At 41.4% G+C, this 111,903-nt stretch overlaps 6 protein-coding genes and 2 long non-coding RNA genes across 10 annotated transcripts; 7 read left to right on the top strand and 1 right to left on the bottom strand.

Annotated features, from left to right (window-relative positions):
• The first annotated feature begins 1,581 nt into the window (after positions 1-1,581).
• rab3b (RAB3B, member RAS oncogene family) lies at positions 1,582-18,451 on the top strand. The gene is made up of 5 exons (XM_085449458.1): positions 1,582-1,813; positions 4,131-4,355; positions 10,637-10,755; positions 10,834-10,958; positions 14,109-18,451. Exons 2-5 carry the CDS (start codon positions 4,131-4,133, stop codon positions 14,291-14,293), a joined length of 654 nt encoding a protein of 217 aa, XP_085305584.1. The 5' UTR covers positions 1,582-1,813; the 3' UTR covers positions 14,294-18,451.
• An 889-nt stretch (positions 18,452-19,340) lies between these two features.
• Positions 19,341-42,546, top strand: LOC146680351 (nardilysin-like). 2 transcript variants are annotated; one of them, XM_085449449.1, is made up of 31 exons: positions 19,341-19,574; positions 20,380-20,583; positions 21,019-21,277; positions 21,404-21,485; positions 22,537-22,690; positions 23,860-23,933; positions 24,055-24,150; positions 24,479-24,601; positions 24,861-24,918; positions 25,221-25,294; positions 25,782-25,851; positions 26,371-26,448; positions 26,565-26,685; positions 27,975-28,033; positions 29,663-29,717; positions 29,948-30,052; positions 30,149-30,272; positions 31,144-31,230; positions 31,567-31,686; positions 32,555-32,606; positions 32,980-33,130; positions 33,804-33,931; positions 36,302-36,464; positions 37,860-37,891; positions 38,020-38,158; positions 39,524-39,571; positions 40,062-40,114; positions 40,957-41,040; positions 41,116-41,323; positions 41,740-41,829; positions 41,952-42,546. In XM_085449449.1, the coding sequence occupies exons 2-31, from the start codon at positions 20,393-20,395 to the stop codon at positions 42,156-42,158; spliced, it is 3,285 nt and encodes a 1,094-aa protein (XP_085305575.1). In that variant the 5' UTR covers positions 19,341-19,574; positions 20,380-20,392; the 3' UTR covers positions 42,159-42,546. The 2 variants fall into 2 exon arrangements, with proteins under 2 accessions (XP_085305575.1, XP_085305574.1); XM_085449448.1 differs by having other exon boundaries at positions 29,663-29,723.
• Positions 42,547-47,071: 4,525 nt separating this feature from the next.
• On the top strand, positions 47,072-68,107 carry LOC146680349 (sterile alpha motif domain-containing protein 9). 2 transcript variants are annotated; one of them, XM_085449446.1, is made up of 4 exons: positions 47,072-47,191; positions 51,839-52,565; positions 52,704-52,986; positions 63,127-68,107. In XM_085449446.1, exons 2-4 carry the CDS (start codon positions 51,849-51,851, stop codon positions 66,744-66,746), a joined length of 4,620 nt encoding a protein of 1,539 aa, XP_085305572.1. In that variant the 5' UTR covers positions 47,072-47,191; positions 51,839-51,848; the 3' UTR covers positions 66,747-68,107. The 2 variants fall into 2 exon arrangements, with proteins under 2 accessions (XP_085305572.1, XP_085305571.1); XM_085449445.1 differs by having other exon boundaries at positions 52,701-52,986.
• LOC146680350 (uncharacterized) lies at positions 59,209-62,611 on the top strand. Its single transcript, XM_085449450.1, has 2 exons — positions 59,209-60,533; positions 60,600-62,611. Exons 1-2 carry the CDS (start codon positions 59,301-59,303, stop codon positions 60,711-60,713), a joined length of 1,347 nt encoding a protein of 448 aa, XP_085305576.1. The 5' UTR covers positions 59,209-59,300; the 3' UTR covers positions 60,714-62,611.
• Positions 68,108-70,051: 1,944 nt separating the features above from the next.
• Positions 70,052-70,545, bottom strand: LOC146680348 (uncharacterized). Its single transcript, XR_014918220.1, has 2 exons — positions 70,353-70,545; positions 70,052-70,271 (listed from the first exon to the last, which is right to left on the bottom strand). It is a non-coding gene; the product is annotated as an uncharacterized LOC146680348 (long non-coding RNA).
• A 17,119-nt stretch (positions 70,546-87,664) lies between these two features.
• Positions 87,665-89,070, top strand: LOC146680347 (granzyme G-like). Its single transcript, XM_085448566.1, has 5 exons — positions 87,665-87,795; positions 87,868-88,021; positions 88,193-88,325; positions 88,475-88,702; positions 88,798-89,070. The coding sequence occupies exons 1-5, from the start codon at positions 87,738-87,740 to the stop codon at positions 88,957-88,959; spliced, it is 735 nt and encodes a 244-aa protein (XP_085304692.1). The 5' UTR covers positions 87,665-87,737; the 3' UTR covers positions 88,960-89,070.
• A 3,558-nt stretch (positions 89,071-92,628) lies between these two features.
• LOC146680346 (granzyme G-like) lies at positions 92,629-94,601 on the top strand. The gene is made up of 5 exons (XM_085448228.1): positions 92,629-92,732; positions 92,805-92,958; positions 93,130-93,262; positions 93,411-93,638; positions 93,734-94,601. Exons 1-5 carry the CDS (start codon positions 92,675-92,677, stop codon positions 93,893-93,895), a joined length of 735 nt encoding a protein of 244 aa, XP_085304354.1. The 5' UTR covers positions 92,629-92,674; the 3' UTR covers positions 93,896-94,601.
• A 4,147-nt stretch (positions 94,602-98,748) lies between these two features.
• LOC146680345 (uncharacterized) lies at positions 98,749-99,520 on the top strand. The gene is made up of 3 exons (XR_014918275.1): positions 98,749-98,883; positions 98,956-99,109; positions 99,356-99,520. It is a non-coding gene; the product is annotated as an uncharacterized LOC146680345 (long non-coding RNA).
• The last annotated feature ends 12,383 nt before the right edge of the window (positions 99,521-111,903 follow it).

Raw genomic sequence — 111,903 nt, 5'->3', positions numbered from 1 at the left:
GCAGTGACAGGTGGAGTGCAGTGATTGGCCTCTGCCAGGCTCCTGTGTCTGGATTGGATCATTAGTTTGAGTCCTGGCTTCAGAGTTTTGGTGAGTTCTTGACAGTGACTCATACACACTTGTCACGCACTGAAAAACTGAGAAGCAGTTTCTAGGTTAGGAGCTATATATATATATATATATATATTATAACAGCAGTTCACTTGCATGGTCTTAAAACCTGATTTGGCCACTTCAAATATCTTTATCAAACAGCAATGTTATGTTTGTTGCGATTTCTGCTGCCCTGTTGGCTACATCCTTTATATGAAAAGACATAAAAACAAAAATTTAATTCAAAGGGTAAAAGTCACTTTTGCCAAAAACTGACAGGACAGGAATGTCCTTTCTGCCTCAAAGTGACTTTATATCCTTCATCACTCATATGTTTGGCAAAGCTTTGGCAGATTATATGCCAAAAAGTCATTTACAACACTTTTTGTCACAACACCAGCTCCCAGACACTGAGTGAATAAATTGAGTCACAGCGCCATCTACTGGATATACACTCTAAGCAAGGCTGAAATCACGGGGAAAGCTTTTGAATGAAATAAAGTTTCCATCAGGTACACTGTCAGGTTCTACAGTGGTTTCTCTGCAGGCATCAGGCAGGTGAGCATTTTCACCTGTTCTGTTTCAAATGTTGGATCATTGCAGATCCTTATAGTTTGTGTCATAATGTAAATGTTTAAAGAGCGCACAGATTCATATAAAGACCGAGGCAATGATGTGTAGAAGGAAACAAATGTGCTGAAAAATATAGTTTCTGCGAGGTGTGTGAGGTCAGTTTTGTGGGGCTCTGTGCAGATGCCTGCATGGTTGTAGGTCTGTTGTAACTGCGTGGTCTCGACTGCAGAGGCTGCGCTACAAGGCAGATGCCCTGCAGACGGGCTGCAACAGCTCTGCTCTGTGAGTGTTGGGGCAGCACATATCTTTCTACTTGTTTATTCAGTGAGCTAGTTTCAGTCATTGTGTAAATTGTGTCTCTTTTTAAAATGCCAGCCCCGCCCCCTGCTGCTCCACCTGTTCTTACAGCACTGCACCATCTGCATGTGTCTCCTGCACATGCATGAACCGATCAGATCCCTCAGCTGAAGTTTCTCACAGTGTGAATCTGCAAGTGTGTCTGCCTGCTGCTGCTGAGGATGATGATGCTGAAGATGATGATGGGATGAAGATGATGAAAATACTGATGATGAAAATAATGGTGATAAAGATGATGATGATGATGTGATGATGAGGAAGATGATAATATGATCATGTGATGAAGATTATGAAAATAATGATGATGACGAAGATCATGAAAATCATGTGATGATGATGAGATGATGATGTGATGAAGATGATGAGAATGAAGACAATGGTGATGAAGAGGATGAAGATGATGATGGTGCAGTAGTTCCAACAGGCTGCTGTCCTCGCGCTCCTTCAGCCTCCTCCGTTGTTATGAGTCATCGCGCGCAGCGTCTGCGGAGCGGCGCGCTGTGATTGGTTGAAGAGGAGCCGCCTGCGCGCGCACGGAGCCGCTCGTTGACCGTGGAAGAGCCGCTGCTGGCGCGTGAGGAGCAGCAGGAGTTGTGTGCAGCATGTCATCCTGCCGCCGTGCGTGAAACAGCTGCGCGCGGACAGATTCAGACTCTTCAGATCGTTTCACAGCAAACATCCGGTCTGCACGCGCCTCCTCCTCTCCCCAGCACAGGAGCCACTGCTGAGAAGACACGGATTTTATCTGCACACCGAGACACCGAGAGAGCGTCCGATCCGCCCAGCAGAGGTGACACACACGGACACACACACACACACATACGAACACACACACACTGATCCAGAAACGTCGGTCACACCTGCACCGGTGCGACACCGGGGCTCGTGCATCTCTGCGATTTTCCTCCAGCCTCATCATCATCATCTTCACATCATCGTCGGTGATCGATGGCTTCGATCCTTCTCTAATCGATGGTTTGTATTTTTCGACGCTGAAGCTTGATGACGTCCATGTGGGATGATGGTGATGATGGTGATGATGAAGTCAGAGGTGCAGCTGGTCTGCGGGGATTCAGGCTGCTCCGTGGCTTCTCCTCCCTGCGGAGGCCCTATTGGAGGGATGGCTGCTCATTCTGATTATCAAACAGCACCTTCATCAACTTCACCTTTCATTTAGCGATAATAAGCGTGCTGATGTTAACCTGGTGATGATCAGATAATCCTCTCTGGTATGATGCTTCTGATCAGGAGAGCAGCACGTGAGCTCAGACCTGCTGGGTGTGATTCTGTGGTCCCTGATTGGTCCCGTGCCTTCACACACGTTTTACATGATACTTCATGAAGTTTAAACCTCTTTTGTTCGTTATACTTTTCAATCATTTTTATCCAAAGAAGCGAAAACGCGACTATTTCCATTGGCCTCTGCAGCATCTGTGTTAGTCATTGTACCCCATACAACGAGGTGACTGTTGTTGTGATTTGGTGCTATAGAAATAAAATAAAATTGATTAATTTTCTTATCCAGCTGACGAGTCTGTCCCAGCTGTCATAGGGTGACAGGCGGGCACGCCTGCACAGGTATCACAAGGTTAACAGAGAGAGAGAGAGACAACCATTCACACCTACAGCCAGTATAAAATCACTATGGTGATTATTGATTCATTAAACCACCAATTGTTGCTTCTTTAATGTGTTTATGACTTTAATGTTGCACCTTTAATGTGTTAATTAATTTATATTTTAAATCTACAGAAGAAGAAGAAACAAAGTACAACATCCAAAATAATTAAAGTGGCTGAGATCAGAAATACTTCAAGGATAAGTACATTAAGTACATTAAGACTGTATTTAAGTAAAGTACTTGAGTAAATGTACTCAGTTACATTATCTACAGTATGCTCTCCACTAGTGGTTGTTTTGGGGGTAACAATCATATTGCATTATGACATGCGCTAATGGAAGCGGCACGGGATGGCTCGGGTTCAGCTTCACCTGATGGATATTACCAGCTCGGGCTGAACCCTCTGCACCTGCAGTTCTTCTCTTCACGCTACACACAGTGCTTCCTCATGTTGTGATGTAACTTCCAGACCTTTGACCTCTGAATGGACCAAGCTGTGATGTGTCCTCTCCTGATGGATCTGCTTGATGTTTGCACCCAGAACGTCCTTTTTTATTCAGCTCCTTCAACCACACCTACAAATCAAACACCTGGAATCATCTGCACAGCTTTGACGATTTATTTACGATTTACATTGCACCGCGTCATTCTGTGGAGGAGCAGGCAGATACTGGATGCCGTGCAGAAAACACCCACAGGCCGTAGAAAAGACTAACGCACCTTCAGGTGTGAAAAATGAAGCCGGTGTGGAAAATGCCTTAAAGCTGCCTTCTTTTTAATGGCCACCAGGGGGCGAGAGCTGTGGCTGCAAACAGACTTCGGTCCTGTAGAAGTCTATGAGATCTCTGACCTCTGTGTGTTTTATCTGCTCAGCCACTTGTTTTAGGTTGTACTGAATAAAACATGAAGTCAGTGTTGGTTATTCTACGTTTCCTTTGTCTGCACGTTATGGACTCACCAGTGAGGCAGTCGCTTGATGTTGTTGGTGGTGAAGTTGACTGGTTACACTAGGTTAAAACGACGCTCATGCCACCATGAAATCTGCTCCTGTAGTCCACGCGTGCACAACACTCTGCATCCCACCTCAGAAACACCACTGAAACCAGCAGTGCATCAGACCTGTACGAGGTTCAGGCACCATGAGAGTGAGTTTTAGGCGACCACAGACGTCTGCTGTTCAGGTGTTCTCTTCACTAAATGTTTAATCACCTTCAAAGGATTTTCTTTACCCTTTTTCTATACATTCATGGGTCTAAATAATCAAGAGAGTTTGGAATACTGAGTGACAACACTGTAAGCAGACAGATTCTTCCCATCCCAACTGATCCCATCAAAGTAAAAGAGCTTTTATACCACTGACATGCTCAGACTGTTACACAAGCAAATGTAAACTCTGCAATCTCAGGTGAGACTTAAAAGAAGCTCTCAGTCTGGATGAATATTCATGTTGCTGATTCTTGTGTTTTTGTCCTTTTCAAATCTTCAGATGGCAAAGGCAGACCAGCGTTTCGGCCAGCGGGATGGCTCTGACCAGAACTTCGACTACATGTTCAAGCTGCTGATCATCGGCAACAGCAGCGTGGGGAAGACGTCCTTCCTGTTCCGCTACGCCGACGACTCCTTCAGCAACTCCTTCGTCAGCACCGTGGGCATTGACTTCAAAGTGAAAACGGTGTATCGCAACGACAAGAGGATCAAGCTGCAGATCTGGGTGAGGACGGTTTGCTTGTCTGAGATGCCGGAGACGAACTGGCTTGTGGAAACAGATGCTGATGTCACAAATTATGCACATGGTGTCTTGTTGCATTGATGTCTTCAGTCTCTGCCTCTGTGATATTCTTTTTTTTTTTTTAGCTATAAAGTAAAAAATAATAGAAAGAAGTTGTAAGGCTGGTGGTTAGATGTTAAACCTGGTTCGCTTTGACGTCAGAGGACACCTGCATTGGTGTCAGGCCTCAGAACCAGCCCCTCTGTTAGGAAGAAGTGGTTTTGCAACCACAAAATGTTTTAGTCATAAAATTAATTATTGATCATCAGATTATCAGTTTAAACTCTGTGTTTGTGTGTCTGTTTTTTTGTGTGGCTCTTTTGTTAGTCAGGGAATGCGATGGTAGCGTCAATTAGCAGTGAGGAGTCAGCAGGAACTTCTCTTTGTTTATATTTTGTCTCATTTGCATCATCCTTACCTGGGCAGGTGGTAGGGTCCATGCAGGTAAGGCTGAGACGGTGAAAGGTGATGCAACATTACCTGGATTCTGTAACAGCCCTTTAAAAAGTTGGTACCAAACAATAACCTCTTTCCCTCATACAGACTCAGGGCTCAACACTGATGGTCATTCAGGGACGTAACACACAGCTGCTTCAGTATCTCAGGATGTTGTTTAAAAGGGATGATAAAAGCATGAGATGCACCAATGTGTCAGTCGGACCTCGGACTTAATGCAAGCTTCTTATCGGTGTGTCGTGGTGACGATGAATGCTGAAGCGGAGCTGGTTTACAGAAAAGTTTAAAGGGGGAATAATGATTTGATCCCAGTTGAAATGAAGAGTCTCTGTTTTTTATGGTGGTTTCATTTTAATGATGAGAGATGAATATCAACCAAAAAAAACCAAAACAAACACATTACATAAATATTATAAACTGACTTGCATGTCTTGTTGCCTTGTTGGCGATCAGAGCAGTAAGATGTTTCTTGTTGTTGGTCATTAGGTTTGCTCACTTCTCAAGTTGCCAACTCAAAGCCTTAGTAGCTTCACAGGACTTGCTTCTTTTTTAGCCACTCCTTTGTTGCCTTGGCGATATGTTTTGAGTCATTCTCATGCTGGAAGTCCCATCCTTGACCCATCTTCAGTGATCAGGCTGAGGGAAGGAGGTTCTGGTTCTAGTTTGGCGTCATACATCGGCCCCCTCATCATGTACCCTCAGCAGAAAAACAGCCCAAAGCATAATGTTTCCACCTCTGTGCCTGACTGTGGGGATGCTATTCTTTGAGTCGTACTCAGCATTTCTCTTCGTCTAACCTCAGCAGGAGACCGATTTTGGTTTCATCTGACCACAGGTCTTTCTCCCAAGCCTTCTCTCACTGATTTAAGTGTTCACTGGTAAACTTAAGATGGGCCTGAACATGAGCCTCCTTGAAGATTCCAATCCATTACAGTGTAACACGATAACATTATGAAGCTCATCCCATGGAGTTCTGGGCTGATCCACTACTTTTCCTATGATTATCCTCATCGCATGAGGCAAGATCTCGCATGAAGCTCCAGACTTAGACTGATTGATGGTCACTGAGTTTTTGATTGATTGATTGATTGTAATCTGTTCGCCACATGGCAAACAGCCAGTCTGTAGGAGGTTCTGGCTGGTTCGCAGAGCATCAAATACTTGTTTCCCTCAATGAACATACAGATGTATTTATAACGTTTATGTAATGTCAGTTTCTGGATTTTCAAATAATATTCTGTCTCTGTCCATTAAAATGAAACTATCATAAAAAATAGAGACAGTTCATTTATTTGTAAGTGAGCAAACTTACACACTCCTACCCCACATATGACCAAGAGCTGTGGGCAGTGATGGCAGACTGAGTATACAGGCAGCAGAAATGAGCTTCCTCTGAAGGTTGTCTGAGCTCACCAAATACAAAGTTAACCTCAGGTTACCCGCTCAGATACAGTCGCTGGAAGAGTGACACATTTTCTCCAAGGTCTCTCCTTTTTTTAGATACATCTCTGTGCAAAAGTGAAGATGAACCATAGAGAAAGTCACAGTTTGTGAGCCAATCAGCCCCTCTTACAATGCTGAGCATCTCAGCTGACACAGCACCAAGTGAGCTGTTAACAAGGATGAAAGGTTTTCTAAGAGAGATCTTTCAGCTGAAAATGTTGTTGGGGAAATGGATGTCTGCTCACCTGCAGCCATTGGGGAAGTCTGGAGGTCGGGCCAGCTCCATGGACGCACCATGTTCCTCATCCTGTTCCTGGTGAGGTTTTGTGGTATGGCAGAACACGCTGTCCTGATGGGTCAGGAGGATGCTGACTGAGCGGACCCATTCTAAATACTGGAAATACTCTATGTGGTTTAGATGTTGAGCTGCAGAGCCAAAGTGCTTGAAGATGCACTTTTCACCAATCAGCAGAAATTCGGAAACACCTTAAAGCACTTGCCTGATCAAATCTTATGTGATTTAACTTCCTGTTCAAAGGGAGTTCTTTCTTCCTCCTGTTGCCACGTCCTGCTCACACAGGGGATCGTCTGATTGTTGGTGTTTTCTCTTTATCTTACACTATGAAGCATCATGGGACAATTGTTGCTCTGAATTGGTGCTGTCTGAATAAAACTGAATTGAACTGGAGCAGTTATTGTGAAGAATTACTGAAATTAACTTTTTTTTTTTTTTTTTTTAAATTTTTGCTTTCATGTCCATAAATAAAAACTGCATGAATAGAATGATCTCACATTAAGTCGAGATCAGACCACATCTTTCATGCATACTACACCAAAACAATCAAAAACCTTCCACAAACTGACCACAGACATCATCTGATGTTCATTTGACAGCCCAACGCTGATCTAAGGTTTGATCGAATGTTTAGCCGCTGCAGATCGCACTGATGCTTCCTGCTCTGTTTTTTATTTGATTGGCTTGATTGATGTGGATTTAGCCTTTACTTGTTCCATTCGGGCAGTTTTTGTAAAATTGTCTGTTTATTCCTTTAAATTAAAGTTTAAAAAGCATCTTTTCCCTGCAGGTTAAACTTGTGCCTCCATCTTTGCTGATGCTGAATCTCTCAGAGGGTTCAGTGATGTGTCTCCTCGTCCTTTAATGTCTCTGCTCTCGCTGCTTTAATACACTGCGACGAAACGTTACAATTCTGTGACGTCAGCTGTAATGTTGAACGTGCTGTGACAGAGCGCACGTCTTCATAAAGCGCAGTAATGATCAGCTGCATGCGTTTAAAGTGGATCAGCAGACTGAGCTCTGCTTGCAGCAAAAACACACTCACAGCTCCTTTTATCAGTGGTGATGTTGTTGCCATGGCAGCGGCCCTTTACGCTCACACACACAGGCACACACACACACACACTCCGTTACTGTGTTGACTTTAGTGGCAATTAAAAGGAGCTCTCAGGGTGGAGAGGTTGAGACCTGGCGGGAGACAAAGGGCCCAGAAGGTGTTTGTGTGCATGCATGTGTGTGTGTGTGTGTGTGTGTGTGTGTGTGTGTGTGTGTGTATGTTGTTGACATAATTGGAGCCAATCAGAGCCAGCTGATTCAAACTGAAAGCATCGTTGTGAGTAAAAATAGACTGAACACAAACTGTTGGATGGAGAGCTATGACCAAAGCATCATGGGAGGTGTAGTTTATGGCTGTTAACTTCAACATGTTAACACAGATTTTAGATCACTGGCTCTGCTTACAGACACATGTAGTCACTACGGGCGACACCTCTGGTTGTCAAAAGTGTGATTGGATAGAAGTTTAAGAGGAGATTGATCCTCCCGCTCAGCCGAGCTCAGTGCAAACCTCTGATGAGTTTATGGCCTCAGGTCTTATGGAATAAAACGTGATATTTATTTTGGACTTTTTGGCTCTGTTAGTGTCATACAGGAGTAGGAAGTAGGAGAGTGTTTCAGCTGTCTGCATATTTTTGAGGCTGATCATCCTCCATCGTAAACACACACACACACACACACTCCACAGTCTGAATTAATTAATCGTATACGAGCTCTCGCTGTGTCTCTCCGGATAAAGGCAGAATCAGGAAGTGTTGAGTCAGAGCTAAAATTAGCAGAGTGACTCGGGGCAGCTGTAGTGATACGGAGGATGAAGTGGTGGAGGACGGTGGCGTGAAAGTCACACTGTGGCCCGGCTGCTTGTTGCAGAGATCAATGGCCTGAGACTAGCTGAAAGAGTCTCTGGTGCTTTCTTAGATCATTTTTATTGATCGTCTTCAGTTTCCACAGTAATGATGTGTATTCAATCTGTCATATCACAAGTCAGAGTTATTAAAGCAGCACTGACACATATACATTAGCACAGGGAGGGATGCTGATGCCGTTAGCTGAATGACTGTTTTGCTTAAATATTAAAAACGAACTTTTTATTCATCACCCTTTACTCTTCAGAAGTTGTTCTTTCAAGCCTTTGAGCTTCTGCAGAAACCCAGCAGGTGTCTAAAGAAACACTTAAGCTGAATCAACACACTCATATTTTAGGTTCCAAACAAATTATCTATAATGAACCTGCTGTGTAGTTTATGTATTTGTGAGGATGTTTGTTTCAGGAGTTTTTCCCCGCTGTGTCTCAATCCAGCGTCTTCCTCTCTTTTTCTTCTCCTGCAGATTTACAGACATTTTTACAGCTTTATTTCTGGAGCTTCAGCACTGATGGCTTCATCATGGTAGATTCATAGAGTGGACCTTAAATATGGATGCAGCCACGAAGTCTGGAAGTTTTGGAGTTTACTTTCGGCCTTCACCGTGCTGGTTTTTTTTTTTTTTTTGATTGTTTCCAGATCATATTCAGACGAGAGGCTGGAATGCTAAGTTATCAGCTAACGCTCTTGTTATCAGTATGCATCTACAGACTGTATGGGTACATCACACAGACACAGATACCTAGAATTTCACTTCCTAGATGGTCTGTTAGTACAGTAACCTCACAGCAGCCATATTATTGGTCACATAATGTCATTAAAAAGGCTCTAACAGCACAAACAGGGTCCAGAGGTATTGACTGGTAGCAGCTACAGCCACTTGTGTCACCATTTACCTGTCAGTCAAAGAGGCCACGCCTCTAATAATGCAAACTTTCCAGGCGAGTGCTAAAACCACTCCCCCCATACTGTTGTTATAAAGGGGGAAATTATCGATAGAGACCAGACAAGCTTGTGTATCGAGCTGTAAATATGTTTATTTTTGCTGTAAACCTTTAACATCGGAGTCTGAAGGGGCTGACTCACTGCTGGAGCCTCTGCTGGACGTTGGAAGAACTGCAGCTTTTAGTACTTGGAGGCTGCTGATTAGTTAAAGTCTGTTTGCAGCTGGCACAGTCATGTGCAGTGTTGGTCAAGTTACTTGAAAAAAGTAATCAGTAACTAATTACTGATTACTTCCCCAAAAAGTAATCCCGTTACTTTACTGATTACTTATTTTCAAAAGTAATTAATTACTTAGTTACTTAGTTACTTTTTAAAAACATGATTTACAACCTGAATAGGTGATGAAGCGATAGATATTTCAGCCCAATTCTACTCTTTCTACATAATCCATCACACAAAATGTAATCAAATGGAAAAGTATCTTTTTAAAACTTGTTTTATTAGTTTTAATCTTTTAACTTTATGCATCAAGCAAAAATGTAATTATATGCAACATTCTCTGACTGGAAGAAATTTGTTTAATATTTAAACCTATTTTCTGCACATTCCAGCACATAAAATAAAATATTTTTTTGTGTTTACACTCACTCTTTCAAATAGATGCAAGTAAAACACAGGAGAAAATAAATAAAGTCAAAGACTCAGCGGTCCTGTTGCTCTATTTTCACCTGTAAAGCAGGAGTGGGGTAGGCGGAGGTTTACCCTGGTGTAGGTGTGCCGCAGCGGTCAGTGGAAGAATCCGCGAGTTTCTCTGTGAATTTCCCATTACGTCGTAGCGCACTCGGTGCTTGCTTGGAAGTTTAGGGGTTTTTTTGCTAATAAGGGGAAGTTTTCTTCCCACGCACAACGGACACTAATGTTTTTGTCACTTTTTACGAAATCAAACTCAAAGTAAGGTCAGTACCTCCACGCTTTAAACGCTGCACGCTCATACTCTCTCCCGCACTCCATATATGATCCCTTGTTGATCTGCACACAGCTGTTGTCACGAACGTCGCACTCGCTTACGTCACTGTCATGAGACATTCTCGCAAAAAAAAAGTAATCAGATTACACTAACGCGTGCCCATCTCTGGTCATGTGACTAGCTGTGTGTTTGTTTTCAGGACACGGCCGGTCAGGAGCGTTATCGCACCATCACCACAGCCTACTACCGCGGTGCCATGGGCTTCATTCTCATGTATGACATCACCAACGAGGAATCCTTCAACGCCGTCCAGGACTGGTAGGTGATTGGCTGGAAGCCTGTGATTCAGCTCAGAAAGTGAAACTCAGCTCAGGTCATGTTGCTGTGTGTTTGCAGGGCCACGCAGATTAAGACGTACTCGTGGGATAACGCCCAGGTGATCATGGTGGGCAACAAGTGCGACATGGACGAGGAGAGAGTGGTACCCCCTGAGAAGGGAAAACACCTGGCTGATCAGCTAGGTGAGACTCAGCTCTCTTTCACCTCAGGTGGTACAGACAGCAGAAGAAACGTTTCTTCTTCATTAGTTGAGATGGTTGCAGTGAGAGAAACACTGCCTCAGGGCCCCAAAAAGGAACCTAAAGAGAAAATTATATGAGCTTATTTAGTTTAACTATTCAAAGAAAAAGGGATGGCTCATCTCTTCCTTCAGCAGCTCTGTGCTGAGGCTCATGGGACATGTAGTATGTATGATGTAGTAAAAAAGTAGAAAAACCCATAGTGTGATTAAAATACATACACACAATCCCTCCCCTTCCTCATATTATCTAACATTTACCTGCAAACACCTGAGCATGAAGGCAGTGCAGGAGGAGCCTTCAGACTAACAGGGATGGTTTCTGCAAACAGGTGTGTTTTCACCAGGTGAGCCCTGTCTGCCGAAGAACTTTCTTTAAATTATACCTGTTGGAGGAAATCTGATTATAAGTTCATTTTATTTTTGCTTTTTCTTGGTCTGAACATTTAGAAAGTACTCAGTTTAGCTTTAATTTTTCTTTATGCACTAGAACACGAAGAACAAGAATATGAAAGCAGGTAAAAGCTGCGGCTCTCAGCACTGACAGGGCGAGTAGCTTTTTATTCCAGTAAAAGCAGCATTGCACTTTATTGTTGATAGATTTTATTAATGCACCACCCTACGTGAATTCATTTTCACACACCGTGTGCTGACTGCAGAACAAAGAAATGAATAACTGTGATTCAGAGCGCCAGCATTGATTTTTCCTTTGTTTGATGGTGTTTAGCCTGAAAATTATTATTAATTAAAGCACACTCATGAAAACACCTTCAAACTTTTTCGGCCTAATTTTACATATGATCAATAATGAACATGCAGAAAAATAGAAATAAACATTATCATGTCTGTACTTTACTGACATCAGACTTCACTCCCAATGTTTTTAGACGAGCTCAGGTGTTATTCAGGGCCCTCTGTTCAGGTCACGTGTATTCAAAGCTGCTCTGAGGTCAGTCCATCAGAGAGCTGTGCTGACACTGAGCCGAAAGCCTGAAACACCTTAAACACACAAATATGGGATGAGATGCTTCACTCTTCATGCTTTCTGTCCTAATGCAGATAATTGAGCTGAAACTGAGCCTTGCTGCAGCTCTATTAATTGTTTAACTCACCTTTCATGTAGCCTGAGAAAGAGAGTGAATCAGATTCTCCACATCAGCTAAACGAGCGTCTGTTCAAGTGTCTGCTTCTCACACAGTCTGATTTATTAAAAAACAAAAAACAAAAAACAAAACAGAAAATAATTTCCATGACACGGGAAAAACCTACTCGAATAGAAATGAGGAGGACCTCATGTCTGTCTGACAGCTCTTACATGAACCAATGTTCGCTCTCCAAACTTTAAGCTTTATTATATTAAGGATCTCTCTGGTATCAAATATGGAGTGTATTCCCTTTCATTTTTAAAACTAGAGCAGACATTGACACGTAGCTGAATGGCAACAGTTTTCATAAAGCAAACAGACAATATAAACAGTTAAAGTTCAATATAAACAGCATCTATCTTACTAAAGCTAGAAGTGAAAATACTCAGCTTAAAAGAAGAAAACTCTTCTGGTTCTTTTCCAGTAAGCACCGCCATCTCATTCTCAGGGTTTTTTGTCTTTCCTCTTGCATTAATATTCAAGAATGTACTTAGTAAAAACATATATCTAAATGATCTTTCATATATAGCCCTTTTCTACTCTTGCAGAGCACTCAAAGCTATGTGCTTAAATTGTCAAAATCCGGTTGTAGGAACTCAGGCGCAGAGCGTTTAGACGCCTCCAAAAGACAGTTTATTTACAGCACCAGTGCACAGTATATACAGTGAGGGGAATCCAAAACTCCAGGGAATCACAGGGTAGCACTCACACACGGCAGGGAGGTCACAGGTCCGGGGAGGAAGGTCTGAAGCAGAAGAGAAGGGAAGTCACAAACTAATCACGAATCTCAAATTACTAAGCACGAGTTCGCAGGAGCTGCAAGAAACACTAACGTCAGCAGTACAATCATCCAGCAACGAGAGGATCTGTGTTCCAGCCTCAAATAGTGCTCCCGGTGATGACAGGTGATTGTTGTCAGGTGTGTGGGCCAAGGGCGGGAACCCACAGTGAGCCCCGCCCAGGCAGAGAGGGAGAGAGAGAGAGAGAGAGAGAACCAAAACGGCAAATGTAGCCTTGTGGGGCCGGCCGGGCAGGCACGGAGACCATGACATAAATGTTTTCTATTGAACAGTCAAACTCAGGTTGATGCATCAGACAGCACGATGAGGTTAGTGTCTTGCCCAAGATGCCAACTGGAGCAGTCAGGAATCAAGCCACCAACCTTCTGATTAGTAGATGACCTGCTTTACCTCCTGAGCTACAGCCACCCCATCTGAGCAATACAATGCATTGTCATCAGCATGGAAAGGAAAGGAGATTTTATGTTTCATTCATTAAATTAAAGAAATAAACCCATGAGAAAGTTGTTTTCCTGCATAAATTGGAAGGTGGAGGTGTTGGAAAGGGTCCAAATCCAGAACACCAAGGAAGGTAGTGGAAAGAAAGCCTTTATTTGTTGGAATATCCAAAATTTTGCAATCCAAAGAAAACCCATGGAGATGCAGGGCAGCACAACACAAAGCACAGATAAAAACCTAATCTGACAAGAACACAGAGGGAGACAGGACTGTTTACACACACTAGACGAAGGGGGAAATAAGCCACAGTTAAACATATTCAAGACAATCAACAGACAGGAAGTAAAACCCAACAGAACCAGAAACACAGAAATAATGAAACACTACTGAAAGTGTGAACTGAAACTAAGTACGACCTAAAAACTAAAACAAATATCCATGAAAACACATCTGCATTACCACAAACTAACTTCAAAATGCTATAATAATAAAATCCAACAGAAAATTCAGAGAATTCAGACATGTAAAACACTAGGACAATGTCATTTCCACTGAGTTTAAAAGCACTTTGTTTATGAGCTATACAACATGGCATCATCAGCATAAAGGAGCATTTCGTTTATCACTAGTCTAATGTGATCCACTGAGTCCGACGCCTCTAAATGTTGCTGCAGTGGTTTTTAAGTAAAGCTCTTCTGCTTCCTCCTGCAGGCTTCGAGTACTACGAGGCAAGCGCCAAAGAGAACATCAATGTGCGGCAGGTGTTCGAGCGCTTGGTGGACATCATCTGTGTGAAGATGTCAGAGCGTGTGGACGTAGAGGCGCCGGCAGCTCCTGGTTCCAAGACCACCAGACTGACCGACAAACCTGCCCAGCTACCTCAGAAGTGCTGCTGATCGTCTGTCATACCCCAAGCTCTCAAAATAAGAAAAAGAAAAAAATATATATAGATTATCTATTGTAACATTCCTCTGCACACTCGCTCTGCTTCATGTTTGTGAGCGGCCATCCATTACTACGCCTTCTCCAGGCCCTGCTAACTAACATCTATATAACCACTTTTACCATCCCAAGTGTCCGTGGGAGGCCCTTTAGCTGTCAGCGTACTCCATGCTAATGCGGATTTGGCGTGCTTGAAAAGGTTATTGTGCTGCTGGTGGTGATATCACTGTGACCAGTGACTGTTTTCAAAGATTTTTCTCTTATGCAGAAACAAAAAAAAAGAACAAAGCCTTGATTATACTAGAAAGTGACACAGTTACAGACAGGCTGAAAAAGTGACATCAGGTACTTCTGGTTCGTTCTCTTAGCTGTCGCATGGATAATTAGCATCTGATGATGAGCGTGCACGGTTTATTTCATAGTTAACTGTGAAATGCTGACATTCATGTGTGTGAAGTAGAGGCCTTTTACTGTGGAGTGAGGAGTCAGAGGTCAGGACTGTGAGGAAGACTTTTGGTAAGTGGGGGGAATTTGTGAGTCAGGGGTGGAGAGTGGACTGTTTCCGCTAAGAAACAAATGCACTGAAGGAGTTTCCAACAGGATGATTAGATCTGCGCATTTTCTGTGCTGGTGTGACTTCAAGGTGGAAACAATTAATGTCTAAAAAGCTGCACAGCTGGTAACCACAGACTCAACTTCTTGCAAGCATGAAAGTCGAATCCAACAGAAGCTGATCCAGAATGCTGCACAGATGTGAAACATCCAGCAGGAAACCACTGCAGGTCAGAGTGACAATAGGATCCATCCAGTCCAGCTGCTGCAGAGACCAAACTGCAGATGATTGTTAACACTAGTAAAAGGCTTTTTTCTGCAAGCCGTTGCGTGCCACTCTGTAGTGCAGACTTCTTCACAGAGAAATAACCACTACAAAGTCGGTGGCTCTTGAGTTAAACTTTCCTTAACTTAAAGGTGAGCGGTTAAAGCAACTACCAGTGGAGTGAAGGACACCTCTGACTGACATATCAGGGGGTGGTAAATACATTAGAGGGCTACCTAAGCAACCACAGCCAGGAACAGCCATAATCCAGCTGCCATTAAAATGATGCAAGATGAGTGAATCACTTCCTGTGTGGACACCCCTTAAGAAGTGTGCTTCATTCGCATGCATCACAAAGATGCCGTCCGGCTTCTCTTTGTTACCCTGAAGATGCTCTCTTTGATTGCAGCACTGTGATGTTGACCGGGACACCGAGGGTGAATCTTCTTACTCTGCCTGAGATTAGACGCGATGATTGACACCTGCTTGCTCCGTGCTGTAATGACACGTGTAGTGAGGCAGCAGGCCTCTAACTGAGTAACACTGCGGGTCAAGTTTAGTGTCTCAAACACGCCAAATGCCCATTTAGTTGGAGTGTGATGTCAGCAGGGTCACAGGTCAGCACAGCACTGCCTTTCCTCTCAAAGTGTAGCACAACGCCACAGCTGCTCATGTGTTTACAGTCCTCCTCTGAGTCATCACTCATGCTGCTTCTCTACAGCTAGCATTAGTTCCTCTGATATAACATGCCTATAGCCCACAAACTCTTACTGGCCTTACTCAGACAGACGCTTTAAGGCTGCACCACCAACGCACAACTCTGACAGGGCTGCAGTCCAGTCGCTCGGGTCAGAGGAGCCGGGTCAGAGGTGAAGAGACAGCACCCCCTGGTGGTTGAACAGGGTCTTAAGATAACTACAGAAACTTCAATGAGAAGGAAAACACTTGAAATGGTGTTAAAACAAAGTATTACTGAGACAACACATAAGTTTACATCCAAGAAAAAACCTCCATTGGGAGTTCTGATCTGTAAAACCTCAGATTAAATCATTACTTTCAAGAGTCATATCGGATGAACAGCTGTGAGTATTGATGACACCTGTAACCAGGTGTGAAATGAAGCTGAAACTGCATTGTGATTTTATGGATGTTTGTATGATGATTTCAGTCTTGGTTTCAGTGATGCTAAATCCCAGAGGTGAAGATATTTTCTCTGCTCACTCTGTGAAAACCAAACTGAGATACACAGATGCTCTTTGAGCATGTGCAAACCATCCACTAAAAAAAAAACTCTGAACTCTGACTCAAATTGTCTGCATCGGGAAGATTATTAACAACAAACAGAACAAATATAAGTCTGATGTGAGCGTGTGCAGGAGCACAAACAATCCCTGTTTGTTATCTCTGTCCTCTCTAATCTGCAGCCTCCAACAGCTGCCCTCAGTTTGATGTTCTGCAGGACTTAACGTGATGCTGCTTGACTTTCAGCTCTCTTTGCATGTCCTTCATAGCTTATACAACCTTCCTGTTTCTGTCTGATGAAGCAGTCCTTCAGATCTTCACTGTTCCAGCCTTCAGTCAGTGTTTCTTCTCATTGACAGGAAGCCCCAAAACGTCTGCCCCTGTACCAGCTGTTTCCATTGTGTTGTGAAGGTGTGGAAGGATTTCTGAATGGACCAATGGGGTCCAAGACTTCCAAGGAATCAGAGGCCTCAGAGCCATTTTTATTTCTAAAGCCCGGTGTGGGTGTGGCTGCTGAAGCCTGAGTTCAGGTGCATTTTGCTGTAATGTAAGGCTGCGCTCAGAAGTGAGATGCAGAGTTCCTGCCTTCACAGAGCCGTGAGATTCTTTAAATACACGGCAGAGAATCAGTGATGACCCCGAATGAGATATGCTTTAAACTGAAACGCTGTCCTTCCTGTGGGACCGAAGCTCTGGATTCACCTCTCTGATCTCTGAGCTTTAATTACAGAGAAACAGAGCACGAGTTAAGAAGACTGGAGTTATTTAAAGCCACTGAGACCTGACGACACAACCCAGAGCTGCAGCAGTCAAACCTTCCAGCACCAACACACAGTTTTTCTGGTTCAGGATCAAGCCAGCGGACTCACATTAATGGAAGCTGCAAACAGCAACAGGAACTCCAAAGTAACCGACATGCAGGAGGTTTGTTTCTGAGGTTAACTGACGACTATCTGACCGTCATAGCTGAATGATCATCCACTCCCTTTGGTGGTGTGAGCGTGCTCATAAGGGCTTAGTTCACATACAAATTCTGTTCCAGACAAATGGAGACATGCTCGGAGCTCTTTTGGTGTTATTATGAAACAATCTGAGATGGAAAATGAGAGTGGAAAGAGTCGTGTTTGCATTCACACTAATCATCAACCTTCAGGTGTGAAGTGAACCTGTTTGAATTGCACTTTGCTAGAAGCTGAGTCAGAGTTCACGAGTCATAGAAGAGTAAAAAGCATCCAGGGTCTTGCCTCTGGCCAGTGCTGGAGTGCGTGCTCGCTGTAGTTTTGGTTTGACTTCCATGTCTGCTTTTTTCCAAAATCACAGAAGAACAAAGACAGGAAAGGAGATCAGGATCAGAGCCCCTGGCCCGGGCCACACTGAGCGCTGCAGCCCTGCTTCATGGTGGCAATCAGCTTTTGCACCGGCGACCGTGCCGCCAAGGCCACACGGAGACTGATTTTTAGTCACGCACACACGTGAGTGGAACTGATGAGTGAGGAGAGCACGTCTCTCGCCCCCTTTAGCAGGTGTAGTCGCACAGCCGCCGTGTTTGCAGTGTTTCCTACATGAGTGTGTGTGTGTGCGTGTGTGTTCGTGTTGAGTATCATGATATTTATCGCGTGTTCAGTTGTACGGGTTCTTGTGATATTTTGAGATCCAGTGCGTTTGTTCATGGAAGACTTGAAGAAACATTTGTTCTTAAATATTCTGATAAACTTATATCCTGCCAAACTGTTGTATAGCAACCACAGCGCACGTTGGTGTGTAACTCCCTGCCGTGTGTCTTCATATGGATAAGAACTTACAATAACATGGACATCGTCTTCATATGATTATTTTCTAAGTGACTTTGTAAATGATAGAGGTAGATCTGATCCTGGTGTTGAGTTTATTTTTCTGCAGTGTAACCATGGACTAATTCTTAGAGAGTTCCTGTAAACTTGTTGTCTTATGGTTTGCTCCTGTTCGGGGAGAAGCACAAAGTGATTGTACAAAATATTGTGAATGTTTGTATATTATAGATCAGATTTAGTATAATAAAAATCACAATCTTTAATCAGAATGCGTGTCGCTTTTCTTTGGTAGAATACATACGTACGCAGTCGTCACCAGAGAATCTTTTAAAAATTACATAAATCTGCAAACAGTTCTGAAAGTTGTGTCGAACCTCTGTGCGATTTGCTCCACAGGGGTCTGCTGTATCACTCCTGTTCACTTCATAATCCTCTCATGGGTCACAACACCTACAGAAGAACTCTGGTGGTTCTGCAGAGGTTGGATATCAGTGATGTCCAGGAGGACTGTACAGAATGTGAATAAAAGCAGAGAGATGGTGGTCAGCTTCAGAACGAAGATTGGGATGGGTGTGAGTGTGTGTTGGAGAAGTATCTGAGTGTTTACATCAACAACAGGCTGAACTGGAGGGATGACATAAGAAGGAGACAAGCAGGCTCTGTTTCCTAGGGAAGCCAAGATCCTTCACTGTGTGTAGCAAAATGATGGACATGTTCTATCAGTCAATGAGTTCTGCTGGAGAAGCAGCATATTCAAGCTGACATAGGGCGAGAGGCAGGGTATACGCTGGACAGCTCACCAGCCTGTGGCAGGTCTAACAGAGAGACAGAAAACCATTCAAGTCTAATTATTAATCATCAACTTCATACTATGGGGACAAAGCTAGAGTACCCGGACATGACATGTAACCACACAGAACAACCTCAGAAACATCATGGATTTGAACCCATGACCTTCTTGCTGTGAAGCAGCAGTAATAACCACCACACGTGGTAGTTATTATCTGCATTATTGTTTTGGCTGCTGTAACAGCTTAACTGTGGATTTTCGCAGGGTTAAAAAAAATCAAATCAAATCAAAATACAGTCAGCCCAAACGATGCAACTTTTTACTTAAGAAAACAAACGTTTCTTTATTTTAATGACAACAATAACCGAGACTGTGACAAACAGGAGGCATCTATAATTTATTAATTATTATATTACTACCGGTACCCCCTTCCCCAGCATGTTTCTCGCACAAGCTTTACAGCTCGATTAGTGGCAACCAATCAGACGGCCAGTCTTCTGTGATTAACGTGACCTCAGCCAATCAGAGGCCTTGTTTTGACCAGCTGGGTAGTACCGGGCTACTTCTCTTAAACTTCGGCGGCTTCAAAGACGAAGGTGAGTGTTTTATTCCTCCTGGCAGGTAAAAACGGCTCCTATCGTCCGTATGTTGGAGTCCAAGTGAAGCTGCTCCCAGCTGACGGACACACAGCCTCCACCTACCCAGCCCGGGCGGCTGGCTGACGCTACTTCCGAGTATCTGGAGTAGCTAGCAGTCCGCTAACCGCTAGGATTAAAGTATATTGAATTTATTAGCTGTGAAACGAGCCGGCAGAGCCTCCACCTGAAGCTCACGGAGCTCGGTGTGTTTGCGGAGACGCCGTCGGCGGTTATATGGAGTTTGCTGCCTCGGTCAACCCGTTAGTGCCTCCGCTAGTTTCATAACGGGGAAGCTAGCAGTTAAATAAACTGGATTTCACATGAGCTTCCGCTCAATTTAAATCCTTGTTAACGTTCAACGTTGTTCTCGCGAGAGACGATGCCGAGTCACCAAAATTCCCTCATAAAATCTGATATTTACCTTTTACCGAAAACCCTTACTTGCTGAAATAAAACCCGAGGTACTTTTCAAAGCAGGAGGCGTTGTTCTTCAATTCGGCATTCATTTAATCTATATATAGTATTTTATTATTGGCTACTTGATGCTGATTCTTTCTGTAAATTAGGAGTTTAGTTTTATGTATGAAGTGATTCCAATAACATCCATGCTTAAATAAAATCTGCACAGTCTGGATTCATGTTTCTCCCACGCTGTCCTAAAGAAAAGTGACCAGTTTATGCCGATTATCACAGTCAGCGCTGATACATTTATTTCCAGTGAATTAGTCATTGATAACTTGTTAATGTGTGTGTCTCACTGTAGAGGACTCTCCAAAATGCCTCAGACCAGCAAATCGAGTGGTGCTGGTGCTGCCAGTCCAGCATCTGCGCCAGACCAAGGTGAGCCTCCGCCCCCAGAGGGCGCCAGGGCTCAGGTGGCTGCTGGAGACGGGGAGGAAAGAGCCACTGTAGACGACCAGGGAGACCCAGAGATCGTCAAATCACCTAGTGACCCAAAGAGATACAGGTGAGTGACACAAGCATTTATTCAACCCATGATGAGGGTTCAAATGCAACCAGAAAACTGCTGAGTCCAACTGACAGTTTAACCCCACAGACCTCCATTTCACATTTCAGGTGTTTGCTTCACAAGTGAACTCCTACCTGTGATTGGTTGAAACAAAAGTGTTCCAGCCAGTGAACTGTTAGAAATACTTTGTTTTGCCCCCCCCCCCCCCCCCCAGGCTGTTATTTTTGTAAGGTCCTCCTGAAGGTTCATTTTATTTTTCATTTCAGAAAATTAGTGTTCGTTTCTGCATTTCTTTCAGGCTTTGCACTTTGTTTCTCTCAGTTTAGTCTGACGCCTCTCTGACAGGAACGTCAGTGTTTAAAGTTGTTACCTGAGATCCAGGTGTGACGTTACTTGAGCGTTCACTGTATAAACTCTTCTGGTCTCCTGCAGATACATCGAGCTGAGCAACGGCCTCCGAGCACTCCTCATTTCCGACTTCAGTGGGGCCGACGGGGAGGGAGGCGATGGAGAGTCGGCAGAGCAGGAGGAAGAGCAGGAAGAGGAGGAGGGCGGGGAAGAAGATGAAGGGGACTCAGGTGAGGGCTCAGAGGAGGAAGAAGGGGACAGAGCAGAGGAAGAGCAGGACAGCGACTTTGAAGAGCTGGAAGAGGAGAACCCAGTGAAGAAGAAGAAGAGCTCTGAGAAGCAGGTGGGTGTGTGGAGGATGGGTGATGAAGGCTCATCCTCTTCCTTGGAGTGTCTCTGAACAAAAACAGTTTAACTACGTCAGCTCTCTGTGACAGATCCACCGGCAGTGACCCTTATGTGTTTTCAGGCTGCAGCAGCTCTGTGCATTGGTGTGGGGAGTTTCAGTGACCCTGATGAGCTGCCCGGCCTCGCACACTTCCTGGAGCACAGTGAGTGTGAACGTCATCGCAAACATCACCTGAGCTTGTCTTACAAACGATCATCCATGGTTTTAATTAGAATAAAGCTTTATTAATGAGATGTTAAAGTCAATGAACAGTCATCATCAGGTGTCTGTTTCCAGCGTCAAACCTACCCACCCAAATCTACCCACTCTCACGGTGTGCTCACACCAAACACGAAGCAATCGTACACCTCGCCTCACTCACATGAATACAGCTGCGTTGGCCCTCACAGCCAATGAGACAAGGAGGAGTCCAGCCAACAGCTGGAATCAAATTAAACATCCATGTTTTCAGAAGGGATTGCAAAGTCCTCACTTTCCTCCACGTGCTTTCATTGTTGAATCGTGCAGCTCCAGCTATCCCTTAAACAGTGTCACTAAACCCCGCCTCACCGCCTCAGGAGAATCCTGATGATGCAGCACAAAGAGACTTTATTTCAGAAGCTAAAATGCAAATGCAAACTTGCCTCTGTTAGCAGTACCTGTTGTAAGTTATGAGTAAATAACATGAATTTACTGAAATCACTGGAGAAACTTTAATATTAAAATGCTGCCAAAATATTAGAAACATGCTTTTTTTCACTTGTATGAGTACTGCTGGAAAAAGAAGCTGTAAACGTGGTCAGTTCAGCCTGTGTGGCTTCGATCCGAGCCTCCAAAAGCTCATCAGGAAGTCCTCACTATGAGAAATGTTTAAAAAGCTAAAGACTTCCTGCTGCAAAGGGAACATCTGGGTGCACAAATCAGCACAGTCTGACTCTTACAGGTTGTTCTGACGTGTGGTGACGCGGCACTGACTTTTTAAGTGGTATTTCCCACGTAGCTGCTTTCACCAGCAGCCTGAAATAATCCAGACATCACCGTGAGGAGCCTCAAACATCTGAACGTTAACACGTTAACCTGCTGGACCTACAGACGATTACGTAGTTTAAACCCAGGATTGGGTCACAAGTTGCCAGGAGCTGCTGGCAACTTGTGATTGGCCAGCAGAGACATGCTCTGACCGCTCTGTGCTTCTTCCTCCTCCTCCCCCTCAGTGGTGTTCATGGGCAGTGAGAAATACCCGGCGGAGAACGGCTTCGACGCCTTCCTGAAGAAGCACGGCGGCAGTGACAACGCCTCCACAGACTGCGAGCGGACCATCTTTCAGTTCGATGTGCAGAGGAAGCATTTCAGAGATGCGCTCGACAGGTGAGCTCCTCGGGTTTCCTGTTACCTGCTGTTCGTGGGATCCGCTGTGAGCTTTCAGGCGTGTGAAGGCAGCGCCCTCGCTGCGAGCGGACGGAAGCTCTTTGGGCCATCTGGACCTCTGATGGGAGGTCAGCTGTTCACTGCAGACGCTGTGAGGTAACATTGTCCTGAGGCTGTTTTTAGAGCAGCGGACAGACGGACGGCTGAGGACACGAGCGATCTGGAGGATGGAGAAGCTGTTATACCCACTGTTTCCCGACATGTATTTGTGGTTCAGAAATATCAGAAACTGTTAAAAAGTTCCCACATTCTGCTTTCTCTGTGTGTACACTGCCAAAAACAGCTCTATTTGAAATAAGCCAAATACTCTTAAATCTGACAAAATTGTGTTGTTTTGAGAAGAAAAATCTGCCAGCAGCGGTTGCTCAAATCCAGGCCGGCCGCTCTCAGCTGTCAAATACAGTTCTTAAATTGAAAAGTTGTCTCGTTCTTCCAGAATAAGATTATTTTTCTTATTTAAAGAGTACGGTTAGATTAATTTGCTAATTTTAAGGAGCAACATTTGCTTTCCCCATTGGCAGATTTTTTTTTTTTGGTCAAAACAAAACAATTTTATCAGATTTAAGAATATTTGGCTTATTTCAAGCAAAGCTGTGTTTGCAGTGTACCCTGTAACTGGTAAATAAAGCTGGAAATGAGCTGAAATATCTTATTGAGAAAAAGCTAGACATTTTTTTCTAGATTGAGCTTAATGTTCTTATGCAAAACTTGCTTGTTAAGAATATGAATAGAATAGAAAAAAAGTCCATAACCAAGGTTTTTTACTTTCTTGAAAATTGTTTTTTTGCAGTGTCGTCAGCTTATTTGTTTCCCATGTCCTCTGCTTGGCAGACATTTCCTTAACATTCAGGGACAAATGTTAACATTTCAAATGAAGAGGGTCGCCATTTACAAAAAGGAGGAAAAGCAGCTTAACTGTTACACTCTTGCCGCCTGGTCGTTGTAAAAATCACACACATTAGTGTCATGAGCTTAAACTGTCCTATAACACACTGAGCTCTCCTACCAGACAAACTGTTGGACACAATATTTAAACTACACATATTGCTGCCTTTCTCAGTCTCAGCTGACACACCAGCTGTGGCTCTGACGTCCTGTCTGCGTTTCAGGTGGGCTCAGTTCTTCATCTGTCCTCTGATGATCGAGGACGCCGTCGACAGAGAGGTGGAGGCTGTCGACAGCGGTGAGTCCAAACATGTTTAAATATTAAAATCTGCCATACATTACGGCGCCCTCTCGCGGTCTTCTCCTCCCTCTCTTTACATCTCCCTCTGTGATGTCACTTCCTGTCCTCTGATACTCAGAGTTTCAGCTGGCGAGGCCGTCCGACTCCCACCGGAAGGAGATGCTGTTTGGGAGTCTGGCCAAACCGGGACACCCGATGAGCAAGTTCTGCTGGGGTGAGAACACACACACACACACACACACACACACACACACACACACACACACACACACACACACACAAGCTGACTCCACTGGCTTTGTTTGATGGTTCAGTCTGATCAGGGCTCAGTAACAGGGAACGTTTCATGAAGGTGTAGTAACACGTTTTTAACAGATGTCTAAATCAGTGGGCTTGGGCTCATAGCCTGTAATCTGCTCGGTCTTTTTTCAGTTCTTTTGCTGCACCTGCTGCATTGTGTTTCCTGCCCAGGCAGACCTGCACACACTTGTTGGTTGTGGACAGATTTTTGTGTTTAACAGGTGTCGTTTTGTTCCTGTCAGGTAACGCTCAGACATTAAAGCACGAGCCCCGAGAGAAGCAGATCAACTCCTACGAGCGGCTCAGGGACTTCTGGAGGAGATATTACTCAGCTCAGTACATGACACTCACTGTTCAGTCCAAAGGTAACAGTAGAACCGCCACCATGCCGGTCTGTCACGTGTTTTCACTCTGAGTCTGTGGGCAGGACTTGTCCTGCTGATGAGCTGAGTTCAGCCTTGCACCTGTTTATTCCTAATGTGTCACAGAAAGCAGCAAAAACACAAAGTGCCAACAGACTGGACTGAACGCTGTTTATTTATAGAGTAAAGTTCAGCTTTAAACTGAAACTGCGGATAGAAACGAGCTCTGTAACAGCTGGATCACAGTGTTTGTGTTCTTCAGAGACTCTGGACACGCTGGAGGAGTGGGTGAGGGAGATCTTCATCAGGGTGCCCAACAAGTAAGACACACACAGACACACACACACAAATATTTAGGTGATGTCACATGTCTGTATCCAATCACGTGTTGCTGTAGAAACCCTGAACTTTGTTCTGTGTAGAATTAATAAACAGTGATCATCAGAATCTTTAAATGAATAAATGATGAGTTCTTTCATCAGTTAAACCTGTTGATCAGCTTCTTACCTGATCTGTTTAAAGTGAAGAGGTTTGATATTTATTGATATTGATTACTGGACAGAGTGCTGATCAGATGGCTCAGTAATGGAAATTACGTCAACGTGCCTGTGTTTGTTTCCAGCGGTGAACCTCGACCTGACTTCTCTCACCTGCAGCAACCGTTTGACACGCCGGCCTTTAACAAACTCTACAGAGGTGACTCATACTGATTATTGATTTTTATGTCATGTTGTTGTTATTATTAGCAGCAATCCTTTGGTTATGAATATGGAGCAAGAGCACCTGCTGCTTCCAGGTGTGTTTCCTGTCCCTGTTGTAGCACCTGGTTTATCACCTGTGGCTCAGCATCAGGTCGTCCTTAGTAAAACTGAGAGAGGCAGAAATCTGAATCTAAATCTAAACACCTCACAGTCAGGAGGAGACCCACTGCCTGATCAATACAGTTTATCAGAATCAATCTGTAATCACTAATGTCAATCTCTCAGGCCAATAAGACTATAACACTTAGATAACACTTCCCCTCTCTGACTGGCCAGTCTTCCATCACCTGACAGCAGAGTTCCAGGAAGTGAAGCCATTCGGTTTCCTCCCACATTGTTTCCATGGAGACGTCCTGAAACTCTGATAGTAATGATGTTTCAGTGAGAAATTGGGATTGATAAAGACTGCTTGTGTGTTGCAGTGGTGCCTGTGAGGAAGGTTCATGCTCTGACCATCAGCTGGGCCGTCCCGCCACAGGGGAAGCATTACAGGTGAGTCACTTTCTGACCTTTAACCCTCGACTGTTCAGCGCAGCTGGCTGGGATGTATCACAAGTTAAAGAGCAGGAGTCTCAGTCAGCTCGCACTCAGATTTCATTGCACAGCAATCACTGATCACCATTTTGATTGTAACACGCAGCCTGGCTAGTGCACGTGGCTGTTGTCTAACATCATAGTCACCATCAGTAAGACGAATCCTCAGTTTGAAGCTGTTTACTCTCCTGAATGAATCTGAAAGTTTTCCTTGTGCATCAGGAAATAGACCAATTCAGACGTGTTCTCAATCAGGAAATACTCAGCGTGTTGCAGAAAACACGATGACCACTCACTCACTTTGACATCACTGAACTCTTAAATGCTTTATCCTCACATCATCGCAGACCGCCGTCACACAAAGCTTGTAGTGTTGAACGTCCGGTCTGATGTTTGTGTGTATGTGGATTGCGGCTCGGTCATTTGAAATGTTCACAGCTGAGTGTGTGAACACGTTTGTTTGTGTTCCTGTGTCAGAGTGAAGCCTCTTCATTACATCTCCTGGCTCATCGGACATGAAGGGACGGGCAGCATCCTGTCGCTGCTCAGGAAGAAGTGAGTCATGAAAACAGACGTGTGAATGAAGGAAGGCACTGCCCAGTGTGTGTGTTCTGTGTTTATAAGTATGTGTGTGTGTGTGTGTGTGTGTGTGTGTGTGTGTGTGTGTGCAGATGCTGGGCTCTGGCTCTGTTTGGAGGAAATAGTGAGACCGGCTTTGACCAGAACACCACCTACTCAATCTTCTCCATCTCCATCACTCTCACTGATCAGGGCTACCAGAACTTCTACCAGGTACACATACATACATGTTGGGTTTTCATATCTTGCTTTCCCTAGCCCCTTACCGTAACCACAACCATAACCTAACTGTAACCCTGACACTAAAACCACATTTTGAGTCTCAAAAATGCCTTCAAATTTAAAAAACTTAAAAGATATTAAACTTCTAATTTTTGGTTGCCACAAAGATATGAGTACATGCTCACTAGGGCTGCCACGATTAGTCGACTAGTCACGATTACGTCGACTATCAAAATCGTCGACGACTGATTTAATAGTCGACGCGTCGTTTGAAGCTTTGTAAGATCCCAAAAGACGCAGGAATAAGTGGTAGGATTTAAGAGTGTAATAACGGACTGAAACAGAAGATGGCAGCACTGCATGTACAAGGATGCCAGCTGCCGTTAAACCCCGAAGAAGAAGAAACTGTGTCCCAGAATTCATAGCGCAGTCCAGCTCAGTTTCCAACAATGGCGGCAGCTTGCTAGTTTTAATTTTACTCTTATTATTCTTTCTGGGTTACAAAATAAACGTTTAACATATTTTCAGGCGAGAATGTAGCTGTGTAAACCTCAAATATCTGCTCAGTTTATCAAGACACCAAATATTTTCAAAAGCGCTCCGACGTTTTCGGAGACGTCTGTTACCCACTAGCTCGATAGCGAGCCGGGGGCAAGGCTAACTAGAGCCGTGAGAACACCGGACTCCCGGCAGATCGTTTTCAAACCCACCGCCGTCTTTCGCTACTCAGGTTAAATATATATAAGTCACTTAGATAACTTAACAATGTTATTGTTTGGCTTTTTTTTAGTATTTTATTTGTTCCTGAGTAAATCGGTTTGGCTGAGATTAAAGTTATAGTTTTTACACAGCTGAATAAACGTCAAGCAGACAGCTGATTATCAGAAGTGTGAGATGCTCCAGAATATACTCCAGTGTCCTGTTATATTTTAGATAGCAAGGAGTTTATTAAACTTCACCGAAACAATCTGCAAATTTCATTAAAATTTAATAAACTATCATCTTGTCTTTATTTTTAGTTAGCACAGACCTTAAACACTTAAAGCTGTAAGCTAATGATAGTTATATAAGAGCAGATGCTTCTGGTGCAATAAGCTGTACGTTTTACGTCCAATGGATGATGATCTGATTAGTCGACTAATCGCAAAAATAATCGGTGACTAGTCGACTATCAAAATAATCGCTTGTGACAGCCCTAATGCTCACACACACACAAAAATGTGTTTGCTGATGTAAAAGCTTAGGTTTGGGGCCTCACCGTGCTGCTGTTCTCTCTGCAGGTCGTCCACTTTGTGTTCCAGTATCTGAAGATGCTGCAGACTCTGGGCCCCCAGCAGAGGTCAGGCTTAAAAACCTAATTCCCATCTCAGCTGCAGACGTCCATAGACAATGCTTTCTAGGTCAAATCTGGTCATCATCATTTAAAAACAATTCTATTTAGGATTTATGTTGTTGTTGAAAGACTATAAGTCATCTTTGCAAGCTGTTCCAAAGGTGTGAATTTAGCCCAATTCCAGCTGTGACTTCCTGTTTTCCCTCTGAGCAGCTTCCTGTTGATTAGAACTCTAATTGACATCTGATTGGCTCAGATGTAGAAGCTAAAATCTGTCACGTTTGGTTGAAAAGTGAGAGCTCAGCAGATGTCTCCATTACACCATTCTTCTGTTGAAAATCAGGTGTGTTGTTGCTGACATTGTATTTATGTATGATCACGCCACCGCACACCATCCACTCAGCGTCCACCGTCACTCATCTTTAAATCTACAAACATGTTTGTGTCGTTTCTCTTTTATCTCCATGTAAGTTTCTGTATCATTGTGAGCAGCATGCTGAGATGATCCATGCAATGATCCATGAGCGTCTGATAGTTTGAACTTACTGTTCCCTCGTCCTCGTGCGGCGTGTTGCTACAGCATTTAGTGAGGAAGAGGCATCCTCTCACTGAAAACCACACCCACACTGGACAGGAGATCTTTCTTCTACACATCACTTAACCTAAGTTGTCTATTTAGAGTTTAGAGACTCAGCTGCACATGCTCACATTCCGATACACCATACAGGCATCATACATGTTTTGCTCCTTTGTATCTGCTGTTGCAGTGCTGGATGTTCATATTAAACCGTAGTAATAACGAGGTCAGTGTATGTGTAGTAGTCTCTGTGAGCCAGCAGCTCAGATTGCTCGTTACCTCGGTGAACTGACATCACCGTGTCACAGATTTCTTTCAGACACGGCACGCTCAGAAATGAGAGAAGATCTACAGTTTCTGCTGCAGGTTCAGACTCTGGCGTGTTCAGATGGATCTGAGGAGGTTCAGGTTCAGTTTGTTTTTTAGAACTTTCACACTGGCCAGATGAGTGGGTTGTGCTAACAAGCTCCAGCCCCTCTGCAGGCTTTCAGAAGCTGTCCAATCAGAAGAAAGTTGTATTGGAGTGGGAGGAGCTAAAGCATCACTTTTCAGACAGGATGAACCGCAGGGCTAGACCCAGTTTAACATAAGGAAGGATTATTTTGAAGTCTGAGAATAAAACTGTGGAACGGCTTTAATCTAACTAACACTCATTAGATAAACTAACACTAACAGACACACAGTCTGCAGTACCACATCCAATCAGAGAATCCCATCTGTAATGAAAAGCACCGTAATTGGATCGATTTATTGTTAATTTTCTTCTGTAAAAGATGCTTAAACAGAACTTCAGTGAAGGGCAGAGTTCTTATCACACACTGAAGTCAGATGTTATGTGATGAGGGGACATGGCACTTCTGGTGGGAGGAGCCAGACACTTGTTGAGGAAGCTATGATGTCATCAAACTTTGTGAAAAATGACGTCCAGGAAAAAAATCTTTTTAAGCGTTAATCTGGGACGAAGTCACCGAGCTCTGAGATTATTTTATTTTATCTGCTTTTATTTCTTTTTCTTTGTCTGAATGAAATCCTCTGTTTCTGCTTTCTTTATTTTTCAGGATCTATGAGGAAATTCAGAAGATCGAAGCCAACGAGTTCCACTACCAGGAACAGGTAGAGGTATTGCACCACAGACACACAGTCAGGCTGAAGTGATGTGAGCTCAGGGAGGAGAGCAGAGGCTGAAGGTAGACACTCAGAGGAGGAGAAGGCGCTTCGTCAGGGACAGCAGAGACAGAGTAGGACAGAAACGATAGAGCCAAGCGTTGTGTAACTCCTCATGATGAGCTTCACTCTTTACTGTCTTTCTCTGTGAAACGCTCACTTCCAATTGTGTTGGGCAGACGGATCCCATCGAGTTTGTGGAGAACATCTGCGAGAACATGCAGCTGTTTCCCAAACAGGACTTCCTGACCGGAGACCAGCTCATGTTCGAGTACGACCCCCAGGTGAGCATCACCGTGATCCGGATCTTGATCCAGAATCAGTGCAGTAATCTGTCCTGTGTAGAGTTTACGCTCTCAGTGAACTGTTTGTGTTGTCAGGTGATCAACGCCGCTCTGTCCCTGCTGAAACCCGACAGAGCGAATCTGCTGCTGCTGTCGCCGGAAAACGAAGGCTGCTGCCTCCTCAAAGAGAAATGGTTCGGTACCTGCTACAGCGTGGAGGGTACGACGCTTTAACCACAGCACAGTTACTCTGTTAGTCTGCACCAAGGAGCGCGTAGCTAAAAGCTAACCCTAACCCTGAGGCAGGGGGAGGTCGTCGTGTTGGGAGGGCATGAAGCGCTTATTATTTTCATCACTTAACTCACACAGACCATTTTTATACGCTACTATAGTAACATCAAACTTCACCTTCGAGAACGTGGAGGTCTGAGGTAAAACGACTGTTTAGTTTAGTTTTTCAGCAAACAGTTGAACAAAATAACAAAAAACGTTTGTGTGCATGAAGCTGCAAAATTTGTTGTGTCGACATTACTGATACATGCGATTTTAAATCATTTATGGAGTAAATGTCTGCTTTGAAACAGAGTAAAGCTGTGAAGGCGACTTTGAGTCCTACCTGTTTGTGTAAATGTCTCAAATTTAAAATAATAAATAACGTAATAATAAACGTACAGCAGCCTGATAACTCAAAATTTAAAAAAAGCCAGATCCAGTGTAATTTACACTAAATGCAAATCAGCTGTTTATGTTTTCATGTACAGCTGATTCGGCTGTGAACCAAACATGCTTGTGTTTGGGCTGTGAGAGGAGGAACATGCAAACTGCAGCACTCCTGTTTCTTCATCATAATAAAGATGACTGAAGAAATCTGCCGTTAAACCTGCTTCTTTGTTCACAAATGTCTTCATCATCGCCATTACTGCAAAGTCTTCACAGGAAACAGGAAGTGACCAGACAAGCCAATCAGAATTAAGTGGTGTGAAGTTAGCGCAGAGTTTAAAGTTTCAGGGGGTCCTCGGCGGTGACAGTCTGACCCTGTGACTGCTTCCTGTTTGTCGCTAAATGTGGGTGTGTTTGTTTTGTCTCGTCAGATATCCCAGAGGAGTGGGCTGAGCGCTGGGCTGGAGACTTCGAACTCAACCCTGAACTCCACCTGCCTGCTGAGAACAAATTCATCGGTCAGTGTGAACGCATTTGGCAGCTTCAGATGATGAATAGCAGCTCAGGCTGAGTCCACATCAAGCTGATTTAGGATCAGCTGAAGGCTGAAAAGTTCAGATGTGCATCTTAGACTCCTACAGCAAAGCCGGGAACAAGTTTCCAGCCTTCGGAGAAGTTTAGATCTGAAATCAGTCAGGATTTAAGAATTTAAATAACAAAAAAAACCAATTTCTACATCCTGTAACATCACAGCGTAAAGCTGTACATCAGTACGTTTCAGTGTTTCAGTCATCACAGCATCATTACTGACAACCAATAAACTCAATCTTCTGGGTTTTTTGTCGCTTCTGCAGCAACGGATTTCACCTTGAAAACGTCTGACTGTCCGGACACAGAGTATCCTGTGAGGATTGTGAACAGCGAGCGCGGCTGTCTGTGGTACAAGAAGGACAACAAGTTCAAGATCCCCAAAGGTGAGCTGGGCCGGCCAGGTCTACTGATGGAGCTGAACCAGAAAAGGGAAACCAAAGTTTGGACCAACCAACAATTCAGAACCAAATAATCTCACGTTTACCTTCATGTAAGACAAAAAAGCCATCACGGTTTAGCCCCGCCCGGAATCCTCTCCTGCTGCCTGGTCTTTTGCGACTCTAACGGGACCAAAATGAAGTTTGTGTTTTAGTGATTTAGACCTAACACCAGAAACTTATCAGGACAGACTTTCCTGAGCTCAGAGGCAGCTGAGCAGGAGGGTCACTTCCTTATAGACTTCTGTCCAGACAGACTTCTTTTTACAACCAGAGGAGTCGCCCCCTCCTGGACATTAGAAAGGGTTGCTGTTTAAGGAAATGCTTCCACCTTTATTTATAGTCTGTATCTGACAGTGAGCGAGTGCGGCAGAGTTAGAGGAGTTAATGTGCTAGTCTGACCTCTGCTGAGTCTGCAGCATCTTCAGGCACTGAGCACAAAGATGACGACCTGCAGAGTAAAAACTTTCAGTCAGTGTTTCAGTCCAAGTTTAAACCATAAATAAGATCTATACTGGTTTAATCAGACAGACCAGTTTAAACTATCCACCTGAAAACTGCTCAGGCATTAAAGCTCAATTTTATCAGGACATGTCTGATAGGAAGCAGGTGGAACAGCAGTGTCTTGTGGACACTTGATGTCATTACACTTTATCCAAATAAGAGTGATGCGGTGTGATGTCAACTCAATTAAAAACTGTATTTATGCCTACAGTTACACAAAACACGAATCAGCAAGACAATAACAGCTGGAAACAGTCAGCTGTATCAGAATCTGTTTGGATAAATAATCACTGATGTGTTTTTATTTCAGCCTACATTCGCTTCCACCTGATCTCCCCGATGATCCAGAAGAGCCCAGAGAAGTAAGAGCCACCGACACACCTGAACATATTTGATCCACCTGCAGTGCAGCACAGTGTTACCTGGAAACAGTGACTGACACAAACATAGCTTTGTGTGCTACATATTCAGCATTTGTTAAATTTGAGCGGCACAGATGGAGAGTGGGCTGAGCCTCACTAAAGTCTCTAAATCTGTCGATGCAGTCACTGAGTTCTGAACAGAGAGGTGAGCAGAGCGTGGCGATCACAGCTCAGAGTGAGAGTTGCGCTCGGTCTGACGTGGTTCAAACGGACACGTAGAGAATTCAGATCTAGCAGTTCATTCACATTCTGAGATGATCACGATGATGATTATGATGATGAAGGTAACTCTCTCTTTTCTCCTCCTCCTCAGCCTGGTTCTCTTCGACCTCTTCGTGAACATCCTGGCTCATAACCTGGCAGAGCCGGCCTACGAGGCCGACGTGGCTCAGCTGGAGTACAAACTGGTGGCCGGAGAGCACGGACTGATGATCCGGCTGAAAGGCTTCAACCACAAACTGCCTGTGAGGAAACACACAGACACTCAGACACACACATTTTGGTATGAAGGTTATTCCTGCTCTGCATGAACCTGCAGAGTCAGCACTTGCAGCTCTGACAGTCTCCATCTCGGCTTTTATCTTCTTTATTCTGAAAACCAAAGATTGCAGGAAGTGTCCTGCAGATGAGCAGGTACTTATTTAGGCATTTATACTAAAGCTTTTTCTAAATTAACTTAAACTTCAATCATCACCAGTCACATGTGATAAACTACTGAAGGGTTGCCCCATAAAATAAAATCCCACCGTCTTCGTGTCACTGAATTCTCACAAACTTCAGGAACTGTGAGTGCCGGTCTCTCTGATAATTCAATTCAATTTTATTTATACAGCGCCTAATCACAACAACAGTCGCCTCAACACGTTCTATATTGTAGTATAGAGACCTACAATAACACAGAGAAAAAAATAATCTCCAAAAGATAAAAGTCTCTACAAAACACATGGGTGAGTGCTCTATGCAGGTCTCATCAGCTTTTTTGTTGTGAAGGTTTGAATTTTGCTGAGAGTAGTTCGATGCTACTTGACTGTGAGGGTATCCGTTAGTTAAAGATGAAAGCACACAATAATGAAGTTGGTTTGATATCTGCGAGTCGGAGTGTTAAACATCATTTCAGCTGCTTTGTTTTCCTTCCAGCTGCTGCTGCACCTGATCGTGGATAAGCTGGCAGACTTCAGCACCGAGCAGAGCGTCTTCACCATGTTCTCAGAGCAGCTGAAGAAGACCTACTTCAATATCCTCATCAAGCCGGACAGGCTGGGCAAGTACGTCCACACAGGCCTTTTGAGTTCAGTATCTAGAGGAGCGAGGGGTTGAACCAGTGATTAGTGGATGACCTTCTGAGGCACAGCTGCTCCTGAACCAGTTCTGTTCTGTTTTAACAGCAAATCGTGTCACATTTTAATAAGCTAATCAGAAACTTTTCCATCAAATAAACGATTCCCAGTGATTTCCATCAAGCTGTGTTCATGTTCTCTGCCCCGTGCTCAGTCAGAGCATGCTCACTGATGTCAGTATGTGGGCTCGTACATTTAAGAAGATAAGATAAGATAAGATAAGATAAGATAGAACTTTATTAATCCCTCAGGTGGATTCCTCTGGGAAATTCGGTTTCCAAATAGCACAGCACCAACAGAGCACCAAAGTTACAGAATGTGAGCAGAATACCATATAAATACAGAGACATATATAAATAAAGAGTATACAAAAGGAATAAATAGGAATAAGAATACAAGGGAATTGCACATTTCAAGTATTGAAGTCTATTGCACCGTTGGTTATTAACAAAAAGTATTTCACAGTGAAAAGGCACTACAGCTTAGTTGTTCCCCCCTCCTTTGTCTTCCTGTTTCCCCTCCCTCTGCCCTCCAGAGAGGAGTTAAACAGTCTGATGGCGTGTGGGACAAAGGAGTTTTTAAGTCTGTTGGTTCTTGTCTTTGGGAGAAGCAACCTGTCACTGAACAGACTATGGCCGTGTGCAGAGGATGCCCAGCATTGTCCATAATGTCCAGCAGTTTTTTTTTTTAGTGTCCTTTTCTCTGCCACTGTCACCAGAGTGTCCAGCTTCATGCCGACCACAGAGCTAGCCTTCCTGATTAGTTTTTCCAGCCTGGATGAGTCCTTCTTTGCTGTGCTGCTCCCCCAGCACACCACAGCATAGAAAAGTACTCCAGCAACCACCGACTGGTAAAACATCCTCAGGAGCTTCCTGCAGATGTTAAAAGACCTCAGCCTCCTGAGGAAATACAGTCGGCTTTGGGCTTTTTTATACAGGTGCTCTGTGTTGCATGACCAGTCCAGTTTATTGTCCACCCACAGCCCGAGGTACTTGTACTTGTTGACCACCTCCTCTCCCTCTATCTGAACCGGCAGTGGATCTGCTCTGGACCTCCCGAGGTCCACAACCAGTTCCTTGGTCTTCGAGGTGTTGAGTTGCAGGTGGTTTGTGTGACTCCATGTGACAAAGTTCCTCACCAGACTTCTGTACTCCTCTTCCTGATCATCCCAGATACACCCCATGATGGCTGTGTCGTCTGCAAACTTCTGAATATGGCATAATTCAGAGTTATAGCAGAACTCAGAGGTGTACAGGGTGAAGAGAAGAGGGGACAGCACAGTTCCCTGTGGTGCTCCTGCGCTGCTGACCACAGGGTCAGACGTGATGTCCTTCAGCCTGACATACTGTGGTCTGTCAATGAGGTAGTCGGAGATCCAAGCGACCAGGCAGGGGTCCACCTGCATCCTGTCCAGTTTCTCCTGGAGCAGACAGGGCCGGATGGTATTAAAGGCACTGGAAAAGTCAAGAAACAGGATCCTGACCGTGCCTTTTCCCCCATCCAGGTGTGAGTGGGCTCTATGTAGGAGGTACAGGATGGCATCCTCCACTCCGACATCCGCCTTGTATGCGAACTGTAGTGAGTCCTGGGCATGCTGTAGCTTTTCACCTCCCGCTGTGCTGCTTTCATCTCCTCCTTCACTTTGCTCCTGAAAGCCTTCTTCTTCCTGTTGAGGACAGCCTTGACTTCCTGTTTTACCCACGGTTTGTTATTAGGATAACACCGTACCGTCTTAGCAGGGGCGACCGTGTCCACACAAAAGTTGAGATAGTCTGTCAGACAGTGTGTCGCCCCCTCTATGTCCTCACCATGTGGGCTCAGAAGCACATCCCAGTCTGTGGTGTCATAGCAGTCTCTCAGAGCATCCTCCTTTTCTGGGGTCCATCTCCTGATGGAGCGTGTTGTGACCGGCTGCCTTTGGACGAGGGGTGTGTATTGTGGCTGTAGGTAAACCAGGTTGTGGTCTGACTTCCCTAGTGGGGGGAAGGGGGTGGCTCTGTATGCATCTCTCACATTGGCATACAGTAGGTCAATTGTCCTGTTGCTCCGTGTGGGACAATTCACAAACTGGTGAAAAGCAGCCAGAGTAGAATCCAGTGTGGCATGATTAAAGTCTCCAGATATAATAATGAAAGCCTCGGGGTGTTGTGTCTGCAGTCTTGCTGTAACTGTGTGTATTTCCTCTGTATTTCTGAGGGTTTGATCAGTATCGGCTCCCAAACTGAACATTTCCAGAGAGAGACTCCGTCTAAAGCGAAGCTGTAGGTGGATGTGATCAGTGTGGTGTTTCCTCTGCAGAGACATCCGTCTGCTGATCCTCGAGCACTGCCGCTGGTCCGTCATCCAGAAGTATCGCGCAGTCTCAAAAGGTCTCACTGTCGACGACCTCATGACCTTCGTCAGAGGGCTGAAGGCGGAGCTTTATGCTGAGGGGCTGGTGCAGGGAAACTTCACTAGTGCGGTGAGACACACACACACACACAGACTTGTTTTCATATAGTGAAGACATCTAAGGCTACGTTCACACTGCAGGTCTTAATGCTCAAATCCGATTTTTTGATCAAATCCGATTATTTTGTCTGCTTGTTCACACTACAAATAAAATGCGACAGCAAACGCTCTCAAGTGTGAACGCTCAAAGCGGCCCGCATGCGCAAAAGAAGACGTCACACACAACGCGCTCTGTTTAGACCCAGAGCAAACAGTATTGTTTGACAGATGGCCCTTAATATAAAGACTTCGGACTTCACGTTTCCCAATTTTTTGCTTTAAGTTATTTTGTTATTTACATAATAATAATGTAGATAACCTAATAATTATCCTTATTGCTGTTAGAGGAGCGGTGCTTCAAAGGATAGTTGGTGATTTCTGTCAGAATCTGCAGATTATTCAGTACAAATAAAATGTTCACGTTTCTCCAACGTTGTCTTCCCAGCAGTTTCACTGACATCTACACGGGATGGCCAGGAAGCGTTCGCGATGTCTTCTCCGCCGCTTCTCCGGCGCTGATAATTGGCGTCTGTCTTCTGTCAGTGACGTAAAAGACGGATTTAATGCGACTTCACCATTCAAACAGCAGTCGCTTTCTAAAACATCGGATATGTATCAGTACCACATACGAAAGTGAGCCAGATCGGATTTGAAAATATAGGATTTGTGCCGTTCACACTGTCATACCATGATCGGATATGGGTCGCATAGGGTCAAAAAAAGCGGATTTGATGTGCTTTCGCCTGCAGTGTGAACGTAGCCTAATTGACATAATACTTTCCCTAGCCGGTTACCCTAACCATGAAAAATGAATGACTAATCCTCAGCTTAAACCTAAATTTAACCATAACCCAACTGTAACTCTGACACTAAAACCACATTTAGAGTCTGAAAAAGGCCTTCAAACTCATGGGGAAAGGGCATTTTGTCCTCAAAAGGGCTGTTGGTCCCCACAAGTATAGTAGCATTCCAATTTTTGGTCCTCACAAGTATGTATAAACATGGTTCACATAGACAAACACGCACACAGAGCTGAGGTTAAAGGTAAAGTCTGTCAGCATGTATCCTGGGACTGAGTTCCTCCTAAACAATATGCATCAAAACAGATAAAACCTCCACAGCGGCACTGCTATACAAGAAGAAGAAACAGGAAGTACAGAAAATGCTGTTTTCTCTAGGAAGTTTATTTTTTTTTAAACTCTAGAATCTCTGCTTCTCTAAGTCCTGATTGTGTCTTCAACCGCAACAGGTTACAAAGATCGAGGTGTGTTGAAACGCCACCGATGTGCAGATCAGAATCAAGTAGAAGAATATTTAGTTCAGGTTGAAGGTCTAAGCTCACTGATGATGTCATTTCCTCCCACAGGAGTCCAAAGAGTTTCTGCGCTACTTCACTGAGTGAGTATCTGCTGCTGTTCATCAGTTCACAGAGACATCTTCAGTCCTCTAAATGACGTCAGCGAGGTTTTACAGATTCAGGGAAGAGTTCAGCTTTCTGCTCTGATGTCACACCAACCTGTGTGCAGGAAGCTGCAGTTCCAGCCGCTGCCTGCAGACGTCCCCGTGCTGTTCCGGGTGGTGGAGCTGCCGCTGAAACATCATCTCTGCAAAGTGAAATCTCTCAACAAAGGAGACGCCAACTCTGAGGTCACCGTCTACTACCAGGTAAAAAAAACAAAAAACACAACACCACAGAACTGCTGATTCCCGCTTTGTCCAATAGGGGGCACTCTCAAGCTCGTCCAGAATGAACAAAACTGTAAATTTCATGATGTTCATCCTGGTTTTGATAGAAGAGCTCAAGACAACAGATATAATTCTATTTTTTATATTTTTATGGTTTTATTTCAGTAAAATGCCTTAGTGCGAGTATCGGGGACATCACAGCGCCACAAGTTGCTTTACAGCATCCTCTATTTTACAGTTTTTTACAGACGCTAGGACACATTTCTCAATACTTAGGTCACTTTTGCAAAACTCCTCACACAGTGAGCACAACAGAAGTCTATGTGGGCTAAACTGAGGATCAGTTATCATTGTTTTGGCACAAAATGCATTCAATGACTACATCTCTCAAATTTCATGAATTATTTTCTCACTCAGACACAACAACTGCCAAAAACCTTTGTACGGACAGGACATTTTGCATGTGCTTACATACTGTTTTCAAAACTGTTAAACTTCAAAACAATAACATAATGCAAAACTGAATAAGACAGCAAAATCCAACAGCAATATTTTATTGAAACATATTTTAAATCTAAAAATGCAGTTTAACCAGCCACAGCTGATTCTCATTGTAGATGAACATCTACACAGGTGTTACTCCTTCAATTTCATTACAAAAGGAGATAACTGCTGAATAGGTTTGTTTTGTGATGTAAACATGGACCCAGCCAGAAATGGAGAAGATTAGCATTACTATTGTATGTGTATCAGTGGATGGTGTGTATACAAATTCTTGTATTTTGGGATTACTTAGTGCAAAAAAATAAAAATACATAAACAAATATTAACGAATTCTGCATGATGTCTGATTCATTCCAGTAACATATATTGAAATTATAAACAGAGATGTGTCCTTGTTTTACACAGGAAAACACTGTGTAATGCTACATGTTGTTAGTGTTTTTTAGGTCATTGTTTTGTGGGTGACAAAGTGTGTTTGTCGGCTGTCAACCTTTGCTAGTGTTCTGGAGGAATGTTTTTATTTGAGACCTGAATGAAGTGTTTTGGTAGTTGTAGTGCATTTTGAATGTGGAATGAACTGCTTTGCCAAGCTGAGGGTCAGTTAGGAGAATTGTGTGAAGAGTTTTGCAAAAGTGACCTAAGTATTGAGAAATGTGTCCTAGCGTCTGTAAAAAACTGTAATTTGGGGCATGAAGCCAGCAGCGGTCTCCTGATAGTATCACCTTCAATCACAACCAGCTGCTTCCTGCTGGGCTTTAATTCTGTGTGTGTGTGTGTGTGTGTGTGTGTGTGTGTGTGTGTGTGTGTGTGTGTGTGTGTGTGTGTGTGTGTGTGTTGCAGTCCGGGCTGAAGAAGCTCAGAGAGCACGCTCTCATGGAGCTGATGGTGGTGAGTGTCGCCTCAAACACTGAACACAAGTTTAACATTTAGAAGCAAATTGAATAAATCCAGATCGTTCAGGTTCACAAAGTTCTGTGACTCCACCCATAAGAACCTGTAGCCGATGTAAAGATGGACGATCACCCCTCTAAGGTCGTCTCCCTGTACACCTGCTCTGACCACTCACCCTGTGATTTGACCTCAAACACGTTCGCAGAGCAAACACGAGCCTCTGCTCTGGTGAGGAAGGGGCGGTCAGCACAGGACTAACAGGAAGATATTTAAAAGGTTCAGAAGAGACCGCCTTCAAGGAAAGATCATCCAGGTTTAAGCAAGTGGGGTTTTTAAATCTGGGTGAAGTGATGAAGCTTTTAGATCACACCTCATACACATTAATTTTATCAAGCTAACACCTGTTCACTGGTACGTATTCTGACTGAAACTACAGGAAGTGAACTCATTACAGCTTCCTGTTTGAAGTTTATGTGTGTGTTCACAGATGCACATGGAGGAGCCCTGCTTCGACTTCCTGAGGACGAAGGAGACGCTGGGGTGAGTGTTCTTCCGGTTAACTGTCACACTGATTCAAACCACAGCATCAATGGGCCTTGACCCATTGTTGTGATCTGTACGCTCGAGTGGGATGGCCTTCGTTGTCCTCCAGGAGGTTTGTTCACTGGTGCATCTTTATTTATAAGGCCCTGCTTGGACAAATGCCCACCTACATTTGCGATCTGCTCACATGGAGGAGTACTGTTTCTTACAGCCTGCGTTCAAGCGATCTTTTTTTGCTCAATGTTCCATTTGCAAGAACTGAACTGGGAAAGAGGGATTTTACTTATGCTGCCCCTTTCACATGGAACATGATGCAAAAAGACTGGAAGATAGCAGATCTTATTTCATTAAATGCTTTTAAGTCCAGATTGAGAGAGCCAGAGAAAAATGTTTTTAAAATGTAATTGTTATTTATAATATGTATGTAACTTTGTAATTTCAACATGTTGTCGCGTCTTGGCCAGGACTCCCTTGAAAAAGAGGTTTTTAATCTCAATGGGACTTTTCCTGGTTAAATAAAGGTTAATAATAATAATAATCATCATGTTGATAAAGCAGGTTTCCTGAAACAGGTTTCCATAGCAACACAATCACTGATAATGAGAACCTCCATCAGCGAACAACTCTCCACCCTGAGCCAACAGGAAAGGAGATCCCACCTTAACGTCAGCTGAATAAAATCAGAAACCTTTAATAACAAACGATCACGTGTTCATATCTGTGTCACACAGACTGGAGTGTGAGCTGCTTTTACATTCAAAGAAACAGCAGGGGGCGCTAAAACGCAGAACTCCCCACATCATCACTGAGTTTTTAACTTGCTGACCTCTGACTTCCAGGTACCAGGTGTACCCCACCTGCAGGAACACGTCGGGTGTGCTTGGATTCTCCGTCACCGTGGAAACTCAAGCCACAAAATTCAGGTGAGGATACCTGTGTGAATTTAGCTGAGGTTTTCAGGTGAGCCAGTTTAAAGCTTCTATTGGTCCTCCTCACAGCTCCGAGTTCGTCGAGGCAAAGATCGAGGAGTTCCTGGTGAGTTTCGGTGAGTGTCTGTCGGGTCTGAGCGACGAGGCCTTTGGGACTCAGGTGACGGCGCTCATCAAGCTGAAGGAGTGCGAGGACGCACACCTGGGGGAGGAGGTGGACCGCAACTGGTTCGAGGTGGTCACGCAGCAGTACGTCTTCGACCGGCTCAACAAGGAGGTGACGCTCATGTTTCTGCATCTGCATGTTACTTTACCAACATCCACCCATCCATCCACCTAGTCTCTTTTCTGTTTATGTAATTCAGGGTTGCAGTGGAGGTGGAGCCTATCCCAGCTAAGTTGAGATGGATGAATGTGAATCTTACCAGAAGTCATGCTATGAAGTTTTCTCTCAGCACGTTCTACAGGCTCAGGTTTAACCAAACCAGCCAGTGACCGTGCCAGTGCTGGTGAATGGCCTACCGACCACTCACTCTTACAGCTGGGATGGGCTCCTCCTTCCCTGAAACTCTGAACTGGAGAAAGGAAAGGGATGGATGGATCTATTGCGAGTTTGTCCCGGGAATTTGATGCTGAGAGGCTGTGTTGCTGGTTCTGGTCCCAGTTGATGACCGACTGTGGTTTGCGTTGCAGATTGAGGTTCTGAAGACGTTCACCCAACAGGAGCTGGTCTCCTGGTTCCTGGAGCACAGAAACAACAGCAGCAGGAAGCTCAGCGTGCATGTGAGTAAACAGGAAGCAGTATTTCTCTCTGAGCTGCGTTTGTAAGAAACAAGCTGTTTCAGTAAAGTTGAGTTGTTAAAGTCACACTCTTTATTTTCCTTCCTGTTCCTGTCTGCACTCAGGTGGTCGGCTTCGGCGTGGAGGAAGGTGATCAGAGCACCACCTGCAGCCCAGATTCTGCTAACTCGTCCTCGGCCTACGGTGAAGTGAGCGAGCTGACATTTGTGCCGACCTCGTCGCCATCTCTTCAGGACACCACGCTCATCACCGACATCAGAGCTTTCACCTCCTCCCTCCCCCTCAACCCCTACCACAAAATCATCAACTAGGCTACACCCCATAAAAGTGAAACGCCTACTGATTGGTCATGTTTCTGCTGTGTCCTTTTCCTCTCTGTGATTGGTTACAACAGTGCTACATTCACTTCTTGTGGGAACTAATATGCTCTGAGAATCAGATTTCAGGTCAGTTTTGGACAAAGAGTCCAGAAAAACTACAATCATGGCACCTTCATGGGTCCGATGAAATTCCCCTCCTTGTAGCTTTCAACTGTGAAATAATGATTTTTCCCACAAGACATGAATGCAGCGTGATGACTCAGGGCTGTGGTATCAATAAAGTCATTATTTTATTTGTAAACACACACGTGTTCTTCCTGTTATGCTCACTCCATGCTTCAGTTTGTCCTTCAGTAATAAAACATTTAAAGACATTTCATATTTCATCTCCAACTTCTTGTTTTCATTTGGAAAGAAATCAGAAATAAAGCAGACAAAAAAGGCAATCATTGACCTCCCTTAATATCACTGACTATAAAAACTATAATAAATCCTCAGATTTTTGGAATCCTGCAGTTTAGAAATTGGAATAACCACTAATAAAAATAACTCTTAGCTAGAATATGAGCTTAAATGAGTGGGAGTACATGCAGTGTTAAGCTTAACATATGCTTGGATAATGTGAAAGGACGCACAGGAGAACTGTTTCTTCTTTCTCGCCTTTTTATCCCCAGTAGTCCACACATTTATCACCGTATTTGATTCGTTGTTTTATTAGTTATTTAGTTAGTCTGATAACCTTTTTAAAAAGGCGCCAAATGCAACAATCTCATTACTTAAGTTTACTGTTAATATAATCAGACAATGGACTCAGCCTGATCACCTCAGAGGGTCACAGCTCCATTTCAATGCAGTGGACTAAATGTCCTTGAGCAGCACAAACACTTCTCTAACCAGTCGGAGATGAATTTGCATTGCGTTTTTTCCTGCACTGCTGTGCCGGCACGCCACTTGCCTGTATATATTTGTGTTTGTTTAATTGATTTTATGAGAAAATTACGTTTGAAAAAAGTGCCACATATATGTGGCACATATATATAGATATATATGTATATATATCTATATCTATCTCTCTCTCTCTCTCTACATATATATATCTATATATACATATATAGATATATATATATATACAACAGTGAAAAAACCCCAAATCAAAGTAAAAATAAAGTTAGCTAAAAAACAGTAAAACTAAGACTGACATCGTAAAGTACACTTTAACTTTGAGGAATACAGCTACTTGAAGTCATAATACAAACGTGTGTTTGTGATCTTAAGCCCGACAGGTGTGTTTACCTGTCATTATGTGGATTAGCAAGCGTAGATGGCGTTTCAGAAAAAAGGGCCCAAATGCAAATACAGGACTGGTCCTAGGAAAAAGGCGAGCCAGATGATAATACATAAATACCCATTGAGTCCAAGTAGTACCGAGTTAAATGTACATACAACTTGTTTAAAACACGTGTATGAGCTCAAACATTTAGTAAAACAAAACTGAGCAACCCACCTAATGCATGAACCAAAAAACAAAAAGCAATACAAAAACTGGACACATGGATGAACACAACACAATGATCCCTGAGTGACTGTTCCACAAGTATTTCGTCTTTCCTTTGAAGTTTGCAAGACAGCAGTTAAAAATTCTTTAAAGAAAAATGAGTTCAATTCTACATGACCAGTGATGTTGTAGACAAGCGAATAAGGACTTGCAATTATAAGAAATAAAAGCTTTAATAAGCATCTTTAGGAAGATAAACAAAAACTATACTTTTAACACATTTTACCTTATTTTAAGGGTCAGGTAACCATGTAATTAAAATAGCATGATTTCATAATCATATAGTACACCAGTGCTATGGTAAAGTTCTGTGGGTGATCTGCTTTTGGTAGTAAACGGTAAGAGAGACGGATGTTTTAAACGGGGCTGAAAGATGGGTACCCTGTGACAGATTTTTCTGTTTCTGACAATGGAGCTCACTAAATCCTGTGCACGGGTATTGCAGCAGTGATGTAAGCACCACAGGCATAGATACACATATACAAATAGAAAACACAGGGGCAGAGAATAAACACCTAATACTTCTGAATGTAAGCAGGACAGCTTGAAGTAATTAACACACATGCATATGAGATACTTCAATTTAGGGTTTTAAATGGCAGTGACAGGTGATTATGCACTAAAATGTTTGGTCTTATGAGTATAACATTATATTGATTATAGTATTTTGATTTTCCAATATATAAGTAATTGTCAGTGGCATTTATATTAATCAGGCTGAACTTTAATCATACTTTAGATCAACCTGTTTTACTTATTGTTTCATTTGTGCTTTGGTTTGGGAAGTTGTTTCTTTACTGATCCTTTCCTCTCTTCTGTTATTAGACTTGAGATATGACTGCTCTATGTTGTTGCTGTTCACGCCAGTCAATTCTATAAGACATGCTGTGTAAGTAAATACGACAACAGTTTGGTCTGAATTTCTTAAAAGATTATATCTCACAAACTTAGTTTAGAGGGTCCACATTGTCTACACTGTATATAGTGAAGTCTGCAAGTTTTTGAACAGGGAAATTTGCTTCTGCAGATCATCACAATGAAAAATTATTGTCCATGTTTGCATATCCCTTTTTAAAAAACTTGTTTTCATGACATTATTGTGTGTCGGTGGTCAGGGCTATCCAGACTGACAAGTGGGACATTGAGTGTCACCTTTCCGGTGGGGAGGGAGCCTGAGATTGTCTAAATTGAGGTCTGTTCTATAGCAAATGCAGGAAAAAAAATTGTTAAGAAAGGAAATAAGTTGGTTTTCTAAAAAATATGATTGTTTGCTTGTGGACCACCAGGACAGATGAGTCCTCCGTCACAGATAGTATGGTCAGTGAGGATGGTCACCTGCACTTTTAAGGCCATTACATCTCTAATCCACATCCACTGCCACTGTACCTAAGGGTAGTTGGGACAATGTTAAAGACTTTCTTCTGCACTTGCATGTGGAACACCTAAATCCATGACAGTCATTCAGGCAGTAATACCAGGCCTGGAACCAAGCAATCCTTAAAATATTACAACATACCAAGCTTCTGTGTTTGAACGCAAAACAAATGTTTTGTTTGATCCAAAGACAATAAATACATTTATACTGATTATATAAGTAATGTAACTTGCAAAACAAAGTTGTGGAAAGCCTAAACTTGGATTCAGAATAACTAAATCTGAGACTTTTTTTCATTGTAATATTATTACAATGATGGCAATGTAATTGTTTGTTGTTCAGCAGAGTCCAGTATGTTTGCTGATATACTTTTTTGCATTTGAAAATAAAAGTTGGGCTGATTTTAATACCATTACAGGAAGTGTTGTTAATTATTATTTTTGAATCATACTTGCATACAGTATAACATTAGTATAAGCGTTGTACTAGACATTTCAAGGATAATAAAACTGTTTTTTAATCACATTAAGTTACCACAAATTGGTTTTTAATTTAGTAGAACTTGAAATTTTAATCAGTGGGTAAACAATTAGTATGACACAGTCAGTCAAATTATTCTTGGTACTGTATACTTGCAATGAATAAGTTGTTCTAACATAGTTATCTTAAGTAAACATTACTAGTTCTGGGAACTAATTAGACTTTATAGTGTATTTGAAGCTGATGGTGTCTCTGGAGTCGCGGTGTAAGATCCTTCAGAGGCTTGCAGTTGTGCATAAACCTGCCATTCAGCCATCCCTAACCAATACCCACAAGCAGAAGCAGTTGCAGTGGGCCCAGAAATGCATCAAGATTAATTTTCAAACAGTCTTGTTCACTGATGAGTAGTGGATGGCAACCATGTCCCAACTTGAGTGCAACATCAGCAAGGAGGTGGGGGAGTCATGTTCTGGGCTGGAATCACGGGGAGAGAGCTGCTAGGCCCCTTTTGGGTCCTGGAAGGTGTAAAAATGGTCAATTATATAGAGTTTCTGACTGAACACTTTATTTATGGTACAAAAGGAAGTGTGCATTCTGTAGCAAAATTATCTTCATGCATGACAATGCACCATCTCATGCTGGAAAGAATACCTCGGTGCCATTGGCTGCTATGGGAGAAAAACTAATGCTGTGGCCCCCATCTTCCCCTGACCTTACCCTTATTAAGAACCTGTGGAGCATCCTCAAGAAAAAGATCTATGAGGCAGTTCACATCCAAACAGCAGTTGTGGGAGGCTATTCGGACATCTTACAAAGAAATTCAAGCATAAACTTTTTAAATATTCACAAATTCAATGGGTGCAAGAAATGTGAAGTTTATATCAAAGAAGGGGTCCTATATTAGCATGTAATTTGACCTGTTAAGATGTTTTTGATTTAAATAGCGTTTGGTTTCAGTAAATATGACCACCCTAAAGCTGCAAATTGAAGAAATAACAGCTTTCAATTCTTTACAACCAATAAAATGTTTTTAAACTCTGTTGTGCATAATAATTTGGAACAGTGCATTTTGAGGTTTTTTTTTTCTTTTTTGCAAAAACGTAGATATCATTGGGAGGTTTTGAATAATGCAATTTGAATTGTGCTCTAATGGCTGATGACTTGAAAATTATACAGACTGCCATTTGTATCAACTATATTATTTACATAATAATTTGGAACGCAGTGTGTTTTCAGGCTAAGATTTAAGACTTTTCAGCCATTAATATCTACGCATGCTCACAGATTTGACACATTTACAAATCTGGTTACACACAAATGGATTTCAACATGTACACATTTATTTCCACGCAGACCAAAATGCGCACACACATTGCTAAAACAAAACCAAGTTAAACCACCTGTGGGTGGGTGCGACTATGATTTGAAACTGCACCTCACATGACTTCCTGTGAAAGGAAGCTCTTTCACGCAGACGCTTTGACCATTTGAAGGAAAACAGAATGTAGGCTACATAGTACCTCCGTTATAATGACCGTGCACCTATATTTGTGCACACAGTAGACGCTATCATATTTCATATTCACTAAGTCGACTGCCAAAACGAAGCCTGAGGTGAGAATTTTGTTTATGAATTTTTTTCTTTTTTCTATGTTCCTGTAAATCGGCTAAATGTTTAAGTAGAGGCAAAGAGAATCATTCAAGAATGAGTTAGTAGATATGATTGTGCAAAGTTTTAATGTTTAGAAATTGTTAAAAGTATCGTTTTTAATGTGAGCGTGTGCTCTTTAACTTTAAACCGAGCTACGACTCGACGGATTGTCTTATTATTAGGGAGGGGCTGTGCAAATCTTATGCTGACAGCAGCATTCCAGCCAGATCCGACATACAGCTGAACTTCCAAAGTTTCTTATATTAGATTCTAAAGGAAAGTCTTTAAACACACTGAAACGGTAATTCAACACCGAAATATTGTTCACTTGGGGAGTTTTTCAATACCAAGTAGGCTACATTTAGTCATTTGTATATGCAAACTTGGTGCAAACAAGTTCGAACTTGCCCAGTTCACTTTCAGTTTCCGAGAACACAGCTCAGCTCCAGTTTTTTCTTTACTCACTACCCTTTTACAATGGCTGCTCGATAAATCTAATTCCCACGGGTTTTTCTTTGTTTGTTTTTTCCTTTGTTTGTTTGTTTGCTTGCTTGCTTGCTTGCTTGCTTGTTTTTATTTAAAAAAAATGTATTCTAAGGACTTCGGCAAAACAATTTGGGAAAATTTCAGTTTACTCTAGACTGACTTGTGCATTAATTTACATTGTCAACTTAGAATTGGTTAAGAACTGGAAACTACTATACTGAAATAGGTTTCTGATGTAGAAACTATATTTTAATTCTAAAGCTGCCAACTACAATTATATGAATTTCATCTGTAGATCTAAAGAACACCTCCATATCTTTAGTCTTATTCATGACCTTTATTAATTGTCTTCCAACATCCAGATATTTATTAGAGGTGGGAATCAACATACATCCCACGATACGATATTATCACAATACTTAACGCACGATACGATATTATTGCAATTTTTAAAAATATTTTGCGATATTCAGATTCTGTACATAAAGGTAAACTTTATCAATATTCATTTTATCTAATATAAAAGTCTCGCACTCAGTCTTTCTCTCATTTCAGTCAGTTTTATTGTTGACAAACTGAACGGTTTGTATTACAGTCTAGTCCAACTTAACTGAATGCAACCATCTGGTACAATTATAGCTATTCTGAACTATGCAATTTATGAAAACTATGCAGCCCATTCAGCAACTGAAGAATTTGAAAGGAAATTAAAACAAAATATAATTTTACATTAAATAAAAAAGTTTTAAACTTAATTAAATTAAATTAAATAAAACATGTCTTAAATTAAAATAAGTAAACTGTCATGTTTATTGCTGCCAAAAAACAAGTTAAACACATTTGGACAGTGAAGGAATGTCAGGATTCTTGCTCAGAAAAAAGATCTGACCAACATGCTCTGAAGTCAGAGCATGTTCCAGTCCACAAAAACTTTTTTTGTAATAAAATATCGATTTCTGCTGTCCCTGTATCGATACATTATTAGAAAACAAAATATCACGATACTACACAGTATCGATTTTTTTCCCCCACCCCTAATATTTATGTGATGTGTTTCATAGTGTCTCATAGTGTCAAGCATAATACTGTTGAGCAACAGCAGTCCCTACATGACTGAAAGACAGACTTCACCTGTTTTAATAACGACATGCATGCATGCAGCTCATTCTGCTTGTTGAACACAAACAAAGCGTTCAGATTTGAAAATGATTTTATTTTTATCTTTTACAATTCTGAAAATTACAATAGACAGTCTGTATTTATGATACGTTTTAAGAAGTATTAAAAAAATACATAATTTAATCCCTTGGTGTTCAGTGACTTTTACAGAAAGGCAAGCAGAGAGGATCCTTCAACATCCATATCTTCACCTTTCTGTATTCATTCCTGGCTGAAGAATAATTAAATAATATTACTTGTACTACTTGTATTGTTAAATAAATATACCGTATTGCAAAAAAATATTTCCTATTAGTAATGAGGAGTGGTGGAGGATTTTTTTTAGAACCATTCCTTTAGTAAAAGAAGCAATAAAACACTTTGAAAACGCCCCACTACATATAAAACTGTATAACTGGAAAATTATAAATAAATGAACAAAAAGTAAAATACTCTGCACAAAAATTTCATCTTTATTGTATAGATCGATATTACTGCTAGATGTTTACGTTTGAACCCATTTTAAATACTAAATTCTGTTTAATGTCCAGCATCATATTCTGTATAACCATGTTTGTAAAATATATTGATAACAAAAACATGACAAGTGAATTAAAAGATTTGCGCAGTTTGTGAAATGGTTGACTGCTAACGGGGAACAGGTTTATCCACAATGAGCTTGATTCATTGCTGGTCCAAAAATGATGAAAATGCTCTTGCTTTTCTCCCTGGATTAAAAAAATCTTCGAAGTTAGTTTTAATCAAATCTGAGTTTTTTTTAAAACTAGTATAACACATTTCTACAAAATATACTAACCTGAACTAAGGTTCAAACTAAATATTCAATTAAAAATATACCGACAGCTCCAGTAAGACATTAAAGTAAACGAAAAAATCCAATTATGAAGTTTAACATTAATCTCAGCCAAGTACACTCAAGTGTGCTTGTTGAAAATACTCCCTTAGGTCGGACTTCCAATCTAAAAAGTCCAAGAAGCCCCTACAACTCCAACATTACAATCCAAGATAAAACTCACTAAATGAGCCATATGCTGAGCACTGACCAGACTATTGTTGGGTTCTTTGTATGAGAGAGAAGACGAATATGCTCAAAGTTTAAATCTTGAAAATTTATTATCACACAGTTAGAATTTCAACTTAGTTTTTAAGCTGTCTGTAAAGGGACTGGAGAGACAAGAATGCCACACCCAAGCAGTAAACACTTTTATTATGAGACACCGGGGGGAGGGGATGCTTCCCTCTAACAAACACGCCATATTTATAGCTTTGTTTTCTTGCAGGTATTAGAACCCCCCCCTACAAATTCTCTCTGTCTGTTAGTGTCAGTGTGTATAATTCTACTATCAATGCATATCTTTGTAGTATAAAAGATAAAACATAAATGTGTGGTAAAAATTAAAAGAAAGATAGATAAGATAAGCCGACCCTGAACCACTGAAAAGGCACAGTATTTATACTGGTACACAACAGGACAGAAGGGTACAACACTCAGTGGAGGGTATGGTTTTCATGTGGTAGTTAAACCTTGCTTTTCCAGCTTTACTGTTGGAACATTATCAACTCGAGTGATGGCACTCCCAGCTCCAACCTTGGACTTCTGAGGCAAATAGACAGCATTACTGCAGCATCGTATTACTTCCTGTTCCTGTTTCAATGCACTGTGGTCTTCTTGTCGTTTAATTTGTGGGGCTTGATTAATTGCAAACTTTTGCACAGAGACAAATTTTATAGTGTACAACCCAAATTCCAGAAAAGTTGAGACATTCTTTAAATTTTAACAAAATGAAAACTAAGACTTTCAAATCATATGAGCCAATATTTTATTCACACCAGAACATAGATAAAATAACATGTTTAAACTGAGAAATTTCCTAATTTTATGCTTCCTACAGATGGTTGAAAAAGCAACAAAGTTAAAAAGATTCAGTTGGAAGAACATTTAGCAAGTAATTGAAATTAATTGATATCAGGTCTGTAATGTGATTAGCTATAAAAGGAATGTCTTGGAGAGGCAGAGTCTCTCAGAATTAAAGATGGGCAGAGACTCTCCCCAGAGAGTGTGTACAAAGATTGTGGAATACTTCAGAAACAATGTTCCTCAAAATCAAATGGCAAAGGCATGGCAACTTATATCATCTACACTGCACAACATCATTTGTGTTGTCAGATTTATGCGGCAGCTAGTTGGGCATCACCGCACACTTTTGTGCGGTGTTATCGGTTGGACGTTACAGCCTCCCTTGGCTCATACTGTCCTTTCTGCTGGGTCTACCACTCACTAAGGATGTGGTGGTCCAATTCTGGTTCGGTGGCTGCTCTGTTCTGCGTGTATATATGTCCCATACTTATGTGCTGAACCTCGTTCCTCTCCTTCAGGGAACAGAAGTTATAGACATAACTATTCGTTTGTTTGTACCTTCTCTCTTCAAGCCTCCGCTGTCTCACACTCTCCCTCTTTCTCCTCCTGTGTCCCTCACCTCTACATCCATCAGTCAGTCCATCAGTCTGGCTGACAAGCCAGCCAGGACCAGGCTAATCAGCTGATCTCTGGATTAAAGAACACCTGCATTGTGTAGCTGCTGCACTGAGGTCCAATTCCTCAATAAAAGTAACAGTTCCATGGCAACAAGGAGAACAAAAACTCTCTCAACCCACATGTTTAAGAGAAAGCTATTAAAACAAACTAACATTCTAAATAATATGTAAAGACAAAGTAAAAAAGAATAGCCAGTGCACACATTAATATTTGCCATTTAATTATTATTAGTTATCTGATAGCCACATCAGCCATTTATTATTATTATTATTATTAACGTAGCAGCTAACAGACTGTACTTGGATAAAAGAGAAATAATTGCTGCAGGCTGGAATGGGTGGAATATTGAGCCATGAAGGAGTGAAATATGGACACATAGAGATGATGTGGTTTTTTTTCTCAAATTTAGGTGATCCAAAATGAACCAGTCAACAACAAGAAAACCACCTCTGATTGAAAAGTGGACCACAGAGGATGTTCACCAGTGGCTGACGGCAGAGGTCAAAGTTCAACAGAGTTGTGCAGACAGATTTACTGAAGAGGAAGTGTCGGGGGCATGTTTAGTTTCCTTCGATAAACAAGACATTTTGGAATTGGGAATAAAACACGGTCCTGCTGTGAAAATCACAGCTTATCTGGAAAGTCTGAAAAAAGCATGTAAGCATCAATCAGAGTTCCCAGAATATGTGGAAAAATGGACCAAAGAGCAGGTGAGCCAGTGGTTAGAGCAGCATGTGAATGTATACAGCAAATATGCAGAACGACTCAGAGAGGAAGATGTGTCTGGAGATTGCCTTGTTTGCTTCAGGAAGCAAGATTTAGTGGATCTAGATGTAAAAGGTGGTCCTGCTGTAAGAATTATTTCAGCACTCAAACAACTGAACCAGAAACCGGAGCCAACTCTGCAACCTATTACAGACCAAAAAGAAGCTGCCAAACCCACTGAACCAGGAAATGCTCAGGCCAAAGAAATAAACCGTCCAGAATCATATGAAAACACTGAATCCAAAAGAGATGGGATAGTGGAAAAAGACTCCAAACAGATTCAGTTACCATTTGATAAAACTTCAGAGAAAAAAGAAATTCAACAACCAAAGCCACAGAACACAGGGGTCTGGAACAAAGGAACTGTTGTGGTAAAGTTTCTGTTATTATTTATACACCACACTACATCAAATATTATATACATATTAATATAGCTTTATACAAATGAAAATGAAAAAATAAAAATCAATAAAGCTGTTGGATTCTTAAATATTGCTTTCTTCCAGCAGACCACAGTGTCACCCGATGCATCCAGGATTACTGTGGAGATCAAGAACATCCTTGATGACCTTTTGAAAGTGGATCTTAAAACATTTATTTTTCGTTTAAGATTACACACTGAATCCAAACGTAAACCTATTTGTCAGAGTAAACTGGAGGATAAGGACAGCATGGATATTGCTAAATTAATGACTGACCACTATGGAAGCAAGGAAGCTCCACAGGTCGCAATACAAACTCTAAAAGAGATAAATCAGCTGAAACTTGCCCGTCAGCTGGAAGAAAGAATAAGTAAGTAAGAATCAACTAACTCTTCATTTCATGGTTATGTAGTGGCTGAAGCCTGTTCCTAGTAAGAATGCATTCAAATAATAAAATGTGCAACTTAGGTATAAGCTATAAATTCCTGAGAGCTTTGGGATGTGGTTTAGAGTATAACCAACTGCACTCCTGTAGAAGTACTATAACAATATATGTTGGATGACGGTATGAAAATGTCTACCGTTTCATATTACGCTATTGTTTGTTTCTTGGTGTCGCAAAATAAACTAGTTATTCAGCCTGTCTGGGAAAGTAAATGGTAAATGGCCTGTATTTGTATAGCGCTTTTACTAGTCCCTAAGGACCCCAACGTGCTTTACACAACCAGTCATCCACCCATTCACACACACATTCACACACTGGTGAAGTAGTCTCATCATTCTTGACCCCCTGTCTAGGTTTGTAATTTGTCAGTGCCTTTACTCCCTGTCACATTCGCTTGGTATTTCCTGTCTCACAGAGGTGTCCCTGGATTCTCTCTGCATAAGTGCATTTTGCAGCCTTTATTTCTTTATTAGAGTGCAGACCTGGCCCAGCAAGGAGCACTCTGATCCCCTGTCCTGAAAGCCACATCTCAGGCTGTCAGCTGTGAGCGCACCTATGTGGTCATCCAGGATTTCTGGTTGTCTGTTATGTCCAGCAATGTAGCAATCAGAATTATTGTCTGAAGGCCAAAATAAATTCAGAACAGATTTATTTTCCCAAGTTGACCCTTTGGTGCTGTTATTGAGTCATCAGTGTTTTTGATTAAAAACTGATGGCTGCTTAATGTTGTCCTACTTTCTGTTCACACTTTGCTCCTAGATACGTTTCCATTGCAGGTCTATTTTAAGTTCCAAATATGGGTGAAACACTCGCATTTACATGGTGACAACTGAGCACTACAGAGCTGCGCATTAAAAGGAAACTTTAAAAGCAAATAATTTGTCTTATTTTTAATAATAAAATTATTCAAATTACTCATTGAATTGTTGCAGCCCCAGTTTAAATTACCATAGAAAGCACTTGTCAGGACATACTTGTATTCTATATACTGGAAAATTCAAAGTTTTGAGTGACAGATATCGTTAATTTTTATTTCTCTTATGATTTTATGAAAATCACAATAATATATAAAATACATCAAGCTGAACCGTTAACCTTCAGAGTGATCCTGTTTATGCTTTCTTTTGGGTCTGCGCTTGCAGGTCCTGCTGGTTCAGAGACTTATCACCTATAAACAAAGCAAGATAAACAGCGATCCATTTTAACTTGCAAGGGAAGTCTGGTTAGAACCAGGCTCTTGGAGCTGAACGCTCTTCACCTGTTTCTCAGCCAACTTCAAAGAAAACGCTTTCCCTGCAGCCTTTTATTCAGTGAATACAAGCACCACCCATTGTAAAAAACCAAAAAAAACCTGTGGTGCATGTCGAGGAGGGAAATTATTTTACTGCTATTGTTAAATAATTGTCATTGCATTAATAATATAATCTGCAGCATGGATATTGCATTCCAAGGTTTAAACAGTGTCTCTTTCAGAAAGACTGAGTTGCAGGCTGACAGGAAGTTGTATGCAGAAAGAAGCAGGAAGTTATTTTGAGCCGCAGGCTAAGACGAGGCTTTAACAATGTAACAGATAGCTTTAAGAAGGCCTTAAGCAGCTATGACTATTTTATACACAATGCATATCTGTGCTTATTAAAGAGTTGGAGCTCGGTCAATTAATTGGGGGTCGGAAGCTTTGTTCGGCGCGATGTTCGGACAATCTATTGTGCAAGTGACTTGGAGCCATAGAAGGAATTGCAATACATGCTTACAAAACACTTATATATCAGATCATTTTATATTAAGGTTTTAGTAGAGGTTCTTGATTAAAACATTTATTTAGTAGAAGACATACACATAGTCTCAGTGAGCTTCTGGTCTGGTAAAAGGTCAGAAGTGCAACAGGTGAATTGAGAAAGAGCATTTGAGGACGAGACACAGACAGTAGGTGAAGAGGTGACACAAAGAGCATGTGAGGTCAACACACACACACACACACACACACACACACTTTAAATTAGATTTATTTAGAGGAGAGGTTAGTTATGTTTGGCTGTAACTGCAAAATTGTCTTGGTAAAAGAGGAACCGTTTCTTGGTGTCTCGGCAAGAAAGAGGAACAAGACAAGAACTGAAAGGTAGACAGGAAGGGCTAGCCATGAAAATAGAAGATGATTTTCTAGGTGAAAAGTCATGATGATGTTGATCTGATCTATGTATAAAATGTATCTGTGACGCATGAAGGGGCGTCAGTAAACAAACCCTGATGCTATAAAATATCTGTTCATGCTTTGATTAAGTCGAAGACTACTTCCTGTCTGCGTACAGAGTTGTCTTCCCACGCGTGTATTCATTAAAATCTTCGTTTGACTTCACCCGGCCGGATCGGTGTGGTTATTCTTCGATCACCTCTTGTACCCTTCCTCAATATTGAATCTTAACATTTGGGGGCTCGTCCGGGATATAAGGGACGCGCAGCGCCGTTAATGGGTTTAAAATAAATGAAAAAACACTAATCCGAGGAACTATTGGAGAGGTAAGTATATGGAGATGAGCGCGTTGCGCATAAGGGTTGCTGGTGTCATATATTAACACTTTGAGGGCGAATAATTTTGATTGAGTGTCAACGCTTGAGAACGCGAGGACAGCGTCTAAAGTGCTGGGTTAAACTTTGTGTATCACCGAGCAGGGGAAGAGGAGCCAGTGGTTGCGAGAACAGCGAGACGAAGACTGAAACCGAAAGTTAAGCGTGTCTGGGTGACCTAGACCAAGAAGGAAGAGTCGTCAAACGCCATTGGAAGAGGTAAGTCTGTGTTTCAGAGAATGGCTGACAGCTCGGGTGCGACACCTAGTGGGAAAAGGGGATGCAAACCTCTGAAGGATCAGCTTGAACAGCTTAAGAAAGCTATTCGCTTGGCTTCCCCTGGAGTATTAAAATCAGCAGAGAAAGAGTGCCAAGCGATGGAGGTTGAGGTAAGTAAACCTATTATATCCCAACAGAAAGGGCTGGGTGATAAAATACCTCTGAGCTTGGTGTTAAAAACTGAAGGAGAAGTGTATGGACAAATGCATGAGGCCCTACGTGCGTCCATAGAGGCATTAACGGCATTGGAGGTTATAAAGCAGAGAGTAATGCAGGGAGGGCCAGAAGAGGAGAATGAAGGCCGTGCGACGTCATCAGGAGAAGAAGACGATGAGGAGGACGAAGATGGAGGAGCTGAACCTCAACCAAGTACAAGCCTAATTTTGAGGAAAAGGAGTGTGAAGAGAGACCAAGCACAGAGACGGCCCATATTTAAGAGCTCAAAGAGTAGAAAAGTGAGTTTTGAACAAGGAGCTCCTGACCCTGGTTTAAGTCTGCCTCTAATAGCAGGTCCAAAGAACGAACCAGTTTATCGCGCCTATAAGGTGAGAGATTTGGAAGCATTGGTTAAACAACTTCCACCAATAACCAAGGGAGAACATTGGGAAGGAGAAGAATTAGCGCTGGGCGACTTTCGCGCTTTGGCCGGACGTTGTATGCTGGGTGGTGGGTTAGCAGATGTAGAGCAGATAGCTCAAACAACCAGATATGCAAATGACCTGAAATATCATGAGGTGCAGAGTGACTTAGCAGATGCAGTTCGGGAGAAGGACCCAACTCCTAACTCTGGAGCCATTCCAAAAATTATTTGGGATCCCAAAAACACACCCAGAGAGTGTTTAGCTAAAGCAAAGGAACAATGGTTGTTAGGAACAGGAATACATCCGGGGAAGGAGGGTGAAAGTAGAGCGTGGTTTCGTTCGGCAGTGCTGGCAGGGCTGCCCAACCAGGTTGCAGTTGACTTGGAAAAGAACCCAGATTTTGCCGTTGCAGACTCGGTGCAGTGGGAGAGACATGTGACCCACAGACTTCAGCGGGAACAGGATTTGACGAACAAACAAAAGAAAGAGTTAGATGAAGTACAGGCGCAGCTGCTTAGGCTGCAGCTGGGTGAGGCTCGCGAAAAATATAATGCGAAGAAAAAAGAACTAAATAAGACTATAATGGTGGCAAGGCCTCAGCCCGATCCTGTGCCTGACTGGCCAGATCAGGATCCGGGTCTCTACCCCGATGATCGTTGGCCCGCCAATGCACCAAGGCAGCGTCAACCCGTAGGGAATTGGGGGACCGGTGGACCGCAGAGAGGGCGTGGTGGATCCGTGAGGGGAGGACAAAGGGCTCGGAATCCAGGGAATCCTAACAATGTGTCTTGGACTGGCTGTTACAGCTGTGGAGCAGAAGGACACTGGTCCCGAGAATGCCCTGAATCGCAGCGAAATTATCAGAGGCGAGGCTATCAACCCCAGGCACGAGGAGGCCCAAGACAAAGAGTTGCTTACAGGGGAGCACCTCAGGCTCCATACCCGAATGCAGCACCAGCCCCCCAGTACCCAGTAGCCGACTGGGGCTGGGAGGGGGAGCAATACTGATGGAGCCCGGAGAAACTGAACAGCGTGGGGACGGCAGAACCTATGCTGTCAATGATGATGATCCAGCATTGACACAGCTGGGAAAACAGACTTTGAAGCACCAATATGTGGTGTCCTGACAGGTGCCTGGAAGATCTCATGGGCAGGGACCTGCTTGTGAAACTGGGATCACCTTCAAAGACTCAATATCTAGTCCAGAACTCTGAACAACCCACTGCCGAAATCTACTGGGGGAGGCTAGTGGAAGAAGGCATTCTGAGACATTATCAGCTGTGGAAACCCTGGATAATGAGCCTGGCCGTCTATTCCCCACCGCGAGATCCTTTCCACGTTACACTCTTTTATGATAGGGAAGATAACGATATCTATCGGGAACAGTTCCAGTCTGATCTTGAGGGACAGACGTGGAATGTGCAAACACATAACATTTATGTTGGACCAGAAGGTGTGGCCGCGGCTGTGAAATTTACTGATGAACAACTGCCTTGGTACAATGTGGGAGAGGATTCAGCCCCTCACATTACATTGGCGGTCCACGAGGGTCATGGGCCAAGAGATCTGGGACCAATGGTCAAGCGGGCGCTGGACAACGCATGCTGGCAAAGCACCCAAATTCCAAATGTCTGGTATGCACCAAAATGTAAAATATATCGCATAACTTGTTTGTCCAACGATGCAGTGATCTTAGAACATAAAGAAATCTCCAGAATACATGGCAGGGAAAGAATGGATCATACTGATGCAGTAGCTGAGCTCTCAAAATTGCCTGGTACTTTGTGGTCCGCAGGGCCCACAGATGTAGGTCTAGCTAACTGTTCGCCTGTCCTGTTCCAGCTGAAGTCTGACATACCATTTAACAGACCATAATAGAAGCACAAAACTGAAGACCAAAAGTGGTTCACATGTATTGACCTAGCGAATGCATTCTTTTGTCTCCCACTGCGCGAGTCACTCAGAGACATTTTCTCATTCACATACAGAGGCCGCAAATTTAGGTACACACGCCTACCACAAGGCTTTGCACTCTCACCAGGAATTTTTAATCAGGTGTTGAAAGAGGCATTGTCCCCATGTCAACTGCCAGGGGGCTGTACATTAATAGAGTATGTTGATGATCTTCTTATTGCAGCCCCGTCAGCAGCGGCCTGTACGGTAGCATTGCTCGTGGTGTTGAACAGATTGGCGGAGTGTGGCTTCAAAGTGAGCAAAGAAAAACTGCAGTTGGTCCGGCCAGAGGTAACATTCCTGGGCCGGGTGATCGCACACAGATCAGTGGGGTTAATGAACACACACAGAGACCAAATTCTGACACATCCAAAACCAAGAACTGTGAAGGAGTTGCTTTCCTTTCTTGGCTTGACAGGTTACAGCAGGCAGTTCATTCCGAACTATGCGGGTAAAACGGCCCCTTTAAGGGACTTGATCAAGAAAGTTGGTGTTCGAAATCTGAAGGCTGAATTGCCTTGGACGCCGGACACAGAGACAGCGTTCATTTCACTAAAACAGGATTTGTCAAGAGCCACAGATCTGGCCACACCTAACTATGATGAGGCATTTTATCTTGATGTTTCAGAAACAAAGGGAGTTGTGAATGGTGTGTTGTTTCAGAAAAAAGGGGGAGGTAGGGATGTACTTATGTATGTTAGCATAAGATTAAATTCAACAGAAGCAAGGCATCCCACATGCACACAACACGCAGCACGAGTAGCAAAGATAATTCAGAAAACAGCACATATAGTGAGGGAACACCCACTGAAAGTGCTTACTACACACAGTGTAGTGGCCTATGTGAACTCACAGGCATTCACAATGACTCCACTGACGCAACAAAGGTTGAGCAAAATTTTAGAGGCGCCAAATTTGATATTCACACATGAAGGAATAAATATGGCAGACCTAATGGGGTCAGGAGAACCACATGACTGTATTAAGAAAGCCCAGGTTGAAGGAAAAATCAGGGAAGACCTAAAGGCAGAGCCCATACTTGGAGCTGAGGATTGGTTCACAGATGGATGCTGCCACAGAGATGAAGAAGGATTGAAAGCCGGCTATGCTGTAGTCTGTAGAGTAGGAACTGAGTTTCAGGTGAAAGAAGCAGGAAAAATCGAGGGACAACAGTCGGCCCAGAGAGCTGAAGTGATAGCCCTAACTCGAGCCCTGAGGTTGGCTAAAAACATGAGAGTGAACATCTACACTGACTCAGCATATGCGTTTGGAGCAGCTCATGTGGAACTGGCTCAGTGGAAGAGAGCCGGGTTCAGAACGGCCACTAATGCACCCATCTGTCACAAAAAGGCCCTGGAGGACCCAGACGAGGTAAGTATTATAAAATGCAAAGGCCACTCACAAGCAGACAGTATGGTGGCAAGAGGAAATCAGAAAGCTGACGAAGCCGCAAAGGAAGCAGCGGGCTACAAAGGACAGAGACAACTGGTGCAGGTAACCCCAGAAGAGGAGGTTAGCACTAACAGCATGGAAGAAGTTAGACAGGCTCAGGAGGAGACATCCCCAGAGGAAAAGGGGGTGTGGGAAAACAAAGGAGCCTGGCAAGATGGCGGTTTGTGGAGGGGGCCAGATGGGCGTCCCGCTTTAACGGCCAAAATGGCGGAACAAAAGGTGAATGAGGCTCACGGGCTTGGTCACGTGGGAGTGGAACAGATGGAGAGAAATTTGTGCCGATGGTGGCATCCTGATTTGAGAAGGATGATACTGGAAAAGGCCAGAACGTGCCTAATTTGTGGGGCACACAACCCAAAGCCAGCAGTAAAACCTGAAGCTGGTAAGTTTCTCATGCCAGAAAGGCCAGGAGAAGAGGTCGTGATTGATTATACCGACATGATTGATACAGGCCCAGGTGGGGTGAGGTATTTGTTGGTGTGTGTGGATGTTCTGACTGGATGGCCCGAAGCATGGGCGACCAAATGTGAAGATGCGAAAAGTGTGATTAAGTGCTTAACCAATCATTACATTCCAAGGCATGGGTTTCCCAAGAGAATTAGATCAGACAATGGTACTCACTTCAAGAATAAAGATTTGCAAGAGGTATAGAGGATGTTGGGAGTGCAACATAAGTTCGGGACGGTCTTTCATCCTCAATCTCAAGGAAAGGTAGAGAGGATGAACCTAAATTTGAAAAACAAGTTGGCTAAAATTTGTGCGCAGACAGGGCTAAATTGGGTCGCAGCCCTGCCCATTGCTTTGATGACCATAAGATGTTTATGATGATGTTAACTTTGTATTTCAGGTGCAGTTATAACTATTTTATACATATTGCATTTTGTGCTTTTAAAGGAGTTGTGGCTCAAATTTGTCTCTGGAGGGTCATGAGCCTTTGGCTAGCGCTATGATTAGCCAATCTACTGTGAGGATAATATGAGTTCATGAAGGATTGCACACGCTTACAGACACAGAGTTAAGAAACACACATGACAGTATTGATTCCAGGCAAAAGGCCCTAAATTCATTTAGCTTTTAACTGAACTTAAAGAAGGACCAAAGAGGAAGGAAAGCATATATTTTGGTTAAGTCTGATACATTAGAATTAGAAGGTATTGTTACATTAAGGGAGCAAAATGAAATAAAAAGGTTATACCAAAACAGGTGATAACATAGGAAATGTGAGGTTTTAAAATGAAGTTAGTGTTAACACATAGGAGTTGTTTCAAGGCAGCATTTAGCTATGATGAAATGTATACAGGAGTAATTGCTTATATGCTTAAACTTAATTGATTAAAGTGGTTGTTTTCTTTTGGAGTAGATTAACTTGCAGCAGCGACAACTTGTGCACAGGATGTTGATGATCAGATAAGGGAAAGTAGAGCGAGCAACTGGACGTGAAACCAGCGCTTAAAAGAATTTTAAAGTGATGAGTAACGTTGAAGAGTATACATAAACACAAGTCAATAATTTAAGAAGATAATTAGGATCAGGCTTTTGATTAAAGAGTCCCAGATAGGATAAGTTAGGGAGATGCAAGAAAAGGTGTTTTGTTTCCTTTGCAGAAGATCGATCTCGGCGACCACAGGAGGGGCGAGGATCCTGGAGATCTCGAGGTTCGAGACCGCCAGAGAAGGGTCTGCGTGAGGACACAATGTATTGTGACCTCTGGTGTTCCAGAGGTCAAAAGGGGGAGTGTCGAGGAGGGAAATTATTTTACTGCTATTGTTAAATAATTGTCATTGCATTAATAATATAATCTGCAGCATGGATATTGCATTCCAAGGTTTAAACAGTGTCTCTTTCAGAAAGACTGAGTTGCAGGCTGACAGGAAGTTGTATGCAGAAAGAAGCAGGAAGTTATTTTGAGCCGCAGGCTAAGACGAGGCTTTAACAATGTAACAGATAGCTTTAAGAAGGCCTTAAGCAGCTATGACTATTTTATACACAATGCATATCTGTGCTTATTAAAGAGTTGGAGCTCGGTCAATTAATTGGGGGTCGGAAGCTTTGTTCGGCGCGATGTTCGGACAATCTATTGTGCAAGTGACTTGGAGCCATAGAAGGAATTGCAATACATGCTTACAAAACACTTATATATCAGATCATTTTATATTAAGGTTTTAGTAGAGGTTCTTGATTAAAACATTTATTTAGTAGAAGACATACACATAGTCTCAGTGAGCTTCTGGTCTGGTAAAAGGTCAGAAGTGCAACAGGTGAATTGAGAAAGAGCATTTGAGGACGAGACACAGACAGTAGGTGAAGAGGTGACACAAAGAGCATGTGAGGTCAACACACACACACACACACACACACACTTTAAATTAGATTTATTTAGAGGAGAGGTTAGTTATGTTTGGCTGTAACTGCAAAATTGTCTTGGTAAAAGAGGAACCGTTTCTTGGTGTCTCGGCAAGAAAGAGGAACAAGACAAGAACTGAAAGGTAGACAGGAAGGGCTAGCCATGAAAATAGAAGATGATTTTCTAGGTGAAAAGTCATGATGATGTTGATCTGATCTATGTATAAAATGTATCTGTGACGCATGAAGGGGCGTCAGTAAACAAACCCTGATGCTATAAAATATCTGTTCATGCTTTGATTAAGTCGAAGACTACTTCCTGTCTGCGTACAGAGTTGTCTTCCCACGCGTGTATTCATTAAAATCTTCGTTTGACTTCACCCGGCCGGATCGGTGTGGTTATTCTTCGATCACCTCTTGTACCCTTCCTCAATATTGAATCTTAACATGCATCATAAAATTAAGGCACTGTGTGTGTGTGTGTGTGTGTGTGTGTGTGTGTGTGTGTGTGTGTGTGTGTGTGTGTGTGTGTGTGTGTGAGAATGTGCGAGCGTGTATGTGTGACTTCCTGCTGATCACAAAGGGCCATCTCCCCTCATCCTGTATATGGATTAATTCCTTTAAAGGTTCACCATACACAAGCATAGGTGAGGCCATAAAGGGCAGGAAGAAAACATCCTTACTAAAAAAGGACACCTAGAACCTCACATGCAATGTGCCTGCAGTTAAACACTTGTAGCTATTGCATCCCCCACCTAGAGACAGTGGAGGAACAGAAAAATATCTAAACATGCCATGTAGGACAAGGTTTACAAATTTAAGTACCACACTGGCAACATTTAACATACACTCTAACACTTTCTTTTTACTTTGATTTATTTTTCTGTTCATACAGGTCAGCTGATGCAGATGACTCTATCAAAAGAATCTGTGAGGAAAGAAGCAAACCAGGGAGAAAAGCTGAAGACTTTGTTAAGTTGTGGTGGGAACTCACTTGATAACTATGACAAATTTGTTGTTGTTGTAAACAAGAGCAATCCAGAACAACTACATTATCTTCAGTTTCTGACAAAGTTGAAACTGTTCTGCGTGTTAGACTTTGACCACAGTTCTGCTGCCTCAGGTGGATTGTGTCACTCATACAGAGAGTCAAGGGTGGCCAACCTGCATACACCACCACAATTTCAAGGACAGACTGAGTCAGTGATAAAGAACCTCAACCTCTACAAACAGACCAGCTGGGTGTTCTGTAATGGCCGGCATGACTTGAACAGTGACTCAAACTTGGCGCTGGATTATAAGAACTGGCTCAGGAAATCCTGTAAAGATGTAGAACAGGTAGTTTCATTCATCTGCAACCCTGAAGTTCTCCTCCGTGGAAGATATCTGATCATCTTCCTCCTACTTTCACCTGTGGACACTGAGAAAGACCCAGTCTTTGATATCTACAAGTCATTCATAAAGCACACTGAGGAGGAAAACATCATCAGCGTATGTGAGTCTCAGAGCACATATCTGAAATGGAGGGAGCTGATCAAGGAGAAGTGTGACTTTGACATTGAGCATTTGTCCATAAATGAACTAACCCTGAGTGAGATCAATGGCACCATAATGGCGATGGGACCATTCAGTCAGTCATCTGTACGGCTACTTCCCTCTTCTGGTTCCAGTACTGTTGTCCTAACACAGAAGGATGAAGATTTATTGACAGCTCTAGATGTTTTGTGTACGAACCAATGTGAAAGCGTATATGATGAAAACAGTTCAGAGTTTCATGAATTTAGAATCAGTGTTGAAAAAGAATTCTACAGAGGTGGCAAAGTGAAATGGTGGAACTTCTACTTCTGTGACAAAGACAAAGAGAAGCCATTTATCAAGCGAGACAAGTATGAGAATGTGATGAAGCTGATCAGATCTCAGTGGAGAGATTCAAACGACATGTGTGTTCTGCTCAACCTGTTTCACCATCCTGGCTGTGGCGGCACCACCTTAGCAATGCATGTGATGTGGGACCTCCGTCATGAATTCAGATGTGCCGTGCTGAAAGACAACTCCATGCCCAAAACAGAAGTTGCCATCCAAGTTATTAAACTAATGAAACTTGAAAGTGAGAAACCATCTCCAGTTCTGCTCTTAGTTGATTCAAAAGAAACGGATAATCCTTACGATCTTGTGATCTCCATACGTAAAGCTGCAGTCGAAGAAAACTTCAGTGTAAGTGCAGATGATGCACCAAACTGGAAAGTTATCATCCTTAACTGTGTTCGTTCCCATAGTCCAAAGCAGCAATACAGACAGCACAATCAAACACAGAATCAGTTCATAACTGCTTCTTTGACGCCACAAGAGCAGAAAGATTTTGAAAAGAAACTCAAAGAGCTTGAAGAAACTCATGACAAACCTGAAAACTTTTACAGCTTCATGATCATGAAGAACAATTTTGAACAAAAATACATAAGTGACCTTGCTCATAACACACTGGAGAATTTTGATTTCAGCAAAAAGGAGTCTGAGCTGTTTGCCTTTCTAGCTTTACTGAACACTTACGTGGAAGAATCAGAAATATCTCTCTCTCTCTGTGAGGATTTTTTGGGGATGAAATTTATTCGCTGGAGAGAGGACAGTGTTTTGGAAAGAATGAATCCGTATTCAAACCTTCTCATCATAGACAGGATTCAAGAATCGGGTGGATACGAAGGCCTCCGGATACTTCATCAGACCATTGCATCTGCCTGTCTGGCTGAGTTGGAGAGAAGCTGCTACACGAAAGTCAGTGAAATTACTATGCAGATGCTTCATTATGATCTGTTATTCAGTACTTTCGTTGTTAAAAACAGACTGATGCGCTCAATTGAACGAATGTTGATTGAAAGGCAACGTAAAAAAGATGGAGATGAGAGAGAACTATTTTCTCCTCTTGTACACAAAATCCATAACCAGCAGGGGAGACAAACCATCCAAGAAATCTTTGTGAAAGCCTCATCCAGATTTGTGACAAGTGCATCTATTCCTCAGGCATTGGCGAGATATTTGTACATCAATGAGCGTGACTACCCAGAGGCTCTGAAGTGGGCAGAAAAAGCCAAAGACATTAAAGAAAATCCTTACACCTTTGACACAATCGGACAAATTCACAAAAGCAATTTAAAGTCTAACATGGACAGAGAAAAGCAGGAGAAATCACACAACCCAGAGGACTTGGACACAAACATTAAGATAGCCATCAATGGTATGAAAGCTTTCAAAAGAGCCCAACAGCTGGCAGATAAGGAAGATGAACCACAAGAAGAACCACCTGATGATGATTCAGAGGACTACCCCAGAAAGTCATACAATGTTTATGGGTATGTGCGCATGCTAGAAATTGCTTTCATGGTCTTTGAGATACTGAGCAAGTTGCCTTTCTTTGATGAACACAACCCAATGAAGAAAAAGTATCTGCAGAGTTTTCTTAGGGGAAATAAGCTCAACACTCTTTGTGATGAGGACAATGAGATCACCAATTGGTATGTCAAGATCATCAACGAACACGAGAGGTTTCTTGTTAAACTGAAGTCTGACGTCAAAGAAATATTTGATATCCTTAACTGTTACTTTGCCTACATTAAAGGGGTGTGTGAATTTGACTCAATGAATCATCGAATAGTCTGTGACCATTTTAAGAAGTATGTTCATCTTTTCTGTAGTACACCTGAAGAAATGACAAAAGAAAAAGAACATCAATCCAATCTCACTTTGAAATTGGATGTCCAGGAACAAAAGCTGTTTCTTGAAAAGAACCAAGCAGACACTTTCTCAGGAATACTTCAGCATTTGGACAAGCCTGCTGAAAAGATTGAAAAGGTCACAGAATGCTACGCATTTCTGCAGAAAACTGGCAATCAAAAACAAAATGCACAAATGAAAATTAATTACATCTTGTCAAACATTGTTCTTTACTTTTTGAAACCAAAATCTAAACATGTCAAGAGTTACAGATTCCTTTCTGGTCTACTTTCAGAAACTCTGCAGGAAAAAGGACTATGTCAGGATCTCCCAGATCCTTATTATCTGGCTCTGCTTTTATTCTGGCCAAGTCCTACAGAGGAAAACACAGAAATCGGGACATATGTCACAGCCATTCGAAAGTCTTCCCACAAGTACCTGTCCAAGTTATTTAATAAGAGAAGCACTATTGCCCGCTTATACTTAGGAAAAGGGGAAGGACTAAAGAGGCTTGTTTCAAAACCTAAACTAGATGAGAGCTTTCTGCCAAAGATGCCTCGTGATACTTTGGCACAACTTTGGTGGAACGGAGACATATTTAAGGAAAAAGCAATCATCAGCCGCCTCCATCGGGTCAGTGGGACTATTGAGCAAGGAGCAGTGTATGCAAACTATGGTCAACAGAAGATCCTGGTGCGTCCAGCTCGGTTAAGTGGAATCAGAAGTGGCTTTAGCACAGAAAAAGTGTCTTTCTACATTGGTTTTGCCATTAACGGACCGCTTGCATATGATATTAAGTATGAAAACTAAGAGGGAGACATTCATAATGCAGCAAGTGAGCCAAGACACTGAAGTGAGACAAGTCTAGCAGCTGGTATTAGCTTTATCAAGAAAATGTAAAGAAAATGTAGAGAAAATGCAAAACAAAAGGTCTATAATGTTCCCTAGTCTTCCCTAACCAAAATAAAAGCAAACAATAGACAAATGTCTAAACTAAGCTCCTAATCCAAACCAAAAAGCCTTCTCACTTCTACTACTGCTGCAGTGTTCGACATATGCAGTGTAATATTTACAATTATCTGTTTACAAACCTATTTACAAAAACTGGTGGGCTGCTCACTAACAGACTTTCAGATCAGAGTCCCCACACAAGAATTACTAACAAAGATGCTGTTGATTTTGGAGGCAACACAGGAGCTGGTGTTTATGAGGCTGGTGTCCATCTAGTCAACCAATCCTGAAACCAATTCAAATCAGCCACTCAGCAAACAGCTTTCTCAGCAAATACACTAAATTGGAGTTAAGAGAGAGAAAAGCATATACTAACATATACTGTGATGGGAGGAGCCGAACACAAAAACAACAGACATGATTCTGGATCATAACAGTATATTAATTTAATGTGTTGATTGAATTCAGTGATTTGTAAGTGATATGTATACTCTGTTATGATAAGTTTTTCAGATCACTGTGTGTGGGATATTGACAAGCCATTTGGAACAGCTTGTTTTACTTATGTAAGAAATATAAAGTTGTTGCTTTTCCTTTGAAAAATATTGCAATACTAATCAGGTAACAGGAGCAATCTCTTTTTTTGACACGATTATTTGATTGTTGTGATTACTATGTAGCGATTTATATTTGTAAATGCTATCACAGCTATGGATTTAAAAATATATAAATGTGTATTTTGTCATTTTTTAATACGTAAACAACAGACAAATCTTATGTGTATTTATAATTTAGGAGGTCTTTGTTGAAACTTGAACATCTTGTTTGATGGGTTAAGGTTATGCACTTTGCAGTGATAAATGTTAGGAACTCTTTAGCTTCATATTCCTCCTGAAACCAAAGAAATGAAATAAACATGAATGTTTATTTTAAAATATTCTGTTTTTCATATTTACATCCAGCAGTAGTTGTGGACTCTCATTCAGAACTCGTAGTGTCTGTATAATTATGGCCTCATAAAATAAGGAAAATCTTTGCTTCTGGCATGATTCATATTTATGTTTCTAATGTTGATAAATAAAGGTTGGTTCAGAAAATTATTCAGGCTTTGTTTTAAAAATTGATCTCTATATCCAACCAGAGCATGTTCTGGTGAGATATACATACATCAAGTCAAAACAGCATCAACTAAACTGTACAATAAATTAAAGTGAAAACAAAATGCCTTATATCTAAGTTTGGTCTTTTTTTTTCCATTAAAAATGTTTATTACTGTATTCCTACTCAAATCCTTTCGCACACTGAGGTCTAACTTATAGGCCCACCCTTTGCAGCTATAACAGCTTCAGCTGGTGTGGGAAGTGATTTTTCTGTAGAGGACCTCCAATCCCAAAATGAATTAAATATAATGTAAATGTAAAAATTGAATATGTCAACAATTAATTTGAATTGGAAATAATTCATCAATTAACTATACAACTAATTAATTAAATGTGCATTCATTTCATTGGTTTAATTAATTATATATTTAATCAATTCATTATTTTTTTAAATTTTTTATATTTTTTTATTGTCTGTCTTTTCTTTAAGAAAAGAAAAGCAGGTAAGTCATAAACTCCTTGATATGTTGATATTATGTCAGTAATTCTGTAAGTCTGAAGAATAATGTAAAATGTTCACTTTTTTATAGCACATCATTAAAAAAAAACATTGCAGTTTCACTAGTCAGTCACAGGAAATGGTTTATGATAGTAATCCCTGCCTGTTGGATGACAGAACAAGAATGTTCCAGTGTACGTGACTAACCCATATAGGCTTAGGCATGTGATCAGCCCAAAAAAAAGTCACATAAGTATTTAGTAAATAATAAAAATAACAGTAATTTAATAATTTGCACTCAGTAGCAGGCCTTTTACTTGCTTATATACTTACCTCCTTACTGCTAAATGGCCTGATTCAGGACAGAACAGAGCTGCTACCCTGAGGCTGAAGTTTCCCGTTTCTGTTTTCTTAATCGGCTCTTTTTTGACATTGTGCTGCAACTGCAAAATTAATACTGTACATCATAATTTAGGGTTAATCTATTTAAAATGTATAATATCAGTAAATAATATTATTGAGCTGATCTGGGGTTTTGAACTTGCATTATTACATTTATACTGCTTGTATTATTGTGTAGTAATACTTCAGTCAGGTACTGTGCACAGTCTGACTCTGTCATCTCTGACCGTCTCTGTTGTGACTCAGATTTACATGCACACACACACACACACACACACACACACACACACACACACACACACTCAGAAAGAAAGCTCGCCTCACAGAGCGCCAAAAATTCATAATAACCCAAAAGTAATAAAAATGATGAAAAATCCATACAGTTTATGGAAATTCTGTACAGGCTGACATATATGACTCCAGATGGACTCATGAGCACTTCTTTTTGTGCTCAGACAAAGGCCCTAACCAATTCTGGACATCCAAACCAGGTCCACAATTTGGTCATCCACCATGAGCAGACATGGATGTCAATATGACATCTTTTTTTCAACATCTACTAAACTTCTAGTGTTGATGTCAATAGGGCCTCCATGCACGGTCCAAATATGGTCAATGTTCACGTCTTTTCAGTGTCAAATTTAAAATCATTGGTTTTATACTGCTTCTAGAGGCTCTGTAGTCCCGTGTTTCCAGAAGGTGTAAGGCATGTTTTAGTAAAGAAACAGTTATGTGTGAAGGAGTGCAGAGTGATCAGCAGACATCTATGAGATTGCTGGCCTCCTGAGCTAAAACAAAAGTGAGCAGCTGCTCAGTGGATGTTGAGCAGAAATGTCCCCAGCTTCTCATAGACAGTTTCAAAATGTGAACATCAACAAAAACGAGTAGATAGTCCAATTTATACATACACACTGAAACAAACTTCTTTCAGTCCTGCTACTGATCACAACTACATTTACTTCCTCTTACAAAGCTCTTCACAATAAAACAGGATACTTGTGAAAATGTAAAACCCCTCCCCAGCCCCCCACCCCATATATACTGAATAAAATATAAATAATCTGTATTCATATATACTATGTTGATAGCAGCAATGGTAATATTTGTAAATAAAAAAATGTATTTGTCAGGTTTCAGTTAACGGACTCAGGCGCAGACCGGGACTCCTTACAGGATTTACAGATTTTATTTACACAACGACACCAGGTGATGCTATTTACAAAGTGCTGGAGGGAGGGGAGGGGGGTCCAGGGTATGTGAGGGAAAAGACGGGAATCTGACGTCCTCCAAAGGCTCTCTCTCTTCACTCCCCACACTGGGGAAACACCATCCACTCACTCGTCCACGGGATGACAGGCAGGCAGGGAAAGGTCCGGGATAGATCTGTACACAGAGATTATAGTTAGAGGCGAACAGACGGAACGAACTCACAGATCCTTATTTACAATCTACTGAGTGACTGACGCTGATAACTCAACGATCCAGCGACGAGTGACACAGTGCTGCTGTCTTAAATCGGCCTTGTGATTATCCCGATCGGCAGCAGGTGCGTGGGCCAGGGGCGGGAGCCCATAATGAGCATCGCCCCGGCAGGAGAGAGAGAGAGAGAGAGAAAACATGTTGCCTAATACAGAATCAGCTGGTGAGGCACAGGGACCATGACAGTATTGATCACGTAAGTTTCCTGCACCTGTCATAGACGTCCACCTGACATCCAAAAACATTATCCAGTCCAAAGTTAAAATTTTTAAGACCAATGGACTCAATATTGACATGATCTGCACGTCTCCCCAATGTCCAATGTTTAGTGGGAATGTAATATTTTTTAAAAATATCAACATTGTTATGCAATGCAGGTTCATATCTACAAAATGGAAATTGACTTGGTGTGTTACAGTTTTTTACAGACGCTAGGACACATTTCTCAATACTTAGGTCACTTTTGCAAAACTCCTCACACAGTGAGCACAACAGAAGTCTATGTGGGCTAAACTGAGGATCAGTTATCATTGTTTTGGCACAAAATGCATTCAATGACTACATCTCTCAAATTTCATGAATTACAGTTTTTTCTGATTGCTTAAGCACATTTTTTGTAACTATTGGCTAAATTTGCAAAACTCTTCACACAAATAAGAAAACCTGTCACCCAATAATCAAAACATTGTAGTTCTCTTGCAAAAGCAAACACAGCTAGATTAACTCTTCACACCTTCGTAAAAATGGTGTTTCCGTATCAAACAGTACACACAAGCCATCATCTACTAAGCACACAATGCGCCAACTGCACACTGATGGTATGAATACAAAACACATCTGGCTTTTGCTTTCTCTGTGCACAAGGTAGGCTATGTCAGTTTGAGCTCATACTTCTGTCATAGATCCATAAGCATAGAGGGATCCAAACTTCAAGTACTGGTGTTTATTCAAACACATCAAAACAAACACAAGTGTTTATTTCCAAGTATAGGATTATTTGCAATCGCCATAATGACTATATGGGTTACTTGGTCTGCAGTGAACATGCTTCCTCTGCCCCCAGCATCTGGTCATCTAGCAATTCTGTAAAGTAACAATTTCAGTATTTGTACATCAATGGTATTGGTGTGTTTCTCATTGGCATATGGCAGTGCTACAAATCTTTGTGCGAAGTGACTGTACTAAGCGATTCTCATTTCAAGATGTCCTTATGGTACTTGCTACAGTGTAGCGGCTCGAGTTAGGCTGGACCCGTTGGCCAGCTACCCTCAGGGTCATTCCACGGTTGATTACATGGTCCACTATTGTAGCTCTGATGTCATCAGCAATTCTATTTCTTACTCTTCCTACCCTTCCTCTCCCCCCCTCCTCGTCTTCCTCTTGCTCCTCCTTGTCCTTGTCGTCCTCTTCATCCTACTTCTTCACCTCCATGTCCTCTCCCTCGGCCTCCTCTACTTCTCACTCTTTCTGCTCCCTCCATTGTACTCCACAAACAAAGCTTACCTGTATTACAGTTTTTTCTGAATGCTTAAACCCTAACTGTGATTCCTGTAGCACAATCTCTAAAACTATTCTGACTTATAGCAAAACCACTCACTGAGTTTGCAAAACTAAAACTGCTTTGCACTCAGTTTGCAATTTTGTAACACACACTTTGCAAAACTGTAGGCACAATTCACTGCACAACACTCAATTACCAAATTTCCAACACACTTCTAGCAAAAGTATACACATTTATGGCTATCATTAACACTAATTTGCCAACTGTCTGGCACACTTTCACATGTGAAAACTTTTTTAGATAATTAGTTCACTTTGCAATCAGCCTAAGCACTATAATACAGGTAAGCTGTGTGTGCGGAGTACAATGGAGGGAGCAGAAAGAGTGAGAAGTAGAGGAGGCCGAGGAAGAGGACGTGGAGGTGAAGAAGTAGGATGAAGAGGACGACAAGGACAAGGAGGAGCAAGAGGAAGACGAGGAGGGGGGAGAGGAAGATGAGGAGGGGGGAGAGGAAGGGTAGGAAGAGTAAGAAATAGAATTGCTGATGACATCAGAGCTACAATAGTGGACCATGTAATCAACCGTGGAATGACCCTGAGGGAAGCTGGCCAACGGGTCCAGCCTAACTCGAGCCGCTACACTGTAGCAAGCACCATAAGGACATCTTGAAATGAGAATCGCTTAGTACAGTCACTTCGCACAAAGATTTGTAGCACTGCCATATGCCAATGAGAAACACACCAATACCTTTGATGTACAAATACTGAAATTGTTACTTTACAGAATTGCTAGATGACCAGATGCTGGGGCAGAGGAAGCATGTTCACTGCAGACCAAGTAACCCATATAGTCATTATGGCGATTGCAAATAATCCTATACTTGGAAATGAACACTTGTGTTTGTTTTGATGTGTTTGAATAAACACCAGTACTTGAAGTTTGGATCCCTCTATGCTTATGGATCTATGACAGAAGTATGAGCTCAAACTGACATAGCCTACCTTGTGCACAGAGAAAGCAAAAGCCAGATGTGTTTTGTATTCATACCATCAGTGTGCAGTTGGCGCATTGTGTGCTTAGTAGATGATGGCTTGTGTGTACTGTTTGATACGGAAACACCATTTTTACGAAGGTGTGAAGAGTTAATCTAGCTGTGTTTGCTTTTACAAGAGAACTACAATGTTTTGATTATTGGGTGACAGGTTTTCTTATTTGTGTGAAGAGTTTTGCAAAATTAGCCAATAGTTACAAAAAATGTGCTTAAGCAATCAGAAAAAACTGTAAAAAGCCATCTCTAGACCCAGCAGTCTTAGCTAATTATAGGCCAATCTCCAACCTTCCTTTCATATCAAAAATCCTTGAAAGAGTAATGGATTGGATTTATATAGCGCTTTTCAAGGCACCCAAAGCGCTTTACAATGCCATTATTCATTCACTCTCACACACTGGTGGAGGCAAGCTACAGTTGTAGCCACAGCTGCCCTGGGGCAGACTGACAGAAGCGAGGCTGCCATATCACGCCATCGGCCCCTCTGGCCAACACCAGTAGGATAAAGTGTCTTGCCCAAGGACACAACAACCAGGACAGAGAGCCCGGGGATCAAACTGGCAACCTTCTGGTTACAGATGCGCTTCCCAACCCCCAGCGCCACGGTCGCCCTGTAGTTGTCAAACAGCTAACAGATCATCTGCAGAAGAATGGCTTATCTGAAGAGTTTCAGTCAGGTTTCAGAACTCATCACAGCACAGAAACAGCTTTAGTGAAGGTTACAAATGATCTTCTTATGGCCTCTGACAGTGGACTCATCTCTGTGCTTGTCCTGCTAAACCTCAGTTCAGTGTTCAATACTGTTGACCATAATATCCTATTGGAGTGATTAGAACATGCTGTAGGTATTACTGTACCATTGGCCAGCTTCCCTCAGGGTCATTCCACGGTTGATTACATGGTCCACTATTGTAGCTCTGATGTCATCAGCAATTCTATTTCTTACTCTTCTTACCCTTCCTCTCCCCCCTCCTAGTCCTCCTCTCCCCCCCCCCCCCTCCTCGTCCTCCTCTCCCCCCTCCTCGTCCTCCTGTTGCTCCTCCTTGTCCTTGTCGTCTTCTTCGTCCTACTTCTTCACCTCCACGTCCTCCTCGGCCTCCTCTACTTCTCACTCTTCCTGCTCCCTCCATTGTACTCCACACACAGAGCTTACCTGTATTATAGTGCTTGGGCTGATTGCAAAGTGAACTAATTATCTAAAAAAGTTTTCACATGTGGCAGTGTGCCAGACAGTTGGCAAAATAGTGTAAATAATAGCCATAAATGTGTATAGTTTTGCTAGGAGTGCACTGATCATTTGGAAATTGAGTGTTGTGCAGTGAGTTGTGTTTACAGTTCTCCAAAAAGAGTGTTGTGCAGTGGATTGTAGCTACAGGTTTGCAAAGTGTGTGTTACAAAATGGCAAACTGAGTGCAAAGCAGTGTTTGTGCTTTTAGTTTTGCAAACTCAGTGAGTGGTTTTGCTATAAGTATTAATAGTTTTAGAAATTGTGCTATAAGAATCACAGTTAGGGTTTAAGCATTCAGAAAAAACTGTAATAGACCTCTCTGCATTGAATCATATCTGTTATTAATCTCTGTCTCTCTTCCACAGCATGTCTTTCATCCTGTTTTCCTTCTCTCACCCCAACCGGTCGCAGCAGAGCCTGGTTCTGCCGGAGGTTTCTTCCTGTTAAAAGGGAGTTTTTCCTTCCCGCTGTCGCCAAAGTGTTTGCTCATAGGGGGTCATATGATTGTTGGGTTTTTCTCTGTATTTACTGTACAATATAAAGCGCCTTGAGGCGACTTTTGTTGTGATTTGGCACTATATAAATAAAATTGAATTGAATTTGTAGTGAAATGTCATTACTTCACAGAAAAGGAACTACTTCTTAGAAAGGCAGCTCACTTTCACTCTTTTGCCAATGACATCCAGTTATAGCTCTCCTGCTGGCCTGATACCTCCCTCCCACCTTCTTCTTTTACAGAATGCTTATCTGAATTAAAATCCTGGTTCAGCTCTAATTTTCAAGCTCAGTGAGGTTTAAACTGAAATCCTTCTTATTGGCACTAAATCCAACCTACTGAAGGCAAATCATTTCACTCTCACTATTGAAAACTCCACGGTTCTCTCTTCACCTCAGGTTCAGAGCTGTAAAGGTCCATTTTTGTTTATTGGTATAAGCTGTATAGTTATGAGTAGTGTCCAGTAGAGGGCTCTGTCACTTAGTTAGCGACAAGCTGCACTTCCCAGCTCAGACCGGAAAATCAAAGACTTGTGGTGTACATGTGCCAGAATGCTGCTCTCAATGAAGCGCAAGGCAGTGTGATACCAGAGTCTAACAAAGTAAACACATTGCGGCCCTTGGGAGGCGGAGCGAAGTAGATGTTTTAACCTGTACCTGATTGCTGAGTTGATATTTTGTTGTATTTATTACTTTGATTTATATTTGAGTTTATATTAATAATAAACATCGAATAAGATGTATTTTGTGTTTCTGTTTAGTTTTCACGGTGCATTGGCACACCTCAGCACTGTTAGATGCTAATGAATCTTGAAGTAAAAACAATGTGAAATTCTAAATAATGTACAAGCTTCTTCTGCTCACCTTCAAGGCCCTTCATAACCTTGCTCCTCCTTACCTTTCTGACCTGTTAAGCACTACCTCTTCTGCCTACTCACTTCAATCTTCTTCTATCCAATGTGCTGTGCCTTCTTTCCATGTCAGCACCATGGGAAGCAGAGCTTTCGGTTGCTCAGCTCCCAGGCTGTGGAACTCTCTGCCCCCAGATATAAAAAACATTGGTTCCCTCCTCCTGTTTATTTGGGTTCAAGTCTACATATTCACTGTGAAATGTTTATTTATTTTATCTTGTTTTTTTATTGTTCTTCATTTTGTCATTGTTCTACTATGTGTGCCCCAGTTACATCAGTGCAAAAAACCAAACAAACAATAAATATAAGAAGAGTAGGAAAATAAATATACACGTTAGGAGTAGGGGTAAAGGGGTCAATAACAAATTAAAATGTACAATTTTCAGTATGATGCTTTTATTATTGCTATTGTTAAGTGTCCTCGGGTGTCTTGAAAGGCGCTTTTAAATAAAATTTATTATGATTATGATTATTTTTATTATTATTAATAATAATAATAATAATAATAATAATAATAATAATAATAATAATAATGTCACTATAATAATAATAATTATTGTTGTTGTTGTTGTTGTTGTTGGAGCAAATTTGCAGTACAATAGACAGTTTGATGAAAAACAGCTGGACTGATACTGTTAACTAGGGCTGCTCAATTAATCGAATTTTAATCAAGATTACGATCTGGGCTTTCAAAGATCATTAAAAATGACTGAGCCGATTATTAGCCCCTCCCTCATTTATCCGCGACACCTTAAAGGCCGGTCCGTGAAAATATTGTCGGGCATAAACCGGTCCGTGGTGCAAAAAAGGTTGGAGACCGCTAATTAAGAGAACCCGAGGGAAGCTCGGAAAGCTAAGCAGAAGTTATTTGGAGAGGAGAGAGTGACTGCCCTTGGTTGAAAAGAGAGGTAAAAAAACCCTTCAGTGGTGTTGCACACTATTTTATATTATTTTTCAAAGTCATTATTCAATACATTGTTATTGTTAACCCTTTAAAGCCGGTCAGAGCAGCACGCTACGTTTTGTGTAACTATTTTTAAATCCCTGTAGAACCTGAACCGTGTAAGCTAGCGCAATAATTATTTTTTTTTTGCATATGAAACCGGAGGAGTTGTACTTACATCTTATGCCATCAGCTTGTCCTCGGTCACGGTTTCCTTCCATATAAAGCTTTGCAAAAATTGCATAAAAAGCGCTTGCAGGAACAAAAACATAATATTCCAGAAACACGCTTTGCCGATCCGATCAGCTGTTCATAACACTTTCCACAGTGAAACAGACGTCCGCCATTTCCTGGCCGAAACCGGAAGTGACATCATTTTCACGGAAATGTAGTTTTTTACTTGTAAGCCTTAAAAGCCTATACTGGTCATGTTTGACTTTTCTGAATAGTTTCTGGGATGCTTAGAACTCGAATTGCACCGCTGGAAATCGTTTATTTTGATGCACCTGCTGTTTTCTTTGCAAATTTGCATCATAGGATTGTTTTTTTGTTTTTCCTGCAGTATATAAAAATTGGTGTATCTCCAAAATAAAACTATGAAGACACTCAAAATAAATTTCCTGTTGTTGTAAACTATTTTGTGCAACTTTTTTGTATTTAAAGTTTTGAGGGATAAACCGCTTAAATTTCTCCAAGTAGAAATATATGTAAAAAAAACCAAAAACAATTTTCAATTTTTTTGTAGTTTATTGCACTTTTTTGCAATTGATGTAGTTACTATGGACTTAATGCATACATATTATTAAAATATGGGCTATAACAGTTGTATAGCAACTTGAAATGCTCCCACAAATGGCACTACAACATGTAAAAAAAATAATATAAGCTCTGGCGGACTTGGTTCTATAGTAGGTCTTAAAGGGTTAAATAAATATCGTCAAATAATCGAGATCTCAATTTCAGTAAAAATAATCGTGATTATCCTTTTTGCCATAATCGAGCAGCCCTACTGTTAACCCTTTTTGCTGTCACTTTTCTTTGGTGGGCAGGGTTTGTGCTTTGAGGACCTTGACAACTCTGAGAGTGGTGCCCAACAACTCACACGTCTATCTGTCCTGGTAAAGGCAGACCCTGATCTTTGGACCTCAAGCTAAAAAGAACATCCTGTTGTGCAGTTGTGCTATGGCAACTGTAAAACCTAATGGATGGAAATATTTCTGGATGGAAATATGAAATCAGAGCTTTTTATACTTCAGCATAACAACACATATAATATCCATCCATCCATCCATCCATCGTCATCCGCTTTGTCCGGGGTCGGGTCGCGGGGGCAGCAGCCTAAGCAAAGAGGCCCAGACCTCCCTCTCCCCAGCCACCTCCTCCAGCTTGTCCGGGGGAATACCAAGGCGTTCCCAGGCCAGCCGAGAGATATAATCTCTCCAGCGTGTCCTGGGTCTGCCCCGGGGCCTCCTCCCGGTGGGACATGCCTGGAACACCTCACCCAGGAGGCGCCCAGGGGGCATCCTTGTCAGATGCCCGAACCACCTCAGCTGGCTCCTTTCGATGTGGAGCAGCAGCTGCTCTACTCTGAGCCCCTCCCGGATGGCCGAACTTCTCACCCTATCTCTAAGGGAGAGGCCAGCCACCCTTCGGAGGAAGCTCATTTCTGCCGCTTGTATCCGCGATCTCGTTCTTTCGGTCACTACCCACAGCTCGTGGCCATAGGTGAGGGTAGGGACGTAGATCGACCGGTAAATTGAGAGCTTCGCTTTTACACTCAGCTCCCTCTTCACCACGACGGACTGGTGCAACGTCCGCATTACTGCAGCTGCAGCCCCAATCCGTCTGTCGATCTCCGGCTCCCTTCTCCCATCACTCGCGAACAAGACCCCGAGATACTTGAACTCCTCCACTTGGGGCAGGAACTCATCCCCGACCCGGAGTGGGCACTCCACCCTTTTCCGGCTGAGAACCATGGCCTCAGATTTGGAGGTGCTGATCCTCATTCCCGCTGCTTCACACTCGGCTGCGAACCGTTCCAGTGCGAGCTGGAGGCCTTCACCCGATGAAGCCAACAGAACCACATCATCTGCAAAAATCAGAGATGAGATTCTGAGGCCACCTAAGCGAAAGCCCTCCGCCACTTGGCTGCGCCTAGAAATCCTGTCCATAAAAATTATGAACAGAACCGGAGACAAAGGGCAGCCCTGGCGAAGCCCATCACCCACCGGGAACGAGTCCGACTTATTGCCGGCAATGCGAACCAAGCTCTTGCAACGGTTGTATAGGGATCGAATGGCCCGTAGTAATGGACCAGACACCCCACACTCCTGCAACACCTCCCACAGGACACCCCGAGGGACACGGTCGAATGCCTTCTCCAAGTCCACAAAACACATGTAGACTGGTTGGGCAAACTCCCATGCACCCTCAAGTATCCTGGAGAGGATAAAGAGCTGGTCCAGTGTTCCGCGACCAGGACGAAAACCGCATTGTTCCTCCTGTATCCGAGGTTCGACTAACGGACGAACTCTCCTTTCCAGCACCCTGGCATAGACTTTCCCAGGGAGGCTGAGGAGTGTGATCCCCCTGTAGTTGGAACACACCCTCCGGTCCCCTTTCTTAAAGATGGGGACCACCACCCCGGTCTGCCAGTCCACGGGTACTGCCCCTGATCTCCACGCAACATTGCAGAGGCGTGTCAACCAGGACAGCCCTACAACGTCCAGAGCCTTCAGGAACTCGGGGCGGACCTCATCAACACCAGGGGCTCTGCCACCAAGGAGTTGTTTAACTGCCTCAGTGACCCCGGAAATTGGCGGGTCATTCCCCTCATCCCCAGACTCTGCTTCCTCCTCGGAAGACGTGTCAGTGGGATTAAGGAGGTCCTCGAAGTATTCCTTCCACCGCCTGACAATTTTCTCAGTCGACGTCAGCAGCGCTCCGCCAGCACTATACACAGTGCAGGTAGAGCACCGCTTTCCCCTCCTGAGACGTCTGACGGTTTGCCAGAATCTCTTCAAGGCAGTCCGAAAGTCTTTTTCCATGGCCTCTCCGAACTCCTCCCACACCCGAGTTTTTGCTTCAGCCACTGCCCGAGCCGCATTCCGCTTGGCCTGTCGATACCTGTCGGCTGCCTCCGGAGTCCCACAGGCTAACCAAGCCCGATAGGACTCCTTCTTCAGCCTGGTGGCTCCCTTCACCTCTGGTGTCCACCATTTGGTTCGGGGATTACCACCACGGCAGGCACCCACCACCTTGCGGCCGCAGCTCAATGCAGCAGCTTCGGCAATGGAGACGCTGAACATGGTCCATTCGGACTCAATGTCCCCAGTCTCCCTCGGAATGCTGTTGAAGCTCTGCTGGAGGTGTGCGTTGAAGATCTCGCGGACTGGGGCCTCTGCTAGACGTTCCCAGCACACCCTCACTACGCGTTTAGGTGCACCAGGTCTGTCCAGCGTCCTCCCCCGCCACCTGATCCAACTCACCACCAGGTGGTGATCAGTTGACAGCTCAGCCCCTCTCTTTACCCGAGTGTCCAGAACATATGGTCGCAGGTCTGCTGATACGATTACAAAATCGATCATTGACCTACGGCCTAGAGCGTCCTGGTGCCACGTGCACTTATGGACACTCTTATGTTCGAACAGGGTGTTCGTTATGGCCAAACTGTGGTTAGCACAGAAGTCCAATAACAGAGCACCGCTCGGGTTCAGATCAGGGAGGCCGTTCCTCCCAATCACGCCCCTCCAGGTCTCGCTGTCGTTACCCACGTGAGCATTGAAGTCTCCCAGCAGGACAACAGAGTCTCCAGGTGGAGCACCCTCCAGCACCCCCCCCCAGGGACTCTAAGAAGGCTGGGTACTCTGAACTGCCACTCGGCGCATAAGCGCAGATGACAGTCAGGACCCGTTCCCCGACCCTAAGGCGCAGGGAACAAACCCTCTCGTCCACCGGGAAAAACCCCAACGTACCGGCAGCACATATAATATACATAAAATAATGAAGACAACAGATGACGAACTTCATTTACATCACATGATCACATGCAATAAGTACAAAGTGAAGGAATCGGGGAAGGACATGAGGGGTCGGCTGACAGGGGGGAAAAGAGGTACTGTGCTTCACACACTGCTCTCGCTTCACTCTCGTTCTCACACTCAGCTCCAGTCCTCCTCTTCACTTGACGTTCACACACACTCTTCCTCGCTGCCAGGCAGTCATGCTCAGTCTTCCACAAGAAAGCAGGGTTACTGGATGGTTCCGGGAATCTACAGACAAGATAGTGGGTAATCAAAGTAATTAGACAATTGACTCCAGGGCTATTTCATGGCCCGGTGGGGAATTCCTTTGTTATAGCATTATCAGTTAAGCAAATGAAAGGCCTGAAGTTGATTTGACGCGTGGCGCATTTGGAAGATTTTGCTGTGATCAGACAACATGTGGTTAAAGGAGCTCTCCATGCAGGTGAAACAAGCCATCGTTAGGCTAAACAGAAGAAAAAAAAACCTAGAAATTGATACAATATTAGGAGTGGCAAATTCTACAGTTTGGTACTATGCAAAAAGACCTGGACGTCCACGGAAGGCGACATAGGTGGAAGATCTCAGATTCATTTCCATGGTAGGAGTATCGATATCCAAGTCTACCATAAAGAGAAGACTCAATGAAAGTAAATATAGAGGGTTTCACTGCAAGGTGCAAGTCACTCATAAGCCTCAAGAACAGAAAGACTAGATTTGGGCATTATACAGATGGACAATGACCCAAAGCAACCCAGGAGTTTATTAAAGCAAAGAAGTGGAATATTCTTGAATGAGCAAATCAGTTAACCCAACTGAGCATATCACTTGTTGAAGACTAAACCTTGGACAGAAACGCCCACAAACACACAGGAGCTGAAAGCCGCTGCAGTAAAGGCTGGCAGAGCATTAAAAGGAAGAAAGCCAGCGTCTGGTGATGTCCATGAGTTCAAAACTTCAGGCTGTCAGCAAACCCAGCAAAGGGTTTTCAACCAAGCATTAGAAATAAACATTTAATTTTTCAGTTATTTAATTTGTCCGATTACTTTTGAGCCCTTGAAATGAAGGAATTGTGTTAAAAATTTGTGTTAAAAAACTTAAGTTCCTCATATTATTATGCAATCTTTTTCTAAAGCTGAAAGTCTGCACTTCATCTGCATCTGAGTTGTTTCATCATTTCATATCAGATTTTGTGGTTGATTTGAGTAGGGAGCACATCTTATAAGTGCAACTAACTTGAAGATAAGTTTTAGGACTTCAAACATGTCTCTTCTTCCAGTGTCTAAGTGTGTCTGTATCACAGTGCAAAGTTGCAGCTAATATTTTTCAGTGCAATGTAGTTTTAGTCATACAGTGTATCTGGCAGTTCTTCTAGGCTTTTATTAGAGGGGCACTGTTTGTACAAGTCAGTCTTTTTATCTAGTTTCATTTCTGGTCTGAAAATATCACCCATTAGCACTTTTTCTCTTCCTCTTCGCAAACGCTTTTATAGCTGTATCATATATAAAAGCAAACTGTGGGCTGTGACAACAGGAGCTATCATTACTAGTCCTGTACTGGGCCTATAGAAGTCTCATTATCCACTGAGCATGTGTTGTGTGTTGGATCTGCACTTCAGCAGACCCGCTAGTTCAGAGACTCATCACTCATGAAGAAAGCAAAACAACGACAGAACTTACTTGCTAGCAAGGGAGGCTGGTGGGAACCCAAGCTCTTGGAGCTGAACGCTCCTCACCTGTTTCCTAGCCAACTTCAAATAAACAGCCTTTCTTGCAGCCTTTTTATTCTGTGACACACAGTTTACACCAACACCCATTGTAACCCCCCTATGGTCACAAAAGGTTAAAACACTCCGTGTGTGTGTGTGTGTGTGTGTGTGTGTGTGTGTGTGTGTGTGTGTGTGTGTGTGTGTGTGTGTGTGTGTGTGTGTGTGTGTGTGTGTGTGTACATGACTTCCTGCCACACAATATATGCTTACAGCTGTTTAGCCACAGCTCCTCTCCTCTTGGAACAACCATTTCCACATAAATACTTCAACACAACTTCTTTTATAAATGATGTAATGCTTCTGAAGATAAGAGTATCCCTGCACAGGAAGTACAATATAATGAAAATAGTGAGTCCCAAATTATTATTTTTAGATGCTCCCTTGAATTCGAGTTTGAAAATAAAGTTCAGTTTACATTTTTTTTTTTTTTGGGGGTTTTTTGTTGTTTTGTTTTTCCTCCAGTTGAGCTCCAAGGCAAAGTTCAGTGAGAATGTGAAGCCTATTCCTCTGGCGAGTCATGATGATGGTACTTTGCCAAAATCATGTATACTCTCTGGCTGGGGACGAACAGACAAGAATAATAAATATATGTCTCCCAAACTTATGGAAACTAGCATAACACTGATTGACAATAAGGAGTGCACCATGGAAAACTTCTACTGCTCTCAGGGAGACACTGCTCCAAGCGAGGTACGTACATCTTTATAAAATAAAGTGAACTGACTTCGTTCAGTTAACTCACTTTTGAAGCATCACTGCTTCACATGCTGAATATTTACTTCCAGGGAGATGCTGGTGGTCCATTGGTCTGTGAAGATGGAAAGGCATACGGTGTGATATCCAGTGCAGTTACTCCACACTCAGGTGGCCCAGACATCATTAGATTCACTAAAATTCCTGAATCCACTGAAACACAGCATCATGTTTGTATTAGACCTGCTGATTAGTCAGTTAATGTGGAAGTTGCAGAAATGAGAACAATCTAAGAAGTACCACGTCTTAATGCAAAATTAAGAAAAAATCTATAATCTAAAATAAAGCATTGATTCTCAGGTTTACTAACAATTAAATTAATAATCTCTTGCTGCATTACTTTTTTGGATAGTTCTGGGGCTTTACAACTGATTTCATATCTGCAGACGTCTGAAATCTGAATTTTGTTCAGTGAATTTAATATTTTATGTCATTGATGTCATGGTCCCGGGCCATGTGGGCCCGGTATTCTCAGTTTTTGTATGTTTTGTATTTCATCCCCTAGTCATGCCTTGGTTCCTAGGTTCTTCTGTTAAGATGTTCCTTATTTGGTTACCTCCTGTGTGCCCCTGTGTAACTGTGAGCCCTCGTGTTTTATTCCATGTCTTCCTCAGCCCGTTATGTCTGTGTTTTCCCCGTGCTCTCTCTCCTCCTGTTTGAACCTCTGTACTTCCTGTTTGACTCTGCCTGTCTCCCGTCAGTGTTATGTTCACCCCGCCCTGTCTCGTTATGGTTATCTGTGTCAGCTGTGTTCCCCGTGTGTTCCCACTTTCCTCGTTAACCCTCTGTGTATTTCTGTCTGCGTCTCCCTCTGTTCGGCGTCGCGTTCTCCCTCATGCTGTGTGTGATTCCCCCTGTGTTTCCTGGTGAACTTTATGTTAGTTTTTCCCAGTTTAGTTTTCCTATTATCTTTTGTCAGCAATAAAGCTGCATTTTGAGTTTATCCCTTGAGTCCGTGAGTTTTTGCGATTGGGTCCTCATCCTGCCTGCCACACAGCGATCCATGACAATTATTGTTCCGTCTTCATATGTTTTAAAGAGATTCTTCAATCTAATGAGAAAATAAGATCCTCTAATGTTGTTTTATCTCATATTGTCTAAAAATAAACCTTTCGTACCTGTTTATACATTTCTCTGTTCAGCATTAATTAGAATCATTTGTATAATGACTTCTTTGTGACTGTTTGTATTTACTTTTTCAATTTAAATTGAACAGAGTCTAAAGAATAATGGAAAATGTTCACTTTTTTATAGCACACCATTAAAAAAAAAGACTCAGCAATAAGCCACGGATAACTTTGCATTCTTACATTTGTACTGCTTGTATTACTACAGTAATACTGAAGTATTTCTATTTTTATCTTAATTTTTTTTACTTATTCAATGTATCATATTTGGCAGGTCAAGTGTACAGCACTTTGTCTTCAGCTGGGAGTTGTTCTGAAAGTGCGATATAAATCAGTTCTTTGCTTCAGTCACGTACTTTGCACAATCTGACTCTGTCATTTCTGATCATCTCTGTTGCGACTCAGATTCACACACACACACACACACACACACACACACACACACACACACACACACATAGAGCCCCCCAAAATCTATAATAATCCAAAAGTAATAAAAATCGATGAAAAAGTCCATACAGGTTATGGAAATTCTGTACAGGCTGACAATTATGACTCCAGATGGACTAATGAGCACTTCTTTTTGTGCAAAGGCCCTAACCAATTCTGGACATCCAAACTAGGTCCACAATTTGGTCATCCAACCATGAGCCGACATAGACGTCATCTTTATTTCATCGCCTATTAAACTTCTAGTGTTGACATCATTAGGGCCTCCGTGCACGGGCTATTTATAGTCCAAATATGGTCATTGTTCACGTCTTTTCAGTGTCAAACTCCAACTCATTATAGATGTTGATTTTATACTGCTTCTAGAGGCTCTGTAGTCCCGTGTTTCCAGAGGGTGGAGGACAGAAACAGATATGTGTGAAGGTGTGCAGAGTGCTCAGCAGGCTAACACATAATAAATCAGGTTTGTTTATAAATATCTGTATTCATATATATCATATTTATAACAACAATGTTAATGTTAAAGGAAAATATTTAAATTAAGTGAATGTCTCTATTTAAAAACAAACAAACAAACATAAAACTCATGATGTGATATTATAGTATATAATATATCAGAAATCTGTTCACTATTTTTATTACAAATTATATCAGTAAGGAAGCTGACTAAATATTAACTGATAATTTATGGCAAAGGGGTGGGATTAAATAAGTGTTTACTTCTTCCCACTCCCTTTCAACATGTAAATTAATCAGAACGGGGTTTTTTTGGGGGTTTTTTTGTATGTAATTTGTATAGTATTTTTTTCTCTCTTCTTTTCTTTTCTAAATGTACTTTTATATTGTTCACATGTTGAAATAAATTACCAACGAATCAATCAATGTTTGTAAATAAACAAATGTATTAATCATGTACATTTCCTGCACCTGTCATAGATGTCCACATGACGTCCAAAAATATTACTCAGTCCAAAGTTCAAGTTTTGAGACCAACAGACTCAAGACGTCCAGTGTTTAGTGGGAATGTAATATTTTTACAAATATCTACAGAAAACCTGGTTTTCTGTAAAACTGCTGTGATAAACAGTGGATCAGTGTAACAAAGGCTTCCTGGTGTTATGCTCTTCAGTGCAGGGATGTTTGCAGAGGTGCTTCACTGAAGCTGGCTCGAGTACACTAGTGACATGCAAGAGAAGATAAGGAACCACAAAGAGAAATTATATCAGAGGTCGAGGGTTTATCGTAGTCAGCAGCAGCTGGGTGCACTCTAATCAAAAGGTTCCCATGCTCTCTTCGTGGCAGTATAGCAAGTCAAAACTGTATCTGCTAAAAATGCTAAGTCTCATTGTTTTTTCTACATTGACATAAGCATTCTGAAATCAGCTGAGTTTGTTGCTTTTAGTAAAGATTTCAATATAATAACAACAAAATGATTAAAAGGCTTGTTCACTGTGTGACGTGGTTAACTGTCAATACGTTGGCTGAGCTGAGCACCATAAGTTATCTAAGTTATCTCTCTACACCACAGGAATGTTGAAGACATTGCTGTTTACTGCAGACACTGGGCGAGTTAACATGTACAGACATTCTGTACTTAAGAAAAAGTACAGATACTAGTGTTAAAAAATACTACAGTAAAAGTAGAAGTACTTTGTTCACGTAAAAGGGAAAAAGTACAGAGTCTGTGAAGGTTCTCAGTCATCCAGCTCATTGTAGTCTAAGGAGCTTGGAAAGAAAAGCATCTGGACTTCTTTAAGTTGCTTGAAGACATTTCACCCCTCGTCCTCTCATCCGAGAAGCTTCCTCAGTTCTTCAGCTAGAACTGAAGAACTGAGGAAGCTTCTCAATGAGAGGTGAAATGTCTTCAAGCAACTTAAAGAAGTCCAGACGCTTTTCTTTCCAAGCTCCAGCATAGAGGTTCTCGCTTTTCTCTTTTCTGACCTCTGCAAACGACATTGATCCTTGACACAGGTTTTCCCTTCTTTCTCCTGTCCTTTGCCTACTCTCTGCATTACTGCACGCTCTCTTCTCTGTTGGCCGTCAGCGGTAATGTCGACTCTCTCTCTCCTGTATTTGCAGTTCTCAGTCTTATTGCTGTCTCTGCCTTATTGAAGATTTAAAATTCAAGAAGATTTCATTGTGATTTCTCAAAGTATCTACAGAAACACACAGGCTGAAACAAAATATTCTTGATTGATTATTGTATTCTGTAGTGTAATAATCAGTAAAAAAAATAAAAAAATAAAATAAAAAAAGAAGAATACAGTAATAAAAACCCTAAAATGAGTATAAATAACAATCAAACCGCAAATTGTCCGAGACACTCGGCAAACACAGGTGTAAACAATCACAGTCATTCAGCCAGCAGCAGTCCTCACAGTCACTGAGAGGGACACATTATTTCCATTAATTGTTATTATTAGATGTTCTGGCCTTTTGTGGGCTTGAAGCTTAATACAGGCTCTCCTTTTTTCTCCTGACCTTTGTTTATAATCATCATCATCATCCTGAGTATTTAAGTCCTGAGTTTCCTCCAGTTCATCGTCTTTGTCATTTTTGATTCTGTTTGTCTGTTTCCAGTTCAGTTCGGTCCCGTCACGTGCATCAAGATCTTCCTGAATTTCTTTGTACTTGTTTATGAGGTGTGATTTACTCTCTTTGTTTTTACATGTAAACTGTTTTTCTGGTCGCTATAGAGAAAGGTGCTCATGACAGCACACATTAGTTGGAATCCCGCAAGAGTCAAAATATTATCAAAATTAATTAAAGCTTTAATTTGTCAGATGGTGATGCTTTATTGAATCCTGGAATTTAAACTGAATTTAAATTCATTTTAACATTTTATTGTTTAAAATGAAATTTAATTAACCATAAAAACAATTTGGTGCAAACTCAATGGACTTAGGAGTGACGTTAATGAGTTCACAGGATCATATTTTTAGACATTTTTCATGTAAAATAGTAAGGCGATATTTACCTTCCTTAAGAATGTGGTTCAAAGCCACATCACTGAGCATGCGTATGCAAATAGCACAAATATATAGGAAACATTTCAGGGTGAAAATGATCAGAGATTATTATTTCTCTTCAGTATCTCAGCTGAACTCTCGACTGTGATCGCACCATGATTATTTACTATAAACTGACATTACTGACACTGGTACTGAGCTTTCATCAACAAGGTAAAGATCTTTACATATTTTACGCACACATTTGATTTTGTATGTATATACTTTATTTCACTTTTGTCTCAGGCCATGCGATCATTGGAGGTCACGAGGCTGTGCCTCACAGCAGACCTTACATGGTGCTTTTGCAGAGGCACATGTTAGATGGTCAAGGAGTCCACTGTGCTGGCTTCCTTCTCAATGAGGATTTTGTGATGACTGCTGCACACTGCCAAGCCGAGTGAGTTTAAGTAACTTCATATTTTTCTATGATGTTTTTTTAGACTGATGCACTGAAAGTTTAAATACATGAATAAATAGTCTCTGTAGGTGCACGAGTTCTACATTCTCACAGAAACACTAATCATTGTATTCTTAGATGATTATTTCACATAATTTTGTGTCATTTCAGGTCTTACACTGCCTTACTAGGAGTTCACAATGTGAATAGTAATAGCGAAATACATCGCATATCTGTGGAACAACCATTTCCACATAAAAACTTCAACCAAACCTCTTTAAAAAATGATGTAATGCTTCTGAAGGTAAGAGTATCCCTGCACAGAAAGTACAATATAATGAAAATATTGAGTCCCACATTATTATTTTTAAATGCTCCCTTGAATTCGAGTTTGAAAAAAAAAGTTCAGTTTACATTTTTAATTTTATTTTATTTGTTTGTTTTTTCCTCCAGTTGAGCTCCAAGGCAAAGTTCAGTGAGAATGTGAAGCCTATTCCTCTGGCGAGTCATGATGATGGTACTTTGCCAAAATCATGTATACTCTCTGGCTGGGGACGAACAGACAGGAATAATAAATATTTGTCTCCCACACTCATGGAAACTAGCATAACACTGATTGACAATAAGAAGTGCGCCATGGAAAACTTCTACTGCTCTCAGGGAGACACTGCTCCAAGTGTGGTATGTACATCTTTATAAAATAAAGTGAACTGACTTCGTTCAGTTAACTCACTTTTGAAGCATCACTGCTTCACATGCTGAATATTTACTTCCAGGGAGATGCTGGTGGTCCATTGGTCTGTGAAGATGGAAAGGCATACGGTGTGATATCCAGTGCAGTTACTCCACACTCAGGTGGCCCAGACATCATTAGATTCACTAAAGTTCCTGAATCCACTGAAACACAGCATCATGTTTGTATTAGACCTGCTGATTAGTCAGTTAATGTGGAAGTTGCAGAAATGAGAACAATCTAAGAAGTACCACGTCTTAATGCAAAATTAAGAAAAAATCTATAATCTAAAATAAAACATTGATTCTCAGGTTTACTAACAATTAAATTAATAATCTCTTGCTGCATTACTTTCTACAGTTTTTGGATAGTTCTGGGGCTTTGTTTTTTAAATGTTACCTTTACAACTGATTTCATATCTGCAGACGTCTGAAATCTGAATTTTGTTCAGTAGATTTAATATTATATGTCATTATTGTTCCGTCTTCATATGTATTAAAGAGATTCTTCAATCTAATGAGAAAATAAGATCCTCTAACGTTGTTTTATCTCATATTGTCTAAAAAGAAACCTTTATCTTAATTTTTTTTACTTATTCAATGTATCATTTTTGGCAGGTCAAGTGTACAGCACTTTGTCTTCAGCTGGGAGTTGTTCTGAAAGTGCGATATAAATAAATTCCTTGCTTCAGTCACGTACTTTGCACAATCTGACTCTGTCATTTCTGATCATCTCTGTTGCGACTCAGATTCACACACACACACACACACACACACATAGAGCCCCCAAAAATTTATAATAATCCAAAAGTAATAAAAATAGATGAAAAAGTCCATACAGGTTATGGAAATTCTGTACAGGCTGACATATATGACTCCAGATGGACTAATGAGCACTTCTTTTTGTGCAAAGGCCCTAACCAATTCTGGACATCCAAACTAGGTCCACAATTTGGTCATCCAACCATGAGCCGACATAGACGTCATCTTTATTTCATCGCCTATTAAACTTCTAGTGTTGACATCATTAGGGCCTCCGTGCACGGGCTATTTATAGTCCAAATATGGTCATTGTTCACGTCTTTTCAGTGTCAAACTCCAACTCATTATAGATGTTGATTTTATACTGCTTCTAGAGGCTCTGTAGTCCCGTGTTTCCAGAGGGTGGAGGACAGAAACAGATATGTGTGAAGGTGTGCAGAGTGCTCAGCAGGCTAACACATAATAAATCAGGTTTGTTTATAAATATCTGTATTCATATATATCATATTTATAACAACAATGTTAATGTTAAAGGAAAATATTTAAATTAAGTGAATGTCTCTATTTAAAAACAAACAAACAAACATAAAACTCATGATGTGATATTATAGTATATAATATATCAGAAATCTGTTCACTATTTTTATTACAAATTATATCAGTAAGGAAGCTGACTAAATATTAACTGATAATTTATGGCAAAGGGGTGGGATTAAATAAGTGTTTACTTCTTCCCACTCCCTTTCAACATGTAAATTAATCAGAACGGGTTGTTGTTTTTTTTGGGTTTTTTTGTATGTAATTTGTATAGTATTTTTTTCTCTCTTCTTTTCTTTTCTAAATGTACTTTTATATTGTTCACATGTTGAAATAAATTACCAACGAATCAATCAATGTTTGTAAATAAACAAATGTATTAATCATGTACATTTCCTGCACCTGTCATAGATGTCCACATGACGTCCAAAAATATTACTCAGTCCAAAGTTCAAGTTTTGAGACCAACAGACTCAAGACAGACATGATCTGCACGTCTACCCGACGTCCAGTGTTTAGTGGGAATGTAATATTTTTACAAATATCTACAGAAAACCTGGTTTTCTGTAAAACTGCTGTGATAAACAGTGGATCAGTGTAACAAAGGCTTCCTGGTGTTATGCTCTTCAGTGCAGGGATGTTTGCAGAGGTGCTTCACTGAAGCTGGCTCGAATACACTAGTGACATGCAAGAGAAGATAAGGAACCACAAAGAGAAATTATATCAGAGGTCGAGGGTTTATCGTAGTCAGCAGCAGCTGGGTGCACTCTAATCAAAAGGTTCCCATGCTCTCTTCGTGGCAGTATAGCAAGTCAAAACTGTATCTGCTAAAAATGCTAAGTCTCATTGTTTTTTCTACATTGACATAAGCATTCTGAAATCAGCTGAGTTTGTTGCTTTTAGTAAAGATTTCAATATAATAACAACAAAATGATTAAAAGGCTTGTTCACTGTGTGACGTGGTTAACTGTCAATACGTTGGCTGAGCTGAGCACCATAAGTTATCTAAGTTATCTCTCTACACCACAGGAATGTTGAAGACAGACACTGGGCGAGTTAACATGTACAGACATTCTGTACTTAAGAAAAAGTACAGATACTAGTGTTAAAAAATACTACAGTAAAAGTAGAAGTACTTTGTTCACGTAAAAGGGAAAAAGTACAGAGTCTGTGAAGGTTCTCAGTCATCCAGCTCATTGTAGTCTAAGGAGCTTGGAAAGAAAAGCATCTGGACTTCTTTAAGTTGCTTGAAGACATTTCACCCCTCGTCCTCTCATCCGAGAAGCTTCCTCAGTTCTTCAGCTAGAACTGAAGAACTGAGGAAGCTTCTCAATGAGAGGACGAGGGGTGAAATGTCTTCAAGCAACTTAAAGAAGTCCAGATGCTTTTCTTTCCAAGCTCCAGCATAGAGGTTCTCGCTTTTCTCTTTTCTGACCTCTGCAAACGACATTGATCCTTGACACAGGTTTTCCCTTCTTTCTCCTGTCCTTTGCCTACTCTCTGCATTACTGCACGCTCTCTTCTCTGTTGGCCGTCAGTGGTAATGCAGACTCTCTCTCTCTCTCCTGTATTTGCAATTCTCAGTCTTATTGCTGTCTCTGCCTTATTGAAGATTTAAAATTCAAGAAGATTTCATTGTGATTTCTCAAAGTATCTACAGAAACACACAGGCTGAAACAAAATATTCTTGATTGATTATTGTATTCTGTAGTGTAATAATCAGTAAAAAAAATAAAAAAAAAATAAAAAAAGAAGAATACAGTAATAAAAACCCTAAAATGAGTATAAATAACAATCAAACCGCAAATTGTCCGAGACACTCGGCAAACACAGGTGTAAACAATCACAGTCATTCAGCCAGCAGCAGTCCTCACAGTCACTGAGAGGGACACATTATTTCCATTAATTGTTATTATTAGATGTTCTGGCCTTTTGTGGGCTTGAAGCTTAATACAGGCTCTCCTTTTTTCTCCTGACCTTTGTTTATAATCATCATCATCATCCTGAGTATTTAAGTCCTGAGTTTCCTCCAGTTCATCGTCTTTGTCATTTTTGATTCTGTTTGTCTGTTTCCAGTTCAGTTCGGTCCCGTCACGTGCATCAAGATCTTCCTGAATTTCTTTGTACTTGTTTATGAGGTGTGATTTACTCTCAGTTTGTTTTTACATGTAAACTGTTTTTCTGGTCGCTATAGAGAAAGGTGCTCATGACAGCACACATTAGTTGGAATCCCGCAAGAGTCAAAATATTATCAAAATTAATTAAAGCTTTAATTTGTCAGATGGTGATGCTTTATTGAATCCTGGAATTTAAACTGAATTTAAATTCATTTTAACATTTTATTGTTTAAAATGAAATTTAATTTACCATAAAAACAATTTGGTGCAAACTCAATGGACTTAGGAGTGACGTTAATGAGTTCACAGGATCATATTTTTAGACATTTTTCATGTAAAATAGTAAGGTGATATTTACCTTCCTTAAGAATGTGGTTCAAAGCCACATCACTGAGCATGCGTATGCAAATAGCACAAATATATAGGAAACATTTCAGGGTGAAAATGATCAGAGATTATTATTTCTCTTCAGTATCTCAGCTGAACTCTCGACTGTGATCGCACCATGATTATTTACTATAAACTGACATTACTGACACTGGTGCTGAGCTTTCATCAACAAGGTAAAGATCTTTACATATTTTACGCACACATTTGATTTTGTATGTATATACTTTATTTCACTTTTGTCTCAGGCCATGCGATCATTGGAGGTCACGAGGCTGTGCCTCACAGCAGACCTTACATGGTGCTTTTGCAGATGAACAGCGCAGGTGGTCAAAGAGCCCACTGTGCTGGCTTCCTTCTCAATGAGGATTTTGTGATGACTGCTGCACACTGCCAAGCCGAGTGAGTTTAAGTAACTTCATATTTTTCTATGATGTTTTTTTAGACTGATGCACTGAAAGTTTAAATACATGAATAAATAGTCTCTGTAGGTGCAGGAGTTCTACATTCTCACAGAAACACTAATCATTGTATTCTTAGATGATTATTTCACATAATTTTGTGTCATTTCAGGTCTTACACTGCCTTACTAGGAGTTCACAATGTGAATAGTAATAGCGAAATACAGCGCATATCTGCGGAACAACCATTTCCACATAAAAACTTCAACCAAACCTCTTTAAAAAATGATGTAATGCTTCTGAAGGTAAGAGTATCCCTGCACAGAAAGTACAATATAATGAAAATATTGAGTCCCACATTATTATTTTTAAATGCTCCCTTGAATTCGAGTTTGAAAAAAAAAGTTCAGTTTACATTTTTAATTTTATTTTATTTGTTTGTTTTTCCTCCAGTTGAGCTCCAAGGCAAAGTTCAGTGAGAATGTGAAGCCTATTCCTCTGGCGAGTCATGATGATGGTACTTTGCCAAAATCATGTATACTCTCTGGCTGGGGACGAACAGACAGGAATAATAAATATTTGTCTCCCACACTCATGGAAACTAGCATAACACTGATTGACAATAAGGAGTGCACCATGGAAAACTTCTACTGCTCTCAGGGAGACACTGGTCCAAGTGTGGTATGTACATCTTTATAAAATAAAGTGAACTGACTTCGTTCAGTTAACTCACTTTTGAAGCATCACTGCTTCACATGCTGAATATTTACTTCCAGGGAGATGCTGGTGGTCCATTGGTCTGTGAAGATGGAAAGGCATACGGTGTGATATCCAGTGCAGTTACTCCACACTCAGGTGGCCCAGACATCATTAGATTCACTAAAATTCCTGAATCCACTGAAACACAGCATCATGTTTGTATTAGACCTGCTGATTAGTCAGTTAATGTGGAAGTTGCAGAAATGAGAACAATCTAAGAAGTACCACGTCTTAATGCAAAATTAAGAAAAAATCTATAATCTAAAATAAAGCATTGATTCTCAGGTTTACTAACAATTAAATTAATAATCTCTTGCTGCATTACTTTTTTGGATAGTTCTGGGGCTTTACAACTGATTTCATATCTGCAGACGTCTGAAATCTGAATTTTGTTCAGTGAATTTAATATTTTATGTCATTATTGTTCCGTCTTCATATGTTTTAAAGAGATTCTTCAATCTAATGAGAAAATAAGATCCTCTAATGTTGTTTTATCTCATATTGTCTAAAAATAAACCTTTCGTACCTGTTTATACATTTCTCTGTTCAGCATTAATTAGAATCATTTGTATAATGACTTCTTTGTGACTGTTTGTATTTACTTTTTCAATTTAAATTGAACAGAGTCTAAAGAATAATGGAAAATGTTCACTTTTTTATAGCACACCATTAAAAAAAAGACTCAGCAATAAGCCACGGATAACTTTGCATTCTTACATTTGTACTGCTTGTATTACTACAGTAATACTGAAGTATTTCTATTTTTGTATTAATTTTTTTTACTTATTCAATGTATCATATTTGGCAGGTCAAGTGTACAGCACTTTGTCTTCAGCTGGGAGTTGCTCTGAAAGTGCGATATAAATAAATTCCTTGCTTCAGTCACGTACTTTGCACAATCTGACTCTGTCATTTCTGATCATCTCTGTTGCGACTCAGATTCACACACACACACACACACACACACACACACACACACACACACACACACACACACACACACACACACACACACACAGAGCCCCCAAAAATTTATAATAATCCAAAAGTAATACAAATCGATGAAAAAGTCCATACAGGTTATGGAAATTCTGTACAGGCTGACAATTATGACTCCAGATGGACTAATGAGCACTTCTTTTTGTGCTCAGACAAAGGCCCTAACCAATTCTGGACATCCAACCATGAGCCGACATAGACGTCAATATGACATCTTTATTTCATCGCCTATTAAACTTCTAGTGTTGACATCATTAGGGCCTCCATGCACGGGCTATTTATAGTCCAAATATGGTCATTGTTCACGTCTTTTCAGAGTCAAACTCCAACTCATTATAGATGTTGATTTTATACTGCTTCTAGAGGCTCTGTAGTCCTGTGTTTCCAGAGGGTGGAGGACAGAAACAGTTATGTGTGGAGGTGTGCAGAGTGCTCAGCAGGCTAACACATAATAAATCAGGTTTGTTTATAAATATCTGTATTCATATATATCATATTGATAACAACAAGCTTAATATTTGTAAATAAACAAACGTATTAATTATGTACATTTCCTGCACCTGTCATAGATGTCCACATGACGTCCAAAAATATTACCCAGTCCGAATTTCAAGTTTTAAGACCAACAGACTCAAGACAGACATGATCTGCACGTCTACCCGACGTCCAGTGTTTAGTGGGAATGTAATATTTTTACAAATATCTACAGAAGACATGGTTTTCTGTAAAACCGCTGTGATAAACAGTGGATCAGTGTAACAAAGGCTTCCTGGTGTTATGCTCTTCAGTGCAGGGATGTTTGCAGAGGTGCTTCACTGAAGCTGGCTCGAGTACACTACAGGGAGTGCAGAATTATTAGGCAAATGAGTATTTTGTCCACATCATCCTCTTCATGCATGTTGTCTTACTCCAAGCTGTATAGGCTCGAAAGCCTACTACCAATTAAGCATATTAGGGGATGTGCATCTCTGTAATGAGAAGGGGTGTGGTCTAATGACATCAACACCCTATATCAGGTGTGCATAATTATTAGGCAACGTCCTTTCCTTTGGCAAAATGGGTCAAAAGAAGGACTTGACAGGCTCAGAAAAGTCAAAAATAGTGAGATATCTTGCAGAGGGATGCAGCAGTCTCAAAATTGCAAAGCTTCTGAAGCGTGATCATCGAACAATCAAGCGTTTCATTCAAAATAGTCAACAGGGTCGCAAGAAGCATGTGGAAAAACCAAGGCGCCAAATAACTGCCCATGAACTGAGAAAAGTCAAGCGTGCAGCTGCCAAGATGCCACTTGCCACCAGTTTGGCCATATTTCAGAGCTGCAACATCACTGGAGTGCCCAAAAGCACAAGGTGTGCAATACTCAGAGACATGGACAAGGTAAGAAAGGCTGAAAGACGACCACCACTGAACAAGACACACAAGCTGAAACGTCAAGACTGGGCCAAGAAATATCTCAAGACTGATTTTTCTAAGGTTTTATGGACTGATGAAATGAGAGTGAGTCTTGATGGGCCAGATGGATGGGCCCGTGGCTGGATTGGTAAAGGGCAGAGAGCTCCAGTCCGACTCAGACGCCAGCAAGGTGGAGGTGGAGTACTGGTTTGGGCTGGTATCATCAAAGATGAGCTTGTGGGGCCTTTTCGGGTTGAGGATGGAGTCAAGCTCAACTCCCAGTCCTACTGCCAGTTTCTGGAAGACACCTTCTTCAAGCAGTGGTACAGGAAGAAGTCTGCATCCTTCAAGAAAAACATGATTTTCATGCAGGACAATGCTCCATCACACGCGTCCAAGTACTCCACAGCGTGGCTGGCAAGAAAGGGTATAAAAGAAGAAAAACTAATGACATGGCCTCCTTGTTCACCTGATCTGAACCCCATTGAGAACCTGTGGTCCATCATCAAATGTGAGATTTACAAGGAGGGAAAACAGTACACCTCTCTGAACAGTGTCTGGGAGGCTGTGGTTGCTGCTGCACACAATGTTGATGGTGAACAGATCAAAACACTGACAGAATCCATGGATGGCAGGCTTTTGAGTGTCCTTGCAAAGAAAGGTGGCTATATTGGTCGCTGATTTGTTTTTGTTTTGTTTTTGAATGTCAGAAATGTATATTTGTGAATGTGGAGATGTTATATTGGTTTCACTGGTAAAAATAAATAATTGAAATGGGTATATATTTGTTTTTTGTTAAGTTGCCTAATAATTATGCACAGTAATAGTCACCTGCACACACAGATATCCCCCTAAAATAGCTAAAGCTAAAAACAAACTAAAAACTACTTCCAAAAACATTCAGCTTTGATATTAATGAGTTTTTTGGATTCATTGACAACATGGTTGTTGTTCAATAATAAAGTTATTCCTCAAAAATACAACTTGCCTAATAATTCTGCACTCCCTGTAGTGACATGCAAGAGAAGATAAGGAACCACAAAGAGAAATTATATCAGAGGTCGAGGGTTTATCGTAGTCAGCAGCAGCTGGGTGCACTCTAATCAAAAGGTTCCCATGCTCTCTTCGTGGCAGTATAGCAAGTCAAAACTGTATCTGCTAAAAATGCTAAGTCTCATTGTTTTTTCTACATTGACATAAGCATTCTGAAATCAGCCGAGTTTGTTGCTTTTAGTAAAGATTTCAATATAATAACAACAAAATGATTAAAAGGCTTGTTCACTGTGTGACGTGGTTAACTGTCAATACGTTGGCTGAGCTGAGCACCATAAGTTATCTAAGTTATCTCTCTACACCACAGGAATGTTGAAGACAGACACTGGGCGAGTTAACATGTACAGACATTCTGTACTTAAGAAAAAGTACAGATACTAGTGTTAAAAAATACTACAGTAAAAGTAGAAGTACTTATTATACTTTATTTAAGTAAAAGTGAAAAAGTAAAGGCATAGAGGTTCTCGCTTTTCTCTTTTCTGACCTCTGCAAACGACATTGATCCTTGACACAGGTTTTCCCTTCTTTCTCCTGTCCTTTGCCTACTCTCTGCATTACTGCACGCTCTCTTCTCTGTTGGCCGTCAGCGGTAATGTCGACTCTCTCTCTCCTGTATTTGCAATTCTCAGTCTTATTGCTGTCTCTGCCTTATTGAAGATTTAAAATTCAAGAAGATTTCATTGTGATTTCTCAAAGTATCTACAGAAACACACAGGCTGAAACAAAATATTCTTGATTGATTATTGTATTCTGTAGTGTAATAATCAGTAAAAAAAATAAAAAAAAAATAAAAAAAGAAGAATACAGTAATAAAAACCCTAAAATGAGTATAAATAACAATCAAACCGCAAATTGTCCGAGACACTCGGCAAACACAGGTGTAAACAATCACAGTCATTCAGCCAGCAGCAGTCCTCACAGTCACTGAGAGGGACACATTATTTCCATTAATTGTTATTATTAGATGTTCTGGCCTTTTGTGGGCTTGAAGCTTAATACAGGCTCTCCTTTTTTCTCCTGACCTTTGTTTATAATCATCATCATCATCCTGAGTATTTAAGTCCTGAGTTTCCTCCAGTTCATCGTCTTTGTCATTTTTGATTCTGTTTGTCTGTTTCCAGTTCAGTTCGGTCCCGTCACGTGCATCAAGATCTTCCTGAATTTCTTTGTACTTGTTTATGAGGTGTGATTTACTCTCTTTGTTTTTACATGTAAACTGTTTTTCTGGTCGCTATAGAGAAAGGTGCTCATGACAGCACACATTAGTTGGAATCCCGCAAGAGTCAAAATATTATCAAAATAAATTAAGGCTTGAATTTGTCAGATGGTGATGCTTTATTGAATCCTGGAATTTAAACTGAATTTAAATTCATTTTAACATTTTATTGTTTAAAATGAAATTTAATTTACCATAAAAACAATTTGGTGCAAACTCAATGGACTTAGGAGTGACGTTAATGAGTTCACAGGATCATATTTTTAGACATTTTTCATGTAAAATAGTAAGGCGATATTTACCTTCCTTAAGAATGTGGTTCAAAGCCACATCACTGAGCATGCGTATGCAAATAGCACAAATATATAGGAAACATTTCAGGGTGAAAATGATCAGAGATTATTATTTCTCTTCAGTATCTCAGCTGAACTCTCGACTGTGATCGCACCATGATTATTTACTATAAACTGACATTACTGACACTGGTACTGAGCTTTCATCAACAAGGTAAAGATCTTTACATATTTTACGCACACATTTGATTTTGTATGTATATACTTTATTTCACTTTTGTCTCAGGCCATGCGATCATTGGAGGTCACGAGGCTGTGCCTCACAGCAGACCTTACATGGTGCTTTTGCAGATGAACAGCGCAGGTGGTCAAAGAGCCCACTGTGCTGGCTTCCTTCTCAATGAGGATTTTGTGATGACTGCTGCACACTGCCAAGCCGAGTGAGTCTAACACACTGTTATGTTTTTTGTTTTTTTTTACCTGTTTAGTGTTTAGGGGCCTCCTGTGGAATCTGTAATCTCAAGATTAAAGTCAAGTCACATATTGAGAGGAGGAAATCTGTTTTTATGCAGCTTCATGGTTATTAGATAAAATGACCCAAAAATATTTTATCTTGTGAACACAAGACCAAAAACTCATTATTTTTATCAAACAAATAATACACTTTTTTTTTTTTTTTTTTTTAGGTCCTACAAAGTTTTTCTGGGACTTCATAATTATCATGATCAGAATGGTGTACAGCATGTTAATGTGCCTGGGAGAAATGCATTTCCCATGAAAGGCTACGATCCAGTTAATATTAAAAATGATATGATGCTTCTTAAGGTATGTATATATATAACAAATATGATTGTACTTTTGAAGTTCACCATATTGCTCTAATTTAGTCTTTTTTTCAGAATCTCCAAATTTTTTTCTCTTTTTTTTTGGCTGTTGCTCTGTTCATTCAAGTTGTACTGAAATCCTGTACATACTGATTTTTATTTTACTAAAAAGAAAAAAACAGCTCAAACAGCGAGAGAAACCTTCCGGTGATAAACTGCAGATTCACATCAGACAGAGGAAATGGTGACAGCAATCTGCACTTCCTGATTATTACAAAAATAATGAGAGACGCAAGAACATTTCCACATGTGTGACTAAACCAGATACACGAAACTGAGAAACAAACTGGACTTTAAATGATTCATTTACTGAAAAGGGTAATTAAATAATTATAATGGGTAAAAACTTGGATTAAAAACCTCCATAATTAGAGGCTTATGTGGCCATAGAAAGGCGATGCATAAAATAATAGAAAGCACATGAATGAGTACAGAAAACCCTTTCACTCGGTAGTTGGTGTAGATTTACAACAAAAATATGTTTTACCACATGTGCATTAAAATTTAATGTCATAACATTTATCTTTTCACTTAAACAGTGGTTGTCCTGCAATAGTTGAACAAACAGTAACGGCATTTCTCTGCAACTTAAACCTCTATAAGACAAACACATTAGTGTCTTTATTGAAAAGAATTTTTACATTTAAATTTAAAATTAATTGACAAGACAAATATAGTCAGAAATTTAAATCAATGTATAAAGGTATGGTTTTCATGCAGTCCAATGTAATAAATTCTCATGGTTATACAACATTTGGAAGCAGCTGCACAATTACATGACTGAGCTATGAATATGTGAAGGCGGTGGTAACACGTGTGTTACTTCTTCCCACTGCTTTTTGAACACTGGTTGTACTACAGGACAGTATTTTCCTTTTCGTATATATGCTCTATTTTGTATGTATGTACGTATATGCTTGAAATAAATGATCTCTCAATCAATCGCCTCGGTTAATAAACATGGTGAGCTTCATGCAAGCACAGCTTAATGGATGGTGGCCAGAAACACTGAGACTGTGCAGTGAATTAAAACTTGATTGCATCTGCTTGTTCACGCCAGACTGAGACAAAGCAGGGAAAGAAAGACTGAAGTCAGGTTTGTGTTTTATATAGATTTTAGAGACCAGCACAATAAAGAATGTAAACAGCAGTTTGTATAAAAGGTAGGATCTCCTCTGGAGTGCAGTCACCCATCTGCACACGGACTATAATACCATCTCATGTGGAGAATAAATTTGGTCTGTTTATCTATTTTTGAAGAAAGATGTAGTAACTTACTAATAACTTGCGCTGTTGTAGGTTTCCACTTGCTTTTATATGTGATTTTATACATCAGCTTTTTTAATGATCTGTACATGGCAGGCCACGAATCAAAGCAAACAGGCTGTATCCCAATTCAGAGCCCTGAGTACTTTCTCCCACACTGAAAACACTTGAATGATAAAATTATGGGAACATTGCCTAATAAGACTGATTCAGGACAGACAGTTAGTTTAAACCTTTCTAGCAGTCCTTCACAAACAGGGAACAGTCTGTCTATTCTCTTCATCTGTCAGCTGCTGCGGGCTCTTCCTCCTCCTCTTCCTCACACACTGCTGAGTTTGTCCTGGTGGATCATCAGGGGTGCAAAGCCTCACAGATGATGTGCAGCAGTGGGTCCCTCAGTCTGTCCTCACTCGGGACACTTGCTGTTGTCACACATGGAAATCAAATGTGTGATAAGCTGCAGGATTCAAACACAAGTGTAACTTATAAATACATGTTCATACTTTTATTCCACAATCAGAGAGAAAGAAACAGAGAGAAAGTGCAGGACAGACAGACAGGTGACAGTCTCAGGTGTATACACTGCTACAAAACAGCACCAGAGAAGGAGGATTTAGTCAATACGCCGTCATTCAAACAAAGGTAAGTCAGCTTGAGTACTGCAAGTAAAATGCATTTAATTTCCCCCGTATTTTCAGATTAGTGCAAGCATCAATTCATTAATGAGGGGGAAATTACAGTGAGAACATGTGGAGGCTCTGTTAGATGGATAACATAGTGAGTTCAGTGCATTGATGTGACATTGTCCTGAAGCATTTAGTCATTCTCTATGGTTAAAGAAATTGCAATCATTAATTCATATTTATTATAAATAATCCTAATTATACATCTTGCTTCCGTGTTTATGTCCTGTGTCACTAAAATACATTCTTTTTTTGTTTTATACATTGATTAATGACCTGCAGAATCTCCTTATCATATTAAGTGATTCATATTTGTCACTTAAAGTCGAACTTTATGCTTTCTCCCTCTTGAAAGTGATTACATCCTTGCATTACATAATTTAGGTTCATTTTTTGCTGGCAGATTAAAAAAACAAAAACAAAACAGGCAGATTTAGAATATAACATGCAACATTTTATAGATGGATACTGTTAATAGGAAAATTGTACTTAGTAGTCAGTATAATCTTTTAATGATATAAGTTTGCATATGGTAGAATGCTGCATGTAATTATTTGTGTGTAGAAGTATATGGTTGGTGGCATATTGAAAGAATGTCTCATCCTAGGAGGTCTGTAACATTCTAGGGTGTTCACCCCCACATCCTAGGAGCATGGGAGAGGTCGTACCTTGTCTTATTGTTTTACGGTAGGATTAACGTAGCTATATCTGTTTTAGTCTAAGTGCCTTTTGGTTTGATGAACTGCTGGACTTCGAGACCAGCAGGTTTAGGGAAGTCTTTATGGGGTCACACTCTGACCCCACACACACACACACACACACACACACACAAGCACCCACTGAAGTATAAATAAAAGACCGGGGCAGTTTCTCAGCGCGAGTCTCTCAGTCTGGAGGCTGCCCTTGCTAGCAAGAAGTTCTGTGTGTTTCTCTTCTCTGAGTCTTTACTGAAGAAGTGTTTTAGAATATATTTCTTAACAAATACATAAAAAGATTTTTTTTAAATTACATGTATTGTCTTTAAATTAACTTTGTGTGTGTTTCAGGTGCACGGCACTGAATGAACCAGCATTGCAGGCATGGGTCATTGTGAGCATCACAGGGAAGGTTGAAACCGCCCACTGCACCTGTGTGCCCGGAGTCGCGGATGCCTGCAGCCATGTCACCCCTCTTCTGTTTAATGTAGAAGCAACAGTGTTGATCCGTGGCACAAGGACGGTTACAGATGAACCTGCATACGCATACTGGGTTTTGCTGGGCAATATGACCATGATACAGTCAGAGGTTGGCCATAAGACAGACTTCTCTTCAGCTGCCCCGAAAAAGGCTCTCAATCAAAACACAAACAGACCATCTGTAGTGACAGGTAAAAGAAGCCATCCTCAGAAAAGAAAAATTCCACCTGCTAAATTCAAATCAAATTCAAATTCAAATTTTATTTGTCACGTACACAGTCATACACAGTACGATATGTAGTGAAATGCTTGGACAACTGCTCGTGACCTAAGGAAAACAAAAAAGGAAAAGGCTATGAATAAGATAGGAAATAAATATGAAAAATTAAAAAGGGTAAATTTAACTAGGAAGGAATAAAATATAAATTAAGGTTAAAAAGGAAATAACTGTACAACACAAATTAGAATGAAGGGTAAATTAAACTGGGAAAGAATAAGATAAAATATATAAATTAAAGTTGAAAATAAAATAACTATACAACAAAATACACAATATCAGTGTTGGGACTAACGCGTTATTAAGTAACGCGTTACAGTAACTACGTTATTATTGTGGTAACGAGCACGGTAACTAGTTATTATGCCAAAACTAGGAACGCATTACTTGTTACTGGGATTTAGATAGGGTCGTTACTCGTTACTTCGTGTGGTGGCTATCATGGAGTTTATCGCTCACTTTGCGCCGAAAGAGGAAACCAGCGGATGTTGCGCTAAACAACAGCAGCACGTTTAAGCTTGATCAGCTATTGTTAGAATTTATTTAATATTAATTTCTAGTATCAGCTGATGTTTGCTGGAGCCACAGCTGCAAAAAAGCTGCTGGTCATGATATGGTTTGGTTATCTGGTGAGAGGGAAACATGAAGATGAAACCAGGAGATGTCCTTACTGGATCATCAGAGCTGAACAGGTGATGGAGAAACAGGTTAACCTTTTAGGTGACATGAATGAGTTGAAGGGAAGTTATGAACTGTTTCTGAGAGACAAATAACCCCAGGATCCTTTTTTAGGTAGCTGACAGCTGGTAACTGTGCAGGGGCGGGTCTAGCAAAGTGTTGCCAGGTGGGCCAGGTAGGGCATTAACAGGGAGAGGTGGGCACAAAGAAATACTTTTCTTTCTTATTCTCATTTAAAATGTCTAGCTTTTAAAAAATAATTATCTGAATCTTACAACAAACGATTGATAGATTGATGCATATATACCATCAAAACAGTGTACATCACTATAACAACAGCGTTTGTTTTCATTCAAAGGCTTTATGATTTTTCCTATAATGGTGGGCCAGTCTCTAGTCAAAATGCCCAGGACGATTTTTTTGTCCCAGTCCAGCCCTGTATGCAGCTCATCTGCAGTCTGGTGTTACCTACATCTTCCTATTCAGAAGGCAGAATTTCCGAGTTCTGAGTACAATCGAAAGCACCACGACTGCAGATTTTGTGTTGGATGTAAAAGGCGCACATGACGCTGTGATGTAGGCTAGAATCATGGCAGCAGTCAATGACGGTCCAGGCGTGGGATTTCTCTCGTGGAAATATGCACATTATCTTTTTCTTTCTATTGGTAGGTGGCACAGTGCACTTGTGGCAAGTAAGCAAGCTAGAAGACTGGCAAAGTTATGGAAGCAACACATTAACAAGAAAATTCTGAGTAAAACCAAAGTTACTTTCCCTAGTAACTAGTTACTTTGAAAGTAACGAGTAACTTGAAGTAACTGAGTTACTTTTGAGAGAAGTAACTAGTAATGTAACTAAGTTACTATTTTAAACTAACTTACCCAACACTGCACAATATAAGAATGTATGAAGAAATGTATGAAGAAATATAAATAACGCGACTGTGGCTCAGGGGGTTGGGAATCGCATCTGTAACCGGAAGGTCGCCGGTTCGATCCGTGGGCTCTCTGTCCGGGTCGTTGTGTCCTTGGGCAAGACACTTTACCCTACCGCCTACTGGTGTTGGCCAGAGGGGCAGCCTCGCTTCTGTCAGTCTGCCCCAGGGCAGCTGTGGCTACAACTGTAGCTGCCTCCACCAGTGTGTGAATGTGAGAGTGAATGAATAGTGGTATTGTAAAGCGCTTTGAGTGCCTTGAAAAGCAAGAATTTCTCCAAGCATAGTTCTGTTCTGAATAACCCATAATGTTTTATTTAGGGGGTCTACATTTGTGTCTGAAGCGCATTGCCATGTAAATAATTTGCATTTACTGTATATGTGCTTACTAAGTAACACTGTTCAAAAAGTTGAATAAAGAAACAAAATTATTTTTGCCTTTTAATTAAAACCACTTTGTAGAATATCACATCAGTTACAATGTAGAATCAATGTATAGTTTACAAATGACAAAATGTTCACATAAAATCATGACAACATTTAAATAATATCACGCACTATTAGCGTTCTGTAATTTCCTGTCTCTTTTGAAAACTTATAAGTACATACACAGCACAAGACTTTTAAGAGTATTTAACAAGAGCATTTTCCCCTGGTTTTACTACCACTCACTCATTCACCAAAACGCAGAAACCTTCACTATCTTATCCAAAAGGGTCACCTCTTCACCCTCACATGGAAGAACTAATCTGATTGGCATAGTGGTATGCTATGTAGCGTGTAGCTTGAAGCAGGGATTTCATAGTGCCCCATATGTAGCATTGGAACCCAGTCAGGATTTGTGCCATCCATTGCATAGGCTGGTTGGCCTGCAATAATGAAAAACAATTAGCAACTCTATAAATAGAGTGAGTGTTTTAACCAATGCATGAAACGATACATAAGTTGTAACGGCTGCCGTTTTCTTCGTGAGTATTTATTCAACGGCGTGCTGCGGGGAAAGGCCTGTTCTAACGTTTGAGTCTAAGGTTTATTTTTAGCACCTGGCGGCTCTTTTTTGCTCTCATCTATGGGCTCAAATTGTGGTCATAAATATTTTGTTATTTATTTGTGGGGCGGTCGTGGTTCAAGAGTTGGGAGTTCGCCTTGTAATCGGAAGATTGCCTGTTCGAGTTTCACATGTACTTCTTGGCTAAGTCCACACACAAATCTTTTTTACACATACAAATCTTTTTTACAAGTACAACATATTTATGACCACAATTTGAGCCCATACTCATCCGTAAACACTCTTTCACGTCATTCAGTTTATTTTGAAAAGCAGTGGTGTGTCCAGCGGGGTGGCCTGGGGGGGCACAGGCCACCCCTCCAACCAGACTGGCCACCCCAGGTGCCACCCCGAAGCTAAAACAATAAAATTTAATGAAATATCAAATGTACGATTATGGTTTCACAGTGAAGCTCAGATATCCGAGGGTAAGTGAATGCAGCACCGGCTTCCGCACTATGCTCATCATGTTAGCAAAGGTAGGAGAGCCAAGCACGAAAGACGGCACCGCAGAAAACATTTTTTCTGCGAAAGATTAACAAGTTAACATAGCTGGACTAGCCATTGGACGTTTGCATGGTGGGCTGATGACTTTTTTTTTTTTTTTTTTGTAATGGCATGAACAATGAGAGGTGGTGGCTATGGCGGAGCTTCCACAGAGGCAACAGGTGGATGAGGGAAGGTGAGGCAGGAGGAGAGACCCGAGGCGGCTGCCGGTCCGAGTGTCAGGTGAACTGAACTTCAGGTAAGAAGTTATGACCTGCAGTCTATCTGGGTCAGATATAAACCAAGTTTAGGTGGAGTTTATTTTCGTTGTGCTGAGTTTTTACAGTCAGTTACAATAACTCGTACTGCGTGAGCTAGCATGATGAGTTTATACAGCTGTTCGGTTGCTATGTTACTGATAGTGAACTTTATTTTATTCATAAGTTTAGTTAGTAGAGTTGCCAACAGCTCCTTAAAAAATGCAATGGTCCCTCATTTAGAGAAAATATTACGCGTTTCGTATTGAGCTGAGAAGAGACACAGTTTGTCCCGTACTTCAGCTAGGATGGAAAAAGACACAAAGCTGGAGTTATTCTGTCTTTACAGCTGCCTCTTCTATTGCTACTTCAATCATGAAACTGATCAATGATCAGCTGATCATCTCTCTTGTTTGTTTATCGCCCACTTTGCGCCAGAAACAGGAAACCAGCGGATGTCGCGCTAAACAACAGCAGCATGTTTAAGCTTGATCAGCTGTTGTTAGAATTTATTTAATATTAATTTCTAGTATCAACCGTAAAGCTGGTGGTCATGATATCTGTTTGGTTATCTGGTGAGAGGGAAACATGAAGATGAAACCAGGAGCTGAACAGGTGATGGAGAAACAGCTTTACCTTTTAGGTGACATGAATGAGTTGAAGTTATGAACTGTTTCTGAGAGACAAATAACACCAGGATCCTTTTCTAAGTAGCTGACAGCTGGTAACTGTGCAGGAGCGGGTCTAGCAAAGTGTTGCGAGGGGCCCAGGTAGGGCATTAACAGGGAGAGGGGGGCACAAAGAAATACTTTTCTTTTTTATTCCCAATTCAAATATTTAGCTTTTATTAAATAATTATCTGAATCTTGCGAACAAAGTTTTTATCTGACGTAAAATGTATAGAAATCATACATATACCAAAAAGACTGTACATCACTGTCACAGCAACATTTGTTTTCATTCAAAGGGTTTATGGCTTTAATACCTGGTGGGCCGGTCTGTAGTCAAAATGCCCGATTTTTTGTCCCAGTCCAGCCCTGCAGGTTAATACTGGCAGTGTCACCGTGCCAGCTGACTGTATTTCATCATCAGCCAGTGCTGTTCTTTATACATCAATATTACCAAAGTTTACCATGAGGCAGCATATAAAGTATTTACTTGCTTTCAGGTTTTATTCAAATGTTAGTCTTTTCAGTTGTTTCCCCACTTTTTTCCTGTTTCAAAATCAAACACCAGTTTGTGAGAAGATTATCTTCTTTTTTTTAACAGGCATTGGTTTTGCATTGACATTGCCAATTGTATGTTAAAAATGTTTTTGCCCAAAACATATGTGCACTACATGTCAGTAAAAATACTATGCAAATATTGATGTCCTTGAATACTGAATAAACACTGACTGATTGTATCTCTTGTACTTTATCAACGCAGTATCTAAAAACTTTGCACCGTAGTGGTTAAAATCTCATTCTAATAAGAGTTAAAAGCGCATTCGGTTATTAGGTTTATAGGGTTATTGAATTATGGTTAACGGTTGGTAGAATTGTTTTTAACATTATCTGCCAATTACATCTGCCACGCTTCTCCAAATCTGTGCCCCTACCTGGCCCCCCCAACAAAAATTTTCTAGACACGCCACTGTTGAAAAGTCTCAACAGGATCTTGAGCTTTATTGTGAAAGGGAAATAAACAAGCAGACACGATGGTTTTACCGTCCTTGTTGCTAACGACAACACCTAAAAACAGTCGCTACACCCTCTCCAGTGACATCACACTCCAGAGCAGACGTCGGTGTCACGTGATACATTTTCAGCTTTGATCTGGTCCTACCAGCTCATAAATAGGGGCGGAGGCAAGGCAAGTTTATTTGTATAGCACAATTCAACACCGAGGGTTTGCTTTGCAGAGACATTAGAAACAAAAGTTATTACAGACACTAGTAACGGGATCAGAGAACAGCACAGAAAAAACTCAAATGGATTCCTTTAAAGGAGACTGTCCACAGGAAACCAGGCCCATAGAAATATCTGAAGAGGAGATGCAGACACTTCTCTTCAAATCCGCCTTTATGACCCGTACACAGGCAAAGAGACGAGAAATGGATGAAAAAAACTTTATCGTTCAGTTTGTTGTAAAGCTTTCAAACACCATTGCAACAAAAACTAAATTAGTCATAAAACCCATCGACATGTTTTCACTCATCAAAACAGTCACAGAAAAAACTGCAGGAAAATTACCTGCAGAACTGCCAACATCTATAAACAGGGTGGTTAAGTCTGTTTTCCATGGACTGCAGAAGATGTACAACTCCAAGGACTTGCTACAATTTTTGATTGTATTTCGTCAGTCAACATTTGAAGAAAATGTCACAAGAATTTTAATATCAGAGATCAATAAGGTAAAGGAGAAAAGGATAAAGGGTTCTGTTGTTTGGGAAAATCAAACCAGTCCTGCTGAAACGTCTGAAGAACAGATCCCCAGTCCAGGGCAAAGGACACAAGAAACTAAAGAAAGAAACTTTATAATTCAGTTTCTTGTTAGGCTGAACAACATGATCACCTTAAAGACAGGCACAGCAACAAAGCAGGTCAACATTTTTGCCATTTTAGAAAACGTCATTGAAATGGCTGTGGGTAAACTACCCGCACAACTTCCAAAATCTTTAGACAAACTTGTTAGAGCCGTTTATAAGAGTCTAAAGAAGACATATAAGTCTAAAATGATGGTACAGACTGCCATGGAATTCAGGCAGTTAAACTTTGAAGATAATGTAGCAAGAATGTTGATATCTGAAGTGAACAGGATGAAGGAGAAGAGGATTAAGGTTTTTGTTGTTAAGGAGAATAACAACAATTCATCTGAACAATCCTCTTCAAACACCACTAGGAACTGTTGTTCTTTTGGGAAATTTCTGAAAACATTGTTTCCCTACAAAATCATAGTCGAAATCAGGCTATGATTTCGACTATGATATATACAATTCACAAGATTTCAACAATTTTAAAATCCTACAGTGTTGGTTCTGTCTCGCATCAGCCCCATCCAAACAGGTCGCGGCAGATGGCTGACCCTCTCTGAGCCTGGTTCTGCTGGAGGTTTCTTCCTGTTGAAAGGGAGTTTTTCCTCCCCACTGTTGCCAAGTGCTTGCTCGTGGGGGATTGTTTGGGTTGGAGCTTTAATTTTGTAAGGTTTTTACCTTACAATTTAAAACACCTCGATTCAGAACCTCTCACTGTTGTTGAAATTGTTTGGCCCTTTCTGTGAGGGCACTGCATGTTCTCAATCTCATTGGGAAATGCTACATTTTGCACATGAATGCAGATTTATTCTAAATTGCAAAATGCATTTGCTAAAAATAAACAAACTAAACTAATGCATGGCTATGGTGTATTTTTATGAATCTCGTACTCAGGTAATAAATACTTTTGTCTTATTACTGAGCAATAATAAAGTTTAAAAAAAAAACCTCATGTCTTTTAATGAACCGCTTGTGTTTTAGTTTAGTTATAGTTATAGGTAGTGGCCGAAAGAGTTTTGGTCCCTCGTACTCCAATGTAAGCTTGTGGAAAAAGCCCAAGAAGTGTGTTCAAGCCTGTCTATTGAGCAGAGTTTAGATTATGAAACTCTTAAGAAAACTGTGCTGCAGGCGTGTGAACTTGTCCCTGAAGCATATCGGCAGAAATTTAGGAATCTTAATAAAACTGCTAACCAGACTTTTGTTGAGTTTGCGCGAGAAAAGAATGTGTTGTTTGAGAAATGGTGTTGTTCATGTAAAGTTAAAACCGTGGAAGAGTTAAACTCTTATTTTGCTGGAGGAGTTTAAAAAGTGTTTGCCGGAACGCATCGTGACTTATTTAAACGAACAAAAGGTGTCGTCTCTCACTAACGCGGCACTCCTGGCTGACGAGTTTGTTTTAACGCACAAAAGTGTGTTCTGTGCACAGAATTCGTTTCAGGAAAATTTCTCTGAACGAAAAAAGTCACCACGAGCAGTGCGTAAAAATGTATCAGCGTTCATTGCTAGATCAAACGGTCGAGAATGTTTTTATTGTCACGACTCAGGACATTTGATTGCTGCGTGTCCAGTATTAAAAAGAAAAGAAGCGAGGGGCACTAAATTCCCCGCAGGCGTGGGTTTGATTAAAACCGCTTGCTCGCCAAAGGTGCACGCGGAGGCTGAACAAAACCCGAAAACTGACATTGATCTGCAGTTGTGTCATGCGGCTTTGTTTCATTGACGGGTGAAGAAAATGATAAAGTGCCAGTCACGGTTCTTAGAGATACGGGTGCGTACCACTCATTCTTACTAGAATCTGTGCTGCCTTTGTCTGAAAAAACATCCTGTGGTTCCAACATAGTAGTGTGGGGAATAAAAATGAGTGTCACCAAAGCCCCTCTGCATATGGTACACGTGCATTCGCTGTTAGTGTCGGGCTACGTTAAAGTCGCCGTGTGCCAGCGATTACCAATCGAAGGAGTTTCCTTCATTCTTCGTAATGATCTAGCTGGTGGGCATGTTTTTCCCCCGCCAGAAGTTGTTGATGTTCCTGCCCTTGCTGCTGACTCAGGCTCCACTGCTTCAGAGATGTTTCCTGCGTGCGCAATTACTCGTGCTCAGGCTCGTAAAATGGGTGAGATTGTGGATTTGTTGGGGTCGTTTATGGCTATGCTTGATGAAGACGACTCTTTCGTGTCACCCATTGATTCTGTAAAAAATCTCCACATGTGACGTCCCTGAAATGATTCCTGAGGACATTAATCAGAGCTTGAATATGACCAGAGCACAGCAGAGTGATCCTTCACTGGTGCCTTGTTTTTCCTCTGTTGTGGACAGAGAGGGATCTAAAGCTCCAGTGAAATATTTCATTTGTTTTAATTTGCTATGACCTCAGAGTAGGGATGTGCGATGTGACCAAAATCACATATCCTAGTGATGGGATTTCTGGCTCTTTTTAGAGATCCGGCTCTTTCGGTTTGGCTCGCTAAAAAGTGCCGGCTCTTTCGGCTCCGAACCGGCTCTTCAGGTTGTTTTGTTGCTTTAATTCATTTATTATTAACAATAATATAAAATTATGCACAAAAGGAATTACTAACGTAAAAAAAAAAAAGTGGTTTTATTTATATATGTTTATATAAAAATATATGCGGTGGCCCCTAGAGACAAAACACGTACAAACTCCAAAACACATTTCTAGCATGAACTGAACTTCCAAATCAGAGCTACTAGATCACTTAAATTACACAATTGAAAGCATATGTGTGTTGTTTGTGTATTTATACACAGGCACTCATATATATTCAAATAATTTAAAAAGAAAGTTCATTTACCTGTTACTACCACACACCAAATCCGGTCGTTGGTACTTGCTGGCTTGTGTAGCCACAAGATAACAAAAGCTCAACACTGCGCCCAGCATCCTGGAGCACTTCTGTTGTCTTTTGTACGTGTTTTGAGTTTTTATGTGCTTCGGAATTTTTATGTGCTTCGGAGTTTGTACGTGTTTTTACGTGTTTTGGAGTTTGTACATGCTTCAGAGTTCGTACGTGATTT

Source organism: Copadichromis virginalis, linkage group LG23 (genome assembly GCF_057382275.1).
Source record: "Copadichromis virginalis isolate Kocher_CV1m ecotype Utaka linkage group LG23, C_Virginalis_male_GT1.1, whole genome shotgun sequence".
NCBI classification, from domain to species: Eukaryota; Metazoa; Chordata; class Actinopteri; order Cichliformes; family Cichlidae; genus Copadichromis; species Copadichromis virginalis.
The sequence above is the reverse complement of the archived record's forward strand: the minus strand, read 5'-3'. Positions and strand labels throughout refer to the sequence as shown.

Bases quoted from the DNA above. Each gene is read 5' to 3' on its own strand.
- rab3b (XM_085449458.1), top strand. From the start codon at position 4,131: ATGGCAAAGGCAGACCAGCGTTTCGGCCAGCGGGATGGCTCTGACCAG. The intron at 10,756-10,833 runs GTAGGTGATTGG...GTGTGTTTGCAG, and splicing joins TTCAACGCCGTCCAGGACTG to GGCCACGCAGATTAAGACGT. The intron at 10,959-14,108 runs GTGAGACTCAGC...TTCCTCCTGCAG, and splicing joins ACACCTGGCTGATCAGCTAG to GCTTCGAGTACTACGAGGCA.
- LOC146680350 (XM_085449450.1), top strand. From the start codon at position 59,301: ATGACTCCACTGACGCAACAAAGGTTGAGCAAAATTTTAGAGGCGCCA. The intron at 60,534-60,599 runs GTATAGAGGATG...TCTCAAGGAAAG, and splicing joins AGAATAAAGATTTGCAAGAG to GTAGAGAGGATGAACCTAAA.
- LOC146680349 (XM_085449445.1), top strand. From the start codon at position 51,849: ATGAACCAGTCAACAACAAGAAAACCACCTCTGATTGAAAAGTGGACC. The intron at 52,566-52,700 runs GTAAAGTTTCTG...GCTTTCTTCCAG, and splicing joins GGAACAAAGGAACTGTTGTG to CAGACCACAGTGTCACCCGA. The intron at 52,987-63,126 runs GTAAGTAAGAAT...CTGTTCATACAG, and splicing joins TCAGCTGGAAGAAAGAATAA to GTCAGCTGATGCAGATGACT.
- LOC146680351 (XM_085449448.1), top strand. From the start codon at position 20,393: ATGCCTCAGACCAGCAAATCGAGTGGTGCTGGTGCTGCCAGTCCAGCA. The intron at 26,686-27,974 runs GTACACATACAT...TTCTCTCTGCAG, and splicing joins GCTACCAGAACTTCTACCAG to GTCGTCCACTTTGTGTTCCA. The intron at 31,231-31,566 runs GTCAGTGTGAAC...TCGCTTCTGCAG, and splicing joins TGCTGAGAACAAATTCATCG to CAACGGATTTCACCTTGAAA.
- LOC146680346 (XM_085448228.1), top strand. From the start codon at position 92,675: ATGATTATTTACTATAAACTGACATTACTGACACTGGTGCTGAGCTTT. The intron at 92,959-93,129 runs GTGAGTTTAAGT...GTGTCATTTCAG, and splicing joins GCTGCACACTGCCAAGCCGA to GTCTTACACTGCCTTACTAG. The intron at 93,639-93,733 runs GTATGTACATCT...ATTTACTTCCAG, and splicing joins GAGACACTGGTCCAAGTGTG to GGAGATGCTGGTGGTCCATT.
- LOC146680347 (XM_085448566.1), top strand. From the start codon at position 87,738: ATGATTATTTACTATAAACTGACATTACTGACACTGGTACTGAGCTTT. The intron at 88,326-88,474 runs GTAAGAGTATCC...TTTTTCCTCCAG, and splicing joins ATGATGTAATGCTTCTGAAG to TTGAGCTCCAAGGCAAAGTT. The intron at 88,703-88,797 runs GTATGTACATCT...ATTTACTTCCAG, and splicing joins GAGACACTGCTCCAAGTGTG to GGAGATGCTGGTGGTCCATT.